Source organism: Jatropha curcas, chromosome 2, assembly GCF_041381405.1.
Source record: "Jatropha curcas cultivar XTBG-Jc1 chromosome 2, XTBG_Jcur_1.0, whole genome shotgun sequence".
In the NCBI taxonomy this organism is placed as follows: Eukaryota; Viridiplantae; Streptophyta; class Magnoliopsida; order Malpighiales; family Euphorbiaceae; genus Jatropha; species Jatropha curcas.
In genome coordinates, this window is record NC_143152.1 from 15,488,083 (window position 1) to 15,619,365 (window position 131,283).

Sequence of the window (131,283 nt, forward strand, 5' to 3'; positions counted from 1 at the left end):
ACCTGGTTTTGGAGAGAACCCAAAGATTTTAGCAAAATAGAACCAAGAAACCCAAATGTTCTAGTCCTTGTTAAATGATTCGAGTTTTGTTTAAATGAGATTGCTTGTTGGTATTTGATCACATAATATAAGGGAGTTTTAACAAAATGTAATGATTAAACTCTTTATCCAAGTAAGAACTATGAAGTGTTGCTTTGAATCAAAGTTTGAGAAATGAAAATAAATAGAGTGTCTCGTCTATGATAAAAAATCTCCCCCACCTCTTAAACCCTTGCCTTATTGGCAAATGGGGAGATGAGGTGGCCTTTTAAGGCTTAGGTGGCAAGTTACACCAATGGACTACAAAATCAGCCCATGATCATTTTTATTAAATCGATCTCGGTGGCATGAGAAGTGAGGCGCCGTGCCGGGACGCTTTCTGAGTGAACCCGAGGCGCTTTCAGGGCCCGATTTCACTGCGAAACCCTTGGAAACCTGAAAAAGTAAAAACGGTCAAACAAGTCTTTTTTTCTTAAACACAAACCATCAGTCCAAGAATTAGAGCAATCAGACATCCCAATTTTATTTTACACAAAAAATAGGTTGTCATCACTGAGTTCTTTTGGGGCAAAATTTGAGCATCTACTTTGCCCCCATTTTGATGATATTTTAGAGTGTAAAATATACTCGCAAGTAAGAAATACTTACCTGGCAGTTGTTTGAAAGAAGATGCCGAGTCTAGACAGATAGGGCGGGCATCCTTTTGACTGAATTGCATTCTTTGAATGGCTTAAATGGGAGAATTGCGCTATTTTAGCGGCTTTGCTGATGTAGAGTGCCATTCTAGCGAGGTTTGGCGGAAGAATTGTGTCATAATAGTGGTTGACGTCTTCTGTGTAGGAATGCGCCATTTTGGTGGCTTTGATCTGTAAAGCGTCACTTTAAACGGGTGTGTTCTTTGAACGGCTTGGTTCTAAAATGCGTCACTTTGGATGAGTGTCACTTTGGACGAGTGTCACTTTGGACGGGTCTAGTTCTTTGAACTACTTGGTTTTGAAATGCGTCACTTCACAAGTGTCACTTTTGATGGGTGCATTCTTTAAACGGCTTGATTGTGAAATGCTTCACTTTGGATGGTCCTGTAAGAAATAATTTTGTTAACAGGAAACAAAGGCCTTTGGCCAATTAAGGTTACTAGTGAAGTCTGCGATTATGCCCAGAAAAGCGTGCTCATGTGAAAATGCATGAATTTGCATGAAAATATATGAAATGCGCAACTTTGCATGAAAATATATGTATTACATGAGAACCATGCCATGGCATGCAAAATGAGGAAAATTTTTACCTGTTGGCTTGAAATTTTACATATGATCAGTGGTGTGTTAACACTGATTTCCACACCAGCTTTAGGAAATTTTGATACGGTTCCAACGACGCAAGAATCAACTTGATCAGACATCATTTTGGCCTCGAACGGACCTCCAGAAGCCGAGGAGCCTGAATCGGACAAAAAGGGCAAAGTTATAAATCAGCCTGGCTGGTATCGCCCATGGTGGCAGTGGTACCGGCCACCTCCTAGCTTGTACCGACCATGGCTATCAAAGGAGGGCAGGCCTGCACCGGTGGAGGGGAGGCCGATACTGGCCAGGTAGCCCCTCAGCCCTATAATTACAACCTTCTCCCCCTTTATTTGGCACCTCTTGTTGCTTGATTGAATGCTTCTCAAGCATCAATGACTCTTTCTCCCTCAAATGCGATTCTAAGGTCATAAAGTCCGATTTTTACTTGATTTCCTTAATCGAGTTAAAAACCTGACTTGATTCTCAAACATCGATCCTTTCGACATTCAACCACACTTTGGACTTCCTTAGTTCAAAGCTATAATAATAATAATAATTATTATTATTATTTGAGGACTTAATTGGGCCCTCATGCCCATCCTTAGCACTATTTTGGAGCAAGACTCGATCTCCTTGATTGAGAAGGCGAACCGTGGAACTCCAAAGTCGCACGCATATGCGAACCTACCTGATACGGATCGGATCAAAGAATGAGATATAAGTTCGCCTCTATGGCACCCCACGTTTATAATGAAACGGAAACACCAATAATCGAGATTAAACGCTCTATGGCACCCCACGTTTATAATGAAACGGTAACACCAATAATCGAGCAAAGAACAAGATAAACGCCACAAACAAGTTGATAAGCTTACCTTAATTCTTGATGCAATTAGAGGAAGCAATCTCTCACTATCACTCTAAGCAAAGGAGTACAAGCAAAGCTTAAACAAATGAAGTTTTCAATATCTCTAAAATCGTGTTCTTACATGGAATACAAGATATTTATACTAAAACAAGAAACTAGGGCTTAATGAAGCATAAAACACATAAAACGCGTTACTGTAGCGCGTCTGAGTTCCTGTAGCACGTTACTGTAGAAATTTACTGTAGCAAAGTCAAACTAATTGGCGCGGCACTGTAGCGCTTCTGAGTTCCTGTAGCACGTTACTGTAGCAGCGTGCTTTCCTCCACTTAAAGAGCCACCAACAACATTAGAAGCCTAGGAATGCCTTCAAGTTCCTCACAACACTTGTTGAATGCAACATCATGCAGTTCTTGTGTTATTTGGGTTTGAACAAATATTGATATGGCTGCCCCATATCGCTTGGCACGGCTCCTTGTAATCGGTCCAATAGGAAGCACCAATGGATCTCCTTCGTCGTTCACCATGCCTCCTTGTGATCCAGGGACGAGTGATGATGGATCCGTATCATCCCCCCTTTCCTCAAAAAGATTTGTCCTCAAATCTGCATCCATGTCAAAAGGAGACAAATCACTAACGTTAAAGGTAGCGGAAACACCATACTCACTTGGTAAGTCTATCTTGTAGGCGTTGTCATTGACGCGTTCCAAGACTTGGAATGGGCCATCTCCACGTGCATCTAGTTTAGACTTTCGTTGGCTGGGAAACCTTTCCTTCCGAAGGTGCACCCAAACCCAATCTCCAAGCGCAAACACTAGCTTCCTCCTTCCTTTATTGGCCTTGTCAGTATACTGTTTGTTCCTCTTTTCAATATTTGCTCGAGCCTTCTCATGTAAAGACTTCACCAGTTTAGCTTTCTGTTCACCATCTAAACTAGAGAGCTCATGTAAAGGTAAAGGAATAAGGTCCAAAACAGTTAGTGGGTTAAATCCATAAACAAGTTCAAATGGAGTAAAACCTGAAGTAGAATGTATGCTTCGATTATATGCAAATTCAATAAATGGCAAACAATCCTCCCAAGTTTTTAAATTTTTACCCACTATAGTACGAAGTAAAGTTCCCAAAGTCCTATTCACAACCTCAGTTTGTCCATCAGTTTGTGGATGACAAGTATTCGAATAAAGTAATTTTGTACTGAGTTTACCCCACAAAACCCGCCAAAAATGTGAAAGGAACTTAGCATCCCTATCAGAAACAATAGTCCGCGGAACTCCATGTAATCGTACCACCTCTCTAAAGAATAATTCAGCAACATGAATAGCATCATCAGTTTTGTGACAAGGAATGAAATGAGCCATTTTGCTGAACCTATCAACTACTACAAATATACTGTCTCTACCATGCCTAGTCTTAGGTAATCCAAGTACAAAATCCATAGATATATCAACCCAAGGTGAGCTAGGAACTGGTAAAGGCATATACAACCCATGAGGCATAGACTTAGATTTGGCCTGTTTACAAGTAAGACAAGAATCACAAACCTTCTCGACATCTTTACGCATATGAGGCCAATAAAAATGTTCATTCAACATGTCATAAGTCTTATGTACCCCAAAATGTCCCATCAATCCCCCACAGTGAGACTCAAGTACAAGCAAATCACGCATAGAGCATTTAGGAACACAAAGTTTACTGCCCCTAAACAAATATCCTTCGTGTTGATAAAATTTATCAAAGGCCCCGTGTTCACATGCCAAATATACATTGCCAAAATCAGAGTCAGACTCATACAAATCCTTGACATACTCAAATCCTATCAATTTAGAGCTAACAGTAGTAAGTAAAGTATATCTCCGTGACAATGCATCAGCAACAACGTTATCCTTTCCATGCTTGTATTTAATAACGTAAGGGAATTGTTCAATGAACTCAACCCACTTACCATGTCGCTTGTTGAGCTTACCTTGACCCTTCAAATGTTTTAGGGCTTCGTGGTCAGTATGAATGACAAACTCCTTAGGTAGTAAGTAGTGTTGCCATACGCTCAAAGTCCTCACCAAGGCATATAGCTCCTTATCATAGGTCGAGTAATTGAGTTGTGCCCCTTCAACTTCTCACTGAAATAGGCAATTGGTTTCTTCTCTTGCATCAGTACTCCTCCAATTCCTACACCAGAAGCATCACACTCAATTTCAAAGGTGTTCTCAAAATTAGGTAAAGAAAGTATAGGAGCGGATGTCAACTTCCCTTTAAGCATCTCAAACGCTTTCTGTTGTTCCTCGCCCCTCTTGAACCCAACTTCCTTTTTAATTACCTCTGTGAGTGGTGCGGCAATCGAAGAGAAATCTTGTACAAACCGTCGGTAGAAACTTGCCAACCCATGGAAACTTCGCACATCCGAAGCTGATTTCGGCGTCGGCCATTCCTTGATAGCTTTCACTTTCTCCTCATCTACCTCTATACCCTGCGCACTTACAACAAAACCAAGGAACACAAGTCTATCTATACAAAATGTGCATTTCTTAAGCTTAGCATACAATTGTTCAGTTCTCAAAGCTTGTAATACTAGCCTAACATGCCCAACGTGATCATTAAGAGACTTGCTATATACAAGTATATCATCAAAGTACACAACTACAAATTTTCCTAAGAAAGCTCGTAAGACATGGTTCATAAGCCTCATAAACGTACTAGGTGCATTAGATAATCCAAAAGGCATTACTAACCATTCATACAAACCATACTTAGTTTTGAAAGCAGTTTTCCACTCATCACCTAGTTGCATCCGAATTTGATGATAACCGCTCATTAAATCGATCTTTGTAAAGTAAGTAGACCCACACAATTCATCTAACATATCATCAAGTCTAGGAATAGGGTGTCTATACTTTACAGTGATTTTGTTGACCGCCCTACAGTCAATGCACATTCGCCATGTACCATCCTTTTTGGGTACTAAAAGTACTGGAACGGCACAAGGACTCATGCTCTCTCGCACCAATCCTTTCTCCATAAGCTCATCAACTTGCCTCTGCAACTCCTTTGTCTCTGTTGGATTGCTTCGATAGGCTGGTCGATTTGGAATGGTGGAACCGGGAATGAAATCAATCTGATGTTCTATCCCTCTCAAAGGTGGTAATCCACTAGGTAGCTCCTCTGGAAAAACATCAGTGAATTCCTGTAACATAGAAACAAACACAGGAGGTAAACCATCAAGATTAGTGTCAGCGTTAGAAAATAAAATTTCCTTGAACCTAAGAAGCAACACGGGTTGCCTCAAGGCTATGGCACACTTAACTGACAAAACTTGCTGTATTTCAATGGAATTTTGATAGAAATTTGCTTGTTTATTCCCACAAGCTGATTGGGTTTAAATAGACTGAAGTATCCACAAATTTGGGAATAAATTCCTAAATTACAGCCCTAACTGATGCCCATTGTCTCCTAATTATGGCTGGCAATTACAGCCTTAATTGGCTCCCTAATTGATGCCTAATATGTCTCCTACTTGATGCCCATTGTCTCCTAATTATGGTTGACATTTACAGCCTTAATTAGTTCCCTAATTGATGGTTATTTACAGCTATCTTACAATAGTATAGTCAATTAATTACAATAGTATACTAACATTATACTAACATCCCCCCTCAAATTGATGCTGGGCGATTAAGAAGCATCAATTTGCCAATGAGAAATTGATGACGCTGTCGTGTCATAGATTTTGTGAATACATCAGCAATTTGAAGAGCAGTGGAGAAATGTGGAAGAGAAATGACACCGATATCTACTGCCTCTCGAATAGAATGACAGTCGACTTCGATATGTTTGGTACGTTCATGAAAAACTGGATTGGTAGCAATTTGGATGGCACTAGTGTTGTCAGCATGTAGAGGAGTAGAATGAGGCTGAGGAAAGCCAATTTCAGCAAGTAACCCACGTAACCAAACAATCTCAGAACAAGCAGCGGACATAGCCCGATATTCAGACTCAGTAGAAGATTTTGAAACACGGTCTTGTTTCTTACTTTTCCAAGATATCAAAGAATCGCCAAGAAACATACACCAACCAGTTATAGAGCGTCGAGTGTCTGGACAACCGGCCCAATCAGCATCACTGTAAGCAACAAGGCGTATGGGAGAGCCAGTAGGAAAGAATAAACCCCGAGAAGATGTGCCAAGAAGATAGCGAATGATTCGACGAACTGCTACCAGATGTAAGTGACGCGGAGTACTCATGAATTGACTGACTTGCTGAACTGCAAAAGAAATATCGGGCCGTGTAATAGTTAGATAATTCAAACTGCCAACTAATTGCCGATAAAGAGATGGATCAGGAAGAAGATCTCCATTTTGACTATGATACTTGACGTTTAATTCCAAAGGAGTATCAACTGGGGATGAATCTTGAAGGCCTGCTAAAGTAATCAAATCTGTAGTATATTTGTGTTGATGCAAAAATATCCCAGAACAATCATAGTGAACTTCCAGCCCTAAGAAATATGTAAGTGGACCAAGATCCTTCATATTAAAAGAAGTTTGAAGAGATTGTTGAAGAGTGAGGATCGTTGATGTGTTAGTGCCAGTGATAATAATGTCATCTACATAAACAAGGAGTAGAACAAAACCAGCAGAACTCTTGTGAAGAAACAAAGAGGAGTCATATTTACTTTGCACAAATGAAAACTGAAGTAAGGTAGATCGAAACTTGTCAAACCAGGCACGTGGAGCTTGTTTTAGGCCATACAGAGATCTTTTTAACTTACACACATGTGTTGAAGATGAGGAAGTCAAACCCAGTGGAAGTGATAAGGAACCGGGATCGGGAATCAAAGGAATGAGATGTAAGTTCGCCTCTATGGCACCCCACGTTTATAATGAAACGGAAACACCAATAATCGAGATTAAAACGCTCTATGGCACCCCCACGTTTATAATGAAACGGTAACACCAATAATCGAGCAAAGAACAAGATAAACGCCACAAATGAATTGATAAGTTTACCTTAATTCTTGATGCAATTAGAGGATAGCAAATTCTCACAATCACTCTAATTAAGAAGAACATGCAAGAGCATGAACAATTCTGCCTTTGATTCAAATTATGCCAAAAATCTCGTTTTACATCTTAAGGAGGCTATTTATATGCCTTAAACAAACATAACCCTAAAGAAGAGCATCTAACTAGGCTGCCCTAAGGCCAAAACACATGGGCCTAACTAGTACACACAAAATAGAATGATTTCCAACCCAAAATAGACAACTTAATATTGGGCAGATTGCATGCATCATAAAACCAACCCAAAACAACTTAAATAAATACTATAAGCCCACATCCCTTATTAATTAGACTAAAACAAGCAAGAAAGAATAAGAACACGTTCAAGCCCACATCATGAAGCTCTTGTGTAATTTGGGCTTGAACAAATAAGGATATGGCTGCCCCCATATCGATTGGCATGGCTCCATGTAATTGTCCCATTAAGAAGCACCAATGGATCCGTATCATTCCCCCTTTCCTCAAAAAGATTCGTCCTCGAATCTTAGTTAAAAGTTGAGGTATCCTTTTGCTAGCTAGGATCAGACCACTTTTCCTTAGAATCCATGTCTTTTTCTTTAATCTTCCTTTCCTTTTTAGACTGTATTGTACTCCATTGGTTGCTAGAACTTGATTATGCCTTTGCAACTCCTTTATCTCCATTGGATTGCTTCTATTGACTGGTTGATTTGGAATGGTGGAGCCAAAAATGAAATCGATTTGATGTTCTATCCCTCTCAAAGGTGGCAATCCACTAGGCAACTCTTCAAGAAAGACATCAGTGAACTCCTCTTTCTCTCTCTCAAGCAACTTTTTCTGATCAATATTCACTTCTTGAGGTGTCAATGGTGCAAGAACCACCTTTTCACCCTCACATGAAGATTGGGCAATCTCTTCTGGAACCACATGTTCAAAGTCCTGCAAAAGATCAACAAACACACTTGGCAAGGATGGGTTAAGATCATTAGTGGCCAAATAAGCTCCCTTGCACAAAGGTACAAGTATAGGCAGATTGTTGTACAAAGCATGTTTATCCTCACTTGTCCTAGCTATCAAACTCACATTCTTTTCTTTGTCTTGTCCCTCTTTCTTTTTAAATGCACTCTGTGTATTTTCACTCATTTTATTTTCACTCTCCTTTTCTTTCTTTACAACCTCAAATCTCATACTTTCATTTTTACATTGATTTACAAATACTTCCTTTGACCAAACTGGTGTTAGAATGGTCTTCTGCTTTTCCTTTGTGGATGAATATCTATTGAGGTAATCCACATTCTTCCTTCCCTGCACCCTTCCTAACTCATTATTCAAATCCTTAAAGTAACGATCAGGATTATCGACCTTCTTCTCTTCATGAGTTTGAAATCTAGTTGGTGTACCACGAGGTCGAGCTCTTCTTGTATTAGAGCGTTGGGCAGCGTTAAACTCCTGCAACTCCTTTCTCATATCTTGGACAGAATTGTTGAAAGTTCTAAACTGTCCTAGGATTGACTCCATTACAAGTTTCAACTGGGGATCCTCCATTTGACTTCCCTCCCCACTATTATCTCCAAATGTGCCTGCACTCATGGTTAGTGTTCAAAATAGAAATCACAAAAACATTTGAGTCAGTGATAAAGCACTCCCTCACGTGTTTACACTCTTTAATCACTCCATGCAAATCCTCCAATTGTACTTCAGAATTTCAGGCCAACCAATCAATCTCAAAGCAAGTTTAGAACACAAGGAAAATAAACCTTAACAAAAGAAATGTAAGCACAATTCTAGAATGAAAACTCAAACGAAATGAATGGTAGCACAAGAACAAAACAATGTACTACTTGATTATTAATTAGAGTGTTGGAACAAGCAAATACACCCTAACAATATAAATGAAGCAAAGATAGCACAAAAACAAGAAATAGAAACTAGAATTTAAAAGACAATTTCTGGATATAATGCATGAATTTAGTTCACTACAAAGCAAACCAAATATGGACCTAATTAATTCTACCCAATCAAAGCAAGCAAACAAAGAAAACCCAAAAAAAAATTTTTTTTTAAAAGGTACTGTAGCAAGTTTGCTTCTGAGTTCCTGTAGCAAGTTACTGTAGCACACGTTTTTGACTTATATCCTCACTTAACCTACAAATGTGACCCAATTTAGGTAGGGTAAGGACTTAACAAGGTATAAGTGGATGGTTTGTGTCTCCCAATTCAATTTAGGTAGGTAATGAATTAATATTTAGGTGGTCCAACAATGAATTTTGTGTTTTCTCAAGATAATATTCCAAATCAAGTCAAAATATAATATCCTTCAATTGAATGTAAGATAGACTATCAATAAATCCCCAAATCAAGTCAAAATGCCTTTAGGTTGTCCAGCAATTGTGTCTTCCAATTTCAATCTAGGTAGATATTGACTTAGTATGTAGGTTGTCCAACAATTTTGTGTCTCCCAATTCAACATAGGTAGGTATTGACTTTAACAAGATTTGACTTACCTCTCTTTTTTTTTTTTTTTTTTTTATCAACAAGATTCAAGAAGACAAACAAATCTCTAGATTTGGTATTTAATAACTTATAAATTCTTAATAACGTAATCAATTGATTTTTTTTTTTGTTTTTTTTTAATAAACAAACAAACAACAAGAAGATCCAAAGAGAAAACTCAGATCCAAGAACATCTAAAAGAAAAAGTCCAGATCCAAGAAGATCTAAAGAGAAAAATCCAGATCTAGAATGAAAGCAAGTATTAAGATAACATCAAAGGAAATCCAGCAAATAGAAAACTCAAATTCCTAGACTAAGATAACAGAACTTACCCCAAAACTTTGATTTGGCTCTGATACCAAATGATAAGGAACCGGGATCGGGAATCAAAGGAATGAGATGTAAGTTCGCCTCTATGGCACCCCACGTTTATAATGAAACGGAAACACCAATAATCGAGATTAAAACGCTCTATGGCACCCCACGTTTATAATGAAACGGTAACACCAATAATCGAGCAAAGAACAAGATAAACGCCACAAATGAATTGATAAGTTTACCTTAATTCTTGATGCAATTAGAGGATAGCAAATTCTCACAATCACTCTAATTAAGAAGAACATGCAAGAGCATGAGCAATTCTGCCTTAGATTCAATTTATGCCAAAAAATCTCGTTTTACATCTTAAGGAGGCTATTTATATGCCTTAAACAAACATAACCCTAAAGAAGAGCATCTAACTAGGCTGCCCTAGGGCCAAACCACATGGGCTTAACTCTAAAACACAAAATAAAGTCATTTCCAGCCCAAAACAAACAACTTGATATTGGGCAGATTGCATGCATCATAAAACCAACCCAAAACAACTTAAATAAACACTATGAGCCCATATCCCTTACATATTAATTAGACCAAAACAAGCAACAAGGGATAAGAACACATCCAAGCCCACTAGGAAGCACCAATGGATCCATATCAGGAAGTGTCATATAAATATCTTCTTTAAGATCACCATGAAGAAAAGCATTTTTGACATCCATTTGATGAAGAGGCCAACCCTGAGAAGCAGCAACTGCAATAATAGTACGGACGGTAGTCATCTTTGCAACTGGAGCAAAGGTCTCCTCATAGTCCACTCCGTACTTTTGCTTATTGCCAAGAGCAACCAATCGAGCTTTATATCGATCCAAAGTTCCATCAGAACGAAGCTTGACTGAATAAACCCATTTACATCCAATGGGCTTAACATTTGGAGGGCAAGGAAGAATTTCCCATGTATGATTGTCGTGAAGAGCTTGAAGTTCATCCTGCATGGCTTTTTGCCAACATTCATTCTTGGAGGCTTGTGAGTAACAAGATGGAATAGAAATATCAGATAAAGTGGCAGAATATCCAGCAGGATTATCAGGAAAACCATACCGTCTTGGAGGTCGGGATATTCTGGTAGAGCGACGCAGAGTAGATTCAGGAGAATCAGACATAGATGAGGGATCAGTCTCGAGAAGAGGCACCGTTGGTTGACGTCGTCCATACACAAATCCAGGCTTAAACCGATTAGGAACAATTGGTAAATCCTCAAAAATTGGAAGAATGGGAGAAGTAGAAGAAGACTTAGCAAGATTAGGAAAGAAATATTGATGCTCAAAGAAAATAACATTGCGAGAAACACGAAATTTGTTAGAAGTGGAATCATAGCAAACAAAACCCTTTTGAGAAGAATTATAACCCATAAATGCACATTTAACAGATTGAGCGGAAAGTTTATGACGGTCATGAGAAGGTAGATGAACAAAACAAACACAACCAAATGTGTGTAAATCATGATAATTAGGATATTGATGATATAGACGAAAATATGGGGAGTCAAGACTTAATACCTGAGAAGGCATTCTATTAATTAGATAAGTTGCAGTAGATAAGGCTTCAACCCAAAACTTAGATGGAACTGAAGATCCAATTAACAAAGTTCGGGTTACATCCAAAAGATGACGATTTTAACGCTCAGCAACTCCATTTTGTTGTGGTGTATAAGGACATGAACGTTGTGAGACAATCCCTTTCTCACGAAGAAAATTCTGAAATTCATGAGACATATATTCTCCTCCAGAATCAGATCGTAATACTTTAATACAAGTAGAAAACTGAGTCTTAACATAGGCTAAAAAGGTCTTAAAAACAGAATATACATCAGATTTAGAATGAAGAAAGTATACCCATGTATATCTACTGTAATCATCAATAAATGTCACAAAGTACTTGTATTGAGCATGAGAAATAACGGGCGTAATGCCCCAGACATCACTATGAATTATATCAAAACATTGGACAGCACGACTACCATTAGAAGGAAAAGGAAGAGTTTTGCTTTTACCGAGTCTACATGTGGAACAATCAAAAGGAACCTTAGCAAGGAATTCTTTATTGCCCAAGAAACCAGAATTTGATAAATGAGACAAAATAACAGGATTAGGATGACCTAAACGTCTATGCCATAGTTCACTTTTGCTAATAACTGTAGTACAAAATGAAGAGATACGAGGACCGGAAAATAGTAATGGAAAGAGTCTCCCAACTTTAGGCCCCTTCGCGATTACTGTCCCCGATGCCTGATCCTGCACAAGACAACCATTACAAGAGAAATGCACATCATAATTGTTATCTACTAACTGACCAACCGAAAGAAGCTTAGTTGAGAGCTTTGGAGATATAAAAACATTGTTGAAACATGGTCTAAGATCTCCAATCTCAGTAATAGGTATTGTACTACCATTTGCAATCTGAATTTCAGTTGAACCATGATATTTGCGAACATTGGTAAGCATGCTAGATGTGTTTGTCATATGATTTGAGGCAGCAGAATCAACAAGCCAAAGTTGAGAGGAGGAGGAGGTATCGTTACCTTGTAATCCTAAGGCGGAGAAGGCTGAAATAATCATTTGTTGCACCATTTCTGGAGTAAGAATCACAGGTTCAGCAGCTGAAGAGGGAGTTGTAGAAACTGTTGGAGCAGCAAAATGAGTGAGATTATTTGGTGCAATTGGGGCAGCATTCGATTTTCGATTTTGAGGCCGTGTCGGACACTCCTTTATGACATGTCCTGACTGTTTGCAATAATTACAGAACTTCTTTCCACAATTGACAGCAATGTGGCCATAATTTTTGCAGTTATAACATTGAATTCTACTCATGTCCCGACCCTTTCCTCTTCCTTGGGCAACAAAAGCAACCTTGACAGTATTTTCTTGTTGGAGAGAGTCCTGAATGAGAAAACGTTGTTCTTCGCGAAGTAATTCGCCAAAACAAATATCTAAAGAAGGTGAAGGAACACGACTCATTAAATTTGAGCGAAGCGTCTCAAATTCAGACCTCAACTTCATTAAGAATTGATCTCTTTTGCTTTGCTCATGAATTTCTTGAAGTACAGAGAGAGATTCTGCAGGCACTTTAGCATAAATAGTGTCAGTAAACTAAGCCCATAAATTCTGAAAACCAGAATAATATTCCTGAATGGAGAGATTTCCTTGAGAATAATTAGCAATATCGCTCTCCAATTGAAAACGTCTTGCAGCATTGTCTTGATTATAGACCTTTTTCAAGTAATCCCACATGGCTTTTGCAGTTTTAGAAGATCTTAGATTAGAAGCAATAAGAGGGTCAACTGACCCCAGAATCCATGTCATTACTCTTGCATCTCTAACTTTCCAATGAAGCAACTCCTTAGCATCTTTAGGAGCTGGATCACTTCCATTTATATGGCCCAACAGTTCTTTTCCTGTAACAAAGAGCTGGAACTGAAATTCCCATGAAGAATAATTTTTTCCGGTGAAGCGAACATGAAAACTCTCAACTGTGTTTGATGTGGCCATCTCAAATAGCACAAGGAGACCAGAAATGCAAAATTAGGAATAACACAACCAGGAGCAGGTCTACTAGAAGAAGCAACAGACCCACCAAGATGAAAATCCTACAGCCAGAAAGTTGCAGAAAAATGTCTACCAGAATCTCTTCCAAATGAAGAGAACCTCCAAATAGAAATTCAGAATTTCTATGATCGAGAGTTCATCAAAGATATGAACTAAACAAAGAAAGCAGAAACAAAAACTGCAGAATTAAAGACAGCAGAATCTGCACTTTGTTCTTCAAAAAACAAAGTTGAAACTCATAAAAGAACAGCTCTAAAATTGCCTAATTAAGCTCTGATACCATGACAAAACTTGCTGTATTTCAATGGAATTTTGATAGAAATTTGCTTGTTTATTCCCACAAGCTGATTGGGTTTAAATAGACTGAAGTATCCACAAATTTGGGAATAAATTCCTAAATTACAGCCCTAACTGATGCCCATTGTCTCCTAATTATGGCTAGCAATTACAGTCTTAATTGGCTCCCTAATTGATGCCTAATATGTCTCCTACTTGATGCCCATTGTCTCCTAATTATGGTTGACATTTACAGCCTTAATTAGTTCCCTAATTGATGGTTATTTACAGCTATCTTACAATAGTATAGTCAATTAATTACAATAGTATACTAACATTATACTAACATTAACCTCTCTAGCTCTCGCATAAAAAGTGTGTTTCTTTCTCTCCCCTCGTTGTGTTTCACTCACTTTTGGGCCACCAATCTGTTTGGTATCTTTCGTGGCCTCTTTCTTTTCAACCTCTCTTTTAACACTCTTTAGTTCTCTCGAACTGGAAGCCTCACTCTCATTTTCCCTCAAAGCTGAAGTCTCTCTTTCTCTCTCAAGTATTTTCTTCTGATCGGTGTATACTTCTTGAGGTGATAATGGAACAAGAGTCACCTTCTTCCCCTTATGAACCAAAGAGTATCGGTTAAAGAACCCATCATGTAGTGCCTTTCGATCATATTGCCATGGTCTTCCCAGCAATAGATGGCCTGCCTGCATCGGTACTACATCACATAAAATTTCATCTTTGTACCACCCAATAGAGAACGGCACAAGCACCTGGCGTGTCACCTTCACCTCTCCACCATCATTCAACCATTGCAGTCTATAAGGTTTAGGATGTTTAAGACATGCCAAATTCAACTTATTCACCATACTCACACTAGCAACATTAGTGCAACTACCCCCATCAATAATAAGCAAGCACACTTTTCCATGTATCAAGCATCTAGTGTGAAAGATGTTCTCACGTTGTTCAAGGCTCTCCTCCTTAACATGCATATTCAAAACTCGCCTAACAACTAGAGATTCTCCACGTTCAGCAAACAACAAGTTATGCTCATCCTCATCTGACTTATCATTATCAACATCATGCAAATGAGGCAAATCATCACAATCACTACATTCAGATTCAGAACTAATATTACCATCTTCCCTAACAATCATAACCCTTTTATTAGGACATTGAGATGCAATATGCCCTTTTCCTAAACACTTAAAGCATTTAATCTCTCTAGCAGGGTTTATAGAGTTAGAAGTACCTTTGTTTCCCTTGAATGTAGTTTGGGCAACCTCTTTACCTTTCGAAACTGATTCTGTTCTTTGGAAACTAGGGCCTTTGAAATCTTTCTTCTCACCTTCTTTGGGCCATTTGGATCCCCATGTGTTGCTAGAATACTTGTTGGTGGATCTCCCCTTTTTCTGTCTTTCAAGTTTCATGGCCATATCTATCATCTCCTCTAAGGTATCATACCTATACATCTCTAAGGCATCAGCAATGTCTTTGTTTAGACCTCCAAGGAATCGTGACATGGTGATTTGGACATCTTCCTCAATCTTGGCTCTTGCCATGCAAATCTCCATCTCTTTGTAGTACTCTTCCATGCTCTTCCCTCCTTGCACCATTCTTGCTAATTTATTATGTAAATCCCTGAAGTAATGAGCAGGAACAAACTTTTGGTGCATTAACTCCTTCATGATCTCCCATGGTGGTACTGGTCGCATTCCCCTGCTTCTTCTTTTTAGTAGCAATTGTTCCCACCAAAACATAGCATATCCTTTGAACTCCACAGCTGCAAGATGGGATTTCTTCTCCTGGGAATAGTTATGGCATTCAAAGATTTGTTCTACCTTTCTCTCCCATTCAAGGTATTCTTCAGCATTGTTGTTGCCCTTGAATTCTGGGATCCTCATTTTGATTGCTCCCAAGTCTCCATCAATTTTATTAGGATTAGTACCTTCAGTCTCCTCATCATCAGGGGTTTGAATTCTAACTTGGGGACGGACTCTAGTGGCATTAGAACTTTGTGAAGCCTTCAGCTCTTGCAATTCTTTCCTCATGTCTTGAAAGAGATTGTTAAAGGTTCTAAATTGTCCTTGGATAGATTCCATGAACAATTTTAGTTGAGGATCTCTAATTGGATTTCCATCTCCGTTACCACCTCCAGATGTGCCTGTACTCATGGTTAGTGTTCAAGAATAGAAAACACGAAAAAGATTTGAGTTAGTGATAAAGCACTCCCTCACGTGTTTACACTCCGCAATCACTCCTTGCAATTCCTCGAATTGTACTTCAGAACCGTAGGTTAACCAACCAATTTGAAAGCACGTTTTAGAATCAAGGAAATAAATCTTAACAATAAAAGTAAGCACAAACTCTAGAAAGAAGACTGAAAACGATAATGGATGGTAGTACAAAGACAAGATGATGTACTACTTGATTATATTAATTTAGAGTGTAGTGAACAAACAAATACACCCTAATAATGTAATAGAAGCAACGGCAGCTCAAAACAATAATTAAACAAACTCGAATTTAAAAGGACAATTTCTGGATATGATGTGTGAATTTAGTTTACTACAAAGCAAACCAAATATGGACCTAATTAATTTTACCCAATCAAAGCAAGCAAACAATAAAAAAACCAAATTTTCAGAATTGACACAGAAATTATAGTGATAACCAGATTTACTTGATGTCACAGGTTGATTATCTTTAACTATAAAATTGCATGCTTGTGTATATAAATGTAGTATAGTCGGTCCAAGCAAAGTATCAACCTTTCCAGCAATGATTTGTGTTCTCTCAAGATAGGATCCCAATTTAAGTCAAATGCTTTTAGGTTGTCCAGCAATTGTGTCTTCCAATTTCAATATAGGTAGGTAATGATTATGTTGTCCAACAATGCTTTTGTGTCTCCCAAGTCAAATTTGGTAGGTAATAATTAGTTGTCCAACAATGACTTTTCTTTTTTTCTTTTTTTTTTTTTTTTGATTTGATCAACAAGATTCAAGAACACAAACAAATCTCCAGATTTGGTATTTAATAACTTATAAATTCGTAATAAATGTAATCAATTGATTTTTTTTTCTAACTGAAGAACAAGCAACAACAAGAAGATTCAATAGAAGGTAATTCTAGATCTAAGTAGATCCAGCGAGAAAATATATATATGCAACAAAATCCAAAGAGAAAATTCCAGATCTAAGAAGATCTAACGAGGAAACACCTAGATCCAACAAGATCTAAAGAGAAAATTCCAGATCTGCAATGAAATCAAGAAATAAGACAAACAACAATGGAATCCAACAACAAGAAAACTTAAATTCCTAACTAAGATAACAGAACTTACCCCAAAACTTTGATTTGGCTCTGATACCAAATGATACGGATCGGATCAAAGAATGAGATATAAGTTCGCCTCTATGGCACCCCACGTTTATAATGAAACGGAAACACCAATAATCGAGATTAAACGCTCTATGGCATCCCACGTTTATAATGAAATGGTAACACCAATAATCGAGCAAAGAACAAGATAAACGCCACAAACAAGTTGATAAGCTTACCTTAATTCTTGATGCAATTAGAGGAAGCAATCTCTCACTATCACTCTAAGCAAAGGAGTACAAGCAAAGCTTAAACAAATGAAGTTTTCAATATCTCTAAAATCGTGTTCTTACATGGAATACAAGATATTTATACTAAAACAAGAAACTAGGGCTTAATGAAGCATAAAACACATAAAACGCGTTACTGTAGCGCGTCTGAGTTCCTGTAGCACGTTACTGTAGAAAAGTCAAATTTACTGTAGCAAAGTCAAACTAATTGGCGCGGCACTGTAGCGCTTCTGAGTTCCTGTAGCACGTTACTGTAGCAGCGTGCTTTCCTCCACTTAAAGAGCCACCAACAACATTAGAAGCCTAGGAATGCCTTCAAGTTCCTCACAACACTTGTTGAATGCAACATCATACAGTTCTTGTGTTATTTGGGTTTGAACAAATAATGATATGGCTGCCCCATATCGCTTGGCACGGCTCCTTGTAATCGGTCCAATAGGAAGCACCAATGGATCTCCTTCGTCGTTCACCATGCCTCCTTGTGATCCAGCGACGAGTGATGATGGATCCGTATCACTAAAACTCAAACCTTTGTCAATTGAAGCTTAGTCCATCCGACACTAAATATCTGTCAAGCCTGATCCGTCCAGCACTCATTACCTATCAAGCCTAGTCCCTCTGACACCCAAATGCATGCTAAGCCCAGTCCATTCGATACCCTTTAAGTACATTCTAAGAATGGCAAAACCCTAATGTCTTAATCAAAATAGAGCTTTGTGCGCCCTGATCCTTATACAAACGAGGTACGAAGGCATACCTATGGATTCAGCCTAAGTTGCAGGCCCTCGACCAAATAGACCAGTCGGGATTTAGGGAAATGTGTCCCACGACCTATAATCTCGATAAACGAGGCTAGAATCGGGCTCCCCTCTGAATTACACCCTTTATTCCTTTATTATGCTTTTAATACTTTGTCTATAATCGTCATGCATTATTAGTATGCTCATGCATTATTGGTATGCTCATGCATCTATAACTGTCATCCATGCAAACAATATTTTGATTTCTTGATTAATACCCAAACCATTGATTCATACGAAAAGAAGCTGAAAATCTAGTGCCCGAACCCAATGATTCAATGCTAGTGCCTTTTATCCTAAAAGGCAAATTAATATGAAGTCATTCACGAGATTTTTTCCTTAATTTTTCTCCGAAAATAAAAAAAAATTATGGTGGTGACTCTAACACATCGCACACTGTCAAAGTGCTCCAAAGAGCCAACTTGATACACGTAAGTGCTAAACCGAGCCATAATCAAACAAAAAAGAACTGTAAAGAGTTCCTACTAGTTTCCATGACGAACCGACCAATAGATCTATCTGGATTAACTCCGTCTTTCAGATCTTTCCCATGGCGCTCGCGCTCACAGCTGGTGACTCTACTAGTGAATTATAACATTTTTTTTAACTAAAAAACACAGTAAGAGGACAACCGAGTAGGCTTCGAATCTCCGGTTTGCGATTAATTAAAAATATCGCCTTTTGCATAAATTCAGATGCATCATTTAGGATCCTTTCCTGTAATTAATTAAAACTAAGTAAATCGAGTTGCTATTATCATCTAGGGGCAATATTCCTTACAGTTGCCTCAGGTCGAGAATGTAACACCCATTGCTCGGTCTTGAAGGAATAGGCGGCAGATGCCACATTTGGTGCCAAAGGCACCTTTTTAAGATACATATTCAAATCTTATAGGCTAAGATATGGGTGATTTTTTTTTCCACATTACATACTTTGTTTCAAGTCTCACAAGTCTAGCAAGTCCAAGGTTTTATGATACGGATCAAGGGAGCAAGGTGAAGGATCCTCTAGCTCTACCCGAGGGACTAATCACAAGAGCTCGTGCAACCAAGCTACGAGTAGCCTTGAATGCATTTACTCAAGAACAAATCACATTGGAGCTTCAAGATCATAATTATGCAAGATGTGAGATGGAACTTGAAGAAGCACCAAAGCTTGTTATGGTGCTTGAGGCGTGCAAAGAGGCTGCCCATTGATGCATTCTACATGGTTCTATACTTAGGCAAATTTAGGAGGATGTTATTTTATTATGAGCTTAAGTATGGGCTGTGTAGGGCCTCTGGCCATTTGTCTTGCTTTTATTTAAATTCTATTAGTGGACTTAATTAATTAAGTGTAAGGCTGGTTGAGCTTATTTTCCAGAGTTGGGCCAGTCCTAGATTAGTTAATGTTTAAGTCAGGCTTGTTTTAATTAGTTAGCTTTGGACTTGTATTTAATTAAGCCCATTTGGGCCACATTAGGTTTAGGCCTGGGCTAACTTAAGTTAATAGCTAAATTAGGGTTAGCTTAGGTTATTTATATTGCATTATAAAGAGCTGCACAGCAGCCAACATTAATTTGAATCAAAACCAACGTGTTTTCTTTGTTCTTCAAGAACAAACCGTGTTCTTCATCCTTGCATGAATAGAACCGAATTTTCCTTAGTAATTAGGCTTGTGAGTTCTACAAGATTAATTGCGCCAAGAATTTCAGAGTTGTTTTCAAGAGTACTTGAAGGTAAGTTTCTGATTCTTGTTCTAAATTCCTTGTTTTTCTCTCTTCAAGAGTACTTGGGGGTTAAAGGGATTGACGGGTACTTCCGTGATTGCATGCTTTCTGCTAGATTTCCTTGTTGATTTGCAAGAGTACTTGTTAATTAGCTAGGGTCGCATTATCTGGTATCAGAGCACTGTGGTTGTGGATTTCAATCTATCCTAGGGTTAGGGACTTAAAAAAAAAAAAAAGAATTGTTATTCGTTTGACCTGAGAATTATATGCTAGCAAACTATGTTGATAAGGAACCGGGATCGGGAATCAAAGGAATGAGATGTAAGTTCGCCTCTATGGCACCCCACGTTTATAAGGAAACGGAAACACCAATAATCGAGATTAAAACGCTCTATGGCACCCCACGTTTATAAGGAAACGGTAACACCAATAATCGAGCAAAGAACAAGATAAACGCCACAACGAGTTGATAAGTTTACCTTAATTCTTGATGCAATTAGAGGATAGCAAATTCTCACAATCACTCTAATTAAGAAGAACATGCAAGAGCATGAGCAATTCTGCCTTTGATTCAAATTATGCCAAAAATCTCGTTTTACATCTTAAGGAGGCTATTTATATGCCTTAAACAAACATAACCCTAAAGAAGAGCATCTAACTAGGCTGCCCTAGGGCCAAACCACATGGGCTTAACTCTAAAACACAAAATAAAGTCATTTCCAGCCCAAAACAAACAACTTGATATTGGGCAGATTGCATGCATCATAAAACCAACCCAAAACAACTTAAATAAACACTATGAGCCCATATCCCTTACATATTAATTAGACCAAAACAAGCAACAAGGGATAAGAACACATCCAAGCCCACTAGGAAGCACCAATGGATCCATATCATTCCCCCTTTCCTCAAAAAGATTCGTCCTCGAATCTTGGTTAAAAGTTGAGGTATCCTTTTGCTAGCTAGGATCAGTCCACTTCTCCTTAGAATCCATGCCCTTTTCTTTACTCTTCGTCTCCTTTTTAGACCGTATTGAACTCCATTCGTTGCTACAACCTGAATATGCCTTTCCAGCCCAAAACAAACAACTTGATATTGGGCAGATTGCATGCATCATAAAACCAACCCAAAACAACTTAAATAAACACTATGAGCCCATATCCCTTACATATTAATTAGACCAAAACAAGCAACAAGGGATAAGAACACATCCAAGCCCACTAGGAAGCACCAATGGATCCATATCATTCCCCCTTTCCTCAAAAAGATTCGTCCTCGAATCTTGGTTAAAAGTTGAGGTATCCTTTTGCTAGCTAGGATCAGTCCACTTCTCCTTAGAATCCATGCCCTTTTCTTTACTCTTCGTCTCCTTTTTAGACCGTATTGAACTCCATTCGTTGCTACAACCTGAATATGCCTTTACTCTTCGTTGCTTGTATGAAGCTTGAGAATTGACTTGTGACAACCTGAAATTGTGCACTAAAGTGAATTGATAACCTAGCACTGCTATAGTTACATATTGTCCTTGGGAAATTTTCTTGAATACTAGCTTTGATAATTAGATTGATTAGGTCCATAGTTAATTTTACTTTGTAGTGAATTAACTTCGTGCATCTTGTCCAGAATTGTCTATTTGTTGATTCTAGTAATCTATTATTTGTTTGTGTGGAACAATTAGAGCTTAGTAGTTAGGAAATTTTGGACCTCACACGTCCAGAGAGAAGCACGCCCAGAAGCATGCCCGTGCGCCTGCCCGTGCTCGCCTCTGGAAGTCCAGGCGATTCTATAGGCTGGGAGAAGCACGCCCGTGCTACCTCTCTAATCAGCCCGTGCTTGCTTCTGGAAGTCCAAGCACGCCCGTGCCAAACATAGCACACCCCGTGCTTGCCTCTGGAAGTCCAAAACTTGCCCGTGCCGTTCCAGCACGCCCGTGCTTTGCCTCTTATCATTGCTAAAGTGTTATTTGCTTGTTCCTACACTTTAGTTTATTAATTTCCAGCGATACACCTTTCTTATTCTTGTATTGCCATTCAAAACGTGTGATTTCTTGATAAGAGTTTGTGCATTACTTGATTATATTCTTTGCTTTCCTAACTTTCTCTTGACTTTTGTAGCAACTTTGGGATTCTGAAGTGCAATTATTCAAGTGGAAAGAGTGGTAAAAGGCTGGAGTGAAACCCACATATTGTGAAAAAGCCAAATAAAGAGAGAAACACGTGAGGGAGTGATAAACTAACCATTTCCTTTAGTTTTTGTGTTTGTTATTCTATTTCAGGATGTCTGATTCATCTAGAGATAAGAATGACAGCCCTCTCAAGGTTGAAGACCCAAAGCAACAAGCCTTTCTAGATGCTCTCTCTGCAGAGATGGGAGGATTCACTAGGTTTATGGATAGCTTTAATGACAGATTAGAGCTTCAAGAACAACAGAGGAAAAGACATGACCACAATGTTACAAGGAGGGGTACAACAAGAGCTCGTCTTAGTACTACACCAATTAGATTTCAAACTCCTGAAGATGAGGAGGTTGATAATCTTGATCATTACTTTAGGGATTTGAACAATAAGTTAGGAAGGAAAAGTGTGGATTACCTCAATAGGTATTCAATCACAAAGGATGAGCGGAAAACCATTCTAACACCAGTTTGGTCACAAGAAGTGTATGTCAATCAATATAAAAAGCAAGGTATGAGACTTGAGGGTGAAAAGAAAGAAAAAGAGAGTGAAAATAAAATGAGTGAAAATACACAAAGTGCAAATAAAAAGATAGAGGGAGAAGAAAAGGAAAAACATGTGAGTTTAATAGCTAAGACAAGTGAGGTTAAACATGTTTTGCACAACAATCAACCTATATTTGTAACTTTGTGCAAAGAAGCTTATTTGTCCAGTAATGATGCTAACCCACATTTGCCAAGTGTGTTTGTGGACCCTTTGCAGGAATTTGAAGTATCTGCTAATCAAAAGAAGCTACTTGAGAGAGAGGCTTCAGCTTTGAGGGAAAATGGAATTGATGCTTTGAGCTCGAGAGAACGAACGAGTGTAAAGAGTGAGGTTGAAAAAAAAGAGGCCACAAAAGACATAAAAAAAATTTATGGCCCAATGGTGAGTGAAACACCAAGAGAGGGAAGAAAGGAACAAAACATGTATGTAAGAGAGAAAGAGATCCGCAGCAGTGTTAGTGAGGGTAGACCAGTCTCCATGATTCAGTTTAAGAAAACTTTGCTTAATTTGACTAACACTGACACATCTTCTTTGCTATCTAGCGGTGTTTCTTTGCTGCAGGAGTTTGTTGATGTGGTATTTAAACCTGGAGATTGGGTTTGGGTGCACATGAGGAAGGAAAGATTCCCAAACCAAAGGAAGGGAAAGCTTGCTGCCCGAGGTGATGGGCCTTTTCAAGTGTTGGAGAGGATCAATAACAATGCCTACAAGATTGATCTACCAAGTGAGTATGGCGTGTTTGCTACCTTTAATGTTTCTGACCTTTCTCCATTTGATTATGATTCAGATTTGAGGACAAATCTTTTTGAGGAGGGAGGGAATGATACGGATCAAGGGAGCAAGGTGAAGGATCCTCTAGCTCTACCCGAGGGACTAATCACAAGAGCTCGTGCAACCAAGCTACGAGTAGCCTTGAATGCATTTACTCAAGAACAAATCACATTGGAGCTTCAAGATCATAATTATGCAAGATGTGAGATGGAACTTGAAGAAGCACCAAAGCTTATTATGGTGCTTGAGGCGTGCAAAGAGGCTGCCCATTGATGCATTCTACATGGTTCTATACTTAGGCAAATTTAGGAGGATGTTATTTTATTATGAGCTTAAGTATGGGCTGTGTAGGGCCTCTGGCCATTTGTCTTGCTTTTATTTAAATTCTATTAGTGGACTTAATTAATTAAATGTAAGGCTGGTTGGGCTTATTTTCCAGAGTTGGGCCAGTCCTAGATTAGTTAATGTTTAAGTCAGGCTTGTTTTAATTAGTTAGCTTTGGACTTGTATTTAATTAAGCCCATTTGGGCCACATTAGGTTTAGGCCTGGGCTAACTTAAGTTAATAGCTAAATTAGGGTTAGCTTAGGTTATTTATATTGCATTGTAAAGAGCTGCACAGCAGCCAACATTAATTTGAATCAAAACCAACGTGTTTTCTTTGTTCTTCAAGAACAAACCGTGTTCTTCATCCTTGCATGAATAGAACCGAATTTTCCTTAGTAATTAGGCTTGTGAGTTCTACAAGATTAATTGCGCCAAGAATTTCAGAGTTGTTTTCAAGAGTACTTGAAGGTAAGTTTCTGATTCTTGTTCTAAATTCCTTGTTTTTCTCTCTTCAAGAGTACTTGGGGGTTAAAGGGATTGACGGGTACTTCCGTGATTGCATGCTTTCCGCTAGATTTCCTTGTTGATTTGCAAGAGTACTTGTTAATTAGCTAGGGTCGCATTATTTTACTTAGAAAATGATTTGGAAGATCTTACAGAAAAACTACAACAGTTTTCCCTAAAAGTTGGACTAAACCAAAATCTATGAAAACAAGAACACTTCCAATTCAAATTCTCAAAATCCAATAACTCCAATATATATATCCTATCTCAATCTCAGTTATAACACATGCATACTCCTTCAAGCATCATCATCATCATTCTTATTTATCTTAGTTCTAGGGTTTGTGTTTATTTGTTTTCTTATTCATCTTGTTCTTGTGTTGTCATCTTGTTTTTGGTGTTTTCTTTATCTTCTTGTTTGTTTGATTTAAATTCGTTCTTGCTTCAATTGTGTTGATCAATTTCGTTCTTGTTTGTTCAAATCTGGAAGTTTTGATCTTAGATCTTGTTGATTAAAAAAAAAAAAAAAGAGAGTATAAAAAAATTTCGTCCACCATTAAAAGAAGCTTGATTGTTGTGTGGATTTTTGTTCCTAATTCTTAGGGATTTGACCATATTTTGTGGGATTTGTTCCTAATTCTTAGGGATTTGACCATATTTTGTGGGATTTGTTCCTAATTTTTTGGGATTTGACCATATTTTGTGGGATTAGTTCCTAATTCTTGGGAATTTGACCTTATTTTGTGGGATTGAGTTTATCTACTATAATCTTGTGATCAAATCCAATCTTAACTACCTTGTAACAAGAATTAGTTGTCCATATCTTTTGAGATTAAGCAAATCTACTATAATCCTTGTCAAATCTAAAATCCTACCTAAATTGGGATACATTGAAAAAGGAATTAACTCAGCACGCCCGTGCTTTACCTCAAGCCCAACCGTGCTAGGCCCTGACTTTCACTTGATAGGCTAAGCATTACACGTACGCCCGTGCCCGATTCTGACCATTGTTTTCTTTTGATTTTCTTTGATTGCCTGCTTTGTTGTGGATAGAACTATTTAGGTCTATATTTGGTTTGCTTTGTAGTATGCTAAATTCATACATTATATCCAGTAATTGTCTTTTAAATTCTGGTTTCCTTATTCTTGTTTGAGCTTTCCATTGCTTCTATTACATTGTTAGGGTGTGTTTGCTTGTTTACTACACTCTAATTGATAATTAAAGTAGTGCATTGTTTATATTCTTGTGCTACTATCCATCTCGTTTTGTGTCTTCTTTCTAGAATTGTGCTTGCTTTTCATTGTTAGGTTTTTATTCCTTGTGTCTAAACGTGCTTTTGAGTTGGTTGGTTGACTTAAGATTCTGAAGTTCAATTGGAAGAATTGCAAGGAGTGATTAAAGAGTGCAAACACGTGAGGGAGTGATCTACCATTAACTCAAATCTTCTTGTGTTTTCTCTTTTACTAACCATGAGTTCAGGCAAATCTGGAGATGATAATGAAGGAGGACAAGTTAAAGATCCTCAATTAAAACTTTTCATGGAAGCAATTCAAGGACAATTTAGAACCTTCAATAATCTTTTCCAAGACATGAGGGAGGAATTGCAAGAGATAAAAGCTTCCCAAAGCTTTAATGCAACAAGAGCTTGTCCACAAGCTAGATTTCAAGTCCATGATGATGAAGATACTGCAGAGACCAATTTCAATAAAATTGATGGAGACTTGGGATCAATTAAGATGAGGATTCCAGAATTCAAAGGTAACAATAATGCTGAAGAATACCTTGAATGGGAGAGAAAGGTAGAACAAATTTTTGAATGCCATAACTATTCTCAAGAAAAGAAATCCCATCTTACTGCTGTTGAATTTAAAGGTTATGCTATGTTTTGGTGGGAACAATTGCTATTAAAAAGAAGAAGAAAGGGATTGCGACCTATACCACCATGGGAGATCATGAAAGAACTAATGCACCAAAAGTTTGTCCCTACTCATTACTTTAGGGATTTACACAATAAATTAGCTAGAATGGTGCAAGGAGGGAAGAGTGTGGAAGAGTACTACAAGGAGATGGAGATTTGCATGGCTAGAGCCAAAATTGAAGAAGATGAGCAAATCACCATGTCACGATTCCTTGGAGGTCTAAATAAAGACATTGCTGATGCTTTAGAGATGTATAGGTATGATACCTTGGAGGAGATGATAGATATGGCCATGAAACTTGAAAGACAGAAAAAGGGGAGATCTACCAACAAGTATTCTAGCAACACGGGGATCAAAATGGCCCAAAGAAGGTGAGAAGAGGGATTTTAAGGGTTCTAATTCTCAAAGGACAGATTCAACTTCAAAAGGTAAAGAAGCTGTCCAAACTCCAATTAAAAGCAACAAAGGTACTTCTAACTCTACAACCCCTTCTAGAGAAATTAAATGTTTTAAATGTTTGGGGAAAGGGCATTATGCATCTCAATGTCCTAATAAAAGGGTTATGATTGCTAAAGATGATGGGAATGTTAGTTCTGAATCTGAATGTAGTGATTGTGATGATATGCCTAATTTAATTGATGATGATGATGATGATTCAGAAAATTTAATACTTCCTGAACATGGAGAAGCTTTGGTTGCTAGGCGTGCTTTGAATATGCATGTCAAAGAAGAAAGCCTTGAGCAACGTGAGAACATATTTCACACTAGATGTTTGATTAGTGGAAAGGTGTGTACTCTTATTATTGATGGGGGTAGTTGCACTAATGTTACTAGTGTAAACATGGTAAACAAACTGAACTTAACTTGTCTCAAGCATCCTAAGCCTTATAAGTTGCAATGGTTGAATGATTGTGGGGAGGTGAAGGTGACTCGACAGGTACTTATTCCATTTTCTATTGGAAGTTATGAAGATGAAATCTTATGTGACATAGTATCTATGCAAGCTGGCCATTTATTGTTGGGAAGACCATGGCAATATGATAGAAGAGCACTTCATGATGGATTCCATAATCGATATTCTTTAATTCATAAGGGGGAAAAGATGGTTCTTGTACCTTTATCACCTCAAGAGGTTTATGAAGACCAAAGAAAGATACTTGAGAGAGAGAGAGAGGTTTCGGCCTTGAGAAAAAAGGAGAGTGAGATTTCGAGAGAACAAAAGAGAGAAAATAAGGAAGAAGGAAAAGAGGCCACAAACTTTTTATGCAAGAGCTAGGGAGGTTAGGTGTGCTATTGCCTTGGAGAACCCCATATTGCTTCTAAGGTACAAAGAGGTTTTATTTGCTGAAACTAACACTAACCTTGACAGTTTGCCTTCTATGTTTGTTTCTGTGTTGCAGGAATTTGATGATGTCTTTCCTAGTGAATTACCCAGTGGTTTACCACCTTTAAGAGGAATAGAACATCAAATTGACTTCATTCCTGGATCCACCATTCCAAATAGGCCTGCCTCTAGAAGCAATCCCATGGAGACAAAGGAGTTGCAAAGGCAAGTTGATGAACTTATGGAGAAACGTTTGTTGAGAGAGAGCATGAGCCCGTGTGTCGTTCCCGTGCTTCTAGTACCTAAAAAGGATGGAATATGGTGCATGTGTGTTGATTGTAGAGCGGTCAACAAAATCACTATAAACTATAGACATCCTATCCCTAGACTTGATGATATGTTGGATGAATTGTATGGGGCAACTTACTTTACAAAGATTGATTTAATGAGTGATTACCATCAAATTAGAATGCAACCAGGTGATGAATGGAAAACTGCTTTTAAAACTAAGTATGGGTTGTATGAATGGTTAGTTATGCCTTTTGGACTATCTAATGCACCTAGTACATTTATGAGGCTTATGAACCATGTATTGCTTGCCTTCTTAGGAAAGTTTGTGGTTGTATACTTTGATGATATACTCATCTATAGCAAGTCTCTTAATGATCATATTGAGCATGCTAGGATGGTGTTACAAACTTTGAGATCTGAAAAGTTGTATGCTAAACTTAACACATGCACATTCTGTATAAATAGACTTGTATTTCTTGGATTTGTTGTGAGTGCACAGGGTATTGAAGTAGATGAGGAGAAGGTAAAAGCTATCAAAGAATGGCCAACACCCAAATCGGTTTCTGAAGTTAGGAGCTTTCATGGGTTGGCAAGCTTTTATAGAAGATTTGTCAAAGATTTCTCTTCAATTGCAGCACCACTAACAGAAATAATCAAAAAGGAAGTTGGGTTCAAGTGGGAAGAAGAGTAACAAAAGGTGTTTGACACGCTTAAGGGGAAGTTAACTTCTGCACCTATACTTTCTTTACCTAATTTTGAAGGTACTTTTGAGTGTGATGCTTCTGGTGTGGGAATTGGGGCTGTCCTAATGCAAGAAAAGAAACCAATTGCCTACTTTAGTGAGAAGTTGAATGGACCACAACTCAACTATTCAACCTATGACAAAGAGTTGTATGCCTTGGTAAGAACTCTAAATGTTTGGCAACACTACTTACTAGCTAAGGAGTTTGTCATCCATACTGACCATGAGGCCCTAAAACACTTGAAGGGTCAAGGTAAGCTCAATAAAAGGCATGATAAGTGGGTTGAATTTATTGAACAATTTCCATATGTGATTAAATACAAGCATGGAAAAGATAATATTGTTGTTGATGCATTGTCAAGAAGATATACTCTAATTACTGCTCTTAGTTCTAAATTGCTTGGATTTGAGTATGTTAAAGATTTATATGAGAATGATTCTGACTTTGGCAACATATATGTAGCATGTGAGCATGGAACCTTTGATAAGTTCCATAGACATGATGGATATTTGTTTAAGGGCAACAAACTTTGTGTGCCTAAATGTTCTATGGGAGAATTGCTTGTGCTTGAATCTCATAGTGGGGGATTGATGGGACACTTTGGGGTACATAAGACTTATGATATGTTGAATGAACACTTTTATTTGCCTCATATGCATAAAGATGTAGAAAGAGTTTGTAACTCTTGTATTGCTTGTAAACATGCCAAATCTAAGTCTATGCCTCATGGATTATACATGCCTTTACCTTTTCCTAGTTCTCCTTGGATTGATATATCTATGGACTTTGTACTTGGTTTACCCAGGACTAGGCGTGGTAAGGATAGTATATTTGTTGTTGTTGATAGGTTTAGCAAGATGGCTCATTTTATTCCTTGTCATAAAACTGATGATGCCAATAATGTTGCTGATTTATTCTTTAGAGAAGTGGTAAGGTTACATGGAGTACCACGAACTATAGTTTCAGATAGGGATGCAAAGTTCCTTTCACACTTTTGGAGAGTTTAGTGGGGTAAGCTTGGAACTAAATTACTTTATTCTACAACTTGTCATCCACAAACGGATGGACAAACTGAAGTTGTGAATAGAACTTTAGGAACATTGCTTCATGCCATTGTGGGTAAGAACTTAAAAACTTGGGAAGATTGTTTGCCATTCATTGAGTTTGCATATAATCGTAGCATACATTCTACTTCAGGTTTTAGTCCATTTGAACTTGTTTATGGCTTTAACCCACTAACTGTATTAGATCTTGTTCCTTTACCTTTGAATGAACTTTCTAATTTAGATGGTGATAAAAAGGCAGAATTGGTGAAGTCTTTACATGAGAAGGCTAGAGCCAACATAGAAAAGAGGAACAAGCAATATGCTGATAGAGCAAACAAAGGAAGGAAGAAGTTGGTGCTTATGCCTGGTGATTGGGTTTGGGTACACTTTCGCAAGGAAAGGTTTCCCAACCAAAGGAAGAGCTAGATGCACGTGGAGATGGTCCATTCCAAGTCTTAGAGCACATCAATGATAATGCCTACAAAATAGACTTGCCAGGTGAGTATGGTGTTTCTACAACTTTTAATATTAGTGATTTGTCTCCCTTTGACATGGATGCAGATTTGAGGACAAATCTTTTTAAAGAAGGGGGGGGGATGATATGGATCCACTATCACCAACCACCTATGGAGTTCAAGGGAACAAGGACCACAACAATGGCAATCCATTAGTACTTCCTAGTGGACCAATTACAAGGAGCCGTGCAAAGAAGTATGGAGCAACCATGTCCTTATATATTCAAGAACAAGTCACACAAGAGCTCCATGACCTTGCTTTCAACAAGTGCTATGAAGAACTTGAAGGAACACCTAAGTTTCTCACATTAATGGAAGCACATGTTGAGTTGGAACCTGAACTTCCAACACATGACATGCCTAGACCATGCTTGGTTAGCACGCCCGTGCAAGGTGGCACCCCCCAGGCCGTGCAAGCTTCTGCCTCTCGCGAGGAAAACTCATACATACGCGCATGCCCATGCCAACTAGCACGCCCCAGACCGTGCACTCTTCTGCCTCTTGCGAAGGAAGCTCTACATTGAAGCACGCCCCTGCGCATTGGCACGCCCTAGACCGTGCACGCCTCTGCCTCTCATTAAACTAGCTAGCTTATTTTGAGTTTTTGCAATGTAAATGGGTTGAGCCTCCTATATTTCGGCCACCCTTGATTAGTTAGCCTTATTTTGTTTAGATTTGGTCAATCTTTAGTAGATTTGGATTAGATATCCAAATCCTTAAGTTGTTATGATTTTGTTAGTCATATCCTTAGTTGGTTTAGATTTGCTAAATCCTACTCCTTAGCTAACTCTAAATCCTTTAAGGATCTGGACCTCTTAGATTAGTATAAATAGATTGTTATTTTGTAATTATTCACATTATTCAATCAATAAATCAATCAAGAGAGAATTCCTTTCATGCCTTTGGCATGTTCATGTTTTTAGAGGGTGTGAGATTGCATTCTTCTAATTGCATCAAGAATCAAGGTAAACTTATCAATTCTTTGAGGCGTTTATCTTATTCTTTTACTCTATTATTGGTGTTCTTGCTTCTTTAAGTAAGCTTTGGGTGCCATAGAGGGGGGGTTTATTTTGATCTTGGATCTCTTCCAAAACTTGTCATAGAGTTCATGGAATTTATTTCCATAGGGTTCCGCGTAATTTAGTTTGATCTTGGATCTCTTCCAAATCTTGTCATAGAGTTTTTAAGATAAATTTCCATAGGGTTCCGAGTCAGTTTGGTATCAGAGCCAAAGATTAAGGTAAATTCTTATTTATCTTAGTTCTAGGGTTTGTGATTATATGTGTTCTTGTTTTTCTTGTTTTCGTGTTTGTCTTCTTGTTTTGCTTAGCTTTAATTTTGAATTTGCATCAATTGTGTTTATTAATTTCGTTCTTGTTCAATTCTGGAAGTTGTGATCCTAGATCTTGTTAATTAGATTTGCAAAAAAAAAAAAAGAGTAAGAAGAAAAAAAAAATTCGTCCACCATTGGAAAGCTTGTTTGTGTTGTGTGGATTTTGTTCCTAATTCATAGGGATCTTGTTCCTAATTCTTAGGGATTTGACCTTATTTTGTGGGATTTATTCCTAATTCTTAGGAATTTGACCTTATTTTGTGGGATTGAATTTATCTACTATAATCTCTTAATAAAATCTAATCTTAACTACTTTGTGGATAAGATAACAAGAATTAGTTGTCCATATCTTTTTTAGATTTAGTTTATCCACTATAATCCTTATCAAAATCTAAATCCTAACTAAATTGGGTTATATTGAAGGAAAAGGAGGATATAAGGCAGCGCGCCTGTGCTTCACCATAAGCACGCCTGTGCTTGGTCCTGACTTTCAATTGTCGGACCAAGCTTTACACGCATGCCCGTGCTTCCATCTAGCACGCCCGTGCTCGGTTCTGACCATATAAAAAAAAATTTCTTTTGGATTTTCTTTGATTGCTTGCTTTGTTTTGGGTAAAATTAATTAGGTCCATATTTACTTTGCTTTGTAGTAAGCTAAATTCATACATTATATCCTGAAATTGTCTTTTAAATTCTAGTTTCTTTGTTTTTGTGTGAACTTTCTTTTGCTTCTATTACATTATTAGGGTGTGTTTGCTTATTTACTACACTCTAATTGATAATTAAAGTAGTGCATTGTTTTTGTTCTTGTGCTACTATCCATCTCGTTTTGAGTCTTCTTTCTAGAATTTGTGCTTGCTTTTCATTGTTAAGGTTTATTCCTTGTTTCTAAACGTGCTTTTGAGTTGGTTGGTTGACCTAAGATTCTGAAGTACAATTGGAAGAATTGCAAGGAATGATTAAAGAGTGTAAACACGTGAGGGAGTGACTTACCATTAACTCAAATCTTCTTGTGTTTTCTCTTTTGAATACTAACCATGAGTTCAGGCAAATCTGGAGATGGTAATGGGGATGGAATTCCAATTAAAGACCCTCAATTGAAACTTTTCATGGAAGCAATTTAAGGACAATTTAGAACCTTCAATAATCTTGTCCAAGACATGAGGGAGGAATTACAAGAGATAAAAGCTTCACAAAGCTCTAATACAACAAGAGCTCGTCCACAAGCTAGATTTCAAGCCCATGATGATGAAGATACTGAAGATACTAATTTTAATAAAATTGATGGAGACTTGGGATCAATTAAGATGAGGATTCCAGAATTCAAAGGTAACAACAATGCTGAAGATTACCTTGAATGGGAGAGAAAAGTAGAACAAATCTTTGAATGCCATAACTATTCTCAAGAAAAGAAATCCCATCTTGCTGCTGTTGAATTTAAAGGTTATGCTATGTTTTGGTGGGAACAATTGCTGTTAAAAAGAAGAAGGAAAGGGATGCGACCTGTACCACCATAGGAGATTATGAAAGAGCTAATGCACCAAAAATTTGTCCCTACTCATTACTTTAGGGATTTACACAATAATTTAGCAAGAATGGTGCAAGGAGGGAAGAGTGTGGAAGAGTACTACAAGGAGATGGAGATTTGCATGGCTAGAGCCAAGATTGAGGAAGATGAGCAAATCACCATGCCACGATTCCTTGGAGGTCTAAATAAAGACATTGCTGATGCTTTAGAGATGTATCGATACGATACCTTGGAGGAGATGATAGATATGGCCATGAAACTTGAAAGGCAGAAAAAGGGGAGATCCACCGACAAGTACTCTAGTAACACATGGGGATCTAAATGGCCCAAAGAAGGTGAAAAGAAGGATTTAATGGGTCCAATTAAAAGCAACAAAGGTACTTCTAACTCTACAACCCCTTCTAGAGAAATTAAATGTTTTAAATGTTTGGGAAAAGGGCATTATGCATCTCAATGTCCTAATAAAAGAGTTATGATTGCTAAAGATGATGGGAATGTTAGTTCTGAAACTGAATGTAGTGATTATGATGATATGCTTAAATTAATTAATGATGATGATGATGATTCAGATAACTTAATATTTCCTGAACATGGAGAAGCTTTAGTTGCTTGGTGATACGGATCCACTATCACCAACCACCTATGGAGCTCAAGGGAACAAGGACCACAACAATGGCAATCCATTAGTACTTCCTAGTGGACCAATTACAAGGAGCCGTGCAAAGAAGTATGGAGCAACCATATCCATATACATTCAAGAACAAATCACACAAGAGCTCCATGACCTTGCTTTCAACAAGTGCTGTGAAGAACTTGAAGGAACACCTAAGTTTCTCACATTAGTGGAAGCACATGTTGAGTTGGAACCTGAATTTCCAACATATGACATGCCTAGACCGTGTTTGGTTAGCATGCCCGTGCAAGGTGGCACGCCCTAGGCCGTGCAAGCTTCTGACTCTCGAGAGACAACACTTACTTGATTTGAAGCACGCCCGTGCCAACTGGCACGCCCCAGACCGTGCACGCCTCTGACTCTCGTGAGAACAACACTTGATTTGGAGCACGCCCGTGCCAACTGGCATGCCCCAGACAGTGCACGCCTCTGCCTCTCATTAAACTAGTTAGCTTATTTTGAGTTTTTGCAATGTTAATGGGTTGGGCCTCCTGTAATTCAGCCACCCTTGATTATTTTAGCCTTATTTTGTTTAAATTTAGTCAATCTTTAGTTGATTTGGATTAGATATCCAAATCCTTAAGTTGTTAAGATTTTTAGTTGGTTTAGATTTGCTAAATCCTTATCCTTAGCTCATTTAGACTAACTAATCTAAATCCTTTAAGGATCTGGACCTCTTAGAATTAGTATAAATAGCTTGTTATATTGTAATTATTCAACATTCATTCAATTAATCAAAAGAGAATTTCTTCTTCATGCTTTGGCGTGCTCTTGCTTTAGAGAGAGTGTGAGATTGCATTCTTTTAATTGCATCAAGAATCAAGGTAAACTTATCAATTCTTTGTGGCGTTTATCTTATTCTTTTACTCTATTATTAGTGTTCTTGCTTCTTTAAGCTTTGGGTGCCATAGATGATACGGATCGAATCAAAGAATGAGATATAAGTTCGCCTCTATGGCACCCCTCGTTTATAATGAAACGGAAACACCAATAATCGAGATTAATCGCTCTATGGCACCCCACATTTATAAGGAAATGGTAACACAAATAATCAAGCAAAGAACAAGATAAACGCCACAAAAGAGTTGATAAGTTTACCTTAATTCTTGATGCAATTAGAGGAAGCAATCTCTCACTATCACTCTAAGCAAAGGAGAACAAGCAAAGCTTGAACAAATGAAGTTTATCAATATCAAAAGTTCTGTCCTTACATGGAAGACAAGTTATTTATACTAAATAAGGAAACTAGGTTTAACAAAGCATAAAACACACAAAACACGCCTAAGTCACTCCAAGCCTTCAAGTCGATGTCACTGTAGCAAGTCAAAGTTACTGTAGCAAGTCAAACTAATTGGCATGACACTGTAGCAGGCATGCTTTCCTACACTGTAGCAATCTAAACAAATTTACTGGAGTGCTTCAACTTCACATGCCACCAACAACATTAGAAGCCTAGGAATGCCCTCAAGTTCTTCACCACACTTGTTGAATGCGACATCATGAAGTTCTTGTGTTATTTGGGCTTGAACAAATAATGATATGGCTGCCCCATATCGCTTGGCACGGCTCCTTGTAATCGGTCCAATAGGAAGCACCAATGGATCTCCTTCGTCGTTCACCATGCCTCCTTGCGATCCAGCGACGAGTGATGATGGATCCATATCAATAGAGGGGGGTTTAGTTTGATCTTGGATCTCTTCCAAAACTTGTCATAGAGTTCATGGAATTTATTTCCATAGGGTTCCGCGTCAGTTTGGTATTAGAGCCAAAGATTAAGGTAAATTCTTATTTATTTTAGTCCATAGGGTTTGTGATTATTTGTCATAGGGCTTGTGTTTGTCTTCTTGATTGTTAGTTTCAATTCGTTTTTGCATCAATTAAGTTTGTCAATTTCGTTCTTGTTTTAATTCTGGAAGTTTTGATCTTAGATCTTGTTGATTAAAAAAAAAAAAGAGTATAAAAAAATTTTCGTGCACCATTAAAGATTGATTGTGTTGTGTGGATTTTTATTCTTAATTCAAAGGATTTGACCATATTTTGTGGGATTTGCTCCTAATTCCTAGGGATTTTACCTTAAATTGTGGGATTGCTCCTAATCCTTAGGGATTTAACCATATTTTGTGGGATTGAGTTTATCCACTATAATCTTGTGATAAAATCCAATCTTAACTACTTTGTGGATAAGATAACAAGAATTAGTTGACCATATCTTTTGAGATTAAGCAAATCTACTACAATCCTTGTCCAAGCACAGACATTAGGCTCTGATACCAGGTAGCCGAGAGCTGTCCACCCAGTATGGTATTCCGTTCAGCAGTTCGCAACCGAATAGCCCCAACACGCCTTCCACGGCTTCAATAGGCCAGTGAACAGATTATTTTGGTGAATCCAAGCTCTGAGTTTGTATTGCCATGAAGCAATATTAAACATTGGTGGAGGTAATGCATAATCAAAGGGGTAAGAAGGTGGAGGAACTGGAGGTTGTAAGATTTTATCTCTTTCAATTTCTTCCACTTGGCGACGAAGCTGGCGAATTTCTCTTTTCCTTTGCATTATTAGGTTTGAAGATAAGATTGCCACGTGGCTTGTCACGATTGGCTCTCTAGATTACTTAAGATAAGAGTAGATAAGGATGCCACATGGGAGCTTCTCATTGGCTCTTTAGATTTCTACGCGGTTTAGGAGGTTCTCTAGGGATAAGGTCAGCAATTGAAGGGAACATTTTTATAGGAGCTGGAGAAGGGGCATGGCCTACCTGTTACAAGATACACCTCACCCTCAAATGCCACACGCCCGTGCTTCACTTCAAGCACACCCGTGCTAGGTCCTGACTTTCACTTATTGGACTAAACATTACACGCACGCCCGTGCTTCTTTCTAGCACGCCCGTGCTCGGTTCTGATCATATAAAAAAAAAATTTTTTCTTTTGGATTTTTCTTTGATTGCTTGCTTTGTTTTGGGTGGAATTAAATAGGTTCATATTTGGTTTGCTTTGTAGTGAGCTAAATTCATACATTATATCCTGAAATTGTCTTTTAAATTCTAGTTTCTTTATTCTTGTTGAGCTTTCTTTTGTTTCTATTACATTGTTAGGGTGTGTTTGCTTGTTTACTACACTCTAATTGATAATTAAAGTAGTGCATTGTTTTGTTCTTGTGCTGCTGTCCATCTCGTTTTGAGTCTTCTTTCTAGAATTTGTGCTTGCTTTTATTGTTAAGTTTTATTCCTTGTTTCTAAACGTGCTTTTGAGTTGGTTTGTGCACCTAAGATTCTGAAGTTCAATTGGAAGAATTGCAACGAGTGATTATAGAGTGTAAACACGTGAGGGAGTGTTTGTTATTAACTCAAATCTGTTATTGTTTTTCTGTTTCTTTCTTAACAATGAGTTTAAGCAAATCTGGAGATGGTAATGAGGATGGAATTCCAATTAAAGACCCTCAATTGAAACTTTTCATGGAAGCAATTCAAGGACAGTTTAGAACCTTCAATAATCTTTTCCAAGACATGAGGGAGGAATTGCAAGAGATAAAAGCTTCACAAAACTCTAACACAACAAGAGCTCGTCCACAAGCTAGATTTCAAGTCCATGATGATGAAGATACTGCAGAGACCAATTTCAATAAGATTGATGGAGACTTGGGGTCAATTAAGATGAGGATTCCAGAATTCAAAGGTAACAACAATGCTGAAGAATTCCTTGAATGGGAGAGAAAAGTAGAACAAATCTTTGAATGCCATAACTATTCTCAAGAAAAGAAATGCCATAACCAATTTCAACCCATCTTGCTACTGTTGAATTCAAAGGTTATGCTATGTTTTGGTGGGAACAATTGCTATTGAAAAGAAGAAGGAAGGGATTGCGACTTGTACCACCATGGGAAATCATGAAAGAACTAATGCACCAAAAATTTGTCCCTACTCATTATTTTAGGGATTTACACAACAAATTAGCTAGAATGGTGCAAGCAGGGAAGAGTGTGGAAGAGTACTACAAGGAGATGGAGATTTGCATGGCTAGTGCCAAGATTGAGGAAGATGAGCAAATCACCATGTCACGATTCCTTGGAGGTCTAAATAAAGACATTGCTGATGCTTTAGAGATGTATAGGTATGATTCCTTGGAGGAGATGATAGATATGGCCATGAAACTTGAAAGGCAGAAAAAGGGGAGATCCACCAACAAGTACTCTAGCAACACATGGGGATCTAAATGGTCCAAAGAAGGTGAAAAGAAAGAATTTAGAGGCTCTAATTCTCAAAGGACAGATTCAACTTCAAAAGGTAAAGAAGCTGTCCAAACTCCGATTAAAAGCAACAAAGGTACTTCTAACTCTACAACCCCTTCAAGAGAAATTAAATGTTTTAAATGTTTGGGGAAAGGGCATTATGCATCTCAATGTCCTAATAAAAGGGTTATGATTGCTAAAGATGATGGGAATGTTAGTTTTGAATCTAAATGTAGTGATTGTGATGATATGTCTAAATTAATTGATGATGATGATGATGATGATGATTCAGATAACTTAATACTTCTTGAACATGGAGAAGCTTTAGTTGCTAGGCGTGCTTTGAGTATACATGTTAAAGAAGAAAGCCTTGAACAACGTGAGAACATATTTCACACTAGATGTTTGATTAGTGGAAAAGTGTGTACTCTTATCATTGATGGGGGTAGTTGCACTAATGTTGCTAGTGTAAACATGGTAAACAAACTGAACTTAACTTGTCTCAAACATCCTAAGCTTTATAAGTTGCAATGGTTGAATGATTGTGGGCAAGTGAAGGTGACTCGGCAAGTACTTGTGCCATTTTCTATTGGAAGGTATGAAGATGAAATCTTATGTGACATGGTACCTATGCAAGTTGGCCATTTATTGTTGGGAAGACCCTGGCAATATGATAGAAGAGCACTTCATGATGGATTCCATAATTGATACTCTATGATTCATAAGGGGAAAAAGGTGGTTCTTATACCATTATCCCCTCAAGAAGTTTATGAAGATGAAAGAAAGATACTTGAGAGAGAGAGAGAGGTTTCGGCCTTGAGAAAAAAAGAGAGTGAGATTTCGAGAGAACAAAAGAGAGAAGATTGTAAGAATGAAGGAAAAGAGGCCACAAAAATAACAAAACAAATCAATGGCCCAATTGTGAGTGAAAAACAAAGAGAGGAAAAGAAGAAACAAACTTTTTATGCGAGAGCTAGGGAGGTTAAGTGTGCTATTGCCTTGGAGAAGCTGATACGGATCCACTATCACCAAACACCTATGGAGCTCAAGGGAACAAGGACCACATCAATGGCAATCCATTAGTACTTCCTAGTGGACCAATTACAAGGAGTCGTGCAAAGAAGTATGGAGCAACCATGTCCTTATATATTCAAGAACAAGTCACACAAGAGCTCCATGATCTTGCTTTCAACAAGTGCTATGAAGAACTTAAAGGAACACCTAAGTTTCTCACATTAATAGAAACACATGTTGAGTTGGAACCTGAATCTCTAACACATGAAATGCCTAGACCGTGCTTGGTTAGCATGCCCGTGCAAGGTAGCACGCCCCAGGTCGTGCAAGCTTCTGCCTCTCAAGGAACAACACTTGACTTGAAGCACGCCCGTGCCAACTAGCACGCCCCAGACCGTGCAAGCTTCTGACTCTCGCGAGAATAACACTTGACTTCGGGCACGCCCGTGCCAACTAGCACACCCCAAGCCGTGCAAGCCCCTGCCTCTCGCGAAGGAAGCCTTACCATTGAAGCATGCCCGTGCCACTTGGCACGCCCCAGGCCGTGCAAGCCCCTGCCTCTCATTAAGCTAGTTAGTTTATTTTGAGTTTTTTCAATGTAAATGGGTTGGGCCTCCTATAATTCGGCTCCCCTTGATTAATTAGCCTTATTTTGTTTAGATTTAGTCAATCTTTAGTAGATTTGGATTAGATATCCAAATCCTTAAGTTGTTATGATTTTGTTAGTCATATCCTTAGTTGGTTTAGATTTGCTAAATCCTACTCCTTAGCTAACTCTAAATCCTTTAAGGATCTGGACCTCTTAGATTAGTATAAATAGCTTGTTATTTTGTAATCATCAATTATTATTCAATCAATTAAAGAGAGATTTTCTTCTTCCATGCCTTTGGCGTGTTCATGTTTTTAGAGGGTGTGAGATTGCATTCTTCTAATTGCATCAAGAATCAAGGTAAACTTATCAATTCTTTGTGGCGTTTATCTTATTCTTTTACTCTATTATTAGTGTTCTTGCTTCTTTAAGCTTTGGGTGCCATAGAGGGGGAGTTTATTCTAGATCTTTGATCTCTTTCAAAACTTGTCATAGAGTTCATGGAATATATTTCCATAGGGTTCCGCGTCAGTTTGGTATCAGAGCCAAAGATTAAGGTAAATTCTTATTTATCTTAGTTCTAGGGTTTGTGTTTATTTGTTTTCTTATTCATCTTGTTCTTGTGTTTGTTTTCTTATTCATCTTGTTTCTTTTATGTTTGCTTTCTTTTGTTTAGTTTCAAATTCGTTTTTCCTTCAATTAAATTTAGTAATTTTGTTCTTGTTTCAATTCTGGAAGTTTAGATCTTAGATCTTGTTAACTAAAAAAAAAAAAAAAAAAGAGTATAGAAAATTTTCGTCGACCATTAAAATTACTTGAGTGGATCTTGTTTTCCAAGTGATTTTGATCCCAATTCATAGGGATTTTACCTTATTTTGAGGGATTTGACCATATTTGGTGGGATTAGTTCCTAATTCTTGGGGATTTGACCTTATTTTGTGGGATTTGACCATATATTGTGTGATTGTTCCTAATCCTAAGGGATTTGGCCATATTTTATGGGATTTAGTTCATCCACTATAATCTTGTGATAAAACCTAATCTTAACTACTTGTGGATAAGATAATAAGGATTAGTTGACCATATCTTTTGAGATTAAGCAAATCTACTACAATCCTTGTCAAATCTAAGAATCCTACCTAAATTGGGTTGCATTGGAAAGGGATTTAATTCAGCACGCCCGTGCTTCACCTCAAGCACACCCGTGCTAGTTCATGACTTCCACTATTGGACTAGGCCTTAAACGCACGCCCGTGCTCCATCTAGCACGCCCGTGCCCGGTTCTGACCCTATTGAACAAATTGTTTTCTTTTGATTTTCTTTGATTGCTTGCTTTGTTTTGGATAGAATTAATTAGGTCCATATTTGGTTTGCTTTGTAGGTAAGCTAAATTCATACATTATATCCAATAATTGTCTTTTAAATTCTAGTTTCTTTATTTTTTGTTTAAACTTTCTATTGCTTCTATTACATTGTTAGGGTGTGTTTGCTTGTTTACTACACTCTAATTGATAATTAAAGTAGTGCATTGTTTATGTTCTTGTGCTACTATCTGACGCGGAATCCAATGAAAATAAATTTCATGAACTCAATGACAAGTTTTGGAATAGATCAAAGATCTAGAATAAATTCCCCTCTATGGCACCCAAAGCTTAAAGAAGCAAGAACACCAATAATAGAGTAAAAGAATAAGATAAACGCCACAAAGAATTGATAAGTTTACCTTGATTCTTGATGCAATTAGAAGAATGCAATCTCACACTCTCTAAAAACATGAACATGCCTAAGCATGAAGAAATAGTCTTTAATTCATTAATTGTTGATTCTTGAAAATTACAAAATAACAAGCTATTTATACTAATCTAAGAGGTCCAGATTCTTAGAGGATTTAGAGTTAGCTAAGGAGTAGGATTTAGCAAATCTAAACCAACTAAGGAGTTGACTAACAAAATCATAACAACTTAAGGATTTGGATATCTATTCCAAATCTACTAAAGATTGACTAAATCTAAACAAAATAAGGCTAATTAATCAAGGGTGGCCGAAATATTGGAGGCCCAACCCATTAACAAAGCAAAAAAACACAAAATAAGCTAACTAGCTTCCTTCGCGAGCGCGAGCTTCACATACGCGAGCGCGACCACACCTCGCGAGCGCGATTCTACCGTGCGCGAGCGCGAGAAGCGCAAAGGAGAGGCAGTGAGTTAGGCAGCGCAAATCGCGAGCGCGATTCCAACATGCGCGAGCGCGAGCGACACTCGCGAGCGCGAGAAGCGCAAAGGAGAGGCAGTGAGTTAGGCAGCGCAAATCGCGAGCGCGATTCCAACATGCGCGAGCGCGAGCGACACTCGCGAGCGCGAACCTTCACTGCGCGAGCGCGAGAAGCGCAAAGGAGAGGCAGTGAGTGTCTAGGCATGCCATAGGCTGGAAATTCAGGTTCCAACTCCACATGTGCTTCCATCAATGTGAGAAACTTAGGTGTTCCCCATGCTTCCTCGAGCTCTATGTTTGAGTGGTAGCCATTCCGTATCACTATCCATCTCGTTTTGAGTCTTCTTTCTAGAATTTATGCTTGTTTTTCATTGTTAAGTTTTATTCCTTGATTGTAAACGTGCCTTTGAGTTGGTTGGTTGAATTAAGATTCTGAAGTTCAATTAGAAGAATGCAAGGAGTGATTAAAAGAGTGTAAACACGTGAGGGAGTGAATTACCAATAACTCAAATCTTGTGTGTTTTCTCTTTGAATACTAACCATGAGTTCAGGCAAATCTGGAGATGGAAGTCCAATTAACGATCCTCAAATGGAAGTTTTCATGGAAGCAATTCAAGGACAATTTAGAACCTTCAACAATCTTTTTCAAGACATGAAGGAGGAATTGCAAGAGATAAGAGCTTCACAAAACTCTAATACAACAAGAGCTAGTCCACAAGCTAGATTTCAAGTCCATGATGATGAAGATACTGCATAGACCAATTTCAATAAGATTGATGGAGACTTGGGGTCAATTAAGATGAGGATTCCAGAATTCAAAGGTAACAACAATGTTGAAGAATTCCTTGAATGGGAGAGAAAAGTAGAACAAATCTTTGAATGCCATAACTATTCTCAAGAAAAGAAATCCCATCTTGCTGCTGTTGAATTCAAAGGTTATGCTATGTTTTGGTGGGAACAATTGTTATTAAAAAGAAGGAGGAAAGGGATGCGACCTGTACCACCATGGGAGATCATGAAAGAATTGATGCACCAAAATTTGTCCCTACTCACTACTTTATGGATTTACACAATAAATTAGCAAGAATGGTGCAAGGAGGAAGGAGTGTGGAAGAATACTATAGGGAGATGGAGATTTGCATGGCTAGAGCCAAGATTGAAGAGGAGCAAATCACCATGTCACGATTCCTTGGAGGTCTAAATAAAGACATTGCTGATGCTTTAGAGATGTATAGGTATGATAGCTTGGAGGAGATGGTAGATATGGCCTTGAAAGACAGAAAAAGGGGAGATCCACCAACAAGTATTCCAGCAACACATGGGGATCTAAATGGCCTAAAGAAGGTGAGAAGAAGGAATTTAGAGGTTCTAATTCTCAAAGGACAGATTCAACTTCAAAAGGTAAAGAAGCTGTCCAAACTCCATTTAAAAGCAACAAAGGTACTTCTGATACGAATCCGCCATCACTCATCCATAGAGACCAAGGGAACAAGGGAGCATGGATACCTCAACTTCTAACTAAGATTCGAGGACGAATCTTTTCGAGGAAAGGGGGAATGATACGAAATGGCTACCACTCAAACATAAAGCTCAAGGAAGCATGGAGAACATCTAAGTTTCTCACATTGATGGAAGCACATGTTGAGTTGGAACCTGAATTTCCAACACAAGACATGCCTAGACCATGCTTGGTTAGCACGCCCGTGCTAGATGGCACACCCCAGGCCGTGCCCTCGTCTGACTTGCTGAGGAAAACAACTACCTTGAAGCACACCCCGTGCCAAATAGTGCACCCAGGCCGTGCTTCCCTCTGACTCTGAAGCACCCCCGTGCCAAATAGCACATCCTGGCCGTGCTTCCCTCTGACTCTCACGAGGGAACCTCTACATTGAAGCACGCCCGTGCCAAATAGCACACCCTGGCCGTGCTTCCCTCTGACTCTCACGAGGGAACCTTTACATTGAAGCACGCCCGTGCCAAATAGCACACCCAGGCCGTGCTTGTCCCTGCCTCTCATTTAGTTAGTTAGCTTATTTTGGGTTTTTACTTTGTTAATGGGTTGGGCCTCCAATATTTCGTCCACCCTTGAATAATTAGCCTTATTTTGATTAGATTTAGTCAATCTTTAGTGGATTTGGATTAGATCTCCAAATCCTTAAGTTGTTTTGATTTTATTAGTCTTATCCTTAGTTGGTTTAGATTTGCTAAATCCTACTCCTTAGCTAACTCTAAATCCTTTAAGGATCTGGACCTCTTAGATTAGTATAAATAGCTTGTTATTTTGTAAATATAACAACAATTATTCAATGAATTAAAGACTACTTCTTCATGCTTAGGCGTGTTCATGTTTTTAGAGAGTGTGAGATTGCATTCTTCTAATTGCATCAAGAATCAAGGTAAACTTATCAATTCTTTGTGGCGTTTATCTTATTCTTTTACTCTATTATTGGTGTTCTTGCTTCTTTAAGCTTTGGGTGCCATAGAGGGGAATTTATTCTAGATCTTTGATCTCTTCCAAAACTTGTCATTGAGTTCATGAAATTTATTTTCATTGGGTTCCGCGTCAGTTTGGTATCAGAGCCAAAGATTAAGGTAAATTCTTATTTATCTTAGCTCTAGGGTTTGTGTTTATTTGTTTTCTTATTCATCTTGTTCTTGTGTTTGTTTTCTTGTTCATCTTGTTTCTTTGTGTTTGTTTTTCTTATTTGATTAGTTCAATTCGTTTTGCTTCAATTAAATTTCATAAATTTCGTTATTGTTCAAGTCTGGAAGTTTAGATCTTAGATCTTGTTGACCAAAAAAAAAAAAAAAAAAAAAAAAAAAGAAAAGAAAAGAAAAGAGTATAGAAAGAAAATTTCATCCACCATTGAAATTGCTTGTGTGGATCTTGTTTTTGTTCCTGAATCCAAGGGATTTGATCCTACTTCAAAGGGATTTTACCTTATTTTGTGGGATTTTGCCATATTTTGTGGGATTATTCCTAATCCTTAGGAGATTTGACCATAATTAGTGGGATTGTTCCTAATCCTATGGGGATTTGACCATAGTTTATGGGATTTAGTTATCCACTATAATCTTGTGATAAAATCCAATCTTAACTACTTGTGGATAAGATAACAGAAATTAGTTGACCATATCTTTTGAGATTGAGCAAAATCTACTACAATCCTTGTCAAATCTAAGAATCCTACTTAAATTGGGTTGCATTGAAAAGGGACACAAGGCAGCACGCCCGTGCTACACCTCTAGCACACCCGTGCTAGATCTTGCCTACTACTTGTTGGACTAGGCCTAATTACACACGCCCGTGCTCCATCTAGCACGCCCGTGCTTTGTTCTGACCCTATCTTAAAACATTGTTTTCTTTTGTTTTTCTTTGATTACTTGCTTTGTTTTGGGTAGAATTAATTAGGTCCATATTTGGTTTGCTTTGTAGTAAGCTAAATTCATACATTATATCCTAATATTGTCTTTCAAATTCTAGTTTCTTTGTTTTTGTGTGAGCTTTCTGTTGCTTCTATTACATTATTAGGGTGTGTTTGCTTGTTCACTACACTCTAATTGATCATTAAAGTAGTGCATTGTTTATGTTCTTGTGCTACTGTCCATATCGTTTTGAGTCTTCATTCTAGAATTTGTGCTTGCTTTTCATTGTTAAGTTTTATTCCTTGATTCTAAACGTGATCTTTGAGTTGGTTGGTTGAACTAAGATTCTGAAGTTCAATTGGAAGAATTGCAAGGAGTGATTCAAGAGTGTAAACACGTGAGGGAGTGATTTATCAATAACTCAAATCTTTTTGTGTTTTTCCTCTTTGAATACTAACCATGAGTACAGATAATAGTGAGGATGAAAGTCAAATAGATGATTCCCAATTAAAACTTGTAATGGAATCAATCCAAGAACAGTTTGAAAGCTTCAACAGTTTCTTCCAAGATATGAGAAAGGGTTTGAAGGAGATCAAAGCTGCCCAACGCTCTAATACAACAAGAGCTCGTCCTAGTACTACACTAACCAGATTTCAAATACCTAAAGATGAGGAGGTCGATAATCCTAATTGTTACTTTAGGAATTTGAACAATAATTCAGGAAGGATGCAAGAAAGGAAAAGTGTGGATTACCTCAATAGGTATCCATTCACAAAGGATGGGTGGATGACTGGTTCAAATTCATCTTTCTCAAAAGAAGTGTATGAAGACCAATGTGAAAAGAAAAAGATGAGTTTTGAGACTGTCAATAAAGAAAAAGAAAGTAAAAATAAACTGAGTGAAAATCTATTAAGTAAAACTAAAAAGAAACAGGGAGAAGAAAAGGAAAGACAAATTCAAATTGTACCTTTGTGCAAAGAAGTTTGTTTGACCATCAATGATCTTAACCCATCTTTGCCAAATGTGTTTGTTGATCCTTTGCAAAAATTTGAAGTATGTGGTGACCAAGAGAAGCTACCTGAGATAGTGACCTCAACTTTGAGAGAACCAGAAAAGAATGAAGAAAAGGAGGAGGAAGAAGCCACAGGGCAAACAAAACAAATTAATAGCCCATTAGAGAGTGAATTGTCAAAGGAACAAAAGAGAGAAAAGAGTAAGGATGAAGGAAAAGAGGCCACAAAAATAACAAAACAAATTAATGGCCCAACTGTGAGTGAAAAAGAGAAACAAATTGTGTATGTGAAAAAGAAAGAGATCCAAAACAGTGTGAGAGAGGGTAGACCAGTCTTGATGATTCGGTTTAAGGAGTTTTTGCATAGTTTGACTAACATCAACACTTTTTCTCTACCTTCTAGTTCTGTTTCTTTGTTGCAGAGATTTCCTCAAAGTGAAGAAAAGCCTACATTGGTGAAGGAGATGCACGCTAAGGCTAGGATTCATATGAACATGAAGAACAAAAGCTATGCCAACCGTGCCAACAAGAGAAAAAGGCATGATGTGTTTAAACCTGGAGATTGGGTTTGGGTACACTTTCGCAAAGAAAAGTTTCCCAACCAAAGGAAGATTAAGATTGATGAACGTGGAGGAGAACCATGCCAAGTTGTGGAGCACATTGATGACAACACCTATAAGACAGCCTTACCAGGTGAGTATGGTGTTTCCATTACTTTCAATGTTAGTAATCTGTCTCCTTTTAACATGATTGCAGATTCGAGGACGAACCTTTTCGAGGAAAGGGGGAATGATACGAATCCGCCATCACTCATCCATAGAGACCAAGGGGACAAGGGAGCATGGATACCTCAACTTCTAACTAAGATTCGAGGACGAATCTTTTCGAGGAAAGGGGGAATGATACGAAATGGCTACCACTCAAACATAAAGCTCAAGGAAGCATGGAGAACATCTAAGTTTCTCACATTGATGGAAGCACATGTTGAGTTGGAACCTGAATTTCCAACACAAGACATGCCTAGACCATGCTTGGTTAGCACGCCCGTGCTAGATGGCACACCCCAGGCCGTGCCCTCGTCTGACTTGCTGAGGAAAACAACTACCTTGAAGCACACCCCGTGCCAAATAGCGCACCCAGGCCGTGCTTCCCTCTGACTCTGAAGCACCCCCGTGCCAAATAGCACACCCTGGCCGTGCTTCCCTCTGACTCTCACGAGGGAACCTCTACATTGAAGCACGCCCGTGCCAAATAGCACACCCTGGCCGTGCTTCCCTCTGACTCTCATGAGGGAACCTTTACATTGAAGCACGCCCGTGCCAAATAGCACACCCAGGCCGTGCTTGTCCCTGCCTCTCATTTAGTTAGTTAGCTTATTTTGGGTTTTTACTTTGTTAATGGGTTGGGCCTCCAATATTTCGTCCACCCTTGAATAATTAGCCTTATTTTGATTAGATTTAGTCAATCTTTAGTGGATTTGGATTAGATCTCCAAATCCTTAAGTTGTTTTGATTTTATTAGTCTTATCCTTAGTTGGTTTAGATTTGCTAAATCCTACTCCTTAGCTAACTCTAAATCCTTTAAGGATCTGGACCTCTTAGATTAGTATAAATAGCTTGTTATTTTGTAAATATAACAACAATTATTCAATGAATTAAAGACTACTTCTTCATGCTTAGGCGTGTTCATGTTTTTAGAGAGTGTGAGATTGCATTCTTCTAATTGCATCAAGAATCAAGGTAAACTTATCAATTCTTTGTGGCGTTTATCTTATTCTTTTACTCTATTGATACAGATTAAGGGAGCAAGATGAAGGATCCTTTAGCTCTACCCGAGGGACCAATCACAAGAGCTCGTGCAACCAAGCTACGAACAGCCGTGAATGCATTTACTCAAGAACAAATCACATTGGAGCTTCAAGATCATAAGTATGCAAGATGTGAGATTGAACTTGAAGAAGCACCAAAGCTTGTTATGGTGCTTGAGGCGTGCAAAGAGGCTGGCCATTGATGCATTCTACATGGTTCTATACTTAGGCAAATTTAGGAGGATGTTATTTTATTATGAGCTTAAGTATGGGCTGTGTAGGGCCTCTGGCCATTTGTCTTGCTTTTATTTAAATTCTATTAGTGGACTTAATTAATTAAGTGTAAGGCTGGTTGGGCTTATTTTCTAGAGTTGGGCCAGTCCTAGATTAGTTAATGTTTAAGTCAGGCTTGTTTTAATTAGTTAGCTTTGGACTTGTATTTAATTAAGCCCATTTGGGCCACATTAGGTTTAGGCCTGGGCTAACTTAAGTTAATAGCTAAATTAGGGTTAGCTTAGGTTATTTATATTGCATTGTAAGAGAGCTGCACGGCAGCCAACATTAATTGGAATCAAAACCAACGTGTTTTCTTTGTTCTTCAAGAACAAACCGTGTTCTTCATCCTTGCATGAATAGAACCGAATTTTCCTTAGTAATTAGGCTTGTGAGTTCTACAAGATTAATTGCGCCAAGAATTTCAGAGTTGATTTCAAGAGTACTTGAAGGTAAGTTTCTGATTCTTGTTCTAAATTCTTTGTTTTTCTCTCTTCAAGAGTACTTGGGGGTTAAAGGGATTGACGGGTACTTCCGTGATTGCATGCTTTCCGCTAGATTACCTTGTTGATTTGCAAGAGTACTTGTTAATTAGCTAGGATCGTATTATCTGGTATCAGAGCACTGTGGTTGTGGATTTCAATCTATCCTAGGGTTAGGGACTTAAAAAAAAAAAAAAAAAACGAAAAAAAAAAGAAAAGGAATCTTTGTTTATATTTTGCTGCCAATTCGCATTGAAAAAAAAAAAAAAAGAATTGTTATTTGTTTGACCTGAGAATTATATGCTAGCAAACTATGTGCTTGTATGAAGCTTGAGAATTGACTTGTGACAACCTGAAATTGTGCACTGAAGTGAATTGATAACCTAGCACTGCTATAGTTACAAATTGTCCTTGGGAAATTTTTCTTGAATACTAGCTTTGATAATTAGATTGATTAGGTCCATAGTTAATTTTACTTTGTAGTGAATTAACTTCATGCATCTTGTCAAGAATTGTCTATTTGTTGATTCTAGTAATCTATTATTTGTTTGTGTGGAACAATTAGAGCTTAGTAGTTAGGAAATTTTGGACCTCACACGTCCAGAGAGAAGCACGCCCAGAAGCACGCCCGTGCGCCTGCCCGTGCTCGCCTCTGGAAGTCCAGGCGATTCTGTAGGCTGGGAGAAGCACGCCCGTGCTACCTCTCTAATCAGCCCGTGCTTGCTTCTGGAAGTCCAAGCACGCCCGTGCCAAACATAGCACACCCCGTGCTTGCCTCTGGAAGTCCAAAACTTGCCCGTGCCGTTCCAGCACGCCCGTGCTTTGCCTCTTTTCATTGCTGAAGTGTTATTTGCTTGTTCCTTCACTTTAGTTTGTTAACTTCAAGCAATACACCTTCTTGTTCTTGTATTGCCATTCAAAACGTTGTGAATTCTTGTTAGAGTTTGTGCATTACTTGATTATATTCTTTGCTTTCCTAACTTTCTCTTGACTTTTGTAGCAACTTTGGGATTCTGAAGTGCAATTATTCAAGTGGAAAGAGTGGTAAAAGGCTGGAGTGAAACCCACATATTGTGAAAAAGCCAAATAAAGAGAGAAACACGTGAGGGAGTGATAAACTAACCATTTCCTTTAGTTTTTGTGTTTGTTATTCTATTTCAGGATGTCTGATTCATCTAGAGATAAGAATGACAGCCCTCTCAAAGTTGAAAATCCAAAACTACAAGCCTTTCTAGATGCTTTCTCTGGAGAAATGGGACGAATCACTAGGCTTATGAAGAGTTTTAATGATAGACTGGAACTTCAAGAACAAAGGACAGAAAGACATGACCCTAATGCCACAAGGAGGGGTGCAACCACTTCCAAAGAGCACTCTAGACAACCTTGGCATGAAGAGTATGAAGAAGAGAATGATGAATGGCATAGAGAGCCCCCGTGGGCAAGAGGAGGTAGAAATAACAGAGGAAGAGGAAGAGGGATTGGTAGAGGCTGTGTTTACAGAAATGAAACCTACTATGGGGAGGATGAAGAAGAGGTTGATACGCCATTAGATGGTAACTTGGGTAACATCAAACTCAAGGTGCCACCTTTCAAAGGCCGAAACAATGCAGACGAGTACTTGGAATGGGAAAGGAAGGTTGAGATGATATTTGAATGCAACAGGTATACTGAGGAGAAAAAGGTGAAGATTGCAGCCTTAGAATTCCAAGATTATGCTCTGTTTTGGTGGGATCAACTTAATCAAAGCCGAAGAAAAGTGGGACGACGACCTATCCACAATTGGGAGGATATGAAGGAGGTAATGAGAAAACGTTTTCTTCCTGAGCATTATTTTAGAGAGTTACATCAGAAACTTCATAGACTTGTCCAAGGAGCCAAATCAGTAGAAGACTACCATAAAGATATGGAGATGTGCATGGCTAGAGCACACATCGAGGAGAGTGAGGAGGTGACTATGGCTAGATTCCTAGGTGGCCTTAATAAGGACATAGCTGATGCACTAGAAATGTACAGGTATGATTCCATGGAGGAGATGCTGAATATGGCTATGAAGTTAGAGAAGCAGAGAAAAGGGAAGAGCACCACATCATATAGGGCTGCCAACAACAACAGCAACTCTTGGGGTGCTAGATGGCCTAAAAGGGAAGAGAAAAAGGAGTTTCAAAGCTCTACACAAAAGGGGGCAGATTCAGTGTCTAAGGCATTCACGCCTAATGCCCCAACTCATTCAAAGGGATCAAGTTCCACTACTCCTAGTAGAGACATCAAATGTTTCAAATGTCTTGGGAAGGGCCATATATCTTCTCAATGCCCTAACAAAAGGGTAATAGTGATTCGAGATGGCTACACCTATTCTGAATCTGAGGATGAAGAAAACCCAATGCCGCCACTTGAGGACTGCCATGATGATGATGATGAGGTTGATGAAGAAGTTTTACAACCTGAGATGGGACAGTTACTAGTTACCAGGCGAGTTCTCAACATGCAAGTTCAAGAGGAGAGCTTAGAACAAAGAGAGAATATTTTCCATACTAGATGCTTGGTACTTAACAAGGTATGTCTTTTAATTATTGATAGTGGAAGTTGCACTAATGTAGCTAGTTTGAGCATAGTGCAGAAATTGGGTTTGACATGTGTACAGCACCCAAGGCCATATAAGCTTCAATGGCTCAATGATATGGGTTCTGTAAGAGTAAACAAGCAGGTGAAGGTGCCATTCTCCATTGGATGGTACAAGGATGAGGTCACTTGTGATGTAGTACCTATGCTAGCTGGGCATATTCTTCTAGGCCGCCCATGGCAATACGACAGGCGAGTCCAGCATGATGGGTACACCAACCGGTTCTCTCTTACCTATTTGGGTAAACATGTGGTTCTAGCTCCTTTGACACCACCTGAGGTCTATATGGACCAAAAGAGGATATTAGAAAGTGAGGGGCAGAATTGTATTCAGGGGGAGGGAGAAAATAAAGATAAAGAAAACGGGGAAAAAGAGGCCAAGAGTGAAAAGAAACAATTGAATGGCCCATTGGTGAGTGAAACAACAAGAGAAGGAAGAAAGAAACAAAACATGTATGTAAGAGAGAGAGAGATTCGCAGTAGTGTTAGTGAGGGTAGACCAATCTTAATGATTCGGTTTAAGGAAACTTTGCTTAACTTGACTAACATTGACACTTCTTCTTTGCCTTCTAGTTTTGTTTCTTTATTGCAGGAGTTTTCTGATGTGTTTCCTGATGAAATGCCTAGCGGACTGCCACCCCTAAGAGGCATTGAGCATCAATTGACTTTGTGCCTGGAGCTACAATTCCTAACAGGTCAGCATATAGGAGCAACCCCATGGAGACTAAGGAGTTGCAGTGCCAAGTTGATGACCTGTTGTCTAAGGGATTTGTGAGGGAGAGTATGAGCCCATGTGCAGTTCCTGTATTACTTGTGCCTAAGAAGGACGGTTCTTGGAGGATGTGTGTTGACTGCCGAGCTGTCAACAAAATCACAGTTAAGTATCGCCATCCAATTCCTAGGCTAGATGATATGCTAGATGAAGTGCATGGTAGTAAGTACTTTTCTAAAATTGACTTAATGAGTGGATATCATCAAATCAGAATGAAGTTAGGTGATGAATGGAAAACTGCCTTTAAGACTAAATATGGTTTATATGAGTGGATGGTTATGCCATTTGGTCTAACTAATGCACCTAGTACTTTCATGAGATTAATGAACCATGTCTTACGTGCTTTTCTAGGCAAATTTGTTGTGGTTTATTTTGATGATATACTGATTTATAGCCAATCTATTGATGACCATGTTGAGCATGTTAGGTTAGTATTGATAACTTTGAGAGCTGAAAAGTTATATGCTAAGCTACAGAAATGCACTTTTTGCATAGATAGGCTTGTTTTTCTTGGTTTTGTTGTGAGTGCACAGGGGATTGAGGTTGATGAGGAGAAGGTTAAAGCAATTCGAGAATGGCCAACTCCTAAATCTATATCTGAGGTGAGGAGTTTCCATGGCTTAGCAAGCTTCTACCGAAGGTTTGTGAAGGACTTCTCTACCATAGCAGCCCCACTCACAGAGGTGGTAAAGAAAGAAGTTGGGTTCAAATGGGGGGAAGCGCAACAAAGGGCATTTGATACTCTAAAATCCATTCTTTGCTCTGCTCCTATTTTAGTTTTGCCTAACTTTGATAAAACATTTGAGATTGAGTGTGACGCCTCTGGTGTAGGTATTGGTGCAGTGTTGATGCAGGAACGAAAGCCTATTGCCTATTTCAGTGAGAAACTCAATGGGGCGCAGCTCAATTATTCAACCTATGACAAGGAGCTGTATGCTTTAGTGAGAGCATTGGAGGTATGGCAACATTACCTTCTACCCAAAGAATTTGTCATACACACTGACCATGAATCTTTAAAGCACCTCAAGGGACAAGGTAAGTTGAACAAGAGACATGGTAAGTGGGTTGAGTTCATTGAACAGTTTCCTTTTGTGATTAAATACAAGCAGGGAAAAGAAAATATTGTGGCTGATGCACTTTCTAGGAGGTATGCTTTAATTACTACTCTTAATGCTAAGTTGTTAGGATTTGAGCATATAAAATCCTTGTATGTTGATGATGATGACTTCGGTCTTATTTGGAGTGCATGTGAACATGGGGCCTTCAACAAGTTCTTTAGGCATGAGGGGTTTTTATTTAAAGGAAATAAACTTTGTATACCCAAATGTTCTATGCGTGAATAGCTTGTGTTAGAATCACATTGTGGGGGACTTATGGGGCATTTTGGGATTCTTAAGACATATGATATACTTGCTGAACATTTCTTTTGGCCACAAATGTGTAGAGATGTAGAGAAATTGTGTGGTGTGTGCATAGCATGTAAGCAAGCTAAGTCTAAATCTATGCCTCATGGCCTTTATATGCCTTTACCTATACCTACTTTGCCTTGGACTGATGTTTCTATGGATTTTGTACTTGGATTGCCCAGAACAAAGCGAGGTAGGGATAGTATTTTTGTTGTTGTGGACAGGTTTAGTAAGATGGCACATTTCATTGCATGCCATAAGAGTGATGATGCTGTCCATGTTGCTGAGTTGTTTTTCAGGGAGGTTGTGAGATTGCATGGGGTGCCACGCACCATAGTCTCAGACCGTGATGCCAAGTTCCTTTCTCATTTTTGGCGTGTTTTATGGAGTAAGCTTGGTACGAAATTGCTGTACTCTACTACTTGTCACCCCCAAACGGATGGCCAGACTGAGGTAGTTAACAGAACTCTAAGTACTTTGCTTAGAGCGGTGGTTGGTAAGAATCTGAAAACCTGGGAGGATTGTTTGCCTTTCATTGAATTTGCTTATAATAGGTCTATACATTCTTCTAGTGGTTATAGTCCATTTGAGCTTGTGTATGGTTTTAATCCTTTGACTGTACTTGATTTATCTCCTTTGCCTTTGAGTGAAATTGCTAACTTAGATGGTGAAAAGAAGGCTGAATTGGTTAGGGAGATACATGCTAAAGCCAGGGCTCATATAGACATGAAGAACAAAAGCTATGCTGACCGTGCCAACAAGGGAAGGAGGCGTGTGGTATTTCAACCTGGAGATTGGGTTTGGGAGCACATGAGGAAAGAAAGATTCCCAAACCAAAGGAAAGGAAAGCTTGCTGCCCGAGGTGATGGGCCTTTTCAAGTGTTGGAGAGGATCAATGACAATGCCTACAAGATTGATCTACCAGGTGAGTATGGCGTGTCTGCTACCTTTAATGTTTCTGACCTTTCTCCATTTGATTATGATTCAGATTTGAGGACAAATCTTTTTGAGGAGGGAGGGAATGATACAGATCAAGGGAGCAAGATGAAGGATCCTTTAGCTCTACCCGAGGGACCAATCACAAGAGCTCGTGCAACCAAGCTACGAACAGCCTTGAATGCATTTACTCAAGAACAAATCACATTGGAGCTTCAAGATCATAATTATGCAAGATGTGAGATTGAACTTGAAGAAGCACCAAAGCTTGTTATGGTGCTTGAGGCGTGCAAAGAGGCTGCCCATTGATGCATTCTACATGGTTCTATACTTAGGCAAATTTAGGAGGATGTTATTTTATTATGAGCTTAAGTATGGGCTGTGTAGGGCCTCTGGCCATTTGTCTTGCTTTTATTTAAATTCTATTAGTGGACTTAATTAATTAAGTGTAAGGCTGGTTGGGCTTATTTTCTAGAGTTGGGCCAGTCCTAGATTAGTTAATGTTTAAGTCAGGCTTGTTTTAATTAGTTAGCTTTGGACTTGTATTTAATTAAGCCCATTTGGGCCACATTAGGTTTAGGCCTGGGCTAACTTAAGTTAATAGTTAAATTAGGGTTAGCTTAGGTTATTTATATTGCATTGTAAGAGAGCTGCACAGCAGCCAACATTAATTGGAATCAAAACCAACGTGTTTTCTTTGTTCTTCAAGAACAAACCGTGTTCTTCATCCTTACATGAATAGAACCGAATTTTCCTTAGTAATTAGGCTTGTGAGTTCTACAAGATTAATTGCGCCAAGAATTTCAGAGTTGTTTTCAAGAGTACTTGATGGTAAGTTTCTGATTCTTGTTCTAAATTCCTTGTTTTTCTCTCTTCAAGAGTACTTGGGGGTTAAAGGGATTGACGGGTACTTCCGTGATTGCATGCTTTCCGCTAGATTACCTTGTTGATTTGCAAGAGTACTTGTTAATTAGCTAGGATCGTATTATCTATTATTGGTGTTCTTGCTTCTTTAAGCTTTGGGTGCCATAGAGGGGAATTTATTCTAGATCTTTGATCTCTTCCAAAACTTGTCATTGAGTTCATGAAATTTATTTTCATTGGGTTCCGTGTCAACTTCTAACTCTACAACCCCTTCTAGAGAAATTAAATGTTTTAAATGCTTGGGGAAAGGGCATTATGCATCTCAATGTCCTAATAAAAGGGTTATGATTATTAAAAATGATGGGGATGTTAGTTCTGAATCTGAATGTAGTGATTGTGATGATAAGCCTAATTTACTTAATGATGATGATGATTCAGAAAATTTAATACTTCCTGAACATGGAGAAGCTTTGGTGACGCGGAACCCAATGAAAATAAATTTCATGAACTCAATGACAAGTTTTGGAAGAGATCAAAGATCTAGAATAAACTCCCCTCTATGGCACCCAAAGCTTAAAGAAGCAAGAACACCAATAATAGAGTAAAAGAATAAGATAAACGCCACAAAGAATTGATAAGTTTACCTTGATTCTTGATGCAATTAGAAGAATGCAATCTCACACTCTCTAAAAACATGAACACGCCTAAGCATGAAGAAGTAGTCTTTAATTCATTGAATAATTGTTGTTTTAATTACAAAATAACAAGCTATTTATACTAATCTAAGAGGTCCAGATCCTTAAAGGATTTAGAGTTAGCTAAGGAGTAGGATTTAGCAAATCTAAACCAACTAAGGATAAGACTAATAAAATCATAACAACTTAAGGATTTGGAGATCTAATCCAAATCCACTAAAGATTGACTAAATCTAATCAAAATAAGGCTAACTAATCAAGGGTGGTCGAAATATTAGAGGCCCAACCCATTAACAAAGCAAAAACTCAAAAATAACTAACTAATATTTGAGAGGCAGGGAGTTGCACGGTCCAGGGCGTGTCAGCTTGCACGGGCGTGCGCGTATGGATGAGCTTCCTTCGCGAGAGGCAGTGAGGTGCACGGCCTGGGGCGTGCTAGCCGGCACGGGCGTGCGCGCATGGAAGAGTTTCCTTTGCGAGAGGCAGAGAAGTGCACGGTCTTGGGCATGCTATCTTGCACGGGCGTGCTTCTTGGGCGTGCTACCTTGCACGGGCGTGCTTCATGCAACTTGATCTTCTTTGGCAAGTCAGAGGCTTGCACGGTCTTGGGCGTGCCACCTTGCACGGGCGTGCTAACATAGCACTGTCTAGGCATGCCATAGGCTGGAAATTCAGGTTCCAACTCCACATGTGCCTCCATCAATGTGAGAAACTTAGGTGTTCCCCATGCTTCCTCAAGCTCTATGTTTGAGTGGTAGCCATTCCATGTCATACCCCTTTTCCTCGAAAAGATTCGTCCTCGAATCTTAGTTAGAAGTTGAGGTATCCATGCTCCTTTGTTCCTTTGATCTCCATGGATGAGTGTTGGCGGATTCATATCATTCCCCTTTTCCTCAAAAGTGTTCGTCCTCGAATCTGCAGCCATGTTAAAAGGAAACAAATTACTAGCATTGAAAGTAACGGAAACATCATACTCACCTGGTAAGTCTATCTTGTAGGTGATGTCATCAACGTGCTCCAAGACTGGGAATGATCCATCTCCACGTTCATCAAATTTAATCTTCCTTTGGTTGGGAAACTTTTCCTTGCAAAAATGTACCCAAACCCAATCACCTGGCACAAATATTATCTTCTTCCTTCTCTTGGTCACATGGTCAGCATATTGTTTGTTCCTCCTTTTTATGTCTCTATGAACTTTAGCCTTAGCGTGCATCTCCTTCACCAATGTAGGCTTTTCTTCACTTTTAGGGAATCCCTGCAACAAAGAAACAGAACTAGAAGGTAGAGAAGAAGTGTTAATGTTAGTCAAACTATTCAAAAACTCCTTAAACCGAATCATCAAGACTGGTCTACCCTCTCTCACACTGTTTGGGATCTCTCTCTTTTTCACATACATAATTTGTTTCTCTCTTTCACTCATTATTGGGCCATTAATTTGTTTTGTATCTTTTATGGCCTCTTTCTCTTCCTCCTTACTCTTTTCACTCTTTTGTTCTTTTGACAATTCACTCTCTAATGGACTATTAATTTGCTTAGTTTGCCCTGTGGCTTCTTCCTTCTCCTTTTCTTCACTCTTTTCTGGTTCTTTTGAACTTGAAGCCTCACTCTCATCTTCTCTCAAAGTTGAGTTCACTATCTCAGGTAGCTTCTTTTGGTCATCATATACTTCAGATTCTTGCAAAGGATCAACAAACACACTTGGCAAAGATGGTTTAGGATCATTGATGGTTAAACAAATTTCTTTGCACAAAGGTACAAATATAGGTTGCATTTGTTTTTCCTTTTCTTCTCCCTCTTTCTTTTTATTTTCACTCTGTATATTTTCACTCATTTTATTTTTACACTCCTTTTCCTTATTGACAGTCTCAAAACTCATCTTTTTCTTTTCACATTGGTCTTCATACACTTCTTTTGAGGAATATGATTTTGGACAGGTCATCCATTCATCCTTTGTGAATGAATATCTATCTACGTTCTTCCTCCCTTGCACCCTTCCTAATTTATTATTCAAATCCCTAAAGTAATGAGTAGGGACAAATTTTTGGTGCATCAACTCCTTCATCATCTCCCATGGTGGTACAGGTTGCATTCCTTTTCTTTTTCTGTTTAATAGCAATTGTTCCCACCAAAACATAGCATAACCCTTGAATTCAATAGCTGCAAGATGAGATTTCTTTTCTTGAGAATAGTTATGGCATTCAAATATTTGTTCTACCTTCCTTTCCCATTCAAGGTACTCTTCAGCATTGTTGTTGCCTTTGAATTCTGGAATCCTCATCTTAATTGATCCCAAGTCCCCATCAAGTTTATTAAAATTAGTACCTTCAGTATCTTCATCATCTTGGGGTTGAAATCTAGCTTGTTGTCGAGCTCTTGTTGCATTGGAGCTTTGTGAAGCCTTCATCTCTTGTAACTCCTCCTTCATGTCTTGGATAAGATTATTGAAGGTTCTGAACTGTCCTTGAATTGCTTCCATGAAAACCTTCATTTGAGGATCATCAAGGGGACTTCCATCTCCAGATTTGCCTGAACTCATGGTTAGTATTCAAAAGAAAACACAAAAGATTTTGGATTATTGGTAAATCACTCCCTCACGTGTTTACACTCTTGAATCTCTCCTTGCAATTCTTCCAATTGAACTTCAGAATCTTAGTTCAACCAATTCAACTCAAAGCACGTTTAGAATCAAGGAATAAAACTTAACAATGAAAAGCAAGCACAAGTTCTAGAAAGAAGACTCAAAACGATATGGACAGTAGCACAAGAACATAAACAATGCACTACTTTAATGATCAATTAGAGTGTAGTGAACAAGCAAACACACCCTAATAATGTAATAGAAGCAACAGAAAGCTCACACAAAAAACAAAGAAACTAGAATTTGAAAGACAATATTAGGATATAATGTATCAATTTAGCTTACTACAAAGCAAACCAAATATGGACCTAATTAATTCTACCCAAAACAAAGCAAGTAATCAAAGAAAAACAAAAGAAAACAGTTTGTTTAATAGGTTCAGAACCGTGCACGGGCGTGCTAGATGGAGCACGGGCGTGCTGCCTTGTGTCCCTTTTATTGTAACCCAATTCAAGTAGGATTCTTAGATTTGACAAGGATTGTAGTAGATTTTGCTCAATCTCAAAAGATATGGTCAACTAATTTTGTTATCTTATCCACAAGTAGTTAAGATTGGATTTTATCACAAGATTATAGTGGATAACTAAATCCCATAAAATATGGTCAAATCCCTTTAGGATTAGGAACAATCCCACTAAATATGGTCAAATCTCCTAAGGATTAGGAATAATCCCACAAAATATGGCAAAATCCCACAAAATAAGGTAAAATCCCTTTGAATTAGGATCAAATCCCTTGGATTCAGGAACAAATCAAGATCCACACAAGCAATTTTAATGGTGGACGAAATTTTCTTTCTATACTTTTTTTTTTTTTTAGTCAACAAGATCTAAGATCTAAACTTCCAGAATTGAAACAAGCACGAAATTACTAAATTTAATTGAAGCAAAAACGAATTGAAACTAAACAAAAGAAAACAAACACACAAAGAAACAAGATGAAAAAGAAAACAAACACAAGAACAATAAGAATAAGAAAACAAATAAACACAGATCCTAGAGCTAAGATAAATAAGAATTTACCTTAATCTTTGGCTCTGATACCAAACTGACGCGGAACCCAATGAAAATAAATTTCATGAACTCAATGACAAGTTTTGGAAGAGATCAAAGATCTAGAATAAACTCCCCTCTATGGCACCCAAAGCTTAAAGAAGCAAGAACACCAATAATAGAGTAAAAGAATAAGATAAACGCCACAAAGAATTGAAAAGTTTACCTTGATTCTTGATGCAATTAGAAGAATGCAATCTCACACTCTCTAAAAACATGAACACGCCTAAGCATGAAGAAGTAGTCTTTAATTCATTGAATAATTGTTGTTTTAATTACAAAATAACAAGCTATTTATACTAATCTAAGAGGTCCAGATCCTTAAAGGATTTAGAGTTAGCTAAGGAGTAGGATTTAGCAAATCTAAACCAACTAAGGATAAGACTAATAAAATCATAACAACTTAAGGATTTGGAGATCTAATCCAAATCCACTAAAGATTGACTAAATCTAATCAAAATAAGGCTAACTAATCAAGGGTGGTCAAAATATTAGAGGCCCAACCCATTAACAAAGCAAAAACTCAAAAATAACTAACTAATATTTGAGAGGCAGGGAGTTGCACGGTCCAGGGCGTGCCACCTTGCACGGGCGTGCTAACATAGCACTGTCTAGGCATGCCATAGGCTGGAAATTCAGGTTCCAACTCCACATGTGCCTCCATCAATGTGAGAAACTTAGGTGTTCCCCATGCTTCCTCAAGCTCTATGTTTGAGTGGTAGCCATTCCATGTCATTTGGTTGCTAGGCGTGCCTTGAATATGCATGTCAAAGAAGAAAGCCTTGAGCAACGTGAGAACATATTTCACACTAGATGTTTGATTAGTGGAAAAGTGTGTACTCTTATTATTGATGGGGGTAGTTGCACTAATGTTGCTAGTGTAAACATAGGTAAACAAACTTAACTTAACTTGTCTCAAGCATCCTAAGCCTTATAAGTTGCAATGGTTGAATGATTGTGGGGAAGTGAAGGTGACTCGACAAGTGCTTGTGCCATTTTCTATTTGAAGATATGAAGATGAAATTTTATGTGACATAGTACCTATGCAAGCTGGCCATCTATTGTTGGGAAGACCATGGCAATATGATAGAAGAGCACTTCATGATGGATTCCATAATCGATACTCTTTGATTCATAAGGGGAAGAAGGTCGTTCTTGTACCATTATCACCTCAAGAAGTTTATGAAGATCAAAGAAAGATACTTGAGAGAAAGAGAGAGAGGTTTCGGCCTTGAGAAAACATGAGAGTGAGGTTTCGAAAGAATAAAAGAGAGAAGATAGTAAGAATGAGGGAAAAGAGGCCACAAAAATAACAAAACAAATCAATGGCCCAATTGTGAGTGAAACAAACTTTTTATGCTAGAACTAGGGAGGTTAAGTGTGCCATTACCTTGGAGAAGCCCGTGTTGCTTCTAAGGTATAAAGAGATTTTATTTGCTGAAATTAATGCTAACCTTGATAGTTTGCCTTCTATGTTTGTTTCTATGTTGCAGGAATTTGATGATGTCTTTCCTAGTGAATTACCTAGTGGTTTACCACCTTTAAGAGGAATAGAACATCAAATTGACTTCATTCCTGGATCCACCATTCCAAATAGGCCTGTCTATAGAAGCAATCCGATGGAAACAAAGGAGTTGCAAGGGCAAGTTGATGAACTAATGGAGAAAGGTTTGGTAAGAGAAAGCATGAGCCCGTGTGCCGTTCCCGTGCTTCTAGTACCTAAAAAGGATGGAACATGGCGCATGTGTATTGATTGTAGAGCAGTCAACAAAATCACACCCTATCCCTAGACTTGATGATATGTTGGATGAATTACGTGGGGCAACTTACTTTACTAAAATTGATTTAATGAGTGGTACCCATCAAATTAGAATGCAACCAGGTGATGAATGGAAAACTGCTTTTAAAACTAAGTATGGTTTGTATGAATGGTTAGTTATGCCTTTTGGACTTTCTAATGCACTTAGTACATTCATGAGGCTTATGAACCATGTATTGCGTTCCTTCTTAGGAAAGTTTGTGGTTGTATACTTTGATGATATACTCATCTATAGCAAGTCTCTTAATGATCATATTGAGCATGTTAGGATAGTACTACAAGAATTGAGATCTGAAAAGTTGTATGCTAAACTTAACAAATGCACATTTTGTATAGGTAGACTTGTATTTCTTGGTTTTATTGTGAGTGCACAGGGTATTAAAGTAGATGAGGAGAAAGTAAAAGTTATCAAAGAGTGGCCAACTCCCAAATCAATTTCTGAAGTTAGGAGTTTTCATGGGTTGACAAGCTTTTATAGAAGGTTTGTAAAGGATTTCTCTTCAATTGCAGCACCACTAACAGAAATAATCAAAAAGGAAGTTGGGTTCAAGTGGGGAGAAGAGCAACAAAAGGCGTTTGATACGCTTAAAGGGAAGTTAACTTATGCACCTATACTTTCTTTACCTAATTTTGAAGGTACTTTTGAGATTGAGTGTGATGCATCCGGTGTGGGAATTGGAGCTGTGCTAATGCAAGAAAAGAAACCAATTGCCTACTTTAGTGAGAAGTTGAATGGAGCACAACTCAACTATTCAACCTATGACAAAGAGCTTTATGCCTTGGTAAGAACTTTAAACGTTTGGCAACACTATTTATTACCTAAGGAGTTTGTCATCCATACAGACCATGAGGCCTTAAAACACTTGAAGGGTCAAGGTAAGCTCAATAAAAGGCATGGTAAATGGGTTGAATTTATTGAACAATTTCCATATGTGATTAAATACAAGCATGGAAAAGATAATATTGTTACTGATGCATTGTCAAGAAGATATACTCTAATTACTGCTCTTAGTTCTAAATTGCTTGGATTTGAGTATGTTAAAGACTTATATGTGAATGATTCTGACTTTGGCAACATATATGTAGCATGTGAGCATGGAGCATTTGATAAGTTCTATAGACATGAAGGATATTTGTTTAAGGGCAGCAAACTTTGTGTGCCTAAATGTTCTATGCGTGAATTGCTTATGCTTGAATCTCATAGTGGGGGATTGATGGGACACTTCGGGGTACATAAGACTTATGACATGTTGAATGAACACTTTTATTGGCCTCATATGCATAAAGACGTAGAAAGAATTTGTAATTCTTGCATTACTTGTAAACAGGCCAAATCTAAGTCTATGCCTCATGGATTATACATGCCTTTACCTGTTCCTAGTTCACCTTGGATTGATATATCTATAGTTTGCCTAGGACTAGGCGTGGTAAAGATAGTATATTTGTTGTTGTTGATAGGTTTAGCAAGATGGCTCATTTTATTCCTTGTCATAAAACTGATGATGCCAATAATGTTGCTGATCTATTCTTTAGAGAAGTGGTAAGGTTACATGGGGTACCACGAACAATAGTTTCAGATAGGGATGCAAAGTTCCTTTCACACTTTTGGAGAGTTTTGTGGGGTAAGCTTGGAACTAAATTGCTTTATTCTACAACTTGTCATCCACAAACGGATGGACAAACTGAAGTTGTGAATAGAACTTTAGGAACACTACTTCATGCCATTGTGGGTAAGAACTTAAAAACTTGGGAAGATTGTTTGCCATTCAGGTTTTAGCCCATTTGAACTTGTTTATGGCATTAATCCACTAACTGTATTAGATCTTGTTCCTTTACCTTTGAATGAACTTTCTAATTTAGATGGTGATAAAAAAGCAGAATCTGTGAAGTCCTTACATGAGAAGGCTTTGGATATCTAATCCAAATCTACTAAAGATTGACCAAATCTAAACAAATCTGATAAAGATCCGGGATCGGGAATCAAAGGAATGGGATATAAGTTCGCCTCTATGGCACCCCACGTTTATATTGAAACGGAAACACCAATAATCGAGATTAATCGCTCTATGGCACCCCACGTTTATATTGAAACGGAAACACCAATAATCGAGATTAATCGCTCTATGGCACCCCACGTTTATAGTGAAATGGTAACACCAATAATCGAGCAAAGAACAAGATAAACGCCACAAACGAATTGATAAGTTTACCTTAATTCTTAATGCAATTAGAGGAAGCAATTTCTCACTATCACTCTAAGCAAGGAGAACAAGCAAAGCTTGAACAAATGAAGTTTATCAATATCTCAAAAGTTTTGTTTACAATGAAGATGAGAGTATTTATACTAAACCTAAACATATTAGGTTACAAAGATAACAAATAAAGCATAAAACATAAAACAGGCTTGAGTCGCGCTCGCGCATTGTAAGTTCGCGCTCGCGACTTATGCCAACTAGCTCTCTGCCTCGCGAGTTGCGCTTCTCGCGCTCGCTCAGTGTAGGTTCGCGCCCGCGAGTGTTGGTCGCGCTCGCGCATGTGAGGCTCGCGCTCGCGAGCTGCGCGGCCTAACTCTCTGCCTTTCGTTTGCGCTTCTCGCGCTCGCGCACGTTAAGGTCGCGCTCGTGAGATGTGGTCGCGCTCGCGTATGTGAAGCTCGCGCTCGCGAGTTACGCTGCCTAACCCTCTGCCTCTCCTTTGCACTTCTCGCGCTCGCGCAGGCCAAGCTCGCGCTCGCGAGTTATGCTGGCGCCTAGCACTGTAGCAAATTCAACAGCAACTGTAGCAAATTCAAGGCCACTGTAGCAAGTCAAATTTACTGTAGCAAAGTCAAACTAATTGGCATGGGCACTGTAGCAGGCGTGCTTTCCTCCATTTCAACTTCACATGCCACCAACAACATTAGAAGCCTAGGAATGTCTTCAAGTTCCACAAAACACTTGTTAAATGCTTCATCATGATGCTCTTGTGTGATTTGGACTTGAATATAAGAACATGGCTGCCCATATCTCTTTGCATGACTTCTTGTAATTAGCCCTTTAGGAAGCACCAATGGATCTCCCATGTTATATCCCATATTCCCTTGAGCTCCATGGTTGAGTGTCGGTGGATCCGTATCAAAATCTAGGATAAGGAATAATTAATCCAAACCAACTAAGGATAAGGAATAATTAATCCAAACCAACTAAGGATAAGGACTAACTAATCCAAACAAACTAAGGATAAGGACTAACTAATCCAAACAAACTAAGGATAAGGAATAATTAATCCAAACTAATTAAGGATAAGGAATAATTAATCCAAACCAACTAAGGATAAAAATAAAAGGGTGGCCCAATTTATTGGTGGCCCAACCCATTAACAACATTACAACTCAAAACTAACAAAAATGGGCTAACTTATTACGCCAAAGTTAGGCTCTAGTATGGCTAGGGCATGCCATATGCTGGAATTTCAGATTCCATCTCAACATGTGCTTCCATTAATGTGAGAAACTTAGGTGTTCTCCATGCTTCCTTGAGCTCTATGGTTGAGTGGTAGCGAATCTGTATCATGAGGTAATCCACATTTTTCCTTCCTTGCACCCTTCCTAACTTATTGTTCAAATTCCTAAAGTAATGATTAGGATTATTGACCTCCTCATCTTCAGGAGTTTGAAATCTAGTCGATGTAGTACTAGGACGAGCTCTTGTTGTATTAGAGCATCGGGCAGCCTTAATTTCCTTCAAATCCTTTCTCATATCTTGGAGGAAACTATTGTAGCTTCTAAATTGTCCTTGGATTGACTCCATTACAAGTTTTGATACGGATCCACTATCACCAACCACCTATGGAGCTCAAGGGAACAAGGACCACAACAATGGCAATCCATTAGTACTTCCTAGTGGACTAATCATAAGGAGCCGTGCAAAGAAGTATGGAGCAACCATGTCCTTATACATTCAAGAACAAATCACACAAGAGCTCCATGACCTTGCTTTCAACAAGTGCTATGAAGAACTTGAAGAAACACCTAAGTTTCTCACATTAATGGAAGCACATGTTGAGTTGGAACCAACACATGACATGCCTAGGCCATGCTTGGTTAGCACGCCCGTGCAAGGTGGCACGCCCCAGGCCGTGCAAGCTACTGCCTCTCAAGGAACAACACTTGATTTGAAGCATGCCCGTGCCAACTAACACGTCCCAGACTGTGCACTCTTCTGCCTCTCGCGAGGGAAACTCATACATGCGTGCACGCCCGTGCCAACTAGCACGCCCCAGACCGTGCACTCTTCTGCCTCTCGAGAAGAAAGCTTTACATTGAAGCACGCCCGTGCGCCTTGGCACGCCCTAGACCGTGCACGCCTCTGCCTCTCATTAAACTAGTTAGCTTATTTTGAGTTTTTGCAATGTTAATGGGTTGGGCCTCCTATATTTCGGCCACCCTTGATTAGTTAGCCTTATTTTGCTTAGATTTGGTCAATCTTTAGTAGATTTGGATTAGATATCCAAATCTTTAAGTTGTTATGATTTCTTAGTCATATCCTTAGTTGATTTAAATTTGCTAAATCCTAATCCTTAGCTAACTCTAAATCCTTTAAGGATCTGGACCTCTTAGATTAGTATAAATAGCTTGTTATTTTGTAATTATTGATACAATTATTCAATCAATTAATAAAAGAGAGATCTTCTTCTTCATGCTTAGGCGTGTTCATGTTTTTAGAGGGTGTGAGATTGCATTCTTCTAATTGCATCAAGAATCAAGGTAAACTTATTAATTCTTTGTGGCGTTTATCTTATTCTTTTACTCTATTATTGGTGTTCTTGCTTCTTTAAGCTTTGGGTGCCATAGAGGGGAGTTTATTTAGATCTTTGATCTCTTCCAAAACTTGTCATAGAGTTCATGGAATTTATTTCCATAGGGTTCCGCGTCAGTTTGGTATCAGAGCCAAAGATTACGGTAAATTCTTATTTATCTTAGTTCTAGGGTTTGTGTTTATTTGTTTTCTTGTTCTTCTTGTTCTTGTGTTTGTTTTCTTCTTCATCTTGTTTTTGTGTTTGTGTTTTCTTGTTTTGCTTAGTTAATTTCGAATTTGCTTCAATTAAAATTGTTAATTTCGTTCTTGTTCAAATCTGGAAGTTTTGATCTTAGATCTTGTTGACTAAAAAAAAAAAAAAAAAAAAAAAAGAGTATAAAAATTTTCGACCACCATTAAAATTTGCTTGTGTGGATCTTGTTTGTTTCTGAATCCAAGGGGTTTGATCTTAATTCATAGGGATTTGACCATATTTTGAGGGATTTGTTCCTAATTCTTAGGGATTTTACCTTATTTTGTGGGATTTTACCATATTTTGTGGGATTAGTTCCTAATCTTTAGAGATTTGACCTTATATTATGGGATTGAGTTTATCCACTATAATCTTGTGATAAAATCTAATCTTAACTACTTGTGGATAAGATAACAAGAATTAGTTGACCATATCTTTTGAGATTAAGCAAATCTACTACAATCCTTGTCAAATCTAAAATCCTACCTAAATTGGGATACATTGAAAAGGGATTTAACTCAGCACGCCCGTGCTTTACCTCAAGCACAACCGTGCTAGGGCCTGACCTTCATTTGTTGGACTAAGCATTACACGCAAGCCCGTGCTTCTTCTAGCACGCCTGTGCCCGATTCTGACCATTGTTTTCTTTTGATTTTCTTTGATTGCTTGCTTTGTTTTGGGTAGAATTATTTAGGTCCATATTTGGTTTGCTTTGTAGTAAGCTAAATTCATACATTATATCCTAATATTGTCTTTATATATTCTAGTTTCTTTGTTTTTGTGTGAGCTTTCTATTGCTTCTATTACATTGTTAGGGTGTATTTGCTTGTTTACTACACTCTAATTGATAATTAAAGTAGTGAATTGTTTATGTTCTTGTGCTACTATCCATCTCGTTTTGTGTCTTCTTTCTAGAATTTGTGCTTGCTTTTCATTGTTAAGTTTTTATTCCTTGATTGAAAACGTGCCTTTGAGTTGGTTGGTTGAACTAAGATTCTGAAGTTCAATTGGAAGAATTGCAAGGAGTGATTCAAGAGTGTAAACACGTGAGGGAGTGATTTACCAATAATTCAAATCTTTTTGTGTTTTCTCTTTGAATACTAACCATGAGTTTAGGCAAGTCTGGAGATGGAAGTCCAATTAACGATCCTCAAATGAAACTTTTCATGGAAGCAATTCAAGGACAGTTTAGAACCTTCAACAATCTTTTCCTAGACATGAGGGAGGAATTGCAAGAGATAAGGGCTTCACAAAATTCTAACACAACAAGAGCTCGTCCACAAGCTAGATTTCAAGCCCATGATGATGAAGATACTGAAAATACTAATAAACTTGATGGAGACTTGGGATCAATCAAGATGAGAATTCCAAAATTCAAAGGTAACAACAATGCTGAAGAATACCTTGAATGGGAGAGAAAGGTAGAACAAATCTTTGAATGCCATAACTATTCTCAAGAAAAGAAATCCCATCTTGCTGCTGTTGAATTCAAAGGTTATGCCATGTCTTGGTGGGAACAATTGCTATTGAAAAGAAGAAGAAAGGGATTGCGACCTGTACCACCATGGGAGATCATGAAAGAGCTAATGCACCAAAAATTTGTCCCTACTCATTACTTTAGGGATTTACACAATAAATTAGCTAGAATGGTGCAAGGAGGAAGGAGTGTGGAAGATTACCACAAGGAGATGGAGATTTGCATGGCAAGAGCCAAGATTGAGGAAGATGACCAAATCACCATGTCACGATTCCTTGGAGGTCTAAAAAAAGATATTGCAGATGCTTTAGAGATGTATAGGTATGATACCTTGGAGGAGATGATAGACATGGCCATGAAACTTGAAAGACAGAAAAAGGGGAGATCTACCAACAAGTATTCTAGCAACACATGGGGATCTAAATGGTCCAAAGAAGGTGAAAAGAGGGATTTTAAGGGTTCTAATTCCTAAAGGACAGATTCAACTTCAAAAGGTAAAGAGGCTGTCCAAACTCCATGACGCGGAACCCAATGAAAATAAATTTCATGAACTCAATGACAAGTTTTGGAAGAGATCAAAGATCTAGAATAAACTCCCCTCTATGGCACCCAAAGCTTAAAGAAGCAAGAACACCAATAATAGAGTAAAAGAATAAGATAAACGCCACAAAGAATTGATAAGTTTACCTTGATTCTTGATGCAATTAGAAAAATGCAATCTCACACTCTCTCTAAAAACATGAACACGCCTAAGCATGAAGAAGTAGTCTTTAATTCATTGAATAATTGTTGAATAATTACAAAATAACAAGCTATTTATACTAATCTAAGAGGTCTAGATCCTTAAAGGATTTAGAGTTAGCTAAGGAGTAGGATTTAGCAAATCTAAACCAACTAAGGATAAGACTAATAAAATCATAACAACTTAAGGATTTGGAGATCTAATCCAAATCCACTAAAGATTGACTAAATCTAATCAAAATAAGGCTAATTATTCAAGGGTGGACGAAATATTGGAGGCCCAACCCATTAGCATTGCAAAAACACAAAATAAGCTAACTAACTAATGAGAGGCAAACAGTTGCACGGTCCAGGGCGTGCCAAGGCGCACGGGCGTGCGCGCATGTATGAGTGTTCCTCGCGAGAGGCAAAGAAGTGCACGGCCTGGGGCGTGCTGATTGGCACGGGCGTGCGCGCATGTTTATGTGTCCCTCGCGAGAGGCAGAGAAGTGCACGGTTTGGGGCGTGCTAATTGGCACGGGTGTGCGCGCATGCATGAGTTTCCCTTGCGAGAGGCAGTAGAGTGCACGGTCTGGGGCGTGCTTCTACAAGCCTTCAAGTCAAAGTTACTGTAGAAAAAAGTCAAATTTACTGTAGCAGACGTGTCCAACTCAACATGTGCTTTCAATAATGTGAGAAACTTAGGTGTTCCCCATGCTTCCTTGAACTTTATGGTTGAGTGGTATCGATTCCGTATCATACCCCCTTTCCTCGAAAAGATTCGTCCTCGAATCTTAGTTAGAAGCTGAGGTATCCATGCTTTCTTGATCTCCATGGTTGCTCCATATTTCTTTGCATGACTTCTTGTAGTTGATTCACTAGGAAGCATTAATGGATTTTTCATGTTGTTCTCCTTGCCCCCTTGAGTTCCATGGAGGAGTGATGGCGGATTCGTATCACTCCATTTAAAAGCAACAAAGGTACTTCTAACTCTACAACCCCTTCTAGAGAAATTAAATGTTTTAAATGTTTGGGGAAAGGGCATTATGCATCTTAATGTCCTAATAAAAGGGTTATGATTGCTAAAGATGATGGGAATGTTAGTTCTGAATCTGAATGTAGTGATTGTGATGATAAACCTAATTTATTTGATGATGATGATAATGATTCAGAAAATTTAATATTTCCTAAACATGGTGAAGCTTTGGTTGCTAGGCGTGCCTTGAACATGCATGTTAAGGAGGAAAGCCTTGAGCAACGTTAGAACATATTTCACACTAGATGTTTGATTAGTGGAAAAGTGTGTACTCTTATTATTGATGGGGGTAGTTGCACTAATGTTGCTAGTGTAAAAATGGTAAACAAACTGAACTTAACTTGTCTCAAGCATCCTAAACCTTATAAATTGCTATGGTTGAATGACGCGGAACCCTATGGAAATATATTCCATGAACTCTATGACAAGTTTTGGAAGAGATCAAAGATCTAGAATAAACTCCCCTCTATGGCACCCAAAGCTTAAAGAAGCAAGAACACCAATAATAGAGTAAAAGAATAAGATAAACGCCACAATGAATTGATAAGTTTACCTTGATTCTTGATGCAATTAGAAGAATGCAATCTCACACCCTCTAAAAACATGAACACGCCAAAGGCATGGAAGAAGAAAATCTCTCTTTAATTGATTGAATAATTCATAATTGGTCATCAATAATTACAAAATAACAAGCTATTTATACTAATCTAAGAGGTCCAGATCCTTAGAGGATTTAGAGTCAGCTAAGGAGTAGGATTTAGCAAATCTAAACCAACTAAGGAGTTGACTAACAAAGTCATAATAACTTAAGGATTTGGATATCTAGTCCAAATCCACTAAAGATTGACTAAATCTAAACAAAATAAGGCTAACTAATCAAGGGTGGCCGAAATATTGGAGGCCCAACCCATTAACAAAGCAAAAACTCAAAATAAGCTAACTAACTTAATGAGAGGCAGAGGGAAGCATGGCCTGGGTGTGCTAGTTGGCACGGGGGTGCTTCAATGTAGGAGTTCCCTCGTGAGAGGCAGAGGGAAGCACTGATACGGAATGGCTACCACTCAAACATAGAGCTCGAGGAAGCATGGGGAACACCTAAGTTTCTCACATTGATGGAAGCACATGTGGAGTTGGAACCTGAATTTCCAGCCTATGGCATGCCTAGACACTCTGACGCGGAACCCAATGAAAATAAATTTCATGAACTCAATGACAAGTTTTGGAATAGATCAAAGATCTAGAATAAATTCCCCTCTATGGCACCCAAAGCTTAAAGAAGCGAGAACACCAATAATAGAGTAAAAGAATAAGATAAACGCCACAAAGAATTGATAAGTTTACCTTGATTCTTGATGCAATTAGAAGAATGCAATCTCACACTCTCTAAAAACATGAACACGCCTAAGCATGAAGAAGTAGTCTTTAATTCATTGAATAATTGATTGTTGAATAATTACAAAATAACAAACTATTTATACTAATCTAAGAGGTCCAGATCCTTAAAGGATTTAGAGTTAGCTAAGGAGTAGGATTTAGCAAATCTAAACCAACTAAGGATAAGACTAATAAAATCATAACAACTTAAGGATTTGGAGATCTAATCCAAATCCACTAAAGATTGACTAAATCTAATCAAAATAAGGCTAATTATTCAAGGGTGGACGAAATATTGGAGGCCCAACCCATTAGCATTGCAAAAACACAAAATAAGCTAACTAACTAATGAGAGGCAGATAGTTGCACGGTCCAGGGCGTGCCAAGGCGCACGGGCGTGCGCTCATGTATGTGTGTCCCTCGTGAGAGGCAGAGAGGTGCACGGCCTGGGGCGTGCTAGTTGGCACGGGCGTGCTTCTTCAAGCCTTCAAGTCAAAGTTAGGTGTAGCAACTTCAACATGTGCTTCTATTAATGTGAGAAACTTAGGTGTTCCTCCAAGTTCTTCATAGCACTTGTTGAAAGCAAGGTCATGGAGCTCTTGTGTGATTTGTTCTTGAATGTATAAGGACATGGTTGCTCCATACTTCTTTGCACGGCTCCTTGTAATTGGTCCACTAGGAAGTGCTAATGGATTGCCATTGTTGTGGTCCTTGTTTCCTTGAACCCCATAGGTGGTTGGTGGTAGTGGATCCGTATCATCCCCCCCTTCTTTAAAAAGATTTGTCCTCAAATCTGCATCCATGTCAAAGGGAGACAAATCACTAATATTGAAAGTTGCAGAAACACTATACTCACCTGGTAAGTCTATTTTGTAGGCATTGTCATTGATGCGCTCTAAGACTTGGAATGGACCATCTCCACGTGCATCGAGCTTACTCTTCCTTTGGTTGGGAAATCTTTCCTTGCGAAAATGTACCCAAACCCAATCTCCTGGCATAAACACCAACTTCTTTCTGCCCTTGTTTGCTCTTTCAGCATATTGCTTGTTTCTCTTTTCAATGTTGGCTCTAGCCTTCTCATGTAAAGACTTCACCAATTCTGCCTTTTTCTCACCATCCAGATTAGAAAGTTCATTCAAAGGTAAAGGAACAAGATCTAATACAGTTAGTGGATTAAAGCCATAAACAAGTTCAAATGGACTAAAACCTGAGGTAGAATGTATGCTACGATTATATGCAAACTCAATAAATGGCACACAATCTTCCCAAGTTTTCAAGTTCTTACCCACAATGGCACGAAGCAATGTTCCTAAAGTTCTATTCACAACTTCAGTTTGTCCATCTGTTTGTGGATGACAAGTTGTAGAATAAAGCAATTTAGTTCCAAGCTTACCCCATAAAACTCTCTAAAAGTGTGAAAGGAACTTTGCATCCCTATCAGAAACTATAGTTCTTGGTATCCCATGCAATCTTACCACTTCTTTAAAGAATAATTCAGCAACATTATTGGCATCATCAGTTTTATGACAAGGAATAAAATGAGCCATCTTGCTAAATCTATCAACAACAACAAATATGCTATCTTTACCACGTTTAGTCCTAGGTAATCCAAGTACAAAGTCCATAGATATGTCAATCCAAGGAGAACTAGGAACAGGTAAAGGCATGTATAATCCATGAGGCATAGACTTAGATTTGGCCTGTTTACAAGCAATACAAGAGTTACAAACTCTTTCTACATCTTTAATCATATGAGGCCAATAAAAATGTTCATTCAACACATCATAAGTCTTATGTACCCCAAAGTGTCCCATCAATCCCCCACTATGAGATTCAAGCACAAGCAATTCACGCATAGAACATTTAGGCACACAAAGTTTGCTACCCTTAAACAAATATCCATCATGCCTATAGAACTTATCAAAAGCTCCATGCTCACATGCTACATACATGTTGCCAAAATCAGAATCATTCACATATAAGTCTTTAATATACTCAAATCCAAGTAATTTAGAACTTAGGGTAGTAATTAGAGTATATCTTCTTGACAATGCATCAGCAACTATATTATCTTTTCCATGCTTGTATTTAATCACATATGGAAATTGTTCAATAAATTCAACCCACTTACCATGTCTTTTATTGAGCTTACCTTGACCCTTCAAGTGTTTTAGGGCCTCATGATCAGTATGGATGACAAACTCTTTAGGTAATAAGTAGTGTTGCCAAACATGTAAAGTTCTTACCAAGGCATAAAGCTCTTTGTCATAGGTTGAATAGTTGAGTTGTGCTCCATTCAACTTCTCACTAAAGTAGGCAATTGGCTTCTTTTCTTGCATTAGGACAGCCCCAATTCCCACTCCAGAAGCATCACACTCAATCTCAAAAGTATTCTCAAAATTAGGCAAAGAAAGTATAGGTGCAGAAGTTAACTTCCCTTTTAGTGTTTCGAATGCCTTTTGTTGTTCTTCTTCCCACTTAAACCCAACTTCCTTTTTGATAATTTCTGTTAGTGGTGCTGCAATTGAAGAGAAATCTTTAACAAACCTTCTATAGAAGCTTGCCAACCCATGAAAACTCCTAACTTCAGAAACTGATTTGGGAGTTGGCCATTCTTTGATAGCTTTCACTTCCTCCTCATCTACTTCAATACCCTGTGCACTCACAATAAAACCAAGGAATACAAGTCTATCTATACAAAATGTGCATTTGTTAAGTTTAGCATACAACTTTTCTGTCCTCAAAGTTTGTAACACTATCCTAACATGCTCAATATGATCATTAAGAGACTTGCTATAGATAAGTATATCATCAAAGTATACAACCACAAACTTTCCTAAGAAGGCACGCAATGCATGGTTCATAAGCCTCATAAAAGTACTAGGTGCATTAGATAGTCCAAAAGGCATAACTAACCATTCATACAAACCATACTTAGTTTTAAAAGCAGTTTTCCATTCATCACCTGGTTGCATTCTAATTTGATGGTAACCACTCATTAAATCAATTTTAGTAAAGTAAGTTGCCCCATGCAATTCATCTAACATATCATCAAGTCTAGGGATAGGGTGTCTATACTTTACAGTGATTTTGTTGACCGCTCTACAATCAACACACATGCGCCATGTTCCATCCTTTTTAGGTACTAGAAGCACGGGGACGGCACACGGGCTCATGCTTTCTCTTACCAAACCTTTCTCCATAAGTTCATCAACTTGCCTTTGCAACTCCTTTGTTTCCATTGGATTGCTTCTATAGGCAGGCCTATTTGGAATGGTGGATCCAGGAATGAAGTCAATTTGATGTTCTATTCCTCTTAAAGGTGGTAAACCACTTGGTAGTTCACTAGGAAAGACATCATCAAATTCCTGCAACATAGAAACAAACATAGAAGGCAAACTATCAAGGTTAGCATTAGTTTCAACAAATAAAATTTCCTTGTACCTAAGAAGCAATATGGGCTTCTCCAAGGCAATGGCACACTTAACCTCTCTAACTCTTGCATAAAAAGTCTGTTTCTTTTTTTCACTCACAATTGGGCCATTAATTTGTTTTGTTATTTTTGTGGCCTCTTTCTCTTCCTCCTTACTCTTTTCACTCTTTTGTTCTGTGACTTCTTCCTCCTCTTTTTCTTTACTCTTTTCACATTCTGGTTCTTTTGAACTCAAAGCCTCATTCTCATTTTCTTTCAAGGTCGAAACCTCTCTTTCTCTCTCAATTATCTTCCTTTGATCTTCATATACTTCTTGAGGTGATAATGGATCAAGAACCATCTGTTTATCCTCAATTGAAGATTGGCAATCTTCTTCAGGAAATACATCTTCAATTTCTTGCAAAGGATCAACAAACATACTTGGCAAAGATGGGTTAAGATCATTGATGGTTACACAAACTTCTTTGCACAAAGGTACAATTATAGGTTGAATTTGTTTTTCCTTTCCTTCCCCCTCTTTCTTTTTATTTTCACTTATCATGTCTTCACTCATTTTACTTTTACTTTCTTTTTCTTTATTGACAGTCTCAAAACTCATCTTTTTCTTTTCACATTGGTCTTCATACACTTCTTTTGAGAAAGATGAATTTGAACCAGTCATCCACCCTTCTTTTGTGAATGAATACCTATTGAGGTAATCCACACTTTTCCTTTCTTGCATCCTTCCTGCATTATTGTTCAAATTCCTAAAGTAACAATTAGGATTATCGACCTCCTCATCTTTAGGTATTTGAAATCTGGTTAGTGTAGTACTAGGACGAGCTCTTGTTGTATTAGAGCGTTGGGCAGCTTTAATCTCCTTCAAACCCTTTCTCATATCTTGGAAGAAACTGTTGAAGCTTTCAAACTGTTCTTGGATTGATTCCATTACAAGTTTTAATTGGGAATCGTCTATTTGACATTCATCCTCACTATTATCTGTACTCATGGTTAGTATTCAAAAGAAAACACAAAAGATTTGGGTTATTGATAAATCACTCCCTCACGTGTTTACACTCTTGAATCACTCCTTGCAATTCTTCCAATTGAACTTCAGAATCTTAGTTCAACCAACCAACTCAAAGATCACGTTTAGAATCAAGGAATAAAACTTAACAATGAAAAGCAAGCACAAATTCTAGAATGAAGACTTAAAACGATATGGACAGTAGCACAAGAACATAAACAATGCACTACTTTAATGATCAATTAGAGTGTAGTGAACAATCAAACACACCCTAATAATGTAATAGAAGCAACAGAAAGCTCACACAAAAACAAAGAAACTAGAATTTGAAAGACAATATTAGGATATAATGTATGAATTTAGCTTACTACAAAGCAAACCAAATATGGACCTAATTAATTCTACCCAAAACAAAGCAAGTAATCAAAGAAAAACAAAAGAAAACAATGTTTTAAGATAGGGTCAGAACAGAGCACGGGCGTGCTAGATGGAGCACGGGCGTGTGTAATTAGGCCTAGTCCAATAAGTAGTAGGCAAGATCTAGCACGGGTGTGCTAGAGGTCTAGCACGGGCGTGCTGCCTTGTGTCCCTTTTATTGCAACCCAATTTAAGTAGGATTCTTAGATTTGATAAGGATTGTAGTAGATTTGCTCAATCTCAAAAGATATGGTCAACTAATTTTTGTTATCTTATCCACAAGTAGTTAAGATTGGATTTTATCACAAGATTATAGTGGATAACTAAATCCCATAAAATATGGTCAAATCCCTTTAGGATTAGGAACAATCCCACTAAATATGGTCAAATCTCCTAAGGATTAGGAATAATCCCACAAAATATGGCAAAATCTCACAAAATAAGGTAAAATCCCTTTGAATTAGGATCAAATCCCTTGGATTCAGGAACAAATCAAGATCCACACAAGCAATTTTAATGGTGGACGAAATTTTCTTTCTATACTTTTTTTTTTTTTTTTTTTTTTAGTCAACAAGATCTAAGATCTAAACTTCCAGAATTGAAACAAGCACGAAATTACTAAATTTAATTGAAGCAAAAACGAATTGAAACAATCAAACAAGAAAACAAACATAAAAGAATAAGATGAAGAAGAAAACAAACACAAGAACAATAAGAATAAGAAAACAAATAAACACAGATCCTAGAGCTAAGATAAATAAGAATTTACCTTAATCTTTGGCTCTGATACCAAACTGACGCGGAACCCAATGAAAATAAATTTCATGAACTCAATGACAAGTTTTGGAATAGATCAAAGATCTAGAATAAATTCCCCTCTATGGCACCCAAAGCTTAAAGAAGCGAGAACACCAATAATAGAGTAAAAGAATAAGATAAACGCCACAAAGAATTGATAAGTTTACCTTGATTCTTGATGCAATTAGAAGAATGCAATCTCACACTCTCTAAAAACATGAACACGCCTAAGCATGAAGAAGTAGTCTTTAATTCATTGAATAATTGATTGTTGAATAATTACAAAATAACAAACTATTTATACTAATCTAAGAGGTCCAGATCCTTAAAGGATTTAGAGTTAGCTAAGGAGTAGGATTTAGCAAATCTAAACCAACTAAGGATAAGACTAATAAAATCATAACAACTTAAGGATTTGGAGATCTAATCCAAATCCACTAAAGATTGACTAAATCTAATCAAAATAAGGCTAATTATTCAAGGGTGGACGAAATATTGGAGGCCCAACCCATTAGCATTGCAAAAACACAAAATAAGCTAACTAACTAATGAGAGGCAGATAGTTGCACGGTCCAGGGCGTGCCAAGGCGCACGGGCGTGCGCTCATGTATGTGTGTCCCTCGTGAGAGGCAGAGAGGTGCACGGCCTGGGGCGTGCTAGTTGGCACGGGCGTGCTTCTTCAAGCCTTCAAGTCAAAGTTAGGTGTAGCAACTTCAACATGTGCTTCTATTAATGTGAGAAACTTAGGTGTTCCTCCAAGTTCTTCATAGCACTTGTTGAAAGCAAGGTCATGGAGCTCTTGTGTGATTTGTTCTTGAATGTATAAGGACATGGTTGCTCCATACTTCTTTGCACGGCTCCTTGTAATTGGTCCACTAGGAAGTGCTAATGGATTGCCATTGTTGTGGTCCTTGTTTCCTTGAACCCCATAGGTGGTTGGTGGTAGTGGATCCGTATCACACTCACTGCCTCTCCTTTGCGCTTCTCGCGCTCGCGCAGTGAAGGTTCGCGCTCGCGCTCGCGCATGTTGGAATCGCGCTCGCGACTTGCGCTGCCTAACTCTCTGCCTCTCCTTTGCGCTTCTCGCGCTCGCGCAGTGAAGGTTCGCGCTCGCGAAGTGTCGCTCGCGCTCGCGCATGTTGGAATCGCGCTTGCGATTTGCGCTGCCTAACTCACTGCCTCTCCTTTGCGCTTCTCGCGCTCGCGCACGGTAGAATCGCGCTCGCGAGGTGTGGTCGCGCTCGCGTATGTGAAGCTCGCGCTCGCGAAGGAAGCTAGTTAGCTTATTTTGTGTTTTTTTTGCTTTGTTAATGGGTTGGGCCTCCAATATTTCGGCCACCCTTGATTAATTAGCCTTATTTTGTTTAGATTTAGTCAATCTTTAGTAGATTTGGAATAGATATCCAAATCCTTAAGTTGTTATGATTTTGTTAGTCAACTCCTTAGTTGGTTTAGATTTGCTAAATCCTACTCCTTAGCTAACTCTAAATCCTCTAAGGATCTGGACCTCTTAGATTAAGTATAAATAGCTTGTTATTTTGTAATTTTCAACAATCAACAATTAATGAATTAAAGACTATTTCTTCATGCTTAGGCGTGTTCATGTTTTTAGAGAGTGTGAGATTGCATTCTTCTAATTGCATCAAGAATCAAGGTAAACTTATCAATTCTTTGTGGCGTTTATCTTATTCTTTTACTCTATTATTGGTGTTCTTGCTTCTTTAAGCTTTGGGTGCCATAGAGGGGAATTCATTCTAGATCTTTGATCTATTCCAAAACTTGTCATTGAGTTCATGAAATTTATTTTCATTGGGTTCCGCGTCAAGCACGGTCAGGGTGTGCTATTTGGCACGGGCGTGCTTCAATGCAGGAGTTCCATCGTGAGAGGCAGAGGGAAGCACGGCCTGGGGTGTGCTATTTGGCACGGGTGTGCTTCAAGGTAGTTGTTTTCCTCAGCAAGTCAGACGAGGGCACGACCTGGGGTGTGCCATCTAGCATGGGCGTGCTAACCAAGCATGGTCTAGGCATGTCATGTGTTGGAAATTCAGGTTCCAACTCAACATGTGATACGGATCGGATCAAAGAATGGGATATAAGTTCGCCTCTATGGCACCCCACGTTTATAAGGAAACGGAAACACCAATAATCGAGATTAAACGCTCTATGGCACCCCACATTTATAATGAAACGGTAACACCAGTAATCGAGCAAAGAACAAGATAAACGCCACAAACAAGTTGATAAGCTTACCTTAATTCTTGATGCAATTAGAGGAAGCAATCTCTCACTATCACTCTATGCAAAGGAGAACAAGCAAAGCTTGAACAGATGAAGTTTTCAATATCTCAAAGTTGTGTTCTTACATGGAATATAAGATATTTATACTAAAACAAGAAACTAGGGCTTAATGAAGCATAAAACAAATAAAACACGCCTAACTGTAGCACTGTAGCGCGTCTGAGTTCCTGTAGCACGTTACTATAGAAAAGTCAAATTTACTGTAGCAAAGTCAAACTAATTGGCGCGGCACTGTAGCGCTTCTGAGTTCCTGTAGCGCGTTACTGTAGCAGCGTGCTTTCCTCCACTTAAAGAGCCACCAACAACATTAGAAGCCTAGGAATGCCTTCAAGTTCCTCACAACACTTGTTGAATGCAACATCATGCAGTTCTTGTGTTATTTGGGCTTGAACAAATAATGATATGGCTGCCCCATATCGCTTGGCACGACTCCTTGTAATCGGTCCAATAGGAAGCACCAATGGATCTCCTTCGTCGTTCACCATGCCTCCTTGTGATCCAGCGACGAGTGATGATGGATCCGTATCAACATGTGCTTCCATTAATGTGAGAAACTTAGATGCCCTCCATGCTTCCTTGAGCTTTATGGTTGAGTGGTCTTGATTTCGTATCATACCCCCTTTCCTCGAAAAGATTCATCCTCGAATCTTAGTTAGAAGTTGAGGTATCCATGCTCCCTTGTTCTCCATGGTTGCTCCATATTTCTTTGCATGATTTCTTGTAGTTGTTCCACTAGGAAGCATTAATGGATTTTTCATGTTGTTCTCCTTGCCTCCTTGAGTTCCATGGATGAGTGATGGCAGATTCGTATCATTCCCCTTTTCCTCAAAAAGTTTCATCCTCGAATCTGCATTAATGTCAAAAGGGGACAAATTACTAACATTGAAAGCAATGGAAACATCATACCCATCTGGTAAGTCTATCTTGTAGGTGTTGTCATCAATGTGCTCCAAGACTTGTAATGCTCTATCTCCATGTTTATCAAACTTAATCTTCCTTTGGTTGGGAAACTTTTCCTTGCAAAAATGTACCCAAACCAAATCTCCAGGTTTAAACACATCATGCCTTTTTCTCTTGTTGGCACTATTGGCATAGCTTTTGTTCTTCATGTTCATATGAACCCTAGCCTTAGCGTGCATCTCCTTCACCAATGTAGGCTTTTCTTCACTTTGAGGAAATCCCTGCAACAAAGAAACAGAACTAGAAGGTAGAGAAGAAGTGTTAATGTTAGTCAAACTATGCAAAAACTCCTTAAACCGAATCATCAAGACTGGTCTACCCTCTCTCACATTGTTTTGGATCTCTCTCCTTTTCACATATACAATTTGTTTCTCTTTTTCACTCACAATTGGGCCACTAATTTGTTTTGTATCTTTTATGGCCTCTTTCTCTTCGTCCTTACTCTTTTCACTCTTTTGACACTCTGGTTCTTTCGAACTTGAAGCCTCACTCTCATTTTCTTTCAAGGCCGAAACCTCTCTTTCTCTCTCAATTATCTTCCTTTAATCTTCATATACTTCTTGAGGTGATAATGGATCAATAACCATCTGTTTATCCTCAATTGAAGATTGGCAATCCTCTTCTGGAAACACATCTTCAAATTCTTGCAAAGGATCAACAAACATACTTGGCAAAGATGGGTTAAGATCATTGATGGTCAAACAAACTTCTTTGCACAAAGGCACAATTATAGGTTGAATTTGTCTTTCCTTTTCATCTCCCTCTTTCTTTTTATTTTCACTCAGTTTATTTTTACACTCTTTTTCTTTATTGACAGCTTCAAAACTCATCTTTTGATTTCCATATTGGTCTTCACATGCTTCTGTTGAGGAACATGATCTTGGGCCAGTCATCCATCCATCCTTTGTGAATGAATACCTATCTACATTCTTCCTTCCTTGCACCCTTTCTAATTTATTGTTCAAATTCCTAAAGTAATGATTAGGATTTTCGACCTCCTCATCTTTAGTTGTTTGAAATCTAGTTGGTGTAGTACTTGGACGAGCTTTTGTTGTATTAGAGCGTTGGGCGGCTTTAATCTCCTTCAATTCCTTTCTCATATCTTGGAAGAAACTGTTGGAGCTTCTAAACTGTTCTTGGATTGATTCCATTACAAGTTTTAATCGGGAATCATTTATTTGACTTTCATCCTCATTATTATCTTCAAACTTGCCTGAACTCATGGTTAGTGTTCAAAGAGAAAACACAAAGATTTGAGTTAATGGTAAATCACTCCCTCACGTGTTTACACTCTTTAATCACTCCTTGCAATTCTTCCAATTGAACTTCAGAATCTTAGTTCAACCAACCAACTCAAAGTCACGTTTACAATCAAGGAATAAAAACTTAACAATGAAAAGCAAGCACAAATTCTAGAAGGAAGACTCAAAACGAGATGGATAGTAGCACAAGAACATAAACAATGCACTACTTTAATTATCAATTAGAGTGTAGTAAACAAGCAAACACACCCTAACAATGTAATAGAAGCAATAGAAAGTTTAAACAAAAATAAAGAAACTAGAATTTAAAAGACAATTACTGGATATAATGTACGAATTTAGCTTATTACAAAGTAAACCAAATATGGACCTAATAATTCTACCCAAAACAAAGCAAGCAATCAAAGAAAAACCAAAAGAAAACAATTTTCTTACTAGGGTCAGAACCGAGCACGGGCGTGCTAGATGGAGCACGGGCATGCGTTGAAGGCATAGTCCAACTAGTGGAAGTCAGGAAATAGCACGGGTGTGCTTGAGGTGAAGCATGGGTGTGCTGCCTTGTTTCCTTTTTCAATGCAACCCAATTTAAGTAGGATTCTTAGATTTGACAAGGATTGCAGTAGATTTGCTTAACCTCAAAAGATATGGTCAACTACAACCCAATTTAAGTAGGATTTCTTAGATTTGACAAGGATAGTAGTAGATTTGCTTAATCTCAAAAGATATGGTCAACTAATCCTTATTATCTTATCCACAAGTAGTTAAGATTAGGTTTTATCACAAGATTTATAGTGGATAAACTAAATCCCATAAAATATGGTCAAATCCCTTTAGGATTAGGAACAATCCCACTAAATATGGTCAAATCTTCTAAGGATTAGGAATAATCCCACAAAATATGGTCAAATCTCTTAAGGATTAGGAATAATCCCACAAAAGATGGCAAAATCCCACAAAATAGGGTAAAATCCCTTTGAATTAGGATCAAATCCCTTGGATTCAGGAACAAAATCAAGATCCACATAAGCAAATTTCAATGGTGGACGAAATTTTTTTTTTATACTCTTTTTTTTTTTTTTTAGTCAACAAGATCTAAGATCTGAACTTCCAGAATTGAAACAAGAACGAAATTACTAAATTTAATTGAAGCAAAAAATGAATTGAGACTAAACAAAAGAAAACAAACACAAAAGAAGCAAGATGAAGAAGAAAACAAACACAAAAACAAGAAGAATAAGAAAACAAATAAACACAAACCCTAGAACTAAGATAAATAAGAATTTACCTTAATCTTTGGCTCTGATACCAAACTGACGCCGAACCCTTTGGAAATATATTCCATGAACTCTATGACAAGTTTTGGAAGAGATCAAAGATCTAGAATAAACTCCCCTCTATGGCACCCAAAGCTTAAAGAAGCAAGAACACCAATAATAGAGTAAAAGAATAAGATAAACGCCACAATGAATTGATAAGTTTACCTTGATTCTTGATGCAATTAGAAGAATGCAATCTCACACCCTCTAAAAACATGAACACGCCAAAGGCATGGAAGAAGAAAATCTCTCTTTAATTGATTGAATAATTCATAATTGTTCATCAATAATTACAAAATAACAAGCTATTTATACTAATCTAAGAGGTCTAGATCCTTAGAGGATTTAGAGTTAGCTAAGGAGCAGGATTTAGCAAATCTAAACCAACTAAGGAGTTGACTAACAAAATCATAATAACTTAAGGATTTGGATATCTAATCCATATCCACTAAAGATTGACTAAATCTAAACAAAATAAGGCTAACTAATCAAGGGTGGCCGAAATATTGGAGGCCCAACCCATTAACAAAGCAAAAACTCAAAATAAGCTAACTAACTTAATGAGAGGCAGAGGGAAGCACGGCCTGGGTGTGCTATTTGGTACGGGGGTGCTTCAATGTAGGAGTTCCCTCGTGAGAGGCAAAGGGAAGCACGGCCTGGGTGTGCTACTTGGCACGGGCGTGCTTCAATGCAGGAGTTCCATCGTGAGAGGCAGAGGGAAGCACGGCCTGGGTGTGCTTCAAGGTAGTTGTTTTCCTCAGCAAGTCAGACGAGGGCACGGCCTGGGGTGTGCCATCTAGCACGGGTGTGCTAACCAAGCATGGTCTAGGCATGTCATGTGTTGGAAATTTAGGTTCCAACTCAACATGTGCTTCCATTAATGTGAGAAACTTAGATGCCCTCCATGCTTCCTTGAGCTTTATGGTTGAGTGGTCTTGATTTCGTATCATTGAATGATTGTGGAGAGGTGAAAGTGACTCGACAAGTACTTGTACCATTTTCTATTGGAAGGTATGAAGATGAAATTTTATGTGACATAGTACCTATGCAAACTGGCCATTTATTGTTGGGAAGACCATGGCAATATGATAGAAGAGCACTTCATGATGGATTCCATGTGGTTCTTGTACCTTTATCACCTCAAGAAGTCTATGAAGATAAAAAAAAGATACTTGAGAGAGAGAGAGAGGTTTCGGCCTTGAGAAAAAAAGAGAGTGAGATTTTGAGAGAACAAAAGAGAGAAGATAGTAAGGATGAGGGAAAAGAGGCCACAAAAATAACAAAACAAATCAATGGCCCAATTGTGAGTGAAAAACAGAGAGAAGAGAAAAAGAAATAAACTTTTTATGCTAGAACTAGAGAGGTTAAGTGTGCTATTGCCTTGGAGAAGCCCATATTGCTTCTAAGGTATAAAGAGATTTTATTTGCTAAAACTAATGCTAACCTTGATAGTTTGCCTTCTATCTTTGTTTCTATGTTGCAGGAATTTGATGATGTCTTTCCTAGTGAATTACCTAGTGGTTTACCACCTTTAAGGGGAATAGAACATCAAATTGACTTCATTCCTGGATCCACCATTCCAAATAGGCCTGCCTATAGAAGCAATCCAATGGAAACAAAGGAGTTGCAAAGGCAAATTGATGAACTTATGGAAAAAGGTTTGGTGAGAGAGAGCATGAACCCGTGTGCTGTTCCCGTGCTTCTAGTACCTAAAAAGGATGGAACATGGCTCATGTGTGTTGATTGTAGAGCGGTCAACAAAATCACTGTAAAGTATAGACACCCTATCCCTAGACTTGATGATATGTTGGATGAATTGCATGGGGCAACTTACTTTACTAAAATTGATTTAATGAGTGGTTACCATCAAATTAGAATGCAACCAGGTGATGAATGGAAAACTGCTTTTAAAACTAAGTATGGTTTGTATGAATGGTTAGTTATGCCTTTTGGACTATCTAATGCACCTAGTACATTCATGAGGTTTATGAACCATGTATTGCGTGCCTTCTTAGGAAAGTTTGTGGTTGTATACTTGATGATATACTCATCTATAGCAAGTCACTTAATGATCATATTGAGCATGTTAGGATAGTATTACAAACATTGAGATCTGAAAAGTTGTAAGCTAAACTTAACAAATGCACATTCTGCATAGATAGACTTGTATTTCTTGGATTTGTTGTGAGTGCACAGGGTATTGAAGTAGATGAGGAGAAGGTAAAAGCTATCAAAGAATGGCCAACACCCAAATCGGTTTCTAAAGTTTGGAGCTTTCATGGGTTGGCAAGCTTTTATAGAAGATTTGTCAAAGATTTCTCTTCAATTGCAGCACCACTAACATAAATAATCAAAAAGGAAGTTAGGTTCAAGTGGGGAGAAGAGCAACAAAGGGCGTTTGACATGCTTAAAGGGAAGTTAATTTCTGCACCTATACTTTCTTTACCTAATTTTGAAAATACTTTTGAGATTGAGTGTGATGCTTCTGGAGTGGCAATTGGGGCTGTCCTAATGCAAGAAAAGAAACCAATTGCCTACTTTAGTGAGAAATTGAATGGAGCACAACTCAACTATTCAACCTATGACAAAGAGCTTTATGCCTTGGTGAGAACTTTGAATGTTTGGCAACACTGCTTACTACCTAAGAAGTTTGTCATCCATACAGATCATGAGGCCCTAAAACACTTGAAGGGTCAAGGTAAGCTTAATAAAAGGCATGGTAAGTGGGTTGAATTTATTGAACAATTTCCATATGTGATTAAATACAAGCATGGAAAGGATAATATTGTTGCTGATGCATTGTCAAGGAGATATACTCTAATTACTGCTCTTAGTTCTAAATTGCTTGGATTTGAGTATGTTAAGGACTTATACGTGAATGATTCTGACTTTGGCAATATATATGTAGCATGTGAGCATGGAGCATTTGATAAGTCTATAGACATGATGGATATTTGTTTAAGGGCAGCAAACTTTGTGTGCCTAAATGTTCTATGCGTGAATTGCTTGTACTTGAATCTTATAGTGGGGGATTGATGGGACACTTTGGGGTACATAAGACTTATGATATGTTGAATGAACACTTTTATTGGCCTTATATGCATAAAGATGTAGAAAGAGTTTGTAACTCTTGTATTGCTTGTAAACAGGCCAAATCTAAGTCTATGCCTCATGGATTATACATGCCTTTACTTGTTCCTAGTTCACATTGGATTGATATATCTATGGACTTTGTACTTGGTTTACCTAGGACTAAGCGTGGTAAAGATAGCATATTTGTTGTTGTTGATAGATTTAGCAAGATGACTCATTTCATTCCTTGTTATAAAACTGATGATGCCAATAATGTTGCTGAACTATCTTTAGAGAAGTGGTAAGGTTACATGGGATACCACGAACTATAGTTTCTGATAGGGGTGCAAAGTTCCTTTCACACTTTTGGAGAGTTTTGTGGGGTAAGCTTGGAACTAAATTGCTTTATTCTACAACTTGTCATCCACAAACAGATGGACAAACTGAAGTTGTGAATAGAACTTTAGGGACATTGCTTCGTGCCATTGTGGGTAAGAACTTAAAAACTTGGGAAGATTGTTTGCCATTCATTGAATTTGCATATAATCGTAGCATACATTCTACTTCAGGTTTTAGTCCCTTTGAACTTGTTTATGGCTTTAATCCACTAACTGTATTAGATCTTGTTCCTTTACCTTTGAATGAACTTTCTAATTTAGATTGATACGGATCCATCATCACTCGTCGCTGGATCACAAGGAGGCATGGTGAACGACGAAGGAGATCCATTGGTGCTTCCTATTGGACCGATTACAAGGAGCCGTGCCAAGCGATATGGGGCAGCCATATCATTATTTGTTCAAGCCCAAATAACACAAGAACTGCATGATGTTGCATTCAACAAGTGTTGCGAGGAACTTGAAGGCATTCCTAAGCTTCTAATGTTGTTGGTGGCTCTTTAAGTGGAGGAAAGCACGCTGCTACAGTAACGTGCTACAGGAACTCAGAAGCGCTACAGTGCTACAGGAACTCAGAAGCGCTACAGGAACCGTGCCAATTAGTTTGACTTTATGTGTTTTTATGTGTTTTATGTGTTTTATGCTTCATTAAGCCCTAGTTTCTTGTTTTAGTATAAATATCTTGTATTCCATGTAAGAACACGATTTTTGAGACATTGAAAACTTCATTTGTTTAAGCTTTGCTTGTACTCCTTTGCTTAGAGTGATAGTGAGAGATTGCTTCCTCTAATTGCATCAAGAATTAAGGTAAGCTTATCAACTTGTTTGTGGCGTTTATCTTGTTCTTTGCTCGATTATTGGTGTTACCGTTTCATTATAAACGTGGGGTGCCATAAAGCGTTTAATCTCGATTATTGGTGTTTCCGTTTCATTATAAACGTGGGGTGCCATAGAGGCGAACTTATATCTCATTCTTTGATCCGATCCGTATCATAGATGGTGATAAAAAGGCAGAATTGGTGAAGTCTTTACATGAGAAGGCTAGAGCCAACATAGAAAAGAGGAACAAGCAATATGCTGATAGAGCAAACAAAGGAAGGAAGAAGTTGGTGCTTATGCCAGGTGATTGGGTTTGGGTACACTTTCGCAAGGAAAGGTTTCCCAACCAAAGGAAGAATAAGCTAGATGCACGTGGAGATGGTCCATTCCAAGTCTTAGAGTGCATCAATGACAATGCCTACAAAATAGACTTGCCAGGTGAGTATGGTGTTTCTGCAACTTTTAATATTAGTGATTTGTCTCCCTTTGACATGGATGCAGATTTGAGGACAAATCCTTTTAAAGAAGGGGGGGATGATACGGATCCACTATCACCAACTACCTATGGAGCTCAAGGGAACAAGGACCACAACAATGGCAATCCATTAGTACTTCCTGGTGGACCAATCACAAGGAGTCGTGCAAAGAAGTATGGAGCAACCATGTCCTTATACATTCAAGAACAAATCACACAAGAGCTTCATGACCTTGCTTTCAACAAGTGCTATGAAGAACTTGAAGAAACACCTAAGTTTCTCACATTAATGGAAGCACATGTTGAGTTGGAACCAACACATGACATGCCTAGGCCATGCTTGGTTAGCACGCCCGTGCAAGGTGGCACGCCCCAGGTCATGCAAGCTACTGCCTCTCAAGGAACAACACTTGATTTGAAGCACACCCGTGCCAACTAGCATGCCCCAGACCATGCACTCTTCTGCCTCTCGCGAGGGAAACTCATACATATGCGCACGCCCGTGCTGATATGGATCAACCATCGCTCAACCATGGAGCTCAAGGGAGCAAGGAGAACAACATAGGAGATCCATTAGTGTTTCCTAGTGGGCCAATTACAAGAAGTCAAGCAAAGAGATATGGGGCAGCCATATCCTTATATGTTCAAGCCCAAATTACACAAGAGCTTCATGATGTGGCATTTAACAAGTGTTATGTGGAACTTGAAGGCAAACCTAAGCTTCTTACAATGTTGGAGACATGTGCTGTTGGTGTAGCACATTCTAGCCATGCTAATATGTAAGGGATGTGGGCTTGGACGTGTTCTTATTTCTTGTTGCTTGTTTTGGTCTAATTACTATGTAAGGGATATGGGCTTATAGTGTCTGTTTTAAGTTGTTTTAGGCTAATTTTATATGCATGCAATCTGCCCAATATTAAGTTGTCTATTTTGGGTTGGAAATGATTCTATTTTGTGTGTAATAGTTAGGCCCATGTGTTTTGGCCTTAAGGCAGCCTAGTTAGATACTCTTCTTTAAATTTAGGGTTGTTTGAGGCATATAAATAGCCTCCTTAAGATGTAAAACGAGATTTTTTTGGCATAATTTGAATCAAAGACAGATTGTTCATGCTCTTGCATGTTCTTCTTGATTAGAGAGATTGTGAGAATTTGCTATCCTCTAATTGCATCAAGAATTAAGGTAAACTTATAAACTCGTTGTGGCGTTGATCTTGTTCTTTGCTCGATTATTGGTGTTACCGTTTCCTTATAAACGTGGGGTGCCATAGAGCGTTTTAATCTCGATTATTGGTGTTTTCATTTCCTTATAAACGTGGGGTGCCATAGAGGCGAACTTATATCCCATTCCTTTGATTCCCGATCCCGGATCCTTATCACGTGCCAACTAGCATGCCCCAGACCGTGCACTCTTCTGCCTCTCGCGAAGGAATCTTTACATTGAAGCACGCTCGTGCGCCTTGGCACGCCCTAGACCGTGCACGCCTCTGCCTCTCATTAAACTAGTTAGCTTATTTTGAGTTTTTGCAATGTTAATGGGTTGGGCCTCCTATATTTCGGCCACCCTTGATTAGTTAGCCTTATTTTGCTTAGATTTGGTCAATCTTTAGTAGATTTGGATTAGATATGCAAATCCTTAAGTTGTTATGATTTGTTAGTCATATCCTTAGTTGGTTTAGATTTGCTAAATCCTACTCCTTAGCTAACTCTAAATCCTTTAAGGATTTGGACCTCTTAGATTAGTATAAATAGCTTGTTATTTTGTAATTATTGATACAATTATTCAATCAATTAATAAAAGAGAGATCTTCTTCTTCATGCTTAGGCGTGTTCATGTTTTTAGAGGGTGTGAGATTGCATTCTTCTAATTGCATCAAGAATCAAGGTAAACTTATCAATTCTTTGTGGCGTTTATCTTATTATTTTACTCTATTATTGGTGTTCTTGCTTCTTTAATTAAGCTTTGGGTGCCATAGAGGGGAGTTTATTTAGATCTTTGATCTCTTCCAAAACTTGTCATAGAGTTCATGGAATTTATTTCCATAGGGTTCCGCGTCAAGTTTTAATTGGGAATCGTCTATTTGACATTCATCCTCACTAGTATCTTCAGATTTGTCTGAACTCATGGTTAGTATTCAAAAGAGAAAACACAAGAAGATTTGAGTTAATGGTAAATCACTCCCTCACGTGTTTACACTCTTTAATCACTCCTTGCAATTCTTCCAATCGTACTTCAGAATCTTAGGTCAACCAACCAACTCAAAAGCACGTTTAGAAACAAGGAATAAACCTTAACAATGAAAAGCAAGCACAAATTCTAGAAAGAAGACTAAAAAAACGAGATGGATAGCAGCACAAGAACCAAACAATGCACTACTTTAATTATCAATTAGAGTGTAGTAAATAAGCAAACACACCCTAATAATGCAATAGAAGCAAAAGAAAGCTCAAACAAGAATAAAGAAACTAGAATTTAAAAGACAATTTCAGGATATAATGTATGAATTTAGCTTACTACAAAGCAAACCAAATATGGACCTACTTAAATTCTACCCAAAACAAAGCAAGTAATCAAAGAAAATCCAAAAGAAAAAAAAAATTTTTTTATATGGTCAGAACCGAGCACGGGCGTGCTTGTGGTAGAGCATGGGCGTGCTGCCTTGTATCCTCCCCTTATCCTTTTCAATGTAACCTAATTTAGGTAGGATTTAGATTTTGATAAGGATTGTAGTGGATATGCTTAATCTCAAAAGATATGGATAATTAATTCTTGTTATCTTATCCACAAAGTAGTTAAGATTAGATTTTATCAAGAGATTATAGTGGATAAATTCAATCCCACAAAATAAGGTCAAATCCCCAAGAATTAGGAACTAATCCCACAAAATATGGTCAAATCCCACAAAATAAGGTCAAATCCCTAAGGATTAGGAACAATCCCACAATTTTAAGGTCAAATCCCTAAGAATTAGGAACAAATCCCACAAAATATGGTCAAATCCCTATGAATTAGGATCAATATCCCTTGGATTCAGGAACAAACAAGATCCACACAAGCAATTTTAATGGTGGACGAATTTTTACTCTTTTTTTTTTTAATCAACAAGATCAAAGATCAAAACTTCCAGACTTGAACAAACAAGAACGAAATTGATCAACACAATTGAAGCAAAAACGAATTGAACTTAACCAAACAAGAAAACAAACACAAAAGTAACAAGATGAACATGAAAACAAACACAAAAACAAGAAGAATAAGAAAACAAATAAACACAAACCCTAGAACTAAGATAAATAAGAATTTACCTTAATCTTTGGCTCTAATACCAAACTGACGCGGAACCCTATAGAAATTTATTCCAAGAACTCTATGACAAGATTTGGAAGAGATCAAAGATCAAACTAAACCCTCCCCTATGGCACCCCTCATTTATAAAGAAACGGAAACACCAATAATAGAGTAAAAGAATAAGATAAATGCCACAAGTAAATTGATAAGTTTACCTTGATTCTTTATGCAATAAGATGAATGCAATCTCACACTCTCTCCAAAAGCAAGGGACACGCCTAAGCATGAAGTTGAAGAAAGTCTCTCTTTATTAATTGATTGAATGATAATATAATTACAATATAGCAAGCTATTTATACTAATTCTAAGAGGTCTTGATCCTTAAAGGATTTAGAATAATTAATATAAATCAGCTAAGGATAAGGATTTAGCTAATCTAAACCAACTAAGGATGAGACTAACAAATCTTAACAACTTAAGGATAAGGATTAACTAATCCAAATCAACTAAAGATTAGATAAATCTAAACAAATCTAAGATAAGGAATAATTAATCCAAACCAACTAAGGATAAGGACTAACTAATCCAAACAAACTAAGGATAAGGAATAATTAATCCAAACCAACTAAGGATAAGGAATAATTAATCCAAACCAACTAAGGATAAGGAATAATTAATCCAAACCAACTAAGGATAAAAAATAAAAGGGTGGCCCAATTTATTGGTGGCCCAACCCATTAACAACATTACAACTCAAAACTAACAAAAATGGGCTAACTTATTACGCCAAAGTTAGGCTCTAGTATGGCCAGGGCATGCCATATGCTGGAATTTTAGATTCCATGTCAACATGTGCTTTGATATGAATCCGCCATCACTCATCCATGGAACTCAAGGGAGCAAGGAGAACAACATGAAAAATCCATTAGTGCAACCTAGCGGATCAATTACAAGAAGTCATGCAAAGAAATATGGAGCAACCATGGAGATCAAGAGAGCATGGATACCTTAACTTTTAATTAAGATTCGAGGACGAATCTTTTCGAGGAAAGGGCGAATGATACGGAATCGCTACCACTCAACCATAGATCTCAAGGAAGCATGGAGAACACCTAAGTTTCTCATATTAATGGAACCACATGTTGAGATGGAATCTGAAATTCCAGCATATGGCATGCCCTGGCCATACTAGAGCCTAACTTTGGCGTAATAAGTTAGCCTATTTTTGTTAGTTTTGAGTTGTAATGTTGTTAATGGGTTGGGCCACAATAAATTGGGCCACCCTTTTATTTTTATCCTTAGTTGGTTTGGATTAATTATTCCTTATCCTTAGTTGGTTTGGATTAGTTAGTCCTTATCCTTAGTTGGTTTGGATTAATTATTCCTTATCATTAGTTGGTTTGGATTAATTATTCCTTATCCTTAGTTGGTTTGGATTAATTATTCCTTATCCTAGATTTGTTTTGATTTGGTCAATCTTTAGTAGATTTGGATTAGATATCCAAATCCTTAAGTTGTTATGATTTTTGTTAGTCATATCCTTAGTTGGTTTAGATTTGCTAAATCCTAATCCTTAGCTAACTCTAAATCCTTTAAGGATCTGGACCTCTTGGATTAGTATAAATAGCTTGTTATTTTGTAATTAAAGACACATTATTCAATCAATGAAATAGACCTTCTTCTTCATGCTTAGGTGTGTTCTTGCTTTAGAGGGTATGAGATTGCATTCTTCTAATTGCATCAAGAATCAAGGTAAACTTATCAATTCTTTGTGGCGTTTATCTTATTCTTTTACTCTATTATTGGTGTTCTTGCTTCTTTAAGCTTTGGGTGCCATAGAGGGGAGTTTATTTAGATCTTTGATTTCTTCCAAAACTTGTCATAGAGTTCATGGAATTTATTTCCATTGGGTTCCGCGTCAGTTTGATATTAGAGCCAAAGATTAGGGTAAATTCTTATTTATCTTAGTTCTAGGGTTTGTGTTTATTTGTTTTCTTGTTCTTCTCGTTCTTGTGTTTGTTTTCTTGTTCATCTTGTTTCTTGTGTTTGTTTCTTGTTTTGCTTAGTTTAAATTCGAGTTTGCTTCAATTAAACTTATTAATTTCATTCTTGTTCAAGTCTGGAAGTTTAGATCTTAGATCTTGTTGATTAAAAAAAAAAAAAAGGAGTAAGAAAATTCGTCCACCATTAAAGAAGCTTGATTGTTGTGTGGATTTTGTTCCTAATTCTTAGGGATTTGACCATAATTTGTGGGATTTGTTCCTAAATTTTAGGGATTTTACCTTATTTTGTGGGATTTATTCCTAATCCTTAGGGATTTGACCATATTTTGAGGGATTTGTTCCTAATTCTTAGGGATTTTACCTTATTTTGTGGGATTTGACCATATTTTGTGGGATTAGTTCCTAATCTTTAGAGATTTGACCTTATATTATGGGATTGAGTTTATCCACCATAATCTTGTGATAAAATCTAATCTTAACTAATTTGTGGATAAGATAACAAGAATTAGTTGACCATATCTTTTGAGATTAAGCAAATCTACTACAATCCTTGTCAAATCTAAGAATCCTACCTAAATTGGGTTGCATTGAAAAAGGGTTTAATACAGCACGCCCGTGCTTCACCTCAAGCACACCCGTGCTAGGGCCTGACCTTCACTTATTGGACTAAGCATTACACGCACGCCCGTGCTTCCATCTAGCACGCCCGTGCTCGGTTCTGACCCTATTAAAAATATTATTTTCTTTTGGATTTTCTTTGATTGCTTGCTTTGTTTTGGGTAGAATTAATTAGGTCCATATTTGGTTTGCTTTGTAGTAAGCTGAATTCATACATTATATCCTGAAATTGTCTTTTAAATTCTAGTTTCTTTGTTTTTGTGTGAACTTTCTATTGCTTCTATTACATTGATAGGGTGTGTTTGCTTGTTTACTACACTCTAATTGATAATTACAGTAGTGCATTACTTATATTCTTGTGCTACTATCCATCTCGTTTTGAGTCTTCTTTCTAGAATTTGTGCTTGCTTTTATTGTTAAGATTTATTCCTTGTTTCTAAACGTGCTTTTGAGTTGAATTGGTTGGCCTAAGATTCTGAAGTTCAATTGGAGGAATTGCAATGAGTGATCAAAGGAGTGTAAACACGTGAGGGAGTGATTTATCAATAACCCAAATCTTTTGAGTTTTCTCTTTGAATATTAACAATGACTTTGAGCAAATCTGGAGAGGGTAATCAAATAGAGGACCCTCAATTGAAACTTTTCATGGAAGCAATCCAAGGACAATTTAGAACTTTCAATAATCTTGTCCAAGACATGAGGGGAGAATTGCAAGAAATAAAAGCAGCCCGAAGCTCTAATGCAACAAGAGCTCATCAACGTACTCCTAGATTTCAAGCCCATAATGAAGAGGAGGCTAGAAACACTGATGTTGGTAAGGTTGATAGGCACTTTGAATCCATCAAGATGAAGATTCCAGAATTTTATGGTAACAACAACGCTGAAGAATACCTTGAATGGGAAAGAAAGGTAGAACAAATCTTTGAATGCCATAATTATTCTCAAGAAAAGAAATCTCACCTTGCAGCTATCAAATTCAAGGGTTATGCTATGTTTTGGTGGGAACAATTGCTATTAAACAGAAAAAGAAAAGGAATGCAACTTGTACCACCATGGGAGATCATGAAGGAGTTGATGCACCAAAAATTTGTCCCTACTCATTACTTTAGGGATTTGAACAATAAGTCAGGAAGGGTGCAAGGAAGGAAAAATGTGGATTACCTCAATAGGTATTCATTCACAAAGGATGGATGGATGACTGGCCCAAGATCATGTTCCTCAAAAGAAGCGTGTGAAGACCAATATGGAAATCAAAAGATGAGTTTTGAGACTGTCAATAAAGAAAAAGAGTGTAAAAATAAAATGAGTGAAAATATACTGAGTAAAAATAAAAAGAAAGAGGGAGAAGAAAAGGAAAGACAAATTCAACCTATAATTGTACCTTTGTGCAAAGAAGTTTGTTTGACCATCAATGATCCTAACCCATCTTTGCCAAGTGTGTTTGTTGATCCTTTGCAAGAATTTGAAGCTGTGTTTCCAGAAGAGGATTGCCAATCTTCAATTGAGGATAAAAAGATGGTTCTTGATCCATTATCACCTCAAGAAGTATATGAAGATCAAAGGAAGATAACTGAGAGAGAAAGAGAGGTTTCGGCCTTGAGGAAAAATGAGAATGAGATTTCAAAAGAACCAAAGTGTGAAAAGAGTGAAGAAAAAGAGGAGGAAGAAGCCACAGAACAAACAAAACAAAATGATGGCCCATTAGAGAGTGAAACTTCAAGATTGAGAGAACAAAAGAGTGAAAAGAGTAAGGAGGAAGGGAAAGAGGCCACAAAAATAACAAAACAAATTAATGGCCCAATTGTGAGTGAAAAAGAGAAACAAATTGTATATGTGAAAAAGAGAGAGATCCAAAACAGTGTGAGTGAAGGTAGACCGGTCCTAATGATTCAGTTTAAGGATTTTTTGCGTAATTTGACTAACATTGACACTTCCTCTCTACCTTCTAGTTTTGTTTCTTTGTTGCAGGGATTCCCTAATGGTAAGAAGAAGCCTACATTGGTGAAGGAGATGCACGCTAAGGCTAGGGTTCATATGAACATGAAGAGCAAAGGCTATGCCAACCGTGCCAACAAGAGAAGAAGGCGTGATGTGTTTAAACCTGGAGATTGGGTTTGGGTACATTTTCGCAAGGAAAAGTTTTCCAACCAAGGAAAGATTAAGTTTGATGAACGTGGAGATGGACCATTCCAAGTCGTGGAGCACGTTGATGACAACACCTACAAGATAGGCTTACCAGGTGAGTATGGTGTTTCCATTAATGATATGAATCTGCCATCACTCATCCATGGAACTCAAGGGAGCAAGGAGAACAACATGAAAAATCCATTAGTGCTACCTAGTGGATCAATTACAAGAAGTCATGCAAAGAAATATGGAGCAACCATGGAGATCAAGAAAGCATGGATACCTCAACTTCTAATTAAGATTCGAGGAAAGGGGGAATGATACGGAATCGCTACCACTCAACCATAGATCTCAAGGAAGCATGGAGAACACTTAAGTTTCTCACATTTATGGAAGCACATGTTGAGATGGAATATGAAATTCCAGCATATGGCATGCCCTGGCCATACTAGAGCCTAACTTTGGCGTAATAAGTTAGCCCATTTTTGTTAGTTTTGAGTTGTAATGTTGTTAATGGGTTGGGCCACCAATAAATTGGGCCACCCTTTTAATTTTTATCCTTAGTTGGTTTGGATTAATTATTCATTATCCTTAGTTGGTTTGGATTAATTATTCCTTATCCTAGATGATACGGATCCATCATCACTCGTCAGTGGATCGCAAGGAGGCATGGTGAACGACGAAGGAGATTCATTGGTGCTTCCTATTGGACCGATTACAAGGAGCCGTGCCAAGCGATATGGGGCAGCCATATCATTATTTGTTCAAGCCCAAATCACACAAGAACTGCATGATGTCGCATTCAACAAGTGTTGTGAGGAACTTGAAGGCATTCCTAGGCTTCTAATGTTGTTGGTGGCTCTTTAAGTGGAGGAAAGCACGCTGCTACAGTGCCCGTACCAATTAGTTTGACTTTGCTACAGTAAATTTGACTTTGCTACAGTAAACTGCTACAGGTACTCAGACGCGCTACAGTGCTACAGTGCGAGTTTTAGCCCATTTCAACTTAGGCGTGTTTTGTGTGTTTTATGCTTTGTTAAACCTAGATTCCTTATTTAGTATAAATAGCTTGTCTTCCATGTAATAAGACAACTTTGATAAATTGAAAAAAACTTCATTTGTTCAAGCTTTGCTTGTTCCATTTGCTTAGAGTGACAGTGAGAGATTGCTTCCTCTAATTGCATCAAGAATTTAAGGTAAACTTATCAATTCGATTGTGGCGTTTATCTTGTTCTTTGCTTGATTATTGGTGTTACCGTTTCCTTATAAACGTGGGGTGCCATAGAGCGTTTAATCTCGATTATTGGTGTTTCCGTTTCATTATAAACGAGGGGTGCCATAGAGGCGAACTTACATCTCATCCTTTGATTCGATCCGTATCACTAGATTTGTTTAGATTTTAGCTGATCTTTAGTTGATTTGGATTAGTTAATCCTTATCCTAGATTTGTTTAGATTTAGCTAATCTTTAGTAGATTTGGATTAGATATCCAAATCCTTAAGTTGTTATGATTTTGTTAGTCATATCCTTAGTTGGTTTAGATTTGCTAAATCCTAATCCTTAGCTAACTCTAAATCCTTTAAGGATCTGGACCTCTTAGATTAGTATAAATAGCTTGTTATTTTGTAATTATTGGACACATTATTCAATCAAATAAAGAGAGACTTCTTTTCATGCTTAGGCGTGTTCTTGCTTTAGAGGGTGTGAGATTGCATTCTTCTAATTGCATCAAGAATCAAGGTAAACTTATCAATTCTTTGTGGCGTTTATCTTATTTTTTTACTCTATTATTGGCGTTCTTGCTTCTTTAAGATTTGGGTGCCATAGAGGGGAATTTATTTAGATCTTGGATCTCTTCCAAAACTTTGTCATAGAGTTCATGGAATTTATTTCCATAGGGTTCCGCGTTAGTTGTGCTTGAGGTAAAGCACGGGCGTGCTGAGTTAATCCCTTTTCAATGTATCCCAATTTAGGTAGGATTTTAGATTTGACAAGGATTGTAGTAGATTTGCTTAATCTCAAAAGATATGGACAACTAATTCTTGTTACAAAGTAGTTAAGATTGGATTTGATCATAAGATTATAGTAGATAAACTCAATCCCACAAAATAAGGTCAAATCCCTAAGAATTAGGAACAATCCCACAAAATAGGGTCAAATCCCACAAAATAAGGTCAAATCCCTAAGAATTAGGAACAATCCCACAAAATAGGGTCAAATCCCACAAAATAAGGTCAAATCCCTAAGGATTAGGAATAATCCCACAATTTAAGGTCAAATCCCTAAGAATTAAGAACAAATCCCACAAAATATGGTCAAATCCCTTTGAATTAGGATCAAAATCCCTTGGATTCAGGAACAAACAAGGTCCACACAAGCAATTTTAATGGTGGACGAATTTTTTTTTTTTTTAGTCAACAAGATCTAAGATCAAAACTTCCAGATTTGAACAAGAACGAAATTAACAATTTTAATTGAAGCAAATTCGAAATTAACTAAGCAAAACAAGAAAACACAAGAACAAGATGAACAACAAGAAAACAAGAAGAAACAAGAAAAAACAAATAAACACAAACCCTAAAACTAAGATAAATAAGAATTTACCTTAATCTTTGGCTCTGATACCAAACTGACGCGGAACCCAATGGAAATAAATTCCATGAACTCTATGACAAGTTTTGGAAGAGATCAAAGATCTAAATAAATTCCCCTCTATGGCACCCAAAGCTTAAAGAAGCAAGAACACCAATAATAGAGTAGAAGAATAAGATAAACGCCACAAAGAATTGATAAGTTTACCTTGATTCTTGACGCAATTAGAAGAATGCAATCTCACACCCTCTAAGCAAGAACACGCCTAAGCATAAAGAAGAAGATCTCTCTTTGATTAATTGATTGAATAATGTGAATAATTACAAAATAACAAGCTATTTATACTAATCTAGGAGGTCCAGATCCTTAAAGGATTTAGAGTTAGCTAAGGAGTAGGATTTAACAAATCTAAACCAACTAAGGATATGACTAACAAAATCATAATAACTTAAGGATTTGGATATCTAATCCAAATCTAATAAAGATTGACCAAATCTAAACAAAATAAGGCTAACTAATCAAGGGTGGCCGAAATATAGGCGGCCCAACCCATTTACATTGCAAAAACTCAAAATAAGCTAACTAGTTTAATGAGAGGCAGAGGCGTGCACGGTCTAGGGCGTGCCAATGCGCACGGGCGTGCTTCAATGTAGAGCTTCCTTCGCGAGAGGCAGAAGAGTGCACGGTCTGGGGCATGCTAGTTGGCACGGGCATGCGCATATGTATGAGTTTTCCTCGCGAGAGGCAGAAGCTTGCACAGCCTGGGGCGTGCCACCTTGCACGGGCGTGCTAACCAGGTATGGTCTAGGCATGTCATGTGTTGGAAGTTCAGGTTCCAACTCAACATGTGCTTCCAATAATGTGAGAAACTTAGGTGTTCCTTCAAGTTCTTCATAGCACTTGTTGAAAGCAAGGTCATGGAGCTCTTGTGTGATTTGTTCTTGAATGTATAAGGACATGGTTGCTCCATACTTCTTTACACGGCTCCTTGTAATTGGTCCACTAGGAAGTACTAATGGGTTGCCACTGTTGTAGTCCTTGTTTCCTTGAGCTCCATAGGTGGTTGGTGATAGTGGATCCGTATCAGTTCCAGTACTTTTAGTACCTAAAAACGATGGTACATGGCGAATGTGTGTTGACTGCAGGGCGATCAACAAGATCACTATAAAGTATAGACACCCTATCCCTAGACTTGATGACATGTTAGATGAGTTGTGTGGGGCTACTTACTTTACAAAGATCGATTTAATGAGCGGTTATCATCAAATTCGGATGCAACCAGGTTATGAATGGAAAACTTGATACGGATTTGCTACCACTCAACCATAGAACTCAAGGAAGCATGGAGAGCACCTAAGTTTATCACATTGATGGAAGCACATGTTGAGATGGAATCTGAAATTCTAGCATATGGCATGCCCTGGCCATACTAGAGCCTAACTTTGGCGTAATAAGTTAGCCCATTTTTGTTAGTTTTGAGTTGTAATGTTGTTAATGGGTTGGGCCACCCTTTTAATTTTTATCCTTAGTTGGTTTGGATTAATGATTCCTTATCCTTAGTTGGTTTGGATTAATTATTCCTTATCCTTAGTTGGTTTGGATTAATTACTCCTTATCCTTAGTTGGTTTGGATTAATTATTCCTTATCCTAGATTTGTTTAGATTTAGCTAATCTTTAGTTGATTTGGATTAGTTAATCCTTATCCTTAAGTTGTTAAGATTTGTTAGTCTTATCCTTAGTTGGTTTAGATTTGCTAAATCCTTATCCTTAGCTGATTTAGACTAACTAATCTAAATCCTTTAAGGATCTTGACCTCTTAGAATTAGTGTAAATAGCTTGCTATATTGTAATTATTCAACATTCAATCAATTAATCAAAAAGAGAGTTTTCTTCTTTCATGCTTAGGCGTGTTCATGCTTTGGAGAGAGTGTGAGATTGCATTCCTCTTATTGCATCAAGAATCAAGGTAAACTTATCAATTTACTTGTGGCGTTTATCTTATTCTTTTACTCTATTATTGGTGTTTCCGTTTCTTTATAAACGAGGGGTGCCATAGGGGAGGGTTTAGTTTGATCTTTGATCTATTCCAAATCTTGTCATAGAGTTCTTGGAATAAAATTTCTATAGGGTTCCGCGTCCGTTTGGTATCAGAGCCAAAGATTAAGGTAAATTCTTATTTATCTTAGTTCTAGGGTTTGTGATTATTTGTTTTCTTGTTTTCTTATTTTTCGTGTTTGTCTTCTTGTTTGCTTAGTTTTAATTTTGAATTTGCATCAATTGTGTTTGTTAATTTCATTCTTGTTCAAAAAAACAAAATTCTGGAAGTTGTGATCTTAGATCTTGCTAATTAGATTTTGTTCAAAAAAACAAACAAAAAAATAATAAAAAAAAGGAAGAAAATTCGTCCACCATTGAAGCTTGAGTTATTGTGTGGATTTTGTTCCTAATTCATAGGGATTTTGTTCCTAAATCTTAGGGATTTGACCTTATTTTGTGAAAATTAAGTTTATCCACTGTAATCTTTGATAAAATCCAATCAAATTCGTCTACCATTGAAGCTTGAATTATTGTGTGGATTTTGTTCCTAATTCATAGGGATTTTGTTCCTAAATCTTAGGGATTTGACCTTATTTTGTGGAGATTAAGTTTATCCACTGTAATCTTTGATAAAATCCAATCAAATTCGTCTACCATTGAAGCTTGAATTATTGTGTGGATTTTGTTCCTAATTCATAGGGATTTTGTTCCTAAATCTTAGGGATTTGACCTTATTTTGTGGAGATTAAGTTTATCCACTATAATCTTTGATAAAATCCAATCAAATTTGTCCACCATTGAAGCTTGAATCATTGTGTGGATTTTGTTCCTAATTCATAGGGATTTTGTTCCTAAATCTTAGGGATTTAACCTTATTTTGTGGAGATTAAGTTTATCCACTATAATCTTTGATAAAATCCAATCAAGTTCGTCCACCATTGAAGTTTGAGTTATTATGTGGATTTTGTGATACGGATCAAGGAAGCAAGGTGAAGGATCCTCTAGCTCTACCCGTGGGGCCAATCACAAGAGCTCGTGCAACCAAGCTACGAACAGCCTTGAATGCATTTGTTCAAGAACAAATCACATTGGAGCTTCAAGATCATAATTATGCAAGATGTGAGATTGAACTTGAAGAAGCACCAAAGCTTGTTATGATGCTTGAGGCGTGCAATGAGGCTGCCATTTGATGCATTTTACATGATTCTATACTTAGGCAAATTTAGGAGGTTGTTATCTTATTATGAGCTTAAGTATGGGTTGTGTAGGGCCTTCGGCCCATTTGCCCTATTTTGTTTAAATTCTTTTAGTGGACTTAATTAATTAAGTGTAAGGTTGGTTGGGCTTATTTTCTAGAGTAGGGCCAGCCTAAGTTAGTTAATGTTTAAGTCAGGATTGTTTTAAGTAGTTAGCTTGGACTTGTATTTAATTAAGCCCATTTGGGCCACATTAGGGATAAGCTTGGGCTAACTTAAGTTAATAGCTAAATTAGGGTTAGCTTAGGTTACTTATAATGTTGTAAGAGTTGCACAGCAGCCACCATTGAATTGAAATAAAAAAAAACGTTTTCTTCTTGTTCTTTCAAGAACAGATTGTGTTCTTCATAGAACCAAAATATCCTTAGTAGTTAAGCTTGTGAGTTCTACAAGATTAATTGCACCAAGAATTTCAGAGTTGTTTTCAAGAGTACTTGAAGGTAAGTTTCTGATTCTTGTTCTAAATTCCTTGCTTTCTCTCTTCAAGAGTACTTGGGGGTTAAAGGGATTGTCGGGTACTTCCGAGATTGTATGCTTTCTGCTAGATGTTCCTTGTTGATTTGCAAGAGTACTTGTTAATTGGCTAGGGTCGTATCATCTGGTATCAGAGCCAAATCAAAGTTTTGGGGTAAGTTCTGTTATCTTAGTTAGGAATTTGAGTTTTCTTGTTGTTGGATTCATTGTTGTTTATCTTCGTGTTTTCTTTTCATTCTGAGATCTACACATTATCTCTTTAGGTCTTGTTGGATCTAGACATTATCTCTTTAGATCTTGTTGGATCTAGACAATTTCTCTTTAGATCTTGTTGGATTTAGATAATTTCTCTTTAAATCTTCTTGAATCTAGTTTTCTCTTTGTATCTTCTTATTGTTTGCATCATTTTCTAGTTACCCTTTTGACTAATTCAAGATCTATCTTTGAACATTCTTGTTGTTTGCTTATTTCTTGATAAAAAAAAATATATATATGGATCTGAATTGGTTGTTAAAGTCATTACCTACCTAAAATTGAATTGGGAGACACAAAAGTCATTGTTGGACTAAGTCATTACCTACCTAAATTGAATTGGGAGACACAAACCATCCACTTATACCTTGTTAAGCCCTTACCCTACCTAAATTGGGTCACATTTGTAGGTTAAGTGAGGATATAAATCAAAAACGTTGTGCTACAGTAACTTGCTATAGGAACTCAGAAGCAAACTTGCTACAGTACCTTAAATTTTTTTTTTTTTTTTTTTTTTGGGTTTTCTTTGTTTGCTTGCTTTGATTGGGTAGAATTAATTAGGTCCATATTTGGTTTGCTTTGTAGCGAACTAAATTCATACACTATATCCCTAAATCGTCTTTTAAATTCTAGTTTCAATTTCTTGTTTGTGTGCTATCTTTGCTTCATTTAACATTGCTAAAGTGTTATTTGCTTGTTCCTACACTTTAGTTTATTGATTTCTAGCAATACACCTTTCTTATTCTTGTATTGCCATTCAAACATTGTGATTTCTTGATAGAGTTTGTGCATTACTTAATTATATTCTTTGTTTTTCCTAACTTTCTCTTGACTTTTGTAGCAACTTTGGGATTCTGAAGTGCAATTATTCAAGTGGAAAGAGTGGTAAAAGGCTGGAGTGAAACCCACATATTGAAAAAAAAAAAAAAGCCAAATAAGGAGAGAAACACGTGAGGGAGTGATAAACTAACTATTTCCTTAGTTTTTGCAATCTTATTTCAGGATGTCTAATTCATCTAGAGACAAGGATAATAGCCCTCTCAAAGTTGAAGATCCAAAACTACAAGCCTTTCTAGATGCTTTCTCTGGCGAAATGGGACGAATCACTAGGCTTATGGAGAGCTTTAATGACAGACTGGAGATTCAAGAGCAAAAGACAAAAAGACATGACCCTAATGCCACAAGGAGGGGTGCAAGCACTTCCAAAGAGCACTCTAGACAACCTTGGCATGAAGAGTATGAAGAAGAGGATGATGAATGGCATAGAGAGCCTATGTGGGCAAGAGGAGGTAGAAATAATAGAGGAAGAGGAAGAGGGATTGGTAGAGGCCGTGTTTACAGAAATGAAACTTATTATGGAGAGGATGACGAAGAGGTTGACACACCATTAGATGGTAACTTGGGTAACATCAAAATCAAGGTGCCACCTTTCAAAGGCCGAAACAATGCAGACGAATACTTGGAATGGGAGAGGAAGGTCGAGATGATCTTTGAATGCAATAGGTATACTGAAGAAAAAAAGGTGAAAATTGCAGCCTTAGAGTTCCAAGACTATGCTCTATTTTGGTGGGATCAACTTAATCAGAGTCGAAGAAAAGTGGGAAGACGACCTATCCACAATTGGGAAGACATGAAGGAGGTAATGAGAAAACGTTTTCTTCCTGAGCATTATTTCAGGGAGTTGCATCAGAAGCTTCATAGACTCATCCAAGGAGCCAAATCAGTAGAAGACTATCATAAGGATATGGAGATGTGCATGGCTAGAGCACACATTGAGGAAAATGAGGAGGTGACCATGGCTAGATTCCTAGGTGGCCTTAATAAAGACATAGCTGATGCATTAGAGATGTACAAGTATGATTCCATGGAGGAGATGCTGAATATGGCCATGAAGTTAGAGAAGCAGAGAAAAGGGAAGAGCACCACATCATATAGGGCTGCCAACAACAACAGCAATTCTTGGGGTGCTAGATGGCCTAAAAGGGAGGAGAAAAAGGAGTTTCAAAGCTCTACACAAAAGGGGACAGAGTCAGTGCCTAAGGCATTCACGCCTAATGTGCCAACTTATTCAAAGGGTTCAAGTTCCAATACTCCTAGTAGAGACATCAAATGTTTCAAGTGTCTTGGGAAGGGCCATATATCTTCTCAATGCCCTAATAAGAGAGTAATAGTGATTAGGGATGGATTGATAAGGATCCGGATCGGAAATCAAAGGAATGGGATATAAGTTCGCCTCTATGGCACCCCACGTTTATATTGAAACGGAAACACCAATAATCGAGATTAATCACTCTATGGCACCCCACGTTTATAGTGAAACGGTAACACCAATAATCGAGCAAAGAACAAGATAAACGCCACAACGAATTGATAAGTTTACCTTAATTCTTAATGCAATTAGAGGAAGCAATTTCTCACTATCACTCTAAGCAAGGAGAACAAGCAAAGCTTGAACAAATGAAGTTTATCAATATCTCAAAAGTTTTGTTTACAATGAAGATGAGAGTATTTATACTAAACCTAAACATATTAGGTTACAAAGATAACAAATAAAGCATAAAACATAAAACAGGCTTGAGTCGCGCTCGCGCATTGTAAGTTCGCGCTCGCGACTTATGCCAACTAGCTCTCTGCCTCGCGAGTTGCGCTTCTCGCGCTCGCTCAGTGTAGGTTCGCGCCCGCGAGTGTTGGTCGCGCTCGCGCATGTGAGGCTCGCGCTCGCGAGCTGCGCGGCCTAACTCTCTGCCTTTCGTTTACGCTTCTCGCGCTCGCGCATGTTAAGGTCGCGCTCGCGAGATGTGGTCGTGCTCGCGTATGTGAAGCTCGCGCTCGCGAGTTACGCTGCCTAACCCTCTGCCTCTCCTTTGCACTTCTCGCGCTCGCACAGGCCAAGCTCGCGCTCGCGAGTTATGCTGGCGCCTAGCCACTGTAGCAAATTCAACAGCAACTGTAGCAAATTCAAGGCCAACTGTAGCAAAGTCAAACTAATTGGCATGGGCACTGTAGCAGGCGTGCTTTCCTCCATTTCAACTTCACATGCCACCAACAACATTAGAAGCCTAGGAATGTCTTCAAGTTCCACAAAACACTTGTTAAATGCTTCATCATGATGCTCTTGTGTGATTTGGACTTGAATATAAGAACATGGCTGCCCATATCTCTTTGCATGACTTCTTGTAATTAGCCCTTTAGGAAGCACCAATGGATCTCCCATGTTATCCCATATTCCCTTGAGCTCCATGGTTGAGTGTCGGCGGATCCGTATCATGGATACACCTATTCTGAATCTGAGGATGAAGAAAACCCAATGCCACCACTTGAAGACTGCCATGATGATGATGAGGTTGATGATGAAGTTTTACAACCTGAGATGGGACAATTACTAGTTACTAGGCGAGTTCTCAACATGCAAGTTCAAGAGGAGAGCTTAGTACAAAGAGAGAATATTTTCCATACTAGGTGCTTGGTACTTGACAAGGTATGTCTTTTGATTATTGATAGTGGAAGTTGCACTAATGTAGCTAGTTTGAGCATGGTGCAGAAATTGGGTTTGACATGTGTGCAGCACCCAAGGCCATATAAGCTTCAATGGCTAAATGATATGGGTTCTGTAAGAGTAAACAAGCAGGTGAAGGTGCCATTTTCCATTGGAAGGTACAAGGATGAGGTCACTTGTGATGTAGTACCTATGCTAGCTGGGCATATTCTTCTAGGCCGCCCATGGCAATTTGACAGGCGAGTCCAGCATGACGGGTACACCAACCGGTTCTCCCTAGCCTATTTGGGTAAAAATGTGGTTCTAGCTCCTTTAACACCACAAGAGGTCTATTTGGACCAAAAGAGGATATTAGAAAGTGAGGGGCAGAATTGTATTCAGGGGGAGGGAGAAAATAAAGATCAAGAAAAAAGGGATAAAGAGGCCAAGAGTGAAAAGAAACAATTGAATGGCCCATTGGTGAGTGAAACACCAAGAGAGGGAAGAAAGAAACAAAACATGTATGTAAAAGAGAGAGAGATCCATAGCAGTGTTGGTGAGGGTAGACCAATCTTAATGATTCGGTTTAAGGAAACTTTGCTTAATTTGCTTGACATTGACACTTCTTCTTTGCCTCCTAGTTTTGTTTCTTTGTTGCAGGAGTTTTCTGATGTGTTTCCTGATGAAATGCCTAGCGGACTACCACCCCTAAGAGGCATTGAGCATCAGATTGACTTCGTGCCCGGAGCCACAATTCCTAATAGGCCAGCGTATAGGAGCAACCCCATGGAGACTAAGGAGTTGCAGCGCCAAGTTGATGACCTGTTGTCTAAGGGATTTGTGAGGGAGAGTATGAGCCCATGTGCAGTGCCTGTATTACTTGTGCCTAAGAAGGACGGTTCTTGGAGGATGTGTGTTGACTGCCTAGCTGTCAACAAAATCACAGTTAAGTATCGCCATCCAATTCCTAGGCTAGATGATATGTTAGATGAACTGCATGGTAGTAAATACTTTTCGAAAATTGATTTAATGAGTGGATATCATCAAATTAGAATGAAGTTAGGTGATGAATGGAAAACTGCCTTTAAGACTAAATATGGTTTATATGAGTGGATGGTTATGCCATTTGGTCTAACAAATGCACCTAGTACTTTCATGAGATTAATGAACCATATCTTACGTGCTTTTCTAGGCAAATTTGTTGTGGTTTATTTTGATGATATACTGATTTATAGCCAATCTATTGATGAGCATATTGAGCATGTTAGGTTAGTATTGATAACTTTGAGAGCTGAAAAGTTATATGCTAAACTACAGAAATGCACTTTTTGCATAGATAGGCTTGTTTTTCTTGGTTTTGTTGTGAGTGCACAGGGGATTGAAGTCGATGAGGAGAAGGTTAAAGCAATTCGAGAATGGCCAACTCCTAAATCTATATCTGAGGTGAGGAGTTTCCATGGCTTGGCAAGCTTCTACCGGAGGTTTGTGAAGGACTTCTCTACTATAGCAGCCCCACTCACAGAGGTGGTAAAGAAGGAAGTTGGGTTCAAATGGGGGGAAGCGCAACAAAGGGCATTTGATACTTTAAAATCCATTCTTTGTTCTACTCCTATTTTAGTTTTACCTGAATTTGATAAAACATTTGAGATTGAGTGTGACGCTTCTGGTGTAGGTATTGGTGCAGTGTTGATGCAGGAGAGAAAGCCTATTGCCTATTTCAGTGAGAAACTCAATGGAGCGCAACTCAATTATTCAACCTATGACAAGGAGCTATATGCTCTAGTGAGAGCATTGGAGGTATGGCAACATTACCTTCTACCCAAAGAATTTGTCATACACACTGACCATGAGTCTTTAAAGCACCTCAAGGGACAAGGTAAGTTGAACAAGAGACATGGTAAGTGGGTTGAATTCATTGAACAGTTTCCTTTTGTGATTAAATACAAGCAAGGGAAAGAAAATATTGTGGCTGATGCACTTTCTAGGAGGTATGCTTTAATTACTACTCTTAATGCTAAGTTGTTAGGATTTGAGCATATAAAATCCTTGTATGTTGATGATGATGACTTCGGTCTTATTTGGAGTGCATGTGAACATGGGGCATTTAATAAGTTCTTTAGGCATGAGGGGTTTTTATTTAAGGGAAATAAACTTTGTATACCCAAATGTTCTATGCGTGAATTGCTTGTATTAGAATCGCATTGTGGAGGACTTATGGGGCATTTTGGTGTTCTTAAAACATATGATGATACGAAATCAAGACCACTCAACCATAAAGCTCAAGGAAGCATGGAGGGCATCTAAGTTTCTCACATTAATGGAAGCACATGTTGAGTTGGAACCTGAATTTCCAACACATGACATGCCTAAACCATGAATTGGTTAGCACGCCCATGCTAGATGGCACACCCCAGGCCGTGCCCTCGTCTGACTTGCTGAGGAAAACAACTACCTTGAAGCACCCCCGTGCCAAATAGCACACCCAGGCCGTGCTTCCCTCTGACTCTGAAGCACCCCCGTGCCAAATAGCACACCCTGGCCGTGCTTCCCTCTGACTCTCACGAGGGAACTCCTACATTGAAGCACGCCCGTGCCAAATAGCACACCCAGGCCGTGCTTGTCCCTGCCTCTCATTAAGTTAGTTAGCTTATTTTGAGTTCTTACTTTGTTAATGGGTTGGGCCTCCAATATTTCGTCCACCCTTGAATAATTAGCCTTATTTTGATTAGATTTAGTCAATCTTCAGTGGATTTGGATTAGATCTCCAAATCCTTAAGTTGTTTTGATTTTATTAGTCTTATCCTTAGTTGGTTTAGATTTGCTAAATCCTAATCCTTAGCTAACTCTAAATCCTTTAAGGATCTGGACCTCTTAGATTAGTATAAATAGCTTGTTATTTTGTAAATATAACATCAATTATTCAATCAATTAAAAGAGAGGTTTTTTCTTCTTCCATGCCTTTGGCGTGTTCATGTTTTTAGAGAGTGTGAGATTGCATTCTTCTAATTGCATCAAGAATCAAGGTAAACTTATCAATTCTTTGTGGCGTTTATCTTATTCTTTTACTCTATTATTGGTGTTCTTGCTTCATTAAGCTTTGGGTGCCATAGAGGGGAGTTTATTCTAGATCTTTGATCTCTTCCAAAACTTGTCATTGAGTTCATGAAATTTATTTTCATTGGGTTCCGCGTCATATGATATACTTGCTGAACATTTCTTTTGGCCACATATGCGTAGGGATGTAGAGAAACTGTGTGGTGTGTGCATAGCATGTAAGCAAGCTAAGTCTAAATCTATGCCTCATGGCCTTTATATGCCTTTACCTGTACCTACTTTGCCTTGGACTGATGTTTCTATGGATTTTGTACTTGGATTGCCCAGAACAAAGCGTGGTAGGGATAGTATTTTTGTTGTTGTGGACAGGTTTAGTAAGATGGCACATTTTATTGCATGCCATAAGAGTGATGATGCTGTCCATATTGCTGAGTTGTTTTTCAGGGAGGTTGTGAGATTGCATGGGGTGCCACGCACCATAGTCTCAGACCGTGATGCCAAATTCCTTTCTCACTTTTGGCGTGTTTTATGGGGTAAGCTTGGTACAAAGTTGTTGTACTCTACTACTTGTCATCCCCAAACGGATGGACAGACTGAGGTAGTTAACAGAACTCTACGTACTTTACTTAGAGCGGTGGTTGGTAAGAATCTGAAAACTTGGGAGGATTGTTTGCCTTTCATTGAATTTGCTTATAATAGGTCTATACATTCTTCTAGTGGTTATAGTCCATTTGAGCTTGTGTATGGTTTTAATCCTTTAACTGTACTTGATTTATTTCCTTTGCCTTTAAGTGAAATTGCTAACTTAGATGGTGAAAAGAAGGCTGAATTGATCTGGGAGATACATGCTAAAGCTAGGGCTCATATAGACATGAAGAACAAAAGCTATGCTGACCGTGCCAACAAGGGAAGGAGGTGTGTGGTATTTCAACCTGGCGATTGGGTTTGGGTGCACATGAGGAAGGAAAGATTCCCAAACCAAAGGAAAGGAAAGCTTGCTGCCCGAGGTGATGGGCCTTTTCAAGTGTTGGAGAGGATCAATGCAATGCCTACAAGATTGATCTACCAAGTGAGTATGGCGTGTCTGCTACCTTTAATGTTTCTGACCTTTCTCCATTTGATTATGATTCAGATTTGAGGACAAATCTTTTTGAGGAGGGAGGGAATGATACGGATCAAGGAAGCAAGGTGAAGGATCCTCTAGCTCTACCCGTGAGGCCAATCACAAGAGCTCGTGCAACCAAGCTACGAACAGCCTTGAATGCATTTGTTCAAGAACAAATCACATTGGAGCTTCAAGATCATAATTATGCAAGATGTGAGATTGAACTTGAAGAAGCACCAAAGCTTGTTATGATGCTTGAGGCGCGCAATGAGGCTGCCATTTGATGCATTTTACATGATTCTATACTTAGGCAAATTTAGGAGGTTGTTATCTTATTATGAGCTTAAGTATGGGTTGTGTAGGGCCTTCGGCCCATTTGCCCTATTTTGTTTAAATTCTTTTAGTGGACTTAATTAATTAAGTGTAAGGTTGGTTGGGCTTATTTTATAGAGTAGGGCCAGCCTAAGTTAGTTAATGTTTAAGTCAGGATTGTTTTAAGCAGTTAGCTTGGACTTGTATTTAATTAAGCCCATTTGGGCCACATTAGGGATAAACTTGGGCTAACTTAAGTTAATAGCTAAATTAGGGTTAGCTTAGGTTACTTATAATGTTGTAAGAGTTGCACAGCAGCCACCATTGAATTGAAATAAAAAAAAAAACGTTTTCTTCTTGTTCTTTCAAGAACAGATTGTGTTCTTCATAGAACCAAAATATCCTTAGTAGTTAAGCTTGTGAGTTCTACAAGATTAATTGCACCAAGAATTTCAGAGTTGTTTTCAAGAGTACTTGAAGGTAAGTTTCTGATTCTTGTTCTAAATTCCTTGCTTTCTCTCTTCAAGAGTACTTGGGGGTTAAAGGGATTGTCGGGTACTTCCGAGATTGCATGCTTTCCGCTAGATGTTCCTTGTTGATTTGCAAGAGTACTTGTTAATTGGCTAGGGTCGTATCATTTTGTTCCTAATTCATAGGGATTTTTCCTAAATTGTAGGGATTTGTTCCTAAATTTTAGGGATTTGACCTTATTTTGTGGGATTTATTCCTAATTCTTAGGGATTTGACCTTATTTTGTGGGATTTACTCCTAATTCTTAGGGATTTGACCTTATTTTGTGGGATTGAATTTATCCACTATAATCTCTTGATAAAATCTAATCTTAACTACTTTGTGGATAAGATAACAAGAATTAATTATCCATATCTTTTGAGATTAAGCATATATCCACTACAATCCTTATCAAAATCTAAATCCTACCTAGATTGGGTTACATTGAAAAGGATAAGGGGAGGATACAAGGCAGCACGCCCGTGCTTCACCACAAGCACGCCCATGCTTGGTTCTGACCATATAAAAATTTTTTTTTTCTTTTGGATTTTCTTTGATTGCATGCTTTGTTTTGGGTAGAATTAAGTAGGTCCATATTTTGTTTGCTTTGTAGTAAGCTAAATTCATACATTATATCCTAAAATTGTCTTTTAAATTCTAGTTTCTTTATTCTTGTTTGAGCTTTCTTTTGCTTCTATTGCATTATTAGGGTGTGTTTGCTTGTTTACTACACTCTAATTGATAATTAAAGTAGTGCATTGTTTTGTTCTTGTGCTGCTATCCATCTCGTTTTTGAGTCTTCTTTCTAGAATTTGTGCTTGCTTTTCATTGTTAAGGTTTATTCCTTGTTTCTAAACGTGCTTTTGAGTTGGTTGGTTGACCTAAGATTCTGAAGTACAATTGGAAGAATTGCAAGGAGTGATTAAAGAGTGTAAACACGTGAGGGAGGGATTTACCATTAACTCAAATCTTCTTGTGTTTTCTCTTTTGAATACTAACCATGAGTTCAGATAAATCTGAAGATACTAGTGAGGATGAAAGTCAAATACACGATTCCCAATTAAAACTTGTAATGGAGTCAATCCAAGAACAATTTAGAAGCTACAATAGTTTCCTCCAAGATATGAGAAAGGATTTGAAGGAAATTAAGGCCGCCCGACGCTCTAATACAACAAGAGCTCGTCCTAGTACTACATCGACTAGATTTCAAACTCCTGAAGATGAGGAGGTCGATAATCCTAATCATTACTTTAGGAATTTGAACAATAAGTTAGGAAGGGTGCAAGGAAGGAAAAATGTGGATTACCTCAATAGGTATTCATTCACAAAGGATGGGTGGATGACTGGTCCAAGTTCATCTTTCTCAAAAGAAATGTATGTAGATCAATATAAAGAGCAAAGTATGAGTTTTGAGACTGTCAATAAAGAAAAAGAGTGTAAAAATAAAATGAGTGAAAATAAAAAGAAAGAGGGAGAAGAAAAGGAAAAACAAATTCAACCTATATTTGTACATTTGTGCAAAGAAGTTTGTTTAACCATCAATGATCCTAACCCATCTTTGCCAAGTGTGTTTGTTGATCCTTTCCAAGAAATTGAAGAATATGATGATCAAAAGAAGCTACCTGAGGACGTGACCTCAACTTTGAAAGAAAATGAGAGTGAGGCTTCGAGTTCAAAAGAACCAAAGTGTGAAAAGAGTGAAGAAAAAGAGGAGGAAGAAGCCACAGAATAAACAAAACAAACTAATGGCCCATTAGAGAGTGAAACTTCAAGATTGAGAGAACAAAAGAGTGAAAAGAGTAAGGAGGAAGGGAAAGAGGCCACAAAAATAACAAAACAAATTAATGGTCCAATTGTGAGTGAAAAAGAGAAACAAATTATGTATGTGAGAAAGAGAGAGATCCAAAACAGTGTGAGTGAAGGTAGACCGGTCCTAATGATTCGGTTTAAAGAGTTTTTGTGTACTTTGACTAACATTGACACTTCTTCTCTACCTTCTAGTTCTGTTTCTTTATTGCAGGAGTTCCCTAATGGTAAGAAGAAGCCTACATTGGTGAAGGAGATGCATGCTAAGACTAGGGTTCATATGAACATGAGGAACAAAGGCTATGCCAACCGTGCCAACAAGAGAAGAAGGCATGTTGTTTTTAAACCAGGTGATTGGGTTTGGGTACATTTTCGCAAGGAAAAATTTCCCAACCAAAGAAAGATTAAGTTTGATGAACGTGGAGATGGACCATTCCAAGTCGTGGAGCACGTTGATGACAACACCTACAAGATAGGCTTACCAGGTGAGTATGGTGTTTCCATTACTTTCAATGTTAGTGATTTGTCTCCTTTTGACATGGATGCAGATTTGAGGACAAATCTTTTTAAAGAAGGGGGGGATGATACGGATCCGCCACCACTCATCCATGGAACTCAAGGGAACAAGGAGAACAACATGAAAGACCCATTAGTGCTTCCTACTGGATCAATTACAAGAAGTCATGCAAAGAAATATGGAGCAACCATGGAGCTCAAGAGAGCATGGATACCTCAACTTCTAACTAAGATTCGAGGATGAATCTTTTCAAGGAAAGGGGGAATGATACGGATTCGCTACCACTCGACCATAGAACTCAAGGAAGCATGGAGAGCACCTAAGTTTATCACATTGATGGAAGCACATGTTGAGATGGAATCTGAAATTCTAGCATATGGCATGCCCTGGCCATACTAGAGCCTAACTTTGGCATAATAAGTTAGCCCATTTTTGTTAGTTTTGAGTTGTAATGTTGTTAATGGGTTGGGCCACCCTTTTAATTTTTATCCTTAGTTGGTTTGGATTAATGATTCCTTATCCTTAGTTGGTTTGGATTAATTATTCCTTATCCTTAGTTTGTTTGGATTAGTTAGTCCTTATCCTTAGTTGGTTTGGATTAATTACTCCTTATCCTTAGTTGGTTTGGATTAATTATTCCTTATCCTAGATTTGTTTAGATTTAGCTAATCTTTAGTTGATTTGGATTAGTTAATCCTTATCCTTAAGTTGTTAAGATTTGTTAGTCTTATCCTTAGTTGGTTTAGATTTGCTAAATCCTTATCCTTAGCTGATTTAGACTAACTAATCTAAATCCTTTAAGGATCTGGACCTCTTAGAATTAGTATAAATAGCTTGCTATATTGTAATTATTCAACATTCAATCAATTAATCAAAAAGAGAGTTTTCTTCTTTCATGCTTAGGCGTGTTCATGCTTTGGAGAGAGTGTGAGATTGCATTCCTCTTATTGCATCAAGAATCAAGGTAAACTTATCAATTTACTTGTGGCGTTTATCTTATTCTTTTACTCTATTATTGGTGTTTTCGTTTCTTTATAAACGAGGGGTGCCATAGGGGAGGGTTTAGTTTGATCTTTGATCTATTCCAAATCTTGTCATAGAGTTCTTGGAATAAAATTTCCGTAGGGTTCCGCGTCAAAACTGCTTTCAAAACTAAGTATGGTTTGTATGAATGGTTAGTAATGCCTTTTGGATTATCTAATGCACCTAGTACATTTATGAGGCTTACGAACCATGTTTGACGAGCTTTCTTAGGAAAATTTGTAGTTGTATACTTTGATGATATACTTGTTTATAGCAAGTCTCTTAATGATCATGTTGGGCATGTTAGGCTAGTATTACAAGCTTTGAGAACTGAACAATTGTGTGCTAAGCTTAAGAAATGCACATTTTGTATAGATAGACTTGTGTTCCTTGGTTTTGTTGTGAGTGCGCAGGGTATAGAGGTAGATGAGGAGAAAGTGAAAGCTATCAAGGAATGGCCGACGCCGAAATCAGCTTCGGATGTGCGAAGTTTCCATGGGTTGGCAAGTTTCTACCGACGGTTTGTACAAGATTTCTGTTCGATTGCCGCACCACTCACGGAGGTAATAAAAAAAGAAGTTGGGTTCAAGTGGGGTGACGAACAGCAGAAAGCATTTAACACGCTTAAAGGGAAGTTGACATTCGCTCCTATACTTTCTTTACCTAATTTTGAGAACACCTTTGAAATTGAGTGTGATGCTTCTGGTGTAAGAATTGGAGGAGTGCTGATGCAAGAGAAAAAGCCAATTGCCTACTTCAGTGAGAAGTTGAATGGAGCACAACTCAATTACTCGACCTATGATAAAGAGTTATATGCCTTAGTGAGGACTTTGAGCGTATGGCAACACTACTTACTACCTAAGGAGTTTGTCATTCATACTGATCACGAAGCCCTAAAACACTTGAAGGGTCAAGGTAAGCTCAACAAGCGACATGGTAAGTGGGTTGAGTTCATTGAACAATTCCCTTATGTTATCAAATACAAGCATGGAAAGGACAACGTTGTTGCTGATGTATTGTCACGGAGATATGCTTTACTTACTACTCTTAGCTCTAAACTACTAGGATTCGAGTATGTTAAAAATTTGTATGAGTCTGACTCTGATTTTGGCAATGTATATTTGGCATGTGAACAAGGAGCATTTGATAAATTTTATCGACATGAAGGGTATTTGTTTAGGGGCAGTAAACTTTGTGTTCCTAAATGCTCAATGCGTGATTTGCTTGTACTTGAGTCTCATTGTGGGGGATTGATGGGACATTTTGGGGTACATAAGACTTATGACATGTTGAATGAACATTTTTATTGGCCTCATATGCGTAAAGATGTCGAGAAAGTTTGTGATTCTTGTCTTACTTGTAAACAGGCCAAGTCTAAGTCTATGCCTCATGGGTTGTATATGCCTTTACCAATTCCTAGTTCACCTTGGGTTGATATATCTATGGATTTTGTACTTGGATTACCTAAGACTAGGCATGGTAAAGACAGTATATTTGTAGTAGTTGATAGGTTCAGCAAAATGGCTCATTTCATTCCTTGTCACAAAACTGATGATGCTATTCATGTTGCTGAATTATTCTTTAGAGAGGTGGTACGATTACATGGAGTTCCACGGACTATCGTTTCTGATAGGGATGCTAAGTTCCTTTCACATTTTTGGAGGGTTTTGTGGGGTAAGCTAGGCACAAAATTACTTTATTCTACTACTTGTCATCCACAAACAGATGGACAAACTGAAGTTGTGAATAGGACTTTGGGAACTTTACTTCGTACTATAGTGGGTAAAAATTTGAAAACTTGGGAGGATTGTTTGCCATTTATTGAATTTGCATACAATCGAAGCATACATTCTACTTCAGGTTTTACTCCATTTGAACTTGTTTATGGATTTAACCCACTGACTGTTTTGGATCTTGTTCCTTTACCTTTACATGAGCTCTCTAGTTTAGATGGTGATAAAAAGGCTAAACTGGTGAAGTCTTTACATGAAAAGGCTTGAGCGAATATTGAAAAGAGGAACAAACAGTATGCTGACAGGGCCAATAAAGGAAGGAAGAAGCTAGTGTTTGCGCCTGGAGCTTGGGTTTGAGTGCTGATACGGATCCACTACCACCAACCACCTATGAAGCTCAAGGGAACAAGGACCACAACAATGGCGATCCATTAGTACTTCCTAGTGGACCAATTACAAGGAGCCGTGCAAAGAAGTATGGAGCAACCATGTCCTTATAGATTCAAGAACAAATCACACAAGAGCTCCATGACCTTGCTTTCAACAAGTGCTATGAAGAACTTGAAGGAACACCTAAGTTTCTCACATTAATGGAAGCACATGTTGAGTTGGAACCTGAATTTCCAACACATGACATGCCTAGACCATGCTTGGTTAGCACGCCCGTGCAAGGTGGCACGCCCCAGGCTGTGCAAGCTTCTGCCTCTCAAGGAACAACACTTGATTTGAAGCACGCCCGTGCCAACTAGCACGCCCCAGACCGTGCACTCTTCTGCCTCTCGCGAGGAAAACTCATACAAGCGTACACGTCCGTGCCAACTAGCACGCCCTAGACCGTGCACTCCTCTGCCTCTCGCGAAGGAAGCTTACATTGAAGCACGCCCGTGCGCCTTGGCACGCCCTAGACCGTGAAACCCCCTGCCTCTCATTAAGTTAGTTAGCTTATTTTGAGTTTTTGCAATGTTAATGGGTTGGGCCTCCTATAATTCGGCCACCCCTTGATTAATTAGCCTTATTTTGTTTAGATTTAGTCAATCTTTAGTAGATTTGGATTAGATATCCAAATCCTTAAGTTGTTATGATTTTGTTAGTCATATCCTTAGTTGGTTTAGATTTGCTAAATCCTACTCCTTAGCTAACTCTAAATCCTTTAAGGATCTGGACCTCTTAGATTAGTATAAATAGCTTGTTATTTTGTAATTATAGATCAATTATTATTCAATCAATTAAAGAGAGAGATTTTCTTCTTCCATGCTTAGGCGTGTTCTTGCTTTAGAGGGTTTGAGATTGCATTCTTCTAATTGCATCAAGAATCAAGGTAAACTTATCAATTCTTTTGTGGCGTTTATCTTATTCTATTACTCTATTATTGGTGTTCTTGCTTCTTTAAGCTTTGGGTGCCATAGAGGGGGAGTTTATTTAGATCTTTGATCTCTTCCAAAACTTGTCATAGAGTTCATGGAATTTATTTCCATTGGGTTCCGCGTCAATTTGGTATCAGAGCCAAAGATTAAGGTAAATTCTTATTTATCTTAGTTCTAGGGTTTGTGTTTATTTGTTTTCTTGTTCTTCTTATTCATCTTGTTTCTTTTGTGTTTGCTTTCTTTTATTTAGATTCAATTCGTTTTTGCTTCAATTAAATTTAGTAATTTCGTTCTTGTTTTAATTCTGGAAGTTTTGATCTTAGATCTTGTTGACTAAAAAAAAAAAAAAAGAAGAGTAAAAAAAATTCGTCCACCATTAAAATTGCTTGTGTGGATCTTGTTTGTTCCTGAATCCAAGGGATTTTGATCCTAATTCATAGGGATTTTACCTTATTTTGTGGGATTAGTTCCTAATTCTTGGGGATTTGACCTTATTTTGTGGGATTTGACCATATATTGTGGGATTGTTCCTAATCCTAAGGGATCTGACCATATTTTATGGGATTTAGTTTATCCACTATAATCTTGTGATAAAACCTAATCTTAACTACTTGTGGATAAGATAACAAGAATTAATTGACCATATCTTTTGAGATTAAGCAAATCTACTACAATCCTTGTCAAATCTAAGAATCCTACCTAAATTAGGTTGCCTTGGAAAAGGATTTAATTAAGCGCGCCCGTGCTTCACCTCAAGCACACCCGTGCTAGTTCCTGACTTCCACTATTGGACTAGGCCTTAAACGCACGCCGTGCTCCATCTAGCATGCCCGTGCTCGGTTCTGACCCTATTGAACAAATTGTTTTCTTCTGATTTTCTTTGATTGCTTGCTTTGTTTTGGGTAGAATTAATTAGGTCCATATTTGGTTTGCTTTGTAGTAAGCTAATTTCATACATTATATCCTGAAATTATCTTTTTTAAATTCTAGTTTCTTTATTTTTTTTGTTTGAACTTTGTATTGCTTCTATTACATTGTTAGGGTGTGTTTGCTTGTTTACTACACTCTAATTGATAATTAAAGTAGTGCATTGTTTCAACTCTTGTGCTACTGTCCATCTCGTCTTGAGTCTTCTTTCTAGAATTTGTGCTTGCTTTTCATTGCTAAGTTTTATTCCTTGATTGTAAACGTGCTTTTGAGTTGGTTGGTTGAACTAAGATTCTGAAGTTCAATTGGAAGAATTGCAAGGAGTGATTAAAAGAGTGTAAACACGTGAGGGAGTGAATTATACCAATAACTCAAATCTTTTGTGTTTTCTCTTTGAATACTAACCATGAGTTCAGGCAAATCTGGAGATGGAAGTCCAATTAACGATCCTCAAATGAAAGTTTTCATGGAAGCAATTCAAGGACAGTTTAGAACCTTCAACAATCTTTTCCAAGACATGAAGGAGGAATTGCAAGAGATAAGAGCTTCACAAAACTCTAACACAACACGAGCTCGTCCACAAGCTAGATTTCAAGTCCATGACGATGAAGATACTGCAGAGACCAATTTCAATAAAATTGATGGAGACTTGGGGTCAATTAAGATGAGGATTCCAGAATTCAAAGGTAACAACAATGCTGAAGAATTCCTTGAATGGGAGAGAAAAGTAGAACAAATCTTTGAATGCCATAACTATTCTCAAGAAAAGAAATCCCATCTTGCTGCTGTTGAATTCAAAGGTTATGCTATGTTTTGGTGGGAACAATTGTTATTAAAAAGAAGGAAGAAAGGGATGCGACCTGTACCACCATGGGAGATCATGAAAGAATTGATGCACCAAAAATTTGTCCCTACTCATTACTTTAGGGATTTACACAATAAATTAGCAAGGATGGTGCAAGGAGGAAGGAGTGTGGAAGAGTACTACAAGGAGATGGAGATTTGCATGGCTAGAGCCAAGATTGAAGAAGAGGAGCAAATCACCATGTCATGATTCCTTGGAGGTCTAAATAAAGACATTGCTGATGCTTTAGAGATGTATAGGTATGATAGCTTGGAGGAAATGGTAGATATGGCCATGAAACTTGAAAGACAGAATGATAAGGAACCGGGATCGGCAATCAAAGGAATGAGATTAAGTTCGCCTCTATGGCACCCCACGTTTATAAGGAAATGGAAACACCAATAATCGAGATTAAATGCTCTATGGCACCCCACGTTTATAAGGAAATGGTAACACCAATAATCGAGCAAAGAACAAGATAAACGCCACAAACGAGTTGATAAGTTTACCTTAATTCTTGATGCAATTAGAGGAAGCAATCTCTCACTATCTCTCTAAGCAAATAGAACAAGCAAAGCTTGAACAAATGAAGTTTATCAATATCTCAAAGTTGTTGCTTACAATGAAGATGAGAATATTTATACTAAAACTTAAACATATTAGGTTACAAAGATAACAAATAAAGCATATAACATAAAACATCTGTAGCAACAGTAGCAACGTCAAAGCAACTGTAGCAACTGTAGCAAAGTCAAACTAATTCGCACGGGCACTGTAGCAGGCGTGCTTTCTGATACAGATCCACTACCACCAACCACCTATGGAGCTCAAGGGAACAAGGACCACAACAATGGCAATCCATTAGCATTTCCTAGTGGACCAATTACAAGGAGCCGTGCAAAGAAGTATGGAGCAACCATGTCCTTACATATTCAAGAACAAGTTACAAAAGAGCTCTATGACCTTGCTTTCAACAAGTGCTATGAAGAACTTTAAGGAACACCTAAGTTTCTCACATTAATAGAAGCACATGTTGAGTGGGAACATGAATTGGTTAGCATGCCCGTGCTAGATGGCACACCCCAGGCCGTGCCCTCGTCTGACTTGCTGAGGAAAACAACTACCTTGAAGCACCCCTGATACGGAATCGATACCACTCAACCATAAAGTTCAAGGAAGCATGGGGAACACCTAAGTTTCTCACATTATTGAAAGCACATGTTGAGTTGGACACGTCTGCTACAGTAAATTTGACTTTTTTTCTACAGTAACTTTGACTTGAAGGCTTGTAGAAGCACGCCCGTGCAAGATAGCACGCCCCAGACCGTGCACTCTACTGCCTCTCGCAAGGGAAACTCATGCATGCGCGCACGCCCGTGCCAATTAGCACGCCCCAAACCATGCACTTCTCTGCCTCTCGCGAGGGACACACAAACATGCGCGCACGCCCGTGCCAATCAGCACGCCCTAGGCCGTGCACTTCTCTGCCTCTAGCGAGGAACACTCATACATGCGCGCACGCCCGTGCGCCTTGGCACGCCCTGGACCGTGCAACTCCCTGCCTCTCAAATATTAGTTAGTTATTTTTGAGTTTTTGCTTTGTAAATGGGTTGGGCCTCCTATAATTCGACCCCCCATGATTATTTTAGCCTTGGTTTGTTTAGATTTAGTTAATCTTTAGTGGATTTGGATTAGATCTCCAAATCCTTAAGTTGTTATGATTTTGTTAGTCAACTCCTTAGTTGGTTTAGATTTGCTAAATCCTACTCCTTAGCTAACTCTAAATCCTCTAGGGATCTGGACCTCTTAGATTAGTATAAATAGCTTGTTATTTTGTAAAATTTTACACATTATTCAATCAATTAAAGAGAGATTTTCTTCTTCCATGCCTTTGGCGTGTTCATGTTTTTAGAGAGTGTGAGATTGCATTCTTCTAATTGCATCAAGAATCAAGGTAAACTTATCAATCTAATTGTGGCGTTTATCTTATTCTTTTTCTCTATTATTGGTGTTCTTGCTTCTTTAAGCTTTGGGTGCCATAGAGAGGGGTTTAGTTTGATCTTGGATCTCTTCCAAAACTTGTCATAGAGTTCATGAAATTTATTTTCATTGGGTTCCGCGTCAGTTTGGTATCAGAGCCAAAGATTAAGGTAAATTCTTATTTATCTTAGCTCTAGGATCTGTGTTTATTTGTTTTTCTTATTCTTATTGTTCTTGTGTTTGTTTTCTTCTTCATCTTGTTTCTTTGTGTGTTTGTTTTCTTTTGTTTAGTTTCAATTCGTTTTTTTTGCTTCAATTAAATTTAGTAATTTCGTGCTTGTTTCAATTGTGGAAGTTTAGATCTTAGATCTTGTTGACTAAAAAAAAAAAAAAAAAAAAAGTATAAAAAGAAAATTTCGTCCACCATTGAAATTGCTTGTGTGGAGCTTGATTTGTTCCTGAATCCAAGGGATTTGATCCTAATTCAAAGGGATTTTACCTTATTTTGTGGGATTTTGCCATATTTTGTGGGATTATTCCTAATCCTTAGGAGATTTGACCATATTTAGTGGGATTGTTCCTAATCCTAAAGGGATTTGACCATATTTTATGGGAATTAGTTATCCACTATAATCTTGTGATAAAATCCAATCTTAACTACTTGTGGATAAGATAACAAAAAAATTAGTTGACCATATCTTTTGAGATTGAGCAAAATCTACTACAATCCTTGTCAAATCTAAGAATCCTACTTAAATTGGGTTGCATTAAAAGGGACACAAGGCAGCACGCCTGTGCTTCACCTCAAGCACCACCGTGCACTTTTCTGACTTCCACTTGTTGGACTAAGATCTTACACGCACGCCCGTGCTCCATCTAGCACGCCCGTGCACGGTTCTGACCCTAGTTAAAACATTATTTTCTTTGTTTTCTTTGATTGCTTGCTTTGTTTTGGGTAGAATTAATTAGGTCCATATTTGGTTTGCTTTGTAGTAAGCCAAATTCATACATTATATCCTAATATTGTCTTTTAAATTCTAGTTTCTTGTTTTTGTGTGAGCTTTCTATTGCTTCTATTACATTATTAGGGTGTGTTTGCTTGTTCACTACACTCTAATTGATCATTAAAGTAGTGCATTGTTTATGTTCTTGTGCTACTGTCCATATCGTTTTGAGTCTTCTTTCTAGAACTTGTGCTTGCTTTTCATTGTTAAGTTTTTATTCCTTGATTTTAAACGTCATCTTTGAGTTGGTTGGTTGAATTAAGATTCTGAAGTTCAATTGGAAGAATTGCAAGGAGTGATTCAAGAGTGTAAACACGTGAGGGAGTGACTTATCAATAACCCAAATCTTTTGTGTTTTCTTTTGAATACTAACCATGAGTAGAAGTAATAGTGAGGATGAAAGTCAAATAGATGATTCCCAATTAAAACTTGTAATGGAATCAATCCAAGAACAGTTTGAAAGCTTCAACAGTTTCTTCCAAGATATGAGAAAGGATTTGAAGGAGATTAAAGCCGCCCGACGCTCTAATACAACAAGAGCTCGTCCTAGTACTACATCAACTAGATTTCAAACAACTAAAGATGAGGAGATCGATAATCCTAGTCATTACTTTAGGAATTTGAACAATGATTCAGGAAGGGTGCAAGGAAGGAAAAATGTGGATTACCTCAATAGGTATTCCTTCACAAAGGATGGATGGATGACTAGTCCAAATTCATCCTTCTCAAAGGAAGTGTATGAAGACCAATGTGAAAAGAAAAAGATGAGTTTCGAGACTGTTTATAAAGAAAAAGAGTGTAAAAGTAAAATGAGTGAAAACATGATAAGTGAAAATAAAAAGAAAGAGGAAGAAGAAAAGGAAAGACAAATTCAACCTATATTTGTACCTTTGTGCAAAGAAGTTTGTTTGACCATCAATGATCCTAACCCATCTTTGCCAAGTGTGGTTGTTGATCCTTTGCAAGAAATTGAAGAATATGATGACCAAGAGAAGCTACCTGAGATAGTGACCTCAACTTCGAGAGAAGATGAGAGTGAGGCTTCAAGTTCAAAAGATCCAGAAAAGAGTGTAGGAAAGGAGAAGGAAGAAGCCACAGGAAAAACAAAACAAATTAATAGCCCATTAGAGAGTGAATTGTCAAGAGAACAAAAGAGTGAAAAGAGTAAGGAGGAGAAAAAGAAACAAACTCTTTGTTTGAGAGAAGGAAAGAAACGAAACAGTGTTGGAGAGGGTAGACCAATCTTGATGATTCGGTTAAAAGAGTTTTTGCTTAATTTGCCTAACATTGATTCTTCTACTTTGCCATCTAGTATTGTTTCTTTGTTACAGGAATTTTCTAATGATGAAAAGAAGGCCACTTTAGTCAAGGAAATGCATGCTAAGGCTAAAGTTCATAGAGACATAAAATGGAGAAACAAACAATATGCTGACCATGTGACCAAGAGAAGGAAAAAGATAATATTTGTGCCAGGTGGTTGGGTTTGGGTACATTTTCGCAAGGAAAAGTTTCCCAACCAAAGAAAGATTAAGTTTGATGAACATGGAGGTGAACCATTCCAAGTTGTGGAGCACATTGATGACAACACCTATAAGACAGGCTTACCAGGTGAGTATGGTGTTTCCATTACTTTCAATGTTAGTAATTTGTCTCCTTTTAACATGGTTGCAGATTCGAGGACGAACCTTTTCGAGGAATGGGGGAATGATACGAATCCGCCATCACTCCTCCATGGAACTCAAGGGGGCAAGGAGAACAACATGAAAAATCCATTAATGCTTCCTAGTGAATCAACTACAAGAAGTCATACAAAGAAATATGGAGCAACCATGGAGATCAAGAAAGCATGGATACCTCAGCTTCTAACTAAGATTCGAGGACGAATCTTTTCGAGGACAGGGGGTATGATACGGAATCGATACCACTCAACCATAAAGTTCAAGGAAGCATGGGGAACACCTAAGTTTCTCACATTATTGAAAGCACATGTTGAGTTGGACACGTCTGCTACAGTAAATTTGACTTTTTTCTACAGTAACTTTGACTTGAAGGCTTGTAGAAGCACGCCCGTGCAAGATAGCACGCCCCAGACCGTGCACTCTACTGCCTCTCGCAAGGGAAACTCATGCATGCACGCACGCCCGTGCCAATTAGCACGCCCCAAACCGTGCACTTCTCTGCCTCTCGCGAGGGACACACAAACATGCGCGCACGCCCGTGCCAATCAGCACGCCCCAGGCCGTGCACTTCTCTGCCTCTCGCGAGGAACAGTCATACATGCGCGCACGCCCGTGCGCCTTGGCACGCCCTGGACCGTGCAACTCCCTGCCTCTCAAATATTAGTTAGTTATTTTTGAGTTTTTGCTTTGTTAATGGGTTGGGCCTCTAATATTTCAACCACCCTTGATTAGTTAGCCTTATTTTGATTAGATTTAGTCAATCTTTAGTGGATTTGGATTAGATCTCCAAATCCTTAAGTTGTTATGATTTTATTAGTCTTATCCTTAGTTGGTTTAGATTTGCTAAATCCTACTCCTTAGCTAACTCTAAATCCTTTAAGGATCTGGACCTCTTAGATTAGTATAAATAGCTTGTTATTTTGTAATTATACAACAATTATTCAATCAATTAAAGAGAGATTTTCTTCTTCCATGCCTTTGGCGTGTTCATGTTTTTAGAGAGTGTGAGATTGCATTCTTCTAATTGCATCAAGAATCAAGGTAAACTTATCAATTCTTTGTGGCGTTTATCTTATTCTTTTACTCTATTATTGGTGTTCTTGCTTCTTTAAGCTTTGGGTGCCATAGAGGGGAGTTTATTCTAGATCTTTGATCTCTTCCAAAACTTGTCATTGAGTTCATGAAATTTATTTTCATTGGGTTCCGCGTCAGTTTGGTATCAGAGCCAAAGATTAAGGTAAATTCTTATTTATCTTAGTTCTAGGGTTTGTGTTTATTTGTTTTCTTATTCTTCTTGTTTTTGTGTTTGTTTTCTTCTTCATCTTATTTCTTTTGTGTTTGTTTTCTTGTTTGATTGTTTCAATTCGTTTTTTGCTTAATTAAATTTAGTAATTTCGTGCTTGTTTCAATTCTGAAAGTTTAGATCTTAGATCTTGTTGCTAAAAAAAAAAAAAAAAAAAAAAAGAAAATTTCGTCCACCATTGAAATTGCTTGTGTGGATCTTGATTTTGTTCCTGAATCCAAGGGATTTGATCCTAATTCAAAGGAATTTTACCTTATTTTGTGGGATTTTGCCATATTTTGTGGGATTATTCCTAATCCTTAGGAGATTTGACCATATTTAGTGGGATTATTCCTAATCCTAAAGGGATTTGACCATATTTTATGGGATTTAGTTATCCACTATAATCTTGTGATAAAATCCAATCTTAAGTACTTGTGGATAAGATAACAAAAATTAGTTGACCATATCTTTTGAGATTGAGCAAAATCTACTACAATCCTTGTCAAATCTAAGAATCCTACTTAAATTGGGTTGCATTAAAAGGACACAAGGCAGCACGCCCGTGCTTCACCTCAAAGCACAACCGTGCACTTTTCTGACTTCCACTTGTTGGACTAGAACTTAAACGCGCGCCCGTGCTCCATCTAGCACGCCCGTGCTCTGTTCTGACCCTATCTTAAAATTGTTTTCTTTTAATTTTTCTTTGTTTGCTTGCTTTGTTTTGGGTAGAATTAATTAGGTCCATATTTGGTTTGCTTTGTAGTAAGATAAATTCATACATTATATCCTAATATTGTCTTTTAAATTCTAGTTTCTTGTTTTTGTGTGAGCTTTCTATTGCTTCTATTACATTGTTAGGGTGTGTTTGCTTGTTACTATACTCTAACTGATAATTACAGTAGTTCATTATTCATACTCTTGTGCTACTATCCATCACGTTTTGAGTTTCATTCTAGAATTGTGCTTGCTTTTCGTTGTTAAGTTTTATTCCTTGATTCTAAACGTGATCTTTGAGTTGGTTGGTTGAACTAAGATTCTGAAGTTCAATTGGAAGAATTGCAAGGAGTGATTCAAGAGTGTAAACACGTGAGGGAGTGAATTACCATTAACTCAAATCTTCTTGTGTTTTCTTTTGAATACTAACCATGAGTACAGGCAAATCTGGAGATGGTAATGATGGAATTCCAATTAAAGATCCTCAATTAAAACTCTTCACGGAAGCAATTCAAGGACAGTTTAGAACCTTCAATAATCTTGTCCAAGACATGAGGGAGGAATTACAAGAGATAAAAGCTTCACAAAGCTCTAATACAACTAGAACTCGTCCACAAACCAGATTTCAAGACCATGATGTTGAAGAGAGTGAAGAGACCAATCCTAATAAACTTGATGGGGACTTGGGATCAATTAAGATGAGGATTCCAGAATTCAAAGGCAACAACAATGCTGAAGAATATCTTGAATGGGAGAGAAAGGTAGAACAAATCTTTGAATGCCATAACTATTCTCAAGAAAAGAAATCCCATCTTGCTGCTGTTGAATTCAAAGGCTATGCCATGTTTTGGTGGGAACAATTGCTATTGAAAAGAAGAAGGAAAGGATTACGACCCGTACCACCATGGGAGATCATGAAAGAGCTAATGCACCAAAAATTTGTCCCTACTCATTACTTTAGGGATTTACATAGAATGGTGCAAGGAGGAAGGAGTGTGGAAGAGTACTACAAGGAGATGGAGATTTGCATGGCAAGAGCCAAGATTGAAGAAGAAGAGCAAATCACCATGTCACGATTCCTTGGAGGTCTCAATAAAGACATTGCTGATGCTTTAGAGATGTATAGGTATGAAAACTTGGAGGAGATGGTAGATATGGCCATGAAACTTGAAAGACAGAAAAAGGGAAGATCCAACACCACTAAGTATTCCAACAACACATGGGGATCTAAATGGCCTAAAGAAGGTGAGAAGAAGGAATTTAGAGGTTCTAATTCTCAAAGGACAGATTCAACTTCAAAAGGTAAAGAAGCTGTCCAAACTCCATTTAAAAGCAACAAAGGTACTTCTAATTCTACAACCCCTTCTAGAGAAATTAAATGCTTTAAATGTTTGGGAAAAGGGCATTATGCATCTCAATGTCCTAATAAAAGGGTTATGATTGCTAAAGATGATGGGAATATTAGTTCTGAATCTGAATGTAGTGATTATGATGATATGCCTAAATTACTTGATGATAATGATGATGATGATTCAGAAAATTTGATACTTCCTGAACATGGAGAAGCTTTGGTTGCTAGGCGTGCTTTGAACATGCATGTTAAAGAAGAAAGCCTTGAGCAACGTGAGAATATATTTCACACTAGATGTTTGATTAGTGGGAAAGTGTGTACTCTTATTATTGATGGGGGTAGTTGCACTAATGTTGCTAGTGTAAACATGGTAAACAAACTGAACTTGACTTGTCTCAAGCATCCTAAACCTTATAGGTTGCAATGGTTGAATGATTGTGGGGAAGTGAAAGTGACTAAACAGGTACTTGTGCCATTTTCTATTGGATGGTATGAAGATGAAATTTTGTGTGATATAGTACCTATGCAAGCTGGACATCTATTGTTGGGAAGACCATGGCAATATGATAGAAGAGCACTTCATGATGGATTCCACAATCGATATTCTTTGATTCATAAGGGGAAAAAGGTGGTTCTTGTACCTTTATCACCTCAAGAGGTTTATGAAGACCAAAGAAAGATAGTTGAGAGAGAGAGAGAGGTTTCGGCCTTGAGAAAAAAAGAGAGTGAAATTTCGAGAGAACAAAAGAGAGAAGATAGTAAGAATGAGGGAAAAGAGGCCACAAAAATAACAAAACAAATAAATGGCCCAATTGTGAGTGAAAACCAGAGAGTAGAGAAAAAGAAACAGACTTTTTATGCAAGAGTTAGAGAGATTAAATGTGCTATTGCCTTGGAGAAGCCCATATTGCTTCTAAGGTACAAAGAGGTTTTATTTGCTGAAACTAACACTAACCTTGATAGTTTGCCTTCTATGTTTGTTTCTATGTTGCAAGAATTTGATGATGTCTTTCCTAGTGAACTACCAAGTGGTTTACCACCTTTAAGAGGAATAGAACATCAAATTGACTTCATTCCTGGATCCACCATTCCAAGTAGGCCTGCCTATAGAAGCAATCCAATGGAAACAAAGGAGTTGCAAAGGCAAGTTGATGAACTTATGGAGAAAGGTTTGGTGAGAGAAAGCATGAGCCCGTGTGCCGTTCCCGTGCTTCTAGTACCTAAAAAGGATGGAACATGGCGCATGTGTGTTGATTGTAGAGCGGTCAACAAAATCACTGTAAAGTATAGACACCCTATCCCTAGACTTGATGATATGTTAGATGAATTGCATGGGGCAACTTACTTTACTAAAATTGATTTAATGAGTGGTTACCATCAAATTAGAATGCAACCAGGTGATGAATGGAAAACTGCTTTTAAAACTAAGTATCGTTTGTATGAATGGTTAGTTATGCCTTTTGGATTATCTAATGCACCTAGTACTTTTATGAGGCTTATGAACCATGTATTACGTGCCTTCTTAGGAAAATTTGTGGTTGTATACTTTGATGATATACTCATCTATAGCAAGTCTCTTAATGATCATATTGAGCATGTTAGGATAGTGTTACAAACTTTAAGGACTGAAAAGTTGTATGCTAAACTTAACAAATGCACATTTTGTATAGATAGACTTGTATTTCTTGGTTTTATTGTGAGTGCACAGGGTATTGAAGTAGATGAGGAGAAAGTAAAAGCTATCAAAGAGTGGCCAACTCCCAAATCAGTTTCTGAAGTTAGGAGCTTTCATGGGTTGGCAAGCTTCTATAGAAGGTTTGTTAAAGATTTCTCTTCAATTGCAGCACCACTAACAGAAATTATCAAAAAGGAAGTTGGGTTCAAGTGGGGAGAAGAGCAACAAAAGGCGTTTGACACACTTAAAGGGAAGTTAACTTCTGCACCTATACTTTCTTTGCCTAATTTTGAGAATACTTTTGAGATTGAGTGTGATGCTTCTGGAGTGGGAATTGGGGCTGTCCTAATGCAAGAAAAGAAGCCAATTGCCTACTTTAGTGAGAAGTTGAATGGAGCACAACTCAACTATTCAACCTATGACAAAGAGCTTTATGCCTTGGTAAGAACTTTACATGTTTGGCAACACTACTTATTACCTAAAGAGTTTGTCATCCATACTGACCATGAGGCCCTAAAACACTTGAAGGGTCAAGGTACGCTCAATAAAAGGCATGGTAAGTGGGTTGAATTTATTGAACAATTTCCATATGTGATTAAATACAAGCATGGAAAAGATAATGTTGTTGCTGATGCATTGTCAAGAAGATATACTCTAATTACTGCTCTTAGTTCTAAATTACTTGGATTTGAGTATGTTAAGGACTTATATGTGAATGATTCTGACTTTGGCAACATATATGTAGCATGTGAGCATGGAGCATTTGATAAGTTCTATAGACATGATGGATATTTGTTTAAGGGTAGCAAACTTTGTGTGCCAAAATGTTCTATGCGTGAATTGCTTGTGCTTGAATCTCATAGTGGGGGATTGATGGGACACTTTGGGGTACATAAGACTTATGATATGTTAAATGAACACTTTTATTGGCCTCACATGATTAAAGATGTAGAGAGGGTTTGTAACTCTTGTATTACTTGTAAACAGGCCAAATCTAAGTCTATGCCTCATGGATTATACATGCCTTTACCTGTTCCTAGTTCTCCTTGGATTGATGTATCTATGGACTTTGTACTTGGATTGCCTAGGACTAAACGTGGTAAAGATAGCATATTTGTTGTTGTTGATAGATTTAGCAAGATGGCTCATTTCATTCCTTGTCATAAAACTGATGATGCTAATAATATTGCTGAATTATACTTTAAAGAAGTGGTAAGATTGCATGGGGTACCAAGAACTATAGTTTCTGATAGGGATGCAAAGTTCCTTTCACACTTTTGGAGAGTTTTATGGGGAAAGCTTGGAACTAAATTGCTTTATTCTACAACTTGTCATCCACAAACAGATGGACAAACTGAAGTTGTGAATAGAACTTTAGGAACATTGCTTCGTACCATTGTGGGTAAGAACTTGAAAACTTGGGAAGATTGTTTGCCATTAATTGAATTTGCATATAATCGTAGCATACATTCTACCTCAGGTTATAGTCCATTTGAACTTGTTTATGGCTTTAATCCACTAACTGTATTAGATCTTGTTCCTTTACCTTTGAATGAACTTTCTAATCTAGTTGGTGAGAAAAAGGCAGAATTGGTGAAGTCTTTACATGAGAAGGCTAGAGCCAACATAGAAAAGAGGAACAAGCAATATGCTAATAAAGCCAACAAGGGCAGGAAAAAGTTAGTGCTTATGCCAGGAGATTGGGTTTGGGTACACTTTCGTAAGGAAAGATTTCCCAACCAAAGGAAGAGTAAGCTAGATGCACGTGGAGATGGTCCATTCCAAGTCTTAGAGTGCATCAATGACAATTCCTATAAGATAGACTTGCCAGGTGAGTATGGTGTTTCTGCAACTTTTAATGTTAGTGATTTGTCTCCCTTTGACATGGATGCAGATTTGAGGACAAATCTTTTTAAAGAAGGGGGGGATGATACAATCCACTACCACCAACCACCTATGGAGCTCAAGAGAACAAGGACCACAACAATGGCAATCCATTAGCACTTCCTAGTGGACCAATTACAAGGAGCCGTGCAAAGAAGTATGGAGCAACCATGTCCTTACATATTCAAGAACAAGTTACAAAAGAGCTCCATGACCTTGCTTTCAACAAGTGCTATGAAGAACTTTAAGGAACACCTAAGTTTCTCACATTAATAGAAGCACATGTTGAGTGGGAACATGAATTGGTTAGCATGCCCGTGCTAGATGGCACACCCTAGGCCGTGCCCTCGTCTGACTTGCTGAGGAAAACAACTACCTTGAAGCACCCCCGTGCCAAATAACACACCCAGGCCGTGCTTCCCTCTGACTCTGAAGCACCCCCGTGCCAAATAGCACACCCTGGCCGTGCTTCCCTCTGACTCTCACGAGGGAACTCCTACATTGAAGCACGCCCGTGCCAAATAGCACACCTAGGCCGTGCTTGTCCCTGCCTCTCATTAAGTTAGTTAGCTTATTTTGAGTTTTTTTGCTTTGTTAATGGGTTGGGCCTCCAATATTTCGGCCCCCCTTGATTAATTAGCCTTATTTTGTTTAGATTTAGTCAATCTTTAGTAGATTTGGATTAGATATCCAAATCCTTAAGTTGTTATGATTTTATTAGTCTTATCCTTAGTTGGTTTAGATTTGCTAAATCCTACTCCTTAGCTAACTCTAAATCCTTTAAGGATCTGGATCTCTTAGATTAGTATAAATAGCTTGTTATTTTGTAATTATTGAATAATTATTCAATGAATTAAAGACTACTTCTTCATGCTTAGGCGTGTTCATGTTTTTAGAGAGTGTGAGATTGCATTCTTCTAATTGCATCAAGAATCAAGGTAAACTTATCAATTCTTTGTGGCGTTTATCTTATTCTTTTACTCTATTATTGGTGTTCTTGCTTCTTTAAGCTTTGGGTGCCAT

The 131,283-nt window shown here is 38.0% G+C and overlaps 2 pseudogenes; both read left to right on the forward strand.

Moving 5' to 3' along the window:
• Positions 1-21,744: 21,744 nt before the first annotated feature.
• LOC149498294 (uncharacterized) lies at positions 21,745-63,402 on the forward strand (annotated as a pseudogene).
• A 30,573-nt stretch (positions 63,403-93,975) lies between these two features.
• The window catches only part of LOC149498295 (uncharacterized), a 56,589-nt pseudogene continuing 19,281 nt past the window's right edge, over positions 93,976-131,283 (forward strand).